Raw genomic sequence first — 141,230 nt, 5'->3', positions numbered from 1 at the left:
TCGCTGGCCAGGGTCCGAGGTCAGCCGGGGGTGGACAAAGGCGGCTCCGAGGCTGAGACTCTGCCCAGATGCTTCCGCGTGGCCCCAGCACCTAGCAAGACAATCGCAGGGGCCTGTTTGTTCAAGGCACAGGTGACCCTGCGACAGCCCCCCCAGAGCCTCGAGAGAATCCCCCCTGAAGGCCTGAGCCGCCATTTTAAAGCCAAACGCACAAACCCGGCGATGACGTGGTCATTAAATGTCTCGGTAAGTGACTCACACGTCAGTCGGCACCACCTGGATCCTGCAAGTGTGAACACTCGGGGTTTTAATAGACACAAAAGGGCTGAGCGAAGGGGATTATTCGCAAAGGGAAATATTATTCCAGGGAAACCGCCTTCCCCCCGGGCCTGCAAGTTGGGGGACAGTTGCCTCTGGGAGGGGCTGAAGCTGCAGGAGACACGGGCACGTAGCTGGGCAAACACTCCTGAAGCCAGATTCTCCCGCCTCCTGCCCACTCTGCAGACGGGTGTCTGCAAAGCCGCGCCCTCCTCCCCCCACCGCCCAGGCCGAGCCCAGGAGGGCGGCTCTGTCTCCTGCCCCAGGAGTGCGGCCCCTTCCAGCCCAGGCTGTCCCCAGGAAGAAAATGCAACTTTATGCAGAAGCAGCGGCAGCCAGGTGCAGCCGGCAGCCACCAACCCTATCCAGGATCCTCAGGCCGCCCCAGCCACACTGCCCCACGTTGCAGGCGTGAAAGGCCGAGGAGGCAAATGACGCAGAATTTCGTGCAGACACTGAGCTCCCCAAGGCAGGGCGGGCGCCCCAGCCCCAGGCGCTCACCGGGAGCCGCGGCGTGGAATTTCCGCACCGCCGGGGAATGTTTCCTGAGTGAGGGGGACGAGAGAAGGAGGAGAAGAGAGACTTTGTGCGGCTCCACCACCCATGGGGAGGCCCCCGCCCTCGCTCGCAAGCTCCTGCTGGGGAAGGGAACCGAGTCTTGTCGCCGCAGAGGCGCAAGCAGAGAGATCCGCCTTGCTTGCGTGGCTCGGAAGCAAAGCCAGGGCTGATTAACTTCGGCTGCTCTGGGGCTAACCAGCACCAGCCCCAGAGCTTGGAGCAACACCCAGGGGATGAGAATCCCAGAGTGATGAGCTGGGGCGCCCCACGGACGCCCCACCCAGCGGGCTCTGCTTGGCAGCTCTCCAGACCGACACCACGCGCTTGGCCAGGCTGGGTTCTTACCTGCAGGCTCCTGGAAAGAGCTCTCTTCTGAGCCTGCTTGGGGGCTGGCTCCCTCACGGCCCTGGTAGGAAGGGGAACCCGGTTTTCCCGCTGGGGGTTACCTGTTTGCAGCTCCACACAGAGCTGGGGTGTCCAACCCAGCCAGGCGGACAGATTCCTTCTCAGCCTGCGTCTCCCCCCGACTCCCCTTTGAGAACCAGCAGAGAAAAACCCTCTGCATTTTGTCGTGGTGTGTAGTGAACAGGCCGCGTCCTCTGGGGCACACAGCACAGCGCCCCGATGTCTGCAGAGCGTGCCGAGACCATCGCCCTTAGCCGTGCTCCCCGTCTGCTCTTAGCCTTTCTCACATTCTCGAGACACTCGATTGCCCACGGGCCCCAGATCGTGCCCCAGATCGTGCCCCGGATCACCCGTCCCTTATTATTCTCCATCTGGAAATGTGTAGCCCTTGATCTCTTTAACCCCCTTGGCTCAGCCCCCTTGCAGCCTCCAAGCTGTTCTCAGTACGTGCGTTTCTTCAGTTTGCTCTTGCTGACATCTTGGCTTGCATATTTGCAGAGGCTTTTGGATTCCACAGATAAGTCAGATTCTGCTTTTTTTTTTTTGCTGCGTGTGACACGTTGCACTGAGCATAAGTGCAACGGTCCACCTGTGTCATCCAAAATGGCAAGATTGTGGTCTTGTTCGGGGCTGCATAATATTCCAGCAGACACAGTCCTGCATCTACCATCACCGTGGAGGAATATCCAGGTTTCACCTGCTCACAGCCATCAACACCATCAATCCAAAGAAAGTGAAGGGCCCTCAAATCGTTCATTCGGGGAAACTAATTTGTGTTTCTAGAAAAGCAGAATTTGAAATATTTCCTGGGCAGCTGTCAGCATCGACAAGCGTTTGAGGATTTAGTGGGAAATGGCAGAAAAACATATGGATGAAGCAGTTTCCCTAAGAAATTTGGAAAGAACTCGGACCATATTTTTGCAAAATGTGTCATGTGCTTGGCCAAAAACGAAATACTTGAGTATCTGGGTTGATTCTAACCGAAGCGGCCAGTCCTGTGGGTTCACCCCAGTTTAGTGAACAAATACCTGAAACAAACTCACTTCCTAGGCACAAGAACCCTGTTTTTCTCAGATTAAAAAGTCACAGGGGGGTGGTTTCGACACTGATCTTTGCCACGTCTCCCACCATTTCTTACTCTTTCTCAGCATCTCTTGATTCCCGTTGTGCGTTCACAAGAAAAAACTTCGAAGGATCCAAACAAGTGAGTTTGTTTCCGCACTATTCGCCGCGCTGGCGAGCGCCGCAAAATAGTTGGAATCAGAATTATCACGTCTCTTTAGTAGCCGACATAACAGCTTGACGCAGGCACAGGCATCCTGGGGCAAGACCCCTTTCGGGCCATTGGGGGAAACTGAGTCTCAGAGTCCTCTTGCGTCTCCAAAAGCTGCAGGGCCCCCCAGCGGTCCCATCCGACCCCAAATATCTTCATTTTGCTTCTTCTAAAACTGCAATCGCCGAGCTGCCCGCAAAGACCCATCGCCAGGACCGAGCGTGCAGACACCGTCTCGCACACTAGTCTGCACTGTTCCCTCCCCAGGCGGCCCCCCCTTACGGGCCTAATTTATGCATGATCGCCCCCAGACGGAGTTCTCGCCGTGTCTCTAATTCCCCTGTCAGCAGCCCGCGCCGGGCTCCAGCTCTGCCATCCTGATTTACTACGGAAAGTCGCTAACCAGAGCAGCAGAGAAAATAATGAGGCCGCTTCTTTCAACAGCTCGGGGACGCTGTCGGTGAAAAGCGCTTCGCACGCTCAGCGGTGGCTGTTGTGCGTCCGGACGGTGGACAGGATTCGGAAGTGAGGACACTGCTGCTGCGTTGCGCCCCACGCCCCTGTCCCCCTGCAAAAGGGAGACGAGACGGGGGAGAAGCCCCCCCCCGTAGGGGCTCATTCTTGCAAGTGCAGGGCCTTGAAGAGGGATTTCGAGTGTCGGGGTGCAGAGGAGATCATGCCCTGATGCTTTGCATCCCGCTGGGCTGCCGAGCAATCAAACCCCATCAGGAGGCGCCACGGAGAACCTTAATCGTGTCGTGTTCCCCTCAACAGGCGTCCTGGACCTCACGCTTCAGGGCTCTGCCGGGGCGGCCTCCGGGAGGCTGAGGGACAAAAGGGGAGTCCCGTGGGGCTCTGCCTGGGGACAGCAGAGGTCGCTTCTGCCCTCCTGGCCCGAGGCATCTCCGGGCCCTTGTGCTCCCGGGACGGACACTCGCGGAGAGTAAAAGACACACCGGGGAGAGCGACCGTCCACAGGCTGGGGGTCAGCGGGGCAGCTGAGAGTTGGGGGACAGCTGTTCTGGGACAAAGCACCCGGGAGAGTTGTCCTGTCCCTCCCGGCAGCACCGTCCGGCCAGAAGCCCGCCCCGTGAGCCAACAGGGCGTGGGGAATCACGGCCGCCACGTTCTTCGGAGAGGCCTCCCCGGGGGAGCAATTGTGCAAAGAGCGGAGAAGCAGGACCCGGTGCACACGTTCCCCGGGAGCTCACGGGCTCACAGCCTCGCTGCAGATCAAAAGTTGCTTTTTCCCAAAAAGAACAGGCAGGGACCTCGCAGATGCCCGGGCTGTGCAGACCCGACATGTGAGTCCAGCAACAGCATCGTGACGGAGACGAACACCCGGCGCTGCCCCAGCTGAGGTCACTGTTTCTCCTGGCAGGACAACAGAGGAACGAGCCAGCGTCCCGTCCAGCGCGGCCCTGGGTCTGGGCCACACGCGCCACGTGTCCGGAGCAGCCCGAGTGGACGGCGGAAAATCCAGACGTCCACCCGGCGCGTCCAGGCCCACAGTCACCGCGGAAAAGGAAGGAAAGCAACGTTCCCCACAGGCTGCCAGGCGGGCGAGCCAGGATGGCACAGCCCCTGTTTTCCTACGTTCTGCTCCTCGTCCCATAAATAAAACCAGGGCGGAGCGACACGTCCCGGGATGTGGACGGGGACAGAACCACGAGCGTCCCCGGTGGTCAGCCGCGGGCGGGACGGAGGCAGGTTCGTAGCTGCCCCTCGGAGTGAGATGAGGCAGCAGAACTTTCTGCAAAGATGATGCGGGGCCTTCTCGCCCGGAGGGCGAGCGAGGAAAAAGTGGAGCTTTCTCAGCTCAGGGAAGAACAACCACTTTTTGAAAAAATATTTATTTATTCATGCATGCGAGAGCTGGGGTGCAGGCCAGAGGTGCAGGGGGGTGAGAGGACTCCCCCGAGGCAGAGTGGGGAGCAGAACAGGTGGATCCACTGAAACACACAGGTGAGGGGAGCAGCGGGGAGACAGGAGGGGTCTGCTGCGCCCTGTGGGCAGCTCCCTGGCCGGCCGGGGATGGAGCTCAGGCCACAGCAGCCTGCAGGGTCATCCTGGGCCGGATGCAGAAATCTCCGCCTGACCCCCGAGGCGGAGAAACGAAGTCCCTGGAGAGCAAACCAGCGTTTCTCTCCTGCCCTGGGTGTCCGTGGCTGCCGGGGGGCGGAGGCGCGGCCCCGACATCCCTTCTGTCCGGAGCCGGCGGCCTCCGTCGAAACCAAACGGACCTCAAGACCCGGGAGCGTGAAAATAAAACTCGGGGGATTAACATTCCTGCCCGTGGGCAGCGGGAAATGGAATTTCCAGCCCACGGAGGCCTGCGCTCCGCGGCGAGGGCGCCAGCGGCTGTCCTGGCTAATTTTACACCAAGTTATGCAAGAAAAGAAATGAAAATAGGTCCAAGGATTTCTACAGAGAGAAGCAAAAGGGGGGAAAAAATCTCTCGGTTCTTTTCTGACTTTGCCTATGTGGCTTGATCCGCTGCCCTTGGCGGAGGTCGGCGACTTGTCTCCTGTTCTGCGTGACCTGCCGGCCGGCGCGGTGGCTCCGGGCTCGGCACGCGGCCTGGGAAACGGCCTCCGCCTCTCCCGCCCGGGAGCAGCACCGAGACGTGCTTGCGCCTCTACCGTGTCCTCAACCCCCCACCCGGGCCGCCAGCCCCTTCCCGGTCCACACCGCTGGGCACTGCCTTGTCCTCAGCTGCGGGAATGCAGGGAAGACGCTTCCCAGGTGGCCAACCCCACCCGTCTCCGTCTGCACTTCTGCACCCCGCAGGATCCAGGTTTGGGGGCGCAACGACCAAGATCCCTCCCCACCACCCCACTCCGCCGAGGCCGCACACTCCACAGAGGAATGCAGCGAAAGGCCGGCGAGCGAGGCAGCCGTGGGGTGCGCGGTGTCCACAGCGCCCACGTGGGGGTTCAGCACACGCAACACGGCTTGAAGTCAAGGCACGAGGCTCCTCCTTGCAGGAAACGTTCCCTTTCCCTTGAGAAGAGACACAAGGGATGAGGTTCCCTCGTCCGTCCTGTCTGGACGTGCTCAGAGGCTCTGGCCTGCGTGTCCGGCCCGTGAGGGCAGCTGCTGTGTGCAGACAGCCCACATGGGTGTTCCCCCCAGCTGTCCTGGTCAGGGGCGCCCCCCATGCCCTGCCACGTGGGCCTGCGAGGCGGACGCCCGGTGCCCGTCTCTGCCGAGGCCGGTGCGGGATGCGCAGCTCGTGGCGCCCACAACCCTCGCTCGTGGGGCGCTTCTGGGCGGAGGGCGGAGACCACGTGGGCGGAGAAGCCCCCACGCTGCCTTCGTCCCGGAACTCTGCGGGTGGGCGCAGATAAGGGAGGGAGCCCGTGGCACGGCGTGCTGCCCTACTGCGCGCCCTCCCGTCGGAACAGAAGCTCCCAGTTCCGCTGGGACGTGGGGGAGCTCGGGACGGAGAAGCCACGGGTGGAGCGTCCTGGGGACATGTGGGTGCCGGAGGACGTGGCCAGGGCGGGGTCCCCAAGGAGGGTGTGCTGAGAGCGCATCCTGCACCCCAAAGCCCTTGCGCTGGCGCTGCTGCTCCAAGCGGAGAGACGCGGGCGGCGGAGCCGGCCCTTCATTTCTGCCCAGGGAAACGGGAACCAAGACCCACCCACCCGCGGGGCCGTGCGAGTGTGAGTCACGCGTCCAGATCCATCCACGCGGGAAGCAAGCTCGGGAGCTCGAAGGAATAAGCGGAAAATCCAAATTCCGCCCGATGGCTCCGGCCAGACCGTCTCATTTTCCTCGTCCCCAAGGAACAGGTTGGCTTGGATGCCGGGAGACTGGCCGGCGCTGAGCGTCGCGGCCCGTCCGACATCCGGGGTGTCCCCTCAACAGTGCGGTCAGGGACAAAGGGAAGCACTGGATGAAATTCGAGTTTTTAAAGCGGGTCTTTTGTCGTCTACTCGGTTTCCCCCAGGACAGAGTGGCCTCTCGGTCGAGCGCCCACGGGCCTCCCGTGCCAGCCACGCAGCCCGACCAGCACGACGCGAACCTTTAGAGGAATTTCAGCCCACGTGGCTCGTCAGCGTTTCAAGAAAATCATTTTCTCGGTCGTTTTCGTGGAAACGTAGGACTCCTGTCCCTCTCGGGGCCTTCGGGGGGGTCGGCTCCTGCGGAAACGGCTGAACAATGGGGAGTCCTCCTGGCTTTGTTGCTCCTGCCAGGCGTGTTTGCTCCACATTCCAGTCACTGTTCTTCCCGAAATGCCTTCCACACTGCAGCTTGCTTTGCGTTGAGACTCGCTCACACCCCTCGGAGCTGTTTTGCAAAGATCCTTGTCCTGGGCAGGAAGAGGCTCTGCTCTCGGGGTGCCCTCGGGGTGCCCGGGAAGACCGTCTGAATCCACCCCGCCGCCCCGTCCATCCGCCCTGTTCTCACTTTCTGGAAAAGTATAAGCCACGGAGGGTTCTCGGGAGGTTATGCTGGCCCCGGCCTCTCCGGTTCCTCGAGGTGGAGAACACTCAAGCCTTGGCTCTGGGCTGCTTTTTGATTTCAGGAAGGAGCCTGGTTGGGTCAACCTTCCAGTGGTTTGCATCTAAAAGTCCTATTTGTCGGGGCGTCCTAGTGGCGCAAGGGGTTCAGACGCAACCTGTGAAGCTGACCCCAGCCACTGTGGCCTGAGTTCGATCCCCGGCTGGCCAGGGAGCTACCCACAGGGCACAGCAGACCTCGCCTGTCTCCCCGCTGCTCCCCTCAGCAGTGCGTTTCAGTGGATCTGCCTGTTCTGCTCCCCACTCTGTCTCTGGGGACCCCTCTCACCCCCTGAACCTCTGGCCTGCACCCCAGTTCTTGCATGAATCAATATATAAATCTTAAAACACACAACTCCTTTTTTGTTAACTGAGAAATTTGCCCAAGCTTCCGAGGCCAGAAGGATCAAGATCCCATTCTTGTTATAGGGCAGCCCCGATATTGACCGGGTGGCCTGGCTGTGGGTCTCCCCCGCGCGCTGACAAGGGACTTGTTAATACTCCACTGCAGGACACACAGAAGGTTCATAAAAGGTTTATTGACAAGGGAAAAGGAAAGAAGGAAAATGGACAACTCAGGGAGAAAATAGGGAAACAAAGGCTTTCATGCGTCCTACCCGATCCGCCGACCTGGAAACCCAAAGGCCCTCTCCGAGCTGGCCGGACGCTGCGAGCTGGCGGGGAGCCAAAATGGGGGACCCCCCCACAAAGCCCACGGGTCTGGCTTTATACCCACCTGGCTGCTGAACCCCACCCTCAGGTCCCAGCCCCCTTCCCTTGGGTGGGGATGGGATGTGGAGTCCCCAGTGTCTTTGGGTTTGGCCTGGGGTGGGGGTGGCGTCCACAAGCCTGTATGGGATCAGCTTTAGGATAGCCTCTCCCCCCTAACCTTCTCAGCTGGAAGCTGTGCTGGCGTCCACCATCGATCACTCTGACTGTCCACTCAGAACACATCATGCTGTCCTTATCCTTGGAGAACAGAGATCTTCAAAGACGTGGTGGTCGTATCAGTCCGTTCCGGCTGCGTAACAACCCTCCCCTCATCCGTAGTGACAAGAGCAACATGTAACCATCGACTCAGCTGCGTCTACGCTCCAGTGTTGGTTGCAACAGTGTTCGCAGCAGCCATCCAGGCCAGTCACCTCAGAGCCAACAGGAGGTGAGACCGAATGGAGGAACGCTAGTCCGTGGAATACTATTCAGCCATGAACAAGGAGGAAATGCAGCCGCTTGTAGCAGCATGGAAGGAATTCATGGAGAGCAGGTGCAAGAGAAAAAGACCAACAAAAGGGCCACGCACGGAGCAAAACACATACAGGGACTGGCAGAAAGTGAGTTTTCTGAGGTTTCGAGGGGGAGGGACTGTGGAAAAGGGGAACGGATCAAAGGATTGGTGGGGAACCCACTGTACAGACTTCACCCTAAAAGAATTTTCGCAGGGAAGGGACGGGCTGTCGGCTCAGAGCATCATCATCAAATGCCCTCGGATCGGCGCAGGCACACGTTTGTAATTTGGGGCTGATTCATGTGGCTTTGCAAATCGCTGGGGTCAGAAAAACAAAATCCTTCTGCTGAGATGAGCTCAGGGCTGTGTGGGCAGGACTCAGCCGGACTCTCACAGCTGCGGCCACAGCTGGCCAGCTGGGCCCGCGGCCGCCCCGGGTCGGCCGGTCCCCGTCCCGAGCAGCCTTTGCAGAAAGGAGGCTTCGGGCGTCTCGCAGGCCTCTCGCCTCGGCTGCCCGCCGTGGCCAAAGCCAGCCCCAAGCCGTCCTCAGGGTTTTCGCTCTGCAAATATCTTCAGCTAATCTCCTTTGAGGGCGTGTCACTGTGAGCCGGAGAGTCCAGGGACCCCGAAATATTAAGGGGTGTGGGCTCCAATAAGGCAGGGAAGAGGAGAGACACAGATTTTGGGGCCTCAGACTTGCGCGGGGACTCGGGCAAGTCAACTCCAAATCAACTCCTGTTGGCTTGGAAGCGCCCCCGGGGGGAGCTCAGACTCTTTGTCCATCCCCAGGGACTTGGGGACCCGGAAGGGACACTTGGCAGAGACAGAGAAGCGGGGAGAGGCCCGTGGGGAGGTGACCACGGCCGCCTTTGTCTTGACACGGGTTGCATTTGGCTCCTTGGCTCCCAGGCCTGCCTAGCCCCTCCAGCCCCGTCCTGTGGGCCCCCCAGAAGGAGCCTGAGAGGTGGGGGACCCCCTCAGGGCTCCGGAACCTTGCTTTGGGTCACCCCTGCTTGCCTGGGCCTTGACCCAAGAGGGGACGGACACCACTGGGCGCTTCATGGGGCGACTGTTGTTCCTCTTCTCTGAGGCACCCGAACCTGTAACATCCGTACACGTCAAGAGTCTTCCTTGTCGTGGAGGTGCCTGAACAGAGACACTCACCCCTTAAACATGAGACTTTGGGGGTCCCGGGGTGCCCAGTACCATTTGCACAATCATGCTTTATTCTCATCGACCTCAGTCCTCCTTGTGCCGACAGTCTCCGGCCAGCCGCGCTGGACACACGACGTCCTTTGCGCAAACCCCTTGCACGTCCTCACGGAAGACCCCAGCAGCGCCTTCCCGAGACAAGCCTGACCAGCGGGGACCCCCCTTGTCCTTGCAGAGGGGGAGCCCAGCCCAGCCTGCGTTCAGGCCTCACAGGTCGCCCCAGGAGCCTCCTTTCTGGAACTACCACCCCCGCCGGCCCGCACGCGGCACTCACACTCCTGTTGACTCGGAAGCGCCCTCGGGGTGAGCTTCACACTCTGTCCGTCTCTCCATCCTCTGCCCTCGAGATCAGAACCCGCTGGTCACTCAGAGACACTCTCGATGCGGCGGGGACGGCCGAGCCAGCGTGTCCAGATCCCCGAGCCGACCCCGCCCGGGTGAGGGCTCGACGGCTTCACGGGGGCGTCCTTGCTGCAGCCGCGCACACGCCAAGGCTGAGGTAACACGAGCCGTGTTTGCAGAGCACCCGCGTCCTGCCAAGCTGCCCGCGCTCCTTCCAAGGTGCCATCCAGCCGTGGACACAGCTCACAGCCCACGCATCTCCTGCTGGGGTGCGGGCCCGTGCCAGAGGACGGGGGCGCCAGCTGCAGCCGGAGGCGTGGGCACGAGGACAGGTCATTCCTGGAAATGGACGCGGCGGTTTCCAGCCCGCCCCCGGCCCCTCGGGGGTCACTGCCTGCCGCGGACCCCTGGAGCCACACACCGAGGGCGGAGGCTGCTCTTCCACCCCGAGCTGCTGTTTTTCTTGGAAGGACAAATGGCAGCCGTCCACGCCGACCCCCCCTGCAACCTCCCCGTCTGTGCTCCAGCCAGTGCACAGTCCACACCCGTGTTCATAGCCCGTGTCCACTCCCCACCCATCTATGGGGCCCGTGTGCAGTCTCTGCCCATCTATAGAGCCCGTGTGCAGTCTCCGCCCAGGTGTATAGACTGTGTCCAGTTTCCACCCATCTATAGAGCCTGTGCCCACTCCCCACCCATCTATAGGGCCCGTGTCCAGTCTCCACCCGTCTTTAGAGTCCGTGTCCAGTCCCACCCCTCTATATAATCCGTGTCCAGTACCCACCCATCTATAGAGCCCGTGTCCGGTCTCCGCCCATCTACATAGACCATGTCCTCTGCCTGGCCATCTATAGAGCCCATGTCCAGTCCCTGCCCATCTATAGATCCTGTGTCCACTCCTCACCCATCTATAGAGCCCATGTCCAGTCCCCACCCTTCTACAGAGTCTGTGTCCAGTCCCCACCCTTCTATATAGACTGTGTCCACTCCCCACCCATCTATAGAGTTTATGTCCACTCCCCACCCATCTATAGAGCCCGTGTCCACTCCCCACCCATCTATAGAGCCCATGTCCACTCCCCACTCATCTATAGAGTCTATGTCCACTCCCCACCCATCTATAGAGCCCGTGTCCACTCCCCACCCATCTATAGAGCCCGTGTCCACTCCCCACTCATCTATAGAGTCTATGTCCACTCCCCACCCATCTATAGAGCCCGTGTCCAGTCCCCCATCAGTACTCACAGCCAATGTCCAAACCCCAACCATCCTCACCCCCTGCCCAGTCCCCGACCCGTCCTCACCCCTGTCCCTCCCCACCCAGCTCTCTCTCCCCACCCTCTCTGGAGCACAGGAAGGGATGGAGCCTCTGCTGACTTCACCCCCCAGCCCCTGGCTAGCAGCCCCCTCCCACTCTTTTTGAGGGTCACTTTCCCTCTTTGGGGGTCTCCTGTTCCACCAGCCACCAGCCAGCAACCCCTGGTGGCCTCCTGTGCCCCGAACACACGTCCAACGAGCCCTCCCCTCTGCCCTTCGAGCATCACGCCGAGGCCAGATTCACAGACATGCCCCCACGCGAGGGACCCCGGGGAGCTGGGGACACCCCCTGCCCAACGCAGGGCGCGGAGCGGGGACAGCGGGCTCCGGAGAAGTCCTCCGTCCGGGTCCAGCGCGAACGCGCCCTCCCTGCCCGTTTCCAGCGGCCACAGGCGCTTTCGTTTACGACCGTTGCAGCCTCTGAAGAAAACAATTCTCCTGCCAATTTTGTTACTTCGACACGGTCCCCGCGGCCATCGAGCGGCAATAAAATCCTGGCAAATCCCTCACTGGGTGAGAAGCAGGACGCTGAGCTGGGAGGCCCAGGCGAGAGAGCCGGCCTGGGGGGCCACGAGATACGGGGTGCTCTCTGCAGCCCTGAATCGGACACTCGGGGTGAAGGGAGAGCCAGCAGGGGGCAGCTGGCCGCCGTCCTGCTCCGCCGGGGACGCAGGATGCTTCTCCTCTGCACAGAGGCCGAGTGCAGCCGGGGGCGGCCTCGGGTCTGGCTACCCAGCTTCCACCCCCCAAGCTGTTTGCAGAGTCCATGTCTGCGCGTCTGTCCTCCCAGGACCAGGGTCTCTGTGCAACGGTCAGTGGGAGCCTGGCCGGGGCCCCACCTGGGTGTTCTTGCTTTAAGAAGGGACCAGCCCCAGCGGGAGCAGAGGCCCTGGGGTGCGTCTGGCCGGGACACCTTCAGGAGCGGCTTGCTCCAGCAGCCGCCATGGCCTCTGGGCACGGCTGGGCGAGGCGGGCAGAGCTGGCCTTTCCTTGCTGCCCTTTTCCTTCCCTCATTTGCTGCCTTGCCTCACTCAGCAAGCACAGCCGAGGGGGGTTCCCAGGGTGCCCCCCTGGGCCTCGGGGCTACGGGCACTGAGACAGGCACATGTCCATGCTGCTCAGCTTCACCCCCATCAGCAGACGCCAGAGCTCAGGCCCTGGACATGCCAGAGGCGGTGACACGGAGATGCTGCAGCCGCCGCCAAGGTCGCCTGCGCGATGCCCCCGGAGGCCCGGCCGTCTGTGAGCCCCCAGGGAGCCACGTGGCCGCTGGTTTGGGGACTGAGCTCGGCTCCAGCCCAACCTCAGGCTCAGCCCCAGCTCCCCCAAATAGGCTCCTTCTGGGGGCCCCCAGGAGAGGAGCAGGAGGGACCAGGCAGGGCTGGGAGCCCAGGAGCCAAATCCAACCCAAGTGAAGACAAAGGCCACTATGGTCACCTCCCATGGGCCTCTCCCTGCATCTCCGTCTCTGCCAAGTGTCCCCTCCGTGTCCCCAAGTCCCCCGGCAAGTGTGAGGCTGAGAAGCTGGGGTGTCTGCCCCACGGGCCTCCCCCAGCCTCCTCCTCTCCCGAGTCCCTCTGTAGCTTCTCCCTGCTCAGCTCCCCCCGTCTGAAGTTGGGGCAGGACCCTGAACCCCCTTGTGTGGCCATCACACGGGTCCTTCCTTTCAAGAAGACACACGTGCATGGAGTCAGCTGGGAGGGTCTGGAGGGCCCAGAGGCGCGTGCGTTAGCGGCCCAGGGGTATAGTCTCCTCGCGAGGGGGTATGACTTTGTGGAATTTATGACGTTCGCGTTTAGTTGGGCTGGGTTTCTGCAGACGCCTTCATCACCCTCCGCGGCTGAAGTCCACCTTCTCTGCCCACTGCGCCCTGGCCAGACGCCGCCGCAGACGCCCGCGGAGGCGGGCGGAACCCCGTAAGCGTGGAGACATGTGTCCCCCAGCTGGGAGCGCCTCTGACGAGGCTGAGTCTGAGGCCTGTGGGTGTGGGAAGAACCTGCTGCACTAATGCACTGTTTGATCCAAGTCCGGTATTTATTTTATTTCTTTTAAGATTTAGTGATTGATGCACACAAGAGCTGGGGTGCAGGCCAGAGGTGCGGGGGTGAGGGGACTCCCCAGAGACAGAGTAGGGAGCAGAACAGGTGGCCGGGGACACTGAATTTCACGCTGTTCAAACCCGTTCCCGAAGATGAAGGCAGCTCGGGTGGGCGGGAGAAGAGAGAGAAGAGTATGAGGAACACTCAGGAGGCGCGTCCCGGGCACGGGAGGACCCCACGTGTGTTTCGTGTTCCCCAAGACCCGCCCTGAAGGGACCGCAGGAGCGAAGGGGAGAAAGCAAGACCCCCTTTCAGGGAGGGCCGGGGCGGGTGACAGGGTGATGGGGGGTCAAGGTAACATCGGCACAAAAGAGCCGCTGAGATGTGGACTCGCCCAGCCTGTTTTTATGACTGTGTCCGCCGAGAGCCCAGGAGACCGTCAGCCAGGGTGGCCCCGGGGCCGCCACTCTGACTCGCGGATCGACCCGTGGCCAGAAGGCGGGCGCCCCACAGGGCTCGGTCCGCAGCACACGCCGGCATCGTGGACTCACGAGTGGTCCCCACCGGCCGCTGCTCCTGCATCGGGGGTTCACACGGGTCCTTGGCTTCCCACACGTTTCCCAGGACACGCCGGGGTTGGGGTGACGCGGGCCGGGCGCGGGGTTCCTGGATCCGTCTGAGAAGGAATTCAAGGGGCGCAGGCGGGGTGGGCCACGAGGGGGTGGGGAGAGCAGCGGGGCAGCCAGGGCCAGAAGCGGAGAGAGCAGAGAGGCCCTGTGTGTGGCTGCTCCACCGGGCGCTCCGGGCGCGCCCCGCACCCTGTCCGCGGAGCAAATCTCCTCCTAGAGAGAGAGGGAAGGCGCCGAGCAGCCCCCAAGCCCGGTTTTCATGAAATCGCCTCAATTTCCATCGACCCACGCGTTTTCCTCCATTCTTGAAGGACGCCCGCTTTGCCTTCCTGAAGGGGGTCCTCAGAGGCGCCTCCTGGTCGCCTTCCTGTCTCCGCCCTCGACCTTTGGTGCTCAGGAAGTGCCTCATCCCCTTTCTGTCTTGTCCCGCAGGGGCGACCACGTCTGCGAGGCCCACCCTGGGCGAAGAAAATCTCTCCTCCTGAGGTTCTGGCTCCATCGTTTGCAACAGACACTCGTTTACAGCCAGCGAGTTGCTCCCACGACAGCCCCGCGGGGGGACTCGGGACTGGGTCTGTCTGCACCGTGGCTGGGGGACGGTCCAGGGCAGGGCGTAGCCAGGCCCCCCGGGATCGTTCGTCTGGTCGGCAGCTCCTGGCAAGCAACGTGATCCTCTCCCGGCAACGCCAGCCGCGCGGGGACTGAGGTGCGAAAGAGCCATAAAAACACAGGGTTTATAACTTTCGTCTAGAGTTACAAGCCCCGTCTTTGGAAATCCACCCAAATGCCCGAATCCAACACTCCGTACAGCACAGGCGGCGCCCTCCACGCCGGCTCCCGGCTCCCCGCGGCGGCACAGCCCCGAGGCGAGGGTCTCCGCGAACCGACTGGGAAACGATTCCATCAGGCGTGAGATCAGACGAGACTCAAATTTCCGCGTCCATCGTGGTTTATAGGAGCAGGATGATCCGTGTCTGTGCTTTCTGCTGAGGGTCAGCTGCCTTTCAAGCTAAATAAAATATCTGCCCGATGAACACGGAAACTCAGTCTCTAAACTCAATACCCCACATGTCAGCTGTTGAGTCGAGAACCCGTGAGCTCTACGGTGGGCGAACCCCGTTAAACCAGGATCAACTTGGCTCATTGGAAAGGAAACCTGCCCTCCCGTGTTGGGTGCAGCTTTATTTGCAGCCGCCAAGATAAGGAAACAACCTAAATGCCCCAGAACGGATGATGGATCGAGGAGATGTGGCCTGGATACCAGTGGAATATTATACAGCCATGAAAAGGGAGGCTCCTGCCATTTGTGGCAACATGGATGGAGCTGGAAGGGGTGAAAATAAATATACTGAGGCCGAGAACCCACGTGGTGCTTTCCCAGACCCCCGTAGAAACTCGCTCTCTTTAGTCCTGCAGCAAGGAGATGCCCCAGCCTCCGTGCTCACGGCCACCTCTGCCTTTATCCCCACTTGCGTCCTTGCAAGAAAGGGGTGCTCAGCAGCCGTTGAGGGTGTGGGCTGAATCCCAGTTTCTGTGTTTGTTCTCCGCAGCCTGTGGTCAAATAGCTCAACTTGAGTTTTTTCTCAGAAAGAACGGGTGATGGATCGAGGAGATGTGGCCTGGATAACAATGGAATATTACACAGCCATGAAAAAGGGAGACTAAACTGCCAAGTGCGCAGATGCCAGCAAGGTACAACCCCCGCCCCGCGCCCGAGACAAATCTCTCCGTGCTCCACGCTGATGCTGTTCCGAATCAATACTCTTTTTTAAAATTTTTTAATTATTTATTATTTTATTGCCTTACATCCTTGTTCACTGTTAGACCCTCTCCCTGAGGGTCCTATCGCCCATGAGCCATCACCACAGTCCCTCGAGTTGATATTCTTCTTTTTTTTTAAGATTTATTTATTTATGCATCCAAGAACTGGGGTGCAGGCCAGAAGTGTGGAGGTCAGAGGAGTCCCCAGAGACAGAGTGGGGTGCAGAACAGGTGTATCCACTGAAATACACTGCTGAGGGGAGCAGCGGGGAGACAGGAGGGGTCTGCCACGCCCTGTGGGTAGCTCCCTGGCCAGCCAGGGTTTGAACTCGTGCTGCAGAGGCTGCAGACAGCTTCACAGAGCTCAGCTTAAGCCCTTGTGCCACCAGGGAGGCCCCACTATTCTTCTCGAAGACCAATATATTCTTGCTCTTCAATTCTTACTCACACACACACAAGCACACACCTCGATTCATCGTTGTCCGTTTTTCACATCCCAGACTGACCCCCCCCATTCTCTGGCTCTGAGCTTTGAAACCCAAAGCTTCTCCTTCTGGATTCCTGAGAGCCAGGTCTGGGCCAGCACCAGCCTTCTCCTCTTCGGGGTCCCTGGGGACCACTGCTTGGGGGGAGCCTCCTCAGCTGGTGCAGGTTGTGGTCAGACGTCGAGACTCAGGTGTGTGGTGTTTGCTTCTGAAGCTCCAAAATGGGTCGTCCATCGTTGGGGGCTGGGCACACACCCTGGGATGGAGCAGGTCTACACACATTGACGACACTCACAACACAAGCCCTCTGGCTCTTGCTCCCCCTATCTGTGCGCCAGGCACCCCAGCACGCTCAGCCCGGGCTCACAATGCAGGTCTTTGTTCTGTTCCATGGGGCGGTAACCTGACACCCCGCTCACAGGCTCACAGGGAGGAATTAAGGGCTTTGAGAGAGCGCGGTCTGAGAGCCAGGGGTAGAGCCCCCCAAACCCCCAGACTCTGCAGCGTACAGAGGAATGAAAACACACACCATCTTCACACCTGCTTCTCATCGGAGGGGCTGAATCGTTTCACTGGGTCAGCATTTCCAAAAGCTAATGAGGACGCAGCAGAACTCTGTGTGCAGCAAGCCGAGGTCATGGTTTCCTTTGATTCCTGTTTTCCTAGGCAAGCAGATGGTTTGCATTAAAAGTGATACTCGCGCAGGGAATTCCATCTGGGGGAGACCCGTCCACATGAGGTTCCAGCCGCTCCGGCTGAGGGAGCTCGAGCAAGGAAGGGGAAGCCCCCACCCCCAGGGGCCAGGGTCACTGTATCACCCTAGGGGCGGGTCCGAAGGTCAGCAAGGAAGCAAGGTGAGGGGTGGTGTCTGCACAGCACAGAGGGTCCAGGGAGGCAAATCAATCCAGTTTAATTCATGAGGGGACACTCCTACTCCTGTCCCCACTTTCGGGAAGCCCCGGACTGGCTGCAGGGAAAGGGGCGGAGCAGAGCCGCCAGGTAGGAGCCACAGCACGGAGAACAGGTGGGCTGCGGCGCTGCCTGCGGCTGACTTGCACCCTGGTACTTGGGGAAGGAGATGAGGAAGGAGGGACAGGAAAGGGACACTTGGCAGAGACAGAGACGTGGGGAGAGGCCGGTGGTGAGGTGACCGCTGCGGCCTTTGTCTTGACTCGGGTTGGATTTGGCTCCTTGGCTCCCAGCCCTGCCTGGCCCCTCCTGCCCCTGTCCTGTGGGTCCCCCAGAAGGAGTCTTAGAGTGGGGGACACTCAGGGCTCAGGGGTCCTGCTTTGGGCCACCCCTACTGGGCTGGACATTTCCCCATGAGGGGACGGGAGACGCTGGGTGCTCTCGGGGCAACATATTAGACTATTCTCTCCTTTTCTCTCTCTCTGTGCACAGAACTGCAGTAGAGATGGTCTTTCAGCAGCTGGTGCAGAACCCCTTTCACAGCACACGCCCTACTGGTTTGGGGTCCTTGGGCGGCCCTCAGTCGCTCACCCACAAATTCTGACAAGAGCAGGACATGGTGAGAGAGTCCAAAGCTGAAGTGCTGGTCACCACGGACGTCCCTCCACTCCAGTGTCTGTCACCAGCCCACGTGCTTCTCACTGACCCACTCGGGCTTGGGATTCCCAGGACTCCCCGCTCAGGAGCACTGAATGGACTAGAGTGGCTCGTAGGACTTGGGGTGCCCACAGGAGCTCCAGCTGCCCCTTCAGAGTCGAAGTCACGCCCGCAGCATCTCACCCGCTGCCCTGCTTCCTCCTTGGCCGACCCTGAATTTGTCTCTCTGTTGTACCCAAAGAGCCCCCCAAAATGCATCCCCCCAGGACGAACAACAACGAGGTGGTAATCTGAGCTCCATCCACTCAGCAGCATCCCAGCCCCCAACGACGGACGACCCATTTTGGAGCTTCAGAAGCAAACACCACTCACCTGAGTCTCGACGTCTGACCTCAACCTGCACCAGCTGAGGAGGCTCCCCCCCAGCAGTGGTCCCCAGGGACCCCAAAGAGGAGAAGGCTGGTGCTGGCCCAGACCTGGCTCTCAGGAGTCCAGAAGGAGAAGCTTTGGGGTTCAAAGCGGCCCTCTCCCACTGCCTGCACTGGCCACCCAGATGTCCCGACATCTGTCCTACAGCTGGTCGCAGCAGGAATCCTCGCAGCCCTCGCTGAACTCAGAAACCCTAAAACAACATGAGCTGGCAAGTGCTCTGCCACCCACGGTGCATCTGGGAGAGGTTAGCCAAAGCAACCACCCAAACGGGTCTCGGGTGGAAAAGGGCTTGGAGGACGGACGGTGAGCCAAGGGGGAGAAACAGCAGCACAAGGGGGGACACAACGTCCATCCACCTTCTCCAGCTCTGCCCCGAGGACGGGCACGTGACCTGGACAGCAGGGAACGTAGGCAAATGCGGTTGTTGTCAACATATGTGCGTGTGTGCACGTGGGGAGGTGGTCACGGGAGAAAACTCGAAGACTTCGACATCCTAAAACAGAGCCTGTGGGGCCGGCACAGCTTGGGGTCTGTCCCGCGCACCTGCACATCAACTGACAACAACACACTAAGGAAAGACACATTTTGTGGATGTGAATATTCTCACGCAAGGGGTGAGTCACAGCAATAAAAACCCAGACTCAGAGGGGCAATTCGATACCAAAAAACAGAGTGCTGGGGAGCAAAGGCTTTGCCTCGACTCTCTTGGATTCAACCTACTGTGTTTTCGTGAGGATCTGCAAATTGAACGGACGAAAGACAGAGCGGCAGGAGAAACAGCAGACAAATTTTATGCGTGTGGATTTTTTAGGGATTTTTGCTTAATTTATATAAATACATATACATCACATTATTGTTCATTTTTGGGCACGGTATGCTTGTAGGGTTTCTCCTCCGGCTGTAGACCCCGTGAAATTCCCACCACCTATTCACCCGCGACCCACCACCGTCCCTGTTTTGATCCCTGTCCCACACCCTCCCTTGCAGAATATTTGTATTTTAGGGGTGTCGTAGAAAAGAAAGCCTCAGAGAAGCAACTAAAGTCGAGAGTTATACGCCCAGCGGTGGAGGTGGTGGGGAGAGACACGAGCACCGTGGGAACAGAACGTCTCCTTGGCATCACAAACACAAGGGCAAATCTTCCAAGATTTTTTTTCTGAAGCTGACGCTGACTTCCAACACTCTGCGTGATTCAGGGGACGGGGTCCCACGCAGAATAAAGGGAAATAGCATGTCTACGAATGCCGAACAAGCTGAAACGAGCCAGCAGAGAACAGAGATTTTTCTCACACCCCCCCTCGGCTTACTGCGCTTCCACGGCAGCCACAAAGCAACAACTTCACAAAACGTAAACATGCATGAAATCCTGCTCCTCTCGTGCCCTCGCCGGGATCCAACGTGAGGGCAGAGGAATTTCATTCCCCTTCTTGGTTTTCAGTCCTTCTGGAACATGTCGCAAATTTTCCAGTAAAAGGCGGACGGCCGACTTCCAGCGCGATCTTATGATCCCAGCTCTGGTGGAAGATAAATGGATCGGGGCCTCCCCGGTGGCGCAGCGATTGAGCGCTGGGTTACGAGGCGGTTGCTGCAGCCTCTGCACAGCCAGTTCGATCCCCGGCTGCTCCCCGGCCCCCAGAGGAGGGTCCCCCATGGCGCGCAGACCTCTCCTGCCGCCCGCTGCTCCCCTCGGCAGTGTCCTTCGGTCCTTCTGCCTGCTCTGCTCCCCGCTCTGGCTCTGGTGAATCCTCTCACCCTCCCGCGCTTCTGACTGACCCAGTGCTTGTATAAATAAATAAATAAATTAATTAATTAAAAATAAATCTTTAAAAAGAAAAAAAGAGGAGGAATGGATCGTGCTGCAACCCGTTGTTCAATTCCCCCAGGAGTGTCATTGGGGCCGAAAAATGTGCCTAAGCGTATTTGTCCTGCCGTTCCGTTTCCACCGCCTTCCCCGCGACACCACCGTGCAGAAGAGGCTCCACGGAAATCGTCGTGAAGCTCCCGTGGACAGTGACCTCCTCACCTGCCCCGCAGGAGCTCTGGGCTGTGTCTTCTCCCTCGGTTTGCTGCCTTCCCTTATCTCCCGCCGCCCTGACGAGACGCGAGCGTTTTCCCGTCAAATCGCCCGGTTCATCTTGAAAGCGGGTTCAGCGCCAGCACATCTGGTGAACACACTCACGGTGAGGCCTCCCCTAGGTCCCCAGTGTCTAAACCCAAAGAAGTGCCGAAAGGACTGGAGCCCTCACCCCACAATAGGACATCGATGCCCGCGCACCCTTCCCAGAAGGGATGAAAGTCAGCAAGAGCCACAGCGGAGCTCACAGGCACCAGCTCAACCCGTCAGGCGTTTATCTACGAAGGGATCTGCCCCATGTACTGTGATCGCCATCTGTCCATCTGTCAATCTATCTATCCATCCATGTGTCATCTATCTATCCCCTATTATCTCTCTGTCAACCTACTGTCTGTCTAACCTTTCATCTATATATAAAAATATCACTGTCTGTCTATCTAATCTTACATCTATCCATCCCTCTGTCCATCCACCCATCCATCTGTCCATCCAGTCTTCCATCCATCTACCCATCCATCCATCCATCTTTGGAGCTATGTAATCTTTCCTCCATCGATTCACCTGTCTACCAATTGTATATCTAATCTATCATCTAGCTAATCTTTCATCTCTATATCTATCCTCTATCTAGTCTTATACCCAGCCATCCAGCCAGCCATCCAGCCATCCAGCCATCCAGCCATCCAGCCATCCAGCCAGCCATCCAGCCATCCATCCATCCATCCAATCTTCCATCCAGCCATCCATCCAATCTTCCATCCATCTATCTATCTACCTATCTCATCTTTCCTTCATCCATCCTTTCAGCTACCTACCTGCCTGTAATCTATATACCTGCCTATCCATCCATCTATGCATCTATCTATCTATCTGTCAATCTATCTATCATCTATCTAATCTTACCTCCATCCATCCATCCACTTACCTGTCTACCTATTATCTATCTATCTTATCTTCCATCTATATATCTATCATCTATCTAATCTTACCTCCATCCACTGTCCATCCATCCATCCACCCATCCATCATGTATCTGTCTATCTGCCTATTATCTATCTAATATTACCTGCATCCATCCATCCATCCATTTACTTATCTAACTATTATCTATCTATCTTATCTTCCTTCTATATATCTATCATCTATCTATCTAATCTTCCATCTATCCATTGTCCATCCATCCATCCAATCTTCCATCTATCTATCGTGTATCTATTATCCACCCATCCATCCATCCATCCATCCATCCATCATGTATCTCTTTCTGCCTATTATCTATCTAATATTACCTCCATCCATCCATCCATTATTCCATCCATCCATTTACCTATCTAACTATTATCTATCTATCTTATCTTCCATCTATATATCTGTCATCTATCTAATCTTAATCTATCCATTGTCCATCCATCCATCCAATCTTCCTTCTATCTATCTGTGTATCTATTATCCAACCATCCACCCATCCATCCATCCATCCATCCATCCATCCATCCATCCATCCATCCATGTATCTATCTGTCCACCTATCCATTATCTGTGTAATCTTTCCTCCTTCCACCCACCGATTCACCTATCTACCTACCATCTATCTAATCTTTCATCTATACATCGATCTAATCTTACATCCATCCACTGTCCATCCATCCATCCATGTTCATTTATCCAATCATCCGCCTGTCTACCTACCTACCTATCCATGTAAACTTTCATCCTTTCATCCATCTAATCTTTCCTTCATCCAGCCATTCACCCATCTACCTACCTATCATCTACCTACCTACCTACCTATCATCTATGTACATGTATCGACCTATCATCTATGGACCTGTCTACCTACCTACCCACCACCTAGCTGTCCAGCTTCTGTAACTTCCCATCACTTCCCCAACTTACTCCGCGGACCTCATGACTGACGCCTACCAGCCACCCCATTCTGCACAACACGTGCTGCGTCTGTGGAGAGTCCGCACGCCTGTCCCTGCGGGAAGAGATCAGGGCCGGCGGCGGTGAAGCCAGCTCAGCCGTGACTCCGTTTGGACTCAACAAATGCTTCCGTGTCTCTCTGCAAAGCAACAAGTGAGTCGAGGTTGCATCCACCACGCCCGAGGCTCTGGCTGTGCCTCCGCCGGGGGCTCTGATTAAATTTATACACGTCCGCTCCGAATACAACTCGCCGTGGCTGGCTCTTTGCGTGACCCGACTTGAATTTCATCTTCACTGTTTAAAGACTCCCTCCTGCCTTTGGTCGAGGTCACTGACACGCTATGGTTTATAGCACAGCCATGTGTGCCACAATTTCCCCACCTTTTTACAGTTTCCTTTCACAGCTCAAGCCCGTAGCTGGGCCTGAGCTGCGCAGCTCACACTCTGAGTCGATCCCCTTGTTTCCAAGGACCAGCTTGGGGGTGCTACTTGGCGCGCGTGGAAGACTCTTCTTCACTGGGGTGGGACTTCCACGTGCTTTTAGGAGAAGCGGTGGCCTGTGATAAGGGAGACTGGGTCCACCTCTGCCCCGCGCCAGCCGCCGGGGGGATCCTGAGCATCTCCAAGCTGGGAGTGTTGACTGAATTTTACCCAAACCAGGACCGGCGTGGACAGACCCCGAATCCCACCCAAGTGTGTGGTCCACACTACATCTTTGCTAGCTTCAGTCTTGCACACCTCGTCCAGGCTCACGCTGCCCAGGGGGGATGGCAGAGGGCCATCTCGGAGCCGCTGGCGCCAGGCCAAGCCCAGCTGTCCAGCCACCTCCGTGGGACACTTCCCGCAACGCTCAGACTCTCTCCTTGCCCCAGCGTGTGCTTCTCGCTCCTTTATCCCTGGTCTTTCCTGCAAGGCCATCTTGAAAAACACTTCTTTTGCCTACACTTTCCCAGCAGGCGCTTATTCCACTGACGTCGACGTGCACCTGGACACCTGCTCTCCCTCGGAAATGATATTTCTGTTGCTGTTTCGGGGGCCAGAGAGGCGTCTAGCGGGCTGGCTGCGGGGGCCAGGTTTGAGCAACGCGGAAGCTCCCTCCCGCCCCCCCAAAATTCTTCCGAGGCTGCCTCCGCCGTGCTAACAGTGGGGCTCCTGTTATTGATGGCAAAGATTTGTCAAGCAAATCTCAAGAGTTTTCATTTTTATTTTGCTAAACAGAGTCCCCGCCCCCAGAAGCTGGTTCTTCTCACCGACGCCCTTCCTGGCCCCGGCTCTGTGTTGCCCCCCGGACTCCAGTCTCCACCCAAAATGGCCTCCTGGCGCCATCTTGAAATTCCAGCAGGTGATGGAAGATGGGGTCCGCCCCTACCCTCGTGCACTGAACCCCACGAAGCGCCGAGCCCACCCTCGTCAGAAATCAAGGAGACACGGACACGCTTAGGTTATCATTTGTCAGACCAAAGACGGAGGAGGCTTGAGCACCTGAGGGTCTGCAACGACTTGGCTCCTTCCATGCAGACTCTGGGCTCGCTCCTTCAGCTGACACCTCCGCTTCTCTCTGGGGTGACACTCAGTCCCTGATTCAAGCCCTGCCCAGAAGAAACAGGGGAGTCCTTCGAGCTTAAAGAAAGGGTCGGGATCTTTGCCGGCTCCATGGTCCGTGGATCGGCCGACAGGGCGCCTGAGGACACAGCAGGGTTCTCGGGAACAGCAGCTCGGAACCCAAGCTCTTCTGAGATCTGCCCTCGTCTGTGGCTCTGCGCATCCCCGCCGGCCTGCTGGCCCCCGGGGGCGTCACCTGTGGGTCTGCGTCCCTGCGCAGGTCACTCAGCTATGGGAGCCCGAACCTGCAGGTGCCGCTCAGGCCATCACGAGCAGAAGTGGTCACCTGGGAGGGGCGGCCTCCCGTGGTGTGACCGGGAACACCTGAGGCCTCGACCAAAGCTGCACAAGGGACCCCAGAGCTGATCCGTGCACACGTGCTGACGGGACTGGAGCCCTGGCCAGGGTCTGCGGCTTGACCTCAATCTTAGCACCCAGTGCACGGAGCCAGCGGCTTCATCGGACGCAGCTGGACACAGCCCAGCACCCGGGAGCCTTCACCCCACGGCTCCGGCTGGCTGCGTCTCCGCTGTGTTCACAAAACCTAACTGGCCGGAGGCTGGGTCGGGGGCGGTGTCTGCCTGGACATCTCAGTGAGGATTTGCTCCTGCGCCCCGACCGCACCCCAGTCAAGTTCTGTACAGATCTCGACTTGGAGCTGACGCCGTGCCAGGGGGATGTGCTGTTTCTTCAAAGGCGTCACCCCCAAGACGGAATCAGCAGGAGCCCACATCCACCGGCCGCTGTGCTGGGGTGACCCGGCCGAGGCGCTCACGCCAGGTGCCATTGTTTTCCATCCGTGGGGCGAGGGGGTGTCGGCACAGAAGCGGGAGAGCATCTTCTCCCCACGTTCACCCCAACGCCTGGATTCTTCTCGACGCCCCGTTGAGGCCGGGGTGAGCGAGAAAGCCTGGAGTGTGCAAAAACCCGCCAGCCTGCGAGACGTGGTCCTTCATGGAAACAGCAATTCCACCCGGGGGATAAAGTGTGGGCCTGGCGCCAACCAAAAATCCGGTCCGAGCCGGCGTCCTGCCCTAGTTCCCTGCAGAGGGACGGGCATCGGCGAAGGAACCGTTGGGAGCCCTCGGGGGAAGGTGGAGAAAACCTCGTCCCCCCATGGGAGGGGACACAAGGCCTTCATGGAGCTCACGAGAACGTGCTGGGGCTACAGTTGTCTGGGATTAGGGCGTCGGGCTGTATCCGAGCGCCCCCCAGTGGGTAAAAGAAACTCGGGGTGCAAGCAACCAAGGTTCCGTCAAGGAGCCGACGAGGTGGGGCGTGGGAGGGCGGAAGGAAGGTTTTCTTCACATGCAGACTTTGGGGAGCAGATTTACCATCCCGCAGAATCGGAGGGACGGGGCACAGAGTCTCCCGGCGCGCCCCAGGGCCCCCAGCTCCGACACCTGCTCTCTGAGGTGCAGTTTACAGCTGCGTCTGCTGCTCGGGGGTCCCGCGGTGGGGGGCAGCTCACAAGTGGCCAAAGTTTGGGCCCATTTTTTTATTTTCCACCAGGGACGCGCCTTAAATCCTGCCTCGGGGTTAATTTCAAGACACCAGCGAGAACGTTTATTCCCCACCCTCCCGGCGCCGCCAGCACCACGGGGGCAGACAGGTGGGGCTGCAGAAAGGGGCGCTCCCGGGCATGGCTGGCACCTGGCTGGCACCAGGTGGGCGCAGAGTTGTCACCTGCAACACACCTGCCTCCTTCTCCGCAGTTGCCATGGCGCAGAAAACAAACACCTCCTCTGTGTGGACTCACGGGTCTGCCCTCCTGATGGTCTTGTGCAAAGGAGGCGCCAGAGGTGTGGCTCGCACAATGCCCAGCGCTGGCGGTGGGAGAGGGATTAGCCTAGTCATCGACCAGCTCCAGAAAGCAAGACCCGCAGGTGCCAGCGCCCCCGGATCACAAAGCACGAGACCCAGCATGTGTCAGAAGCTGTAGGGACCGTCAGGAGCACAGACCCCAAGGTGAAGAGACAGAGGTGGAGCCCTTTGTCGAACCTCTGGCCCCTTTCAAATTCCACATAGTTTAGAATTCTTGGCGTCAAGAATTCAAAATAAAAAAAAATATCAGAGGAAAGACATTTAATTATGGACCCATGGGACCCCACAAAGGGGCTCAGGACTCGGAGGCCTCAGCAATCGCGGCTGGGGTGCTACAGACGCCCCCGGTTGCTGTTTCTCCTTACCACCCCACGCCTGGGGAGCCCTCCTCCTTGTCGCACAGACAGAACGGGAACATCCCACAGCACGGCCTCAGCCACACGATGTCCTTGTTCAGTTCCAAGAGCTGCTGCCGGACGGGGGTGATGGATTTCCTGTGCTCCCTCACCGCGGCCGCCACGGTCTGGATCACGAGGTCGTACAGAGGCTCCGTGTCCCGCCTCAGAGGGTTGGACTCAGAGGGGTCTCTGGAGAGGTCGAAGAGCAGAGGGGGGTCGTGGTAGGTGACTGAGTTATTTGAGCATTGGCAGAAGGTGGTCTGGTAGCAACCCTGAGCTCCCGGGGGCTGGAACACCGGGGTCACGTAATGGACCTTCCACACCGCCTCACCTGCGGGAGGAAAGACCAGTCAGAGAGAGGCCAGACTACTTGCCAGAGGCCCTTGGGTTCTTCCATCTCCTAAAGCTTTTCCCTGGTCTTTCTCTCAGCCCGCACTTGTATGCAAAATATCATTCAATCCTTGGAACGGCCCTAGGGCGTCAGAACACCCCACTACACAATTTTGTCCATCTTTCGTAGCCAGGACTGCTTTTTGTCCTCAAAAGTGATGCCTGCGAAGGCGTCTCCCTGTCTCTCTAAGCACACTGACTCTCAGACGCTCTCCCAACGAGGCATAAATATACGGCGGAATACTACGCAGCTGTCAAAAATGATGACATCCTGCTAGAGTCGTGTCCAGAGCGTATAATGCTGAGTGAAATAATTCAGAGGGAGCAAGACATCTGAACCCACCTGTGCTGCATAAAGAAAGCAACGAACGAATGAACGAAATGACTCAAAAGCAACCTTTTCGAGTATAAGAAGGAACTAGCGGTTACCAAAAGGGAGAGGGTAAGGCGGTCGCGTGGCGCTTTTGCTTCTGGTGTGAACGCAACGCAGGATCTACAGACGCTGATTTATAACCTCGCCTGATTTATAACCTCCGCCTTCCCAGCCGCCCATGGCTTTCCCACCTGTGAGGAGGACGGGAGGTTGGAGTTTCATGTCGTCAAGGTGGGAACCACACTTAAAAATGCACAATCGGATGGTATTTGCTCAGCTGATGGGGCAGCAGTGCACACACACACACACACACACAGACAGGTTTTTGATTCCACAATATCCTAAATAATCTTATAAACCAAGACAGCTTGAACAGAGGTGATTTCCGGCAGCCACCCTGGAAGGGAGGACCGGAGTGTGAGCAGGAGAAAGCCCTGGGGATGGGGCTGACCCCACTGTGGCATCCACAGGGAGCAGGCGGGAGCACTCACTGTTCTGGGGGTGCCAGCGGGCGGCGTGCAGGTAGGACCCACAGTAGTGGAAGAGGAACTCGTGTTCTGAGCGGTTGGTGTGCCCCTGAAGCAAGGGCATGAGGTTCCGGCCGTCAATCACCCTGTGGACATTCACAGAGGAGATGCAGTCAGGACAGCCAGCCCCCCCGGTTCCCTGAAGGTCAGTCAGTGTGTCCAGCCAGTCCGGGGGCCAGAGAGCAGCCCAGTAAGCATTTCAGAAAAACCTGTGCCATCGAGGGACGCCTCTTTGACGCCCGCACTTGGAAGCCACCAAAAGCTGACAGGAGAAAGAAGTGGACAAAGCCCAACGAACTGCAGCCGAGGAAGGACCGTCTTTCTGCCAATGGCCACGGAGAACTGGAGAGCCAGCTGGAAGGAAGCGGCACGACCACCTACACCCCGGCCGTGTCCACACCAAGTCTGCGTGCCCAGAATCGCCCCAGAGCGAAGGCATCACCTGTCTTGCGGCACCGTGGCTCCCGACACAGCTGCCAGCGTGGGCAGAATATCCATCAGGCTGGTGGGTTCGTCAATGTCCCTTCCGGCCGCCACTTTTCCAGGCCATCGGACGATGCCAGGGACGCGGATTCCGCCTTCCCAGCCGCCCATGGCTTTCCCACCTGTGAGGAGGACGGGAGGTTGGAGTTTCTTGTCGTCAAGGTGGGAACCACACTTAAAAATGCACAATCGGATGGTATTTGCTCAGCTGATGGGGCAGCAGTGCACACACACACACACACACACAGACACAGGTTTTTGATTCCACAAGTCATCATATTTGCTCTGGGACATTGGCACAGCCCATTGTCTCTGCCAAGAATATCTCATACACACCTGCCTCATCCCCGGCCTGCTGCACACCTTTGCTCAAAATTACCTGCTCGGTGAGCTCTGTCAGAGCACCTGGTTGAAGTGGCACATCCCCAGAAGCAACAAATATAGGTGAGGATGTGGAGGAGATAAAGGAACCTTTGCACAATGTGGGTGGGGTGTGGTTTTCCCTCCGGAAAACAGTGTGGAGGCTTGTCAAAATATTGAAAATGGATCTGCCATAGGCTCCAGCAATTCCACTCCTAGGTGTCGACCCGAAGGATGCCAAAGCGCTAGCGGACACGGACACGCACACCTACATTCATGGCAGCGCTGTTTATAATAACCAAACCATGGGAACATCCTCAGGGCCCCCCAATAGGTGAGTTGATCAAGAAGACACAGTTTTACATGCATGGTGGAATACTACTCGGCCATGAAAAAGATGGGCTCTTTGTAGTCGAGACACTGTGGACAGACCTGGAGGGGATGATGCTGAGTGAGATCAGTCAGAAGGAGAGAGACAGATGCCAGATAATTTCTCTCAGACGCAGAATATAGAGAAACAAACCGAAAGAACGGATCTAGCTCCCTCAAGACCAACCCTAGAAATCTACAGAATTGCGGTCACCAGTGGTGGAGGGACCCCAGGGGCTGTGGGAAAAGACTGTGGCTGCCTTGGTGGTGTGAAACGGAGCCCCCAAATCACACACGGTGTTATAAACCAATGTGACCTCAATAAAAAAAAAAATGTGCAATGAACAAAAACCAAAATGGCGGCACCACGCCTGTAGTTCTCTACGCTTTTCCTCCATCTTTGTTTCTGCTCTATTTTTCCGCAGTCCTTGACCTCTTCTAACCCAGCCTAGAAATTATCTATTCTTTTTTCTGGTGCGCTCCTTCCATAAAGACGTAAACCCCAAGGAAACCCACGCCCCCTGGGGGACCAACAGTCGTCCTGCGACTGGTTTTTTTTTTTTCATGATTTCACTGTGTGACTCAAAGCAAAGTTGAAGCCAGAGCGCTCGGAGCATCGGAGCTATATTTCAAGTCCGCGTAGGCAGAGACAGAATTTCAGTCATTGCGATTTCCCTTATGGGTCTCCTGCGCTGGCTAAGCCCTCAGGATAGCAGTCCGAACCCTAAATCACAAGCTCTCCATCGGTCAGGAGGAGGGGAGACCCTCGCCCCACTCCTGCAGAAAGTTCTCACCAGATTCAAGAGCGTCCAGGCCCTGCTCGCACGGATTATGAAAACATTTTCCTCGAGAGAAGACTCTGCGGTCTCTCCCAGCACCGACGCTGCGATGCATTCAGTGGTTTCCACATAACATTTGCTTATAGCACCAGGACACGCGTCCCGATGGACAGGGCACGTTCGTGGCGTGAACGCTGTGTCAGGTCCAGGACGGGAGGCAACTTTGGGGGGCAAATCCTATCTTAGAAAGAGGCACCGAAGCATCCTAGGAGCCCAGGAAACGCCTCTGCGAGCCCCACCTCTTCCCTGCGTCCTGATCTTCCCGCACACGCTCCTGAGTTCACCGCACGTGTGGAGTCTGACTCCTTTAAAGAGTCTGAACCCCCACTACCTGCTGGGGTCACTCTCCCTCACATGCAGGGGCTGCCAGAAAGGCCACTTCTCATTCAGCACACCCGGGCTCCCCTGGAATATGCGCAGATTCTGGCTCCATTTCCTTGGTTAGTGCTCTGATGCGCAGCTGAGCGTCGAGCACAACGAGGCGTCACTTCTCCACCGGCCCCCGCATTCCCGTCCTGGATTCTCGCCTTATGACCCCCAGAGCTGATGCACCCCAAGCCCGGCAGGAGATCCCCCACACCTTTGTAGATCCCGTTCCATCCTCCCAGCTGCGCGTGCCCACGCCGGGCCTCCAGGTGCCCTCCGTGGTCCGACGTGAAGTAGACGAGGGTGTTTTGTGTCAGATTCAGGCCGTCGAGGGCATCGAGAATCTTGCCTGAAATAACCATGAGGAATGTTGGGTGAAGGGGGAGATGTGGGAAGCTCGGCAAACCCTCCCCCCGGGGCTCACATGTCCCTGGCACGCAGGGCGATGCTTCCCGCCCGAGATGGACAACCCAAACACCCAAGAAGAGTCCGGGGTGCCTCGTCCTCGTTCCCAGAAGCACCTCATGTCCGTGGAGTGAGAATGCGGAGCGAGATTATAATTTATAATCTATAAATTACAGATTCATAATTTATGAATCAATTATCCATTGAGTCTTCCATTATCTATCTCATCAATCCATCCATCTAACCCAATCCAATCCAATTATCCATCCTTCTATCCATCCATCCACCCACCCACGTATCCACACATCCATCCATCATCCATCATCCATCATCCATTCATCATCCATCATCCATCCATCATTCATCATCCATCCATCATCATCCATCATCCATCCATCATCCATCCATCCTCCACCATCCATCATCCCTCATCCATCATCCATCCATCATCCATCATCCATCCATCATCCATCTTCCATCATCCATCCATCTTCCATCATCCATCAAAAACAGCTGCACATACCAGTTCCCGGGAGAAGCATGAAGCGAAACTATTGCAGGTCCTTGGCCACTCACCGAGCATGAAGTCCATCTCCTGCACGTTGTCGCCATACAGGCCGTGCTGGCTGGTGCCAATGAACTCATCCGAGGTGGGCAGGGGCGTGTGCACGTGGAGGAAAGAGAAGAACAGCAGGAAAGGGCCGTCACGGTGCCTGGGAAGACATCGAGGCCCCCTTGTGGGCGCTGCCCAGCTGAGAAGGGAAGCAGCCCCAGCTCCTCCTTCCCTGCAGAATATCTCCCCCTATCACCCCCGGAGCCGGTCACATGCACGGATACCCAAGCCCGAACTCCAGTCGGAGCGAGTGCGGGTCTCCGGGTCAACAAAGAGAGTCTGACTTTCATAGCAGCCGCCAACAAGACGGCAGCTCTGTGGCCCCGCCTGGGAGACACGGCGGGTCTGCAGCCGTCTCCTGTCCTGCCCAGACCTCCCCCGGCGGTGCCGGCGACGGCCGCTTCTGGGCTCAGGCGCTGGGGTGCGCGCACCCCTTCTTTGGAAGCGCCTCTACCTTTCCAGAAATGCCAGCGCCTCCCGCACCATGATGGAGCCGGTGCGCGCCGCCTTCATGGGCTGCTCCGTGACCTCGTGCTGGCGCATGAGCAGGCAGCTCCAGTACAGCCTGGACGTGAGGCTGGAGAACCACGCGTAGGACAGGAGGGCGATTAACAGGACCAGGAAGAGGACGAAGGGCCAGGACACGGCCAGGCAGTGGCTCCACTTGCCCACGAGCAGGAAGGTGAGCGCGGCGAGGGCCGCCAGCTGCACACACAGGCACAGCCGCTTGGAGAGCGCCAGCTCCGTGCCGCGGGACGGGTCGGGCCAGCACTCGTCGAAGAGCGTGGTCGGCGTGCCGTAGAAGTAGTCGAAGCCGTAGTTGTGCGGGTGGTGGCAGTGGTCGCTGCGGGACTCGCAGTTCAAGCCTTGGTGCCACTTGCCTGGGAGGGAGCAAGCAGAAAGGGAACAGCGCCGAGTGCAGAGGCTTTAGGATGTGCTCATGAGGGGCTTCCCTGGTGGCGCAAGGGGTTAAGGTGCAACCTAGGAAGCTGTCCGCAGCCACTGCAGCATGAGTTTGATCCCCCACCAGGGAGCTGACTCACAGGGCGCAGCAGACCTCTCCTGTCTCCCCGCTGCTCCCCTCAGCAGTGGGTCTCAGTGGATCCACCTGTTCTGCTCCCCACTCTGTCTCTGATGACTCCTCTCACCCCCACACCTCTGGCCTGCACCCCAGCTCTTATATGCATCAATAAATAAATCTTAAGGGAAAAAAAAAAAGGATGTGCTTGTAAGGAGGCAGAGTGGTGTGAACGTAAATACAATTGTGTTTGTGGCGAGGATGGGCAGTGGGCAGGTTGTCATTCATGACAGGGATGAAGTTATAGCCGCAGAGACAGGGTGAGATGCAGGTCCAGGGCAGACTGCGGGGGACGGGTCACAGGTGATGGGTAGGGAGGTAGGTGGGGACACACAAAAGTGCATATATAGATAGTAGGCAGGTAGGTAGATATCTAGATAGATAGATAGATAGATAGATAGATAGATAGATAGATAGGATGATGGATGGACGGATGGATGGTGGGTGATGGATGGATGATGGATGGATGATGGATGGATGATGGATGGATGATACATGATGGAGGATGGATGGATGATGGATGGAGGATGGATGATACATGATGGATGATGGATGGATGGATCGATGGATGATGCATGATGGGTAGATGATGGATGGATGATGGATGGATGTAGATGATTGATGGATGATGCATGATGGATGATGGATGGATGGATGGATGGATGATGGATGGAGGATGGATGGAGGATGGATGGATAATGGATGGATGATGGATGATACATGATGGATGATGGATGGATGGATGATGCATGATGGGTAGATTATGGATGGATGATGGATGGATGGTAGATGATTGATGGATGATGGATGATACGTGATGGATGATGGATGGATGATTGATAGATGATGGATGGATGATGGATGATGCATGATGGATGATGGATGGATGGATGGATGATGGATGGAGGATGGATGGATAATGGATGGATGATGGATGATACATGATGGATGATGGATGGATGGATGGATGGATGATGCATGATGGGTAGATGATGGATGGATGATGAATGGATGGTAGATGATTGATGGATGATGGATGGATGATGGATGATAGGTGATGGATGTATGGATAGAGGAAGGATGATGGAGGATGGATGGAGGATGGAGGGATGGAGGGATACACAGGTACACAGATGATAAATGATATGTAGAAGATGGACGGTGGATGGACAGATGCTTAGATGACAGGTAAATGGATGGGTGGATGGACAGACAGCAAGAACCCTGCACAGATGCTGGATGGATGTTGACAAGCAAAGTCTCCTCATGGTAATGCAGAGCCAGGGACAGTGTCACAGCCCAGAGGGGTCTCCCGGTGGTCAGCAGAGGAGGAGTCAGGTGAGATGGCGCACGGGCAGCCAGGCGGCCGATGGTGACTCTGTGAGCCCACGTGCCCAGTCCTCACCTTGGTCAGGGTGACAGACACAGGAACAGACATTTTTATGGGTTTCCTTGGGGCGACAGCCTAACATATGTAGGGGCTCCAAACCCAACACCCCTAATGGCCAGTTCAGGATGAGGGGAGCTGCGTGCGTGCCAAGGAGGCCCCATGATGTTTGTGAAGTCCGGCCAGAGGCCGAGGTGGAGGGGTTCAGGGTCCGGAGGAGGAGCATGTAGGAGCAGGATGCCCCGGGGAGCAGGGGCGCAAGAAAGCGCTTCTGGCGAGACCTGAGGAGTCGGACTCAGGTGCCCAGGTGACCGCGCCTCGGTCCTCCCGCGTGGGAAGGGGTGTGTGCGCGCGCGCCCGTGTCGGGGTGTGTCCAGGTGTGTGTGGTCAGCGCCCCGGGGCCTACCGATGAGCGCCGTGCTGTAGCCCTGCGCGCGGAGCAGCTGCGCGAAGGTGGTCTCGTTCCGAGGGAGCCCGGCCTGGACGCTGACGTGCAGGATGACGCGGTTTTCGTTGCTGGACACCATGCCTGGGTGCGCGGGAGGGAAGCCACAGCGTAAGAAGAGCCGGTGCCAAGAGCGCGCAGGGAGCCCGGGCGGGGAGGCAGGTGGGGGTGAGGGGGGCGCGCGGGGGTGGGTGGGGGCCTGGTGGAGAGGGGTGGCGCGCGCACCTGGAGCGCACGGGGACCCCTGGCAGGGAGGTGGGGGTGGCGCGCAGCGGGGAGCCCCGGGCAGGGAGGCAGGTGAGGGTGAGGGGGGCTCGCGGGAGCGCACAGGGTGGGGGTGGGTGGGGGCCTGGTGGAGAGGGGTGGCGCGCGCACCTGGAGCGCACGGGGACCTCTGGCCGGGAGGTGGGGCGACCGACACGCATGCGAGAGCATCCCCCGGACCCCCGGCCCGGAGGAGTGTGGTCCCCAAGGGAGCTCACCCCAGCCCGCCCCGCCCAGGCCTTCCATGGCTGAAAGTGGGAGCCGAGACGCCCGCGGAAGGGCTGGCCGGAGCCGGCTGGGCCTCAGCGTCCGGGTGTGATTCAGCGATCACGTGGTCGCGAGGACCGAGACGCCTGAGGGCTCCCGGGGGGCAGGCTGGAGCCGGTGCGCCCCGGGTGCGCCCCGGGACTTTAGCCCCCCCACACCCCCGCCCGGGCACATCTGGGGCCCACACCATTCGGCTTATATTGGGCGCGATTAAGCCCAGCTCCGGGGCCAACGGTGCCTCATCCTCCCCGGACACGTAGGGGGGATCGCGCAGGATGGACGTGCGCCCCGCAAACGCGCACAGAGCCCCCACAGAGCCCCGATCCACCCTCCCTGCGCACGCCCCCTGCGCACCCCAGCTGCGCTCCTGACAACTCGGCAGGCGCAGCCCAAGCCCTGGGCGCACCCTGGGGGTGAGGACTGTGCCAAATGAGGGGTCACCCGGAGCGCAGGCAGGGTGCGCACAGTGTGAGCTCACAAAGGCTCCAGGGCGCTCAGGGGCACCCCGGGGCTCAGAGTGACCCAGCGCCCAGCCCAGGGTAGCCTTTGGGACCCCTGCAGGGACCCCTCGGCAGCCTGCCGCACCTGTTCGGATGGGGTACCGCCCGGTGAGGAAGGCCGACCGGCTGGGGGTGCACAGGGACGCGGCCGCGATGTGCTGGGTCAGACGCACGCCCTCCCGGGCCAGGCGGTCCACGTGGGGCGTCCTGGGGGGACAGGAGGGGTGTGAGGCGGAGCTGGAGCCGCAGAGGCAGAGACATGGAGAGACAGTGAGAGAAAGAGCGGCAGAGGGTCCTGGAGACGCAGAGAAAGAGACAGAAATAAGCAGAGACATGGCCCCAGCCGGACTCGCTGAGGTTGATGACCGACTTACAGACCTCCGCAAGGCCACGGCCAGCTTCCGGGCCCCGCTTCGGGCACCACAGGGACAGAGGAGCCGTTCCTCCGCCTCCGTCTCTGCCTCTGCGTCTCTGCGTCTCCCCCTCCCCGGAGCCTGACCGGCCGGACTCAGGGACACGAACCTTATGGTGTCGTTGCCGAAGCAGCCGAGGTCGCCGATGCCCAGGTCGTCCACCATGAAGAGGACGATGTTGGGCCTCTCGTCCCCGGCCCCTTGTGACCGGCACGTGGGCAGGAGCGCCCCGAGAGCGCACAGGGACAGCCAGAGGCTCCTGAAAGCAAACATCACGGCTTGTGCTGCCCACGCGGTGCCCGGCGCGGAGTCCGGTGTCTGGAATGTCTCTAGGGGGTCGCCCGGCTGCACCTGCCCGTCCCTGCGCTGCCGCGGCCGCGGCCGTCAGGAGTCGGCACAGGGATGCCCACAGAGGCCAGGCCTAGGCACGCAACCCTGGAGCCTCGGCAAGACCCGGAGGACCCCGATTTCCTGGCACGGCGGGCAGGCGAGTTTAGACCCGTCATGCCTTGAGTGCACTGCAGCCCTTAGGGCCCCCCAAACTCCCCCCTCCAAGGCTGGACTTCTCTGTGGCCTCAGCTCCATGCCCGGAGCGCCCTGGTGCCAAGTACTGTCCTGCAAAAGCGTCTCATGTGCTCGGGGAAGCTTGGGCTCCGCCTCCGGGCACCTTCAGCCACGTCCCCGGGCCTGCAACCCACTTCATTTCCTTCAGACTCCGGTCCAGAGTGTCCATGCGGACGGCCTCTGGTCCCCGCCGGACAGACGGGAGCCCTGCAGACTCTGCACCAAGTCGGGGGCCCCCCGGGGGCCTCGGAGCCTGCAGCTGCCCTTACCTGAGCTCCATCCCGCGCTCCCAGGCGCCGCTGAGCTGCCCTGAAAGGTCCTGGAGAGAAAAAGAGGTGATTTTTGGCAGCGGGGCCCTCCGTCCGCAGACCGAGGCGCGGCATCTCCGCCTGCAGAATTGCCAGTGCTGCCCCCTCAGCAGAGAAGAGGCCCCCGGGGCTCTGGGGGGACGCACCTGAGGCCCACTGCAGAGGACACAGCAGGGCGTGGGGCCGAGCAGCCCCTGGGTGGTGTCTGCGCCCCGGCCCCCCGCTGGAGCCGGCCCCAGGAGCCCGCAAGACAGTCCCCTCTGTGCTGCGCTCCGAGTCCCGGCCGATCCCTCTGCACGGTCCCCGCTGCAGAGGCCACTCCCTGCTGCACAGACCTCCCCGGGGCGCGGCGCCCCAACTGCCGGGCCAGAGCTGGCGCCGCGGAGCCTCCCCGGCACCTGCGCGCCCCGGAGCCCAGAATCCCTGCAGCGAGAGACACAGCCGCGTCAGGGGGATCTGGCTGAGCTGGCCTGGGGCCGCGTGGGATGGGCACCCCAAAATAGCAGGCCCGCAGCAAGGAGTCCTGCTTCGGAGCCGCTGTCAACAACGCTCACTGGACACGGAAGGTCGCTGGGGTCACAGCTCCAGAGTCCAGATTCCCGGGGCGGAGCCGGGGAATGGCAACTCCAGGGGATGGGCCGGCCAGGTGACCTCCCGGTGCTCGGCCCTGCCCCGGGGCGGGAGGGCCAGCAGGGAAGTGGAGGGTCTGGCCCCTGGGATGGCCGAGGGACAAGGAGCAGAAGCGGAGAGGAGAAGGTGGTGATAAGCTGATGACAAGGAAAGGTGGAGGGTCTCCGCCCCACCCCCTGCAGGCCCCTGCCCCGCCCCCTGCCACGTCCACGCCCTGGACACACCACCCAGGCAGGATCCTGACTTCGCCCTCCTGAGCCGAATAGCAGGGGGTGGACACTGGTGCCAAGAACCCCCCATTCCAGAAGGGGGAGCAGAGCTTGGCTGGAGCTCACGTCCCCTGCCCGAGCGCTGCGTCCAGGGCCAGGAACGGGGGCTGGCCCCCAGGGAGCCCTGCCGCTGTGTCCACCTCAAGAGGAACAAGCCCACCACCACCCCCAACTCACCTGCCGGAGGCTGTGTCCACTTGCTCCCGGGGCGCCCGGGGAGCTCCGGCGCTGGGAGGAACGTCTGTCCTCCTGGAGGGAGCTGCTGTCCTCCTGGGAGGGACTCTGTCCTCCTGGAAGGGACTCTGGCCTCCTGGGAGGGTCTGTGTCCTCCTGGGAGGGTCTGTGTCCTCCTAGAAGTTGTCTCTGTCCTCCTGGAAGGGTCTGTGTCCTCCTGGGAGGGACTCTGTCCTCCTGGAAGGGACTCTGGCCTCCTGGCAGGGTCTGCGTCCTCCTGGGAGGGACTCTGTCCCCCCGAAGAACTTCTGTCCTCCCAGAACAACCGCTGTCCTGGAAGCCCGGACAAAGTGCTGACTGCACAGGAGCCCGCGGGAAGGCTGTGCCCTCGCACACCCACACCCGTTTCTGCTTCCCCGGCAGAAAGCCGCGTCCCGGATGACAGCGCTCGCTGCCCACGGCCAGGAAAACACGGGCGCTTTCGGGAAAACCCCGCAGGCCGGGGGCGGCCCAGCTGTCATCCGTCCAGGGCAGCCCCATCTCGCGGGCCACCTGCTCGCTGCCTCCATCCCCGTTTCACAAGCGCAGAGCAACACCCCGACACAGCACCCAGGCGCAGAGCAACACCCCGACACAGCACCCAGGCGCAGAGCAACACCCCGACACAGCACCCAGGCGCAGACCAACACCCCGACACAGCACCCAGGCGCAGAGCAACACCCCGACACAGCACCCAGGCGCAGACCAACACCCCGACACAGCACCCAGGCGCAGAGCAACACCCCGACACAGCACCCAGGCGCAGACCAACACCCCGACACAGCACCCAGGCGCAGACCAACACCCCGACACAGCACCCAGGCGCAGAGCAACACCCCGACACAGCACCCAGGCGCAGAGCAACACCCCGACACAGCACCCAGGCGCAGACCAACACCCCGACACAGCACCCAGGCGCAGAGCAACACCCCGACACAGCACCCAGGCGCAGAGCAACACCCCGACACAGCACCCAGGCGCAGAACAACACCCGACACAGCACCCAGGCGCAGACCAACACCCGACACAGCACCCAGGCGCAGAGCAACACCCCGACACAGCACCCAGGCGCAGAGCAACACCCCGACACAGCACCCAGGTGCAGAGCAACACCCCGAGACAGCAGACACAGCACCCGCACAGCTGCCTGGGGCCCTGCCTTATCGGTAGAGATAAGAATGAGAAAGGCGGGAACAGAACAAGAAAGACCCGTTTCTCCGGCTCCAGGGTTTTCTCCTGCTGCTACCAGGACAGTGGCAGGCACAGCACAGCCAGCTCCTTATCGGGCCACGCTGACCCTCCCAAGAGGCCATCTTGTCAAGGCCAAGGCCGTGTCACCTTCAAAAGGTTGGCTTGGTCCCCGCGGCACAGCCCAAGGGCGCAGGGCTGACTTGGGAGCAGAGAGAAGGGGAACGTTCCCAAGTGGTCAAAGTAGAACCGCTGGGTCCGCTGAGCGGGAATCAGGAAAGTCGACCCAGCACACCCCAAAGACGGAGTCTGCAGAGGGGGGCTCTGGATCCACCCGTGCGGGGAGGCTGTGGGGGGAAAGGGGGGGAGGTAGTGAGGCAGCGAGTGTCTGTTCCTCAGAGAGATGGACTGAAGCGTCAGCTTGTCTGGGATGATGCGGAAGAGTCGGTGGTTACTCCCCCGCCGCCGCCGTGGGGAGGGCGAGGGTTTCTCAAGGACTCCAGGGGTGCCGATGAGAAAGATCCGGTCAAGGGAGGTGTGGGAAATAAGCTACTGATGCTCTGCTCGTGTGCCTGGTGTGTTTCGTCAGCTCAGGGGATTTTCAAGACTGGTCTGCGTTGACGTTTTTAGTTTAGTTGCAGAGAGAGGAAGTGAGGGTAGATTAGATGGATGATGGATGATGCATGATGCATGATGGATAGATGATGGGTGATGGATGGATGCATGATGGATGCATGATGGATGGATGGATGGTTAATGGATGGATGGATGGATGATGCATGATGGATGGATGATGGATGGATGATGGTGGATGGATGATGAATGATGGGCTCAGCACAACCTCACATGGGCTCAGCGCAACCTCAATGTGTTCAGCCAACCTCACATGAGTTCAGAACATCCTCCAGTGGGTTCAGCACAACCTCAAATGGGCTCAGCACAACCTAGAATGTGTTCAGCACAACCTCAAATGGGTTCTGCAAACCTCGAATGGGCCCAGGACAAACTCAAATGGGTCCAGCACAACCTCAAATGTGTTCAACACAACCTCAAATGGGTTCAGTAAACCTCAAATGGACCCAGGACAAACTCAAATGGGTTCAGCACAACCTCAAATGGGTTCAGCAAACCACAAATAGACTCAGCACAACCTCACATGGGCTCAGCACAACCTCACGTGGGTTCATCACAACCTTGCATGGGTTCAGCACAACCTCACAAGTTCAGCACATCCTCCAATGGGTCCAGCACAACCTCAAATGTGTTCAACACAACCTCAAATGGGTTCAGTAAACCTCGAATGGACCCAGGACAAACTCAAATGGGTTCAGCACAACCTCAAATGGGTTCAGCAAACCTCAAATAGACTGAGCACAACCTCAAATGGGCTCAGCACAACCTCGCATGGGCTCAGCACAACCTCACATGGGCTCAGCACAACCTCAGTGTGTTCAGCACAAGATCACATGGGTTCAGCGCAACCTCACATGAGTTCAGAACATCCTCCAGTGGGTTCAGCACAACCTCAAATGGCCTCAGCACAACTTCAAATGTGTTCACCACAACCTCAAATGGGTTCAGCAAACCTCGAATGGACCCAGGACAAACTCAAATGGGTTCAGCACAACCTCAAATGGGTTCAGCAAACCACAAATAGACTCAGCACAACCTCACATGGGCTCAGCACAACCTTGCATGGGCTCAGCACAACCTCACAAGTTCAGCACATCCTCCAATGGGTCCAGCACAACCTCGAAAAGACGCGGCACAACCTTGAATGTGTTTAGCACAACCTTGCCTGGATTCAGCTCACTGATATCAGCCTGTAGCCGGGCAATGTCGTGTAACAGAAAACCCGCACTGCGTGCAAGTGGCGTGTGCCGTTTATTGACAGCCCGTGCCGGGCCAGTCCCCCAGGACCATGCCCCACCACCCGGGGAACGACCAAGATCTCCAAGTCCAGCTCCTGCTGGACGCGTGTCCCTTCCGCACCCTTTGAACGTCGAAAAACCACAAACGCCAACGTGCCAAGTCAGGAGCCGTCTTTACTGGGATTACAAAAGAAGCCGGGGTGGGTCGGGGACCAACAGCTCGAAGCTCCTGACATGTCCAAACCAGGAGGTTGTACCGGCAGCTCCAGGAACCCGCACCAGAGTCTGCGGAAGCTCGGCCCGGCTGCCCCCTTCCGCGAGCCAGGACCCCCAACTATCGAAAAAACGATAAAAAGACATGGTGGCTCCGGGGATCGGGCACACAGTTGAGTTCCTGGGTGCCGGCGAGGGCGTCCGGGCACCGGCGAGGGCGTCCTTGCGCCCCCCGAGGGACGACGAGCTGGCCGCCCGGTGTCAGAGGACCTCCCGGCCGAGTGTCAGTGTCTGGCGCTGAACCCCTCTCTGGCTCACAGAGACGTGGGCAGGATGACGTCCTCCTTGTCGCAGCCACAGAAGGGGAAGGCCCCGCAGCAGGGCTGCAGCCACGGCTTCCACATGGTGTTGAACAGCGAGAACTGCAGGGGCGCGGGCGCCAGCGTGCGCCGGTGCTCGCGGATGGCCAGCTCGATTTTCTTCACCACCGACTCGAAGAGCGCCTCGTCGTCGGGGTTCAGGGGGTGCGCCTCCGAAGGGTCCCTGGAGATGTCGAAGAGCAGCGGGGGGTCGTGGAAGGTGACGTCCCCGGAACAGGGGCACATCCCACTGGCGTAGCAGGCACCGGCTCCCTCCGGGGAGAAGTTGGGGGTCACGAAATGGGCTTTCCACACCGTTGCGCCTGTGAAAAGGAGTTTGCGTGTTTATGGCGGGAGGGGTCCTGATAAAAATAGACATCTCAAGGGGGCGCCCCTGGGGGCACAAGGGGTTCAGTCTCGGCGGGTCCCCGGGAGGCCAGGGAGCTCCCCACAGGGCACAGCAGACCCCTCCTGGCTCCCCGCTGCTCCCCTCAGCTGTGCATTTCAGTGGATCCTCCTGTTCTGCTCCCCATTCTGTCTCTGGGGAGTCCTCTCACCCCCCCACACCTCTGGCCTGCACCCCAGTTTCTCTACATAAAAATAAATAAAATCTCTCTCTCTCTTATTCATGCACATGAGCTTGCACAATCTCACACACACACACATCCCCAAGGTCAGCCGTGCAAACGGCCACTAAGTGACTTTCCCGAGGAAGGAGGAGGTGGTGTGGGCACAGGGGAGAGCTGGCCCAAGACCCGGGCATCCAGCGCCTGCACCGGCTACTCACAGTCCTTCTGGTGCCACCTGGCCGTGTGCAGGTAGACCCCGCAGTAGTGGAAGAGGAACTCGTGCTCCGAGTGGGGGGCCCTGCCTTCCAACAGGGGCATGAGGTTGCGGCCATCGATGGGTCTTGGGAGAGAGGGGAGGTGGACAGCAGTGAGCGGGGCTGCTGTGGTCACTTCCCGGGGGGCAGCCCCAGATTGGGAGGACACTCCACACTGGCCACGATCTTTGCTCACAGTAGACCCCGGCATGGTGCCTGCACACCCCACCCCTGCCCCCGCCTACCTGTCCAGAGGCAGGATCCCGCCGCCCACGTAGGACAGGGTGGGGTAGATGTCCATCAGGCTGGTGGGCTCGTCAATGACCTTGCCTGCCTCCAGGACGGTCGGCCAGCGGAAGATGCCCGGCACACGGATGCCACCCTCCCAGCCACCCATGCCCTTGCCACCTGGAGCAGAGGGGAAGAGACAGGTGGATGCTAGAGGAGACTGGCTCGCCATGCCCCTCCACCCTGCCCAATGGTAGACAGGCTGGGATTTCTTGTGTGCGGGTGCCCCATTTGTGGAGACCCCCAGCTCCATCCAGCACCCACTGGACGTTGCTGGACCCCTGTCATGGGGAAACTCAGCCACCCACAGAGTGCAAGCCCCAACCATGGCCTCCAAACCCAACCAACCATGGCGTCCAACCCAACCATGGCATCCAACCCAACCATGGCATCCAACCCAACCAACGTGGAGTCCAACCCAACCAACATGGTGTCCAACCCAACCAACAAGGTGTCCAACCCAACCATGGCATCCATCCAGCCATGGTGTCCAACCCAACCAACCATGGTGTCCAACCCAACCAACAAGGCGTCCAACCCAACCAACAAGGCATCCAACCCAACCAACATGGTGTCCAACCCAAAAGGTGTCCAACCCAACCATGGCATCCAATCCAGCCATGGTGTCCAACCCAAACAACCATGGCGTCCAACCCAACCATGGCATCCAACCCAACCAACCATGGCATCCAACCCAACCAACATGGTGTCCAACCCAACCAACAAGGTGTCCAACCCAACCATGGCATCCATCCATCCAACCCAACCAACCATGGTGTCCAACCCAACCAACAAGGCAACCAACCCAACCAACATGATGTCCAACCCAACCACCCATGGAGTCCAGCCCAACCATGCCATGGCATCCCTGTTCTGGTACTAAGACCTGATTGCCAAGTCTCAATGAGCGTGTCCACAAAACATTGTTTCCCCAAGATCCCTTCCCCGCAAACCTTTTACACCCACATTTCTCTTGCTGAGATTCCCAAATAATCCCCCCAAAAGAACCAGTTCAGCTTCCGGCAACATTAGTTTTACTTCAGGGAGACCCGCGGCTCGTGCTGCTCTTCCCCCACTGAGCACGCGTCTGGTTTCCTTTGCCAGGGAGACTTTTCCTTCCTATGCACCCAAACCTTGAAGACAAATAGACCCAACCTTGTTTCGTCCCGGTGCAAAAAGACACAGCAGCCAAACCTTCTCCCCATAATAAGGGTTTTGGGGTTCATGGCATGCGGCACAGAAGAACGTCTTCAGGGGCTTGCTGTGACTTCCCGTGGCTAACCCCTGATGTGCCAGGTCTCCAGGAGCACCTGAGAGTGTCTAATCCTTCCTGGAGACGCCTACCCTGCCTGGAAACCCCAAGATTGGAGATGGCATCAGAGAAGGAAGTGTGATTGAGGTGTGAGCTGCCACACGCCCCGTCTTTCTGGAAATGGGTTGGCTCTGAGGGGTGGAAAAGGCCGCCAGACTGGCCCAGCTGGTTCTCTCCCAGCTCCTGGAGTGATAAGCAAGCTCCAGCCTCTGAGCAGGATTCCCTGGGGGTGTGGGGGTGGCGAGGCAGGAGCGAGGCCCTTGGGTGGGACGTGTTCTTGGGATGCTCTCAGGACAAGCAGGCAGATGCCAGACCCTGACCCCCCTCTGGATCCAGATAAGCTCCCGGGTTGGGTCCTGTCTCTTCCCTCCGAGCCAAGCAGGCCCACCCTCGCATTCCAGGATGGCCCACTGTGGAGATAACATTGGAATGGCCGCAGCTGCAGCCACAGTGCAGCCTCAGTGGACACAGGGAGGGCTGGGCAGCCCCTCACCCACCCCCATCTCCCTGGGGCCCTCCAGAAAACCCCCTCCCTCTACCAAGAACAAGACGGGGTCTGCTCCCCCCTCACCACATGGACAAAGAAACCTACTGTCCTTCGCCACGTTGGCCAAGACTGGGGTCGACACCAGGACGACACTGGGCGTTTCTGTCCCACCCCCCCACCCCTAGGAACCCGCCTGCACATGGAGCTGAGCTGATGCTTCATGGCCGGGTACAAGCAGGGCCCCAGCCAGACACAGACTGGACCGTACAGACGTGAGAAAAAAGCTCAGCTCCTTGCGCCCCAGGGACAGGCACGGGCGGGGACTGAGAAAGCTGGAGGTCTGGGGTGGACACAAAGGGGCATTGCTGGGGACATCTAGGAACCAATCTGAGCAGGTCTCACGTCGCCCCCACTCTGTCCCCGAGCTTGTCCCCTGGGCAAAGCCGACAAGCTCCAGGAGACAAGAAAGCGCAAGGGTGGACATTGTCTTCACCCTGTCGATTGACAGTTGTGTAGGTGAAACCAGACGGAAGCTAATTGTTCTGCTAATTAGCAGAACACCCAGTGGTGCCTGCAGGCGGCAGGCTTCCCTGGGGGCACCATGTGGAGAGGAAGGCTTCTTCCAAGCAGAGAACACTCACAGGAATCTTTGGCATCCTCTGGCCACAGTTTTGTGAAGGCATGTCCTGGACCCACGGTTTCACAGACGCACACACACACACACACACACACACTGTCACTCCACTATGACATTCCAGGGGGTGGCATCAATATAATGACTCAAGTTTATCACAAGCATGTCCCACCAGGCTGACCAGCGAGTTGGTCTTTGCTGATGAACAAAGTTATGCCTACACCACTTTGACCAGATCAACCAGCTCACCACGTGCCAATCACAATTTCTATATGTCATCTTTCATCTATCCATCCATCCATCCGTCCATCCATCAACCATCCATCTGTCTGTCCATCTGTCTGTCCATCAATCCAGCATCCATCATCCACCATCATCCATCATCCATTGAACCATCCATTATCATCCATCCATCATCCATCCATCCATCCATCCACCCATCCATCCATCCATCCATCATTCATCATCCATCCATCATTATCCATCCATCATGCATCCACCATCCATCATCCATCATCCATCCATCATCCATCCATCATCATCCATCCATCTATCATTCATCATCCATCCATCCTCCATCATCATCCATCCATCATGCATCCACCATCCATCATCCATCATCCATCCATCATCCATCCATCCATCCATCATCCATCCATCCATCATCATCCATCCATCCATCATCCATCCTCCATCCATCCTCCATCATCATCCATCCATCATGCATCCACCTTCCATCATCCATCCACAATCCACCATCATCCATCCATCCATCCACTCTATCACCAAGTCATCCATCCATCCACACAGAAGAATTTTATAAAGAATGAGGGAATCCCATGGGTAGGTGACGGATGGATGGATGCAATGAGGAGGTAGGACACCACCTGAAGGGATAACCCCCTACCTGGCCAGCACAACCCTCTTGGAAATATACCAATAACATGGTTGGTTTCATTAAATTAAATTGACTTGGGCCTTCAAGTCAGACTTCTCTTATCACACATGGCTTGCAATGAGATCAGAGCCCAGGGAACACTTGACTTTTGGTCCTTACTACTTTTGGGGTGGAGACCAGGGACACTGCCCCACTGACCAACACTCCACCAGGCTCAAGACCCTGCAGCCGAGAGCCGTGTAGCCCTATCAGGGTGCAAGCCACACAGGAAACTCTCCAACATGAATCAACTTGCAAGCAAAGCCAAGGAGCGGGACAGAGGGTGGAGTCGCTTCTCTGTGCCTCACCTTTGTAGACGCCGTTCCAGCCGCCCCGCTGGGACCCGCCCTCCTGGGACTCCAGGCGGCCCCCGTTGTCTGAGGTGAAGTACACCAGCGTGCGGTTGGCCAGCAGCTCCCGGTCCAGGGCGGCCAGGATCTTCCCTGGGGAAGACACACAGGAAGGGGCACGTTGCAGTGAGGACCTTGGCTGTACATTGGGGTGGTCATTGCGCACGTGTGTTACGTGACAGCATCATGACATGTTATTATATGTCGTTTAACACTATGTAATAAGTCGCTGGTGTAGAACAGCATGCAGGATAGCACTATGGATGTGATAATGAACATTATTTTATGTAATATATAGAAAGAGTCTAAAATAACTTAAAATGCTATCTAATATACCATTAAAATAGATATAGTGTGGGCCTCCCCTGGTGGCGCAGCGGTTGAGCGCTGGACTGCGAAGCTGCCCGCAGCCTCTGCAGCGCCGGTTCGATCCCCGGCCGCCGGCGAGGGTCCCACATGGCGCCCAGACCTCTCCTGGCGCGCCCGCTGCTCCCCTCAGCAGTGTACTTCGTCAGTCTGCCTGTTCTGCTCCCCGCTGTGGCTCTGGTGAATCCTCTCACCCTCCCGCGCTTCTGACTGTACCCAGTGCTTGCATAAATAAATAAATAAATATTTAAAATAAATACATAAATAAATAAAATATATATAGTGTGTTTCATAGTGCTGAATCGCTATTGCGTAATTTATATATTACGCAATCGATCACTGTTATATAATATGTAAAAATCACACTGATGTAATTTATGTAAGAAGTCACGAGTGTATAATATGCAATACGACTATCTATAGAATAGATAATCAACCACTCCTGTATAATGGATGTCATCAGTCACTATTGCACAATATCAAGCAATAAATAGCTACATGATCTATAAGAATCAGTCTTATGTAATTTATGTTAGGAGCCGCTATTGCGTAATTTTCAATAGTTCACTATTTATTATAGAATATTGATAACAAATCGCTATTGTATACTGGATGTCACAAGTCACCGTTGCATAATATCCTACATAATAGTTACAAATATCACTAGCTATAGACTATGTAGTAAATTACTGTTGTATAATATTATGCAATAAGTCATAATGGTAGAAGACTACGCAACAGATTATTTCTTAAATAGTAAGACGTCACCGTGGAGTAATATGAAATAATAGGAGACTTTATCCTGCAATATATTGTAGTTATTGTGTATCTGTATAGTTAATACGTAGTTTATATTAGCAACATATAATGAATCATTATAAATATGTAATTAAATTATTATTAAAATACTATTTTTATAAAAATAAAAATAAAAATACTTTTTTAAAAATAAAAAATGTGTTTATAAAAATAAAAATACTCTAAAATGATGTAAAATGCTCTCTCTATAATAATAAAATACATGTAGTATGCTTAATTAATTATTTTATATACTATATAAAAATACTATTTTTATAAAAATAAAAATAAAAATACATTTTTAAAAATAAAAAGTATTTTTATAAAAATAAAAATACTCTAAAATAATGTAAAATGCTCTGTCTATAAAATATGTGTAGTATGTTTAATGTCATTTATAGACATATGAGTAGAAGGAATGTAGCACCTTTAGTGTATGTTTAATACAATCACACAACAGAATACATCAAATATAATTAGTCTAAAAGACATTTATATTATACAAAATATGATAAATTATGATGTCTAATATATTAAAATCATAATAGTAAAATATACGCTGTGCTATACAACATAAAACCCCCACGTAAATACGTAAATGTGTGGTTTATTGTCACCCTATGGAATTTGTAAAATCTTAGGAACGTCCTCTACTATCGCATCCCATAGAAACACACACATAATAAAAAGATGCCGTGAAATAAAACTAGAAACCCATTTACAATGTATAATAGGACACGCAATCACTGTTCTCTGTCCAAACCACTCGTGCGCTAGATTATTTATTGCCCGGCAGCGACGGACACTGTGTTGCCACGTAATTTGCAATTTCACTCCCAGGCGTGGGTTTCCGATACCGACAGCTGGATTTCACGGGCGTCTCGGTGGCTGAGAGGGGCGGACCCTGCTCCCCCAAACCACCCCGGGGGCCGTCGACCAAATTAATAACTCATCCCACCGTCGCCCCTGGACTCACCCACCATCCAGTCCAGCTCCTCCACGTTATCCCCATAGAGGCCGTATTTACTGCGCCCCACAAACTTCTCCTTGGTGACCAGGGGGGTGTGCACGTGCAGAAACGACACAAAGAGCAGGAAAGGCTCGCGTTTGTACCTGAGGGGAGAAAGGCAGCTGAGCTGTCCCCTAAAGTAAGAATATCGGGGCCTCCCTGGGCGTGCAAGGGGTGAAGTCTCAGCACCGTGACGCAGTCAGCAGCCACTGCAGCCTGAGCTCGATCCCTGGTCAGGGGGCTACCCACAGGGTGCGGCAGACCTCCCCTGTCTCCCCGCTGCTCCCCTCAGCAGTGGGTCTCAGTAGATGCACCTGTTCTGCTCCCCACTCTGTCTCTGGGGCGTCCTCTCACCCCCCCCGCCCCTCTGGCCTGCACCCCAGCTCTTGTATGCATCAATAAATCAATAATTAATGATAATAACGATAAAATAAAGTCTGGCCAAAGAGGCCCAATGACCTGTCGATAAAGGTGAGGGCCTCCCTCAGCAGCAGGGAGGAGACCCGCTCCTCTCTCATCGGCTGCTGGATGATTTCGTGATTCCTCATCAGGATGCAATTCCACCGCCGCACGAACCCGTAACTCGAGTACCAGCAAATGAAGAAGAGCAAGGCGATGAGGGCGAAGGTGAGGATGACCCAGCAGGGGACGGGGAACCAGCGTGCCAACTTGGGGACGAGCAGCAGGACCGGGATGAGCCCGAGGGCGGCCGTGGAGATCCAGAGCTTGATGCGCAGCCAGCGGTGCAGCTCCGGCCTCTGGGACGCCTGGCAGTCGCTCAGAAGGCCCAAGGGCAGCCCGTAGAAGTAGTCGAAGCCGTGGTTGAGCGGGTGGTAGCAGTGGTCATCCCGGGAGGCACAGCTGAGACCCTGGTGCCACTTTCCTGGAAGGACAAGAGGACCCTCACCCGTGCGGCCCACTCTTGGAAACGGACCCAGAAACACAAAACCGTCAAAAAACAATGCTCTTGGCAGCACGATTTAGAATAACCAGGGCCCGGAAGCAACCTCGGTGCCCACTGATGGAAAGCTGGATCCAGAAGAATGGCTGGTCTGGCCATTCTGTGGAATATTACGCGGCCCTGAAGAAGGAGGCCATGTTGCCATTTACAGCAAAGTGGGAGGAGCTCGAGGGAAAGCAGGTCAGAAAGATAAAGAAAAAGAGTGTGTGGGGCCTCCCTGGGGCCGCAGGGGTAAAGTCTCAGCACTGTGAAGCTATCGGCAGTCTCCCCAGCACGAGTTCGATCCCCGGCCGGCCAGGGAGCTACCCACAGGGTGCAGCAGACCTCTCCTCTCTCCCCACTGCTCCCCTTAGCAATGCATTTCAGTGGATCCACCTGCTCTGCTTCCCACTCTGTCTCTGGCGACTCCTCTCACCCCCACACCTCAGGCCTGTACCCCATTCGTTGTGTGCATCAATAAATAAATCTTTAAATGCATTTTTTCCCACATTTAGACCAACTGAATCGACGGACAAAGCAAAATCATTCTGTTGTTTGCGGTGCCTCCGTTTTCCAGGGACGGTGCCAGTCGACTCGCTGTGCAGTGAGACACGTGGGCAGGCGGTTAACACACCCTGATAGAGGACCTTCCCTATCAAGAGCCAGGTCTTGGAAAAGCAAACAGACTTATCCCGGTTGCCACCGAAAGGAAGGTTGGCAGCTGGATATCGATTTCGCGGTGGCGGATGCTGCTTTCGAAACCCAGTAGCAGAAGAAACCAGGGCCTTTCAACTCCCACCCTCTTGGACATGAGAACTGAAACCCGGGGAGTGGTCACTCTTAGTCAGCACCGCACCGAGGCCATCTAATCCGTGTGGACGTCCCGATGTCGTGGGTTTATTCCTCTCACGAGAAAGCCTGTGAGTGGGTCTTCTGAGGAGTCTGCCAGCACCCTGGGGCCATGGTTATCAGGCTGAGGATGCCCAGTTGAAGAGGGACAGTGGAGGGAGGAAGGGTCGAGGGGTAGGGGACAGGAGGGACAGTAGTGCCAGGAGCTGGGACCCCCAGTTCCTCCCTCACAGCCATACCTATGAGACCCGTGCGATAGCCACGGTGCTGCAGCAACTTAGCAAAGGTGGTTTCATTCGTGGGAAGACCCCCCGAGCCTCCAAGCCAGTTGAAGACGCGGTTCACTTCGAAGGGGGACGCCATCCCTGGAGGAGTCACAGAGTGGACAGCAGATGAGGAACAGGGACCCTCTTCTCATGACCATTCCCACTGCCCCCCAGAGGCCCCAGTGCCGTGAATCTCTCCTCCTGGCACTTGGGAGAGGGCGACATCTTATCTTCAGTTGTTCTAGACGACACCTACATGGGGTTACTCCTTCTTGTTTTCTCTGGCGTTGAGGTGTTGGTGGAAATAGGATGAGTGCGTGTCCATGGGAAGGAGCTACAGAGAGGCGCGTGTTTATAAAATACAACCCTCGCAAGGGCAGGAGAAGCTTTTTAGAGAGGAGCCTGCCCGTTCGCGAAGGTATTTTTGCTAAGCGACCACAAGAAATTAGAAAACAGCATGAGAGCACAGCACACGAGAGAGAACTCCTCTGTGAGGAGACTGGTCATATCTGGGGCCCAGGAAGGGGAAGATGCAGAACTCTTATCCCTCTTGCGTTTCTAACCCTTATCCCTTTTACATTTCCACATTTTATATAAAGGCCATCGAACACACACTCATAAATTTCTATTGAATTCAAAGATAGGACCATTTTTCTGGAAATTTCTAGGTAGTTCCCTTGCAGCAAGGATTTGACAGAGCCCTTCCATGGTGCTGTGGTTTTTCTTATTTTCATGCATTCAATCATTTTTCCACCTAGTCGATATTTAGAGTTTCCCGAAATGACGTATGGGTTGCCGTCCCTGGACACTCGCACACGTCCATCTTCACCCCTGTTCATGCCCATGAATATGTCAAGTAGAGACAAGTCTTGAGGCAACCAAAGTATTTAAAAAAAAAAACTGGGGGCCTCCCTGGTGGCGCAAGAGGTTAAGCACCACATTATGAAGCAATCGGCAGCCTCTACAGCATGAGTTCGATCCCTGGCCGGTCAGCGAGCAACCTCCATGGCACAGCAGACCTCTCCTGCCTCGCCCGCTGCTCCCCTCAGCCGTGTGGTTCAGTCAATCCGCCTGTTCTGTTCCCCACTCTGTCTCTGGTGAATCCTCTCCCCCCCCCCCCGCATCTCTGGCCTGCACCCCAGCTCTTGTATGCACAAATAAATAAATCCTAAAAAAAAAAAAAATTAGGACTCTTGGATTATTTTTTAAACATCCTTGGGCAGCAAAAATAGGTGGGAATAAATCAATGTTCAAAGGACAAGGACTTGCAATGTTTGTCATGTTCATGTCACTCATCCAACCCTCTTCTTTCCTTCTCCGGAACTTCCCAGCTGGGAGGAAGGAAAGTTCTGGAGAAAAATCTCGTTAAGGGAAAGATTTTGGGGAACGTATGAAAACCGCAGCTCCCAGCGAGTTGACTTAATCGAAACACAATGACGTGGGGCAACTTCGCGGAGGAGGTGCTCGTGCTGACAGCATCGCTGCTTTTAGCTGGGTATAAAAATCGATCTGCACCGTGTTGATTCCACACCAGTGCTGACCGTGTTGCCTGTCAGCTGAGCTGCAGTGGGAAATACCCAGTTGTGGTCCTTGTGTTTGACTCGTTAAGCGTGCCTGTTGAAGCCATGTGTGCGAGGGAGAGACAGACAGAGACAGAGACACAGAGACCATGTATGACGACCATTGTCTTTCCATGCTCTTCGCCACACTTTCTTCCCCAGTGCTCCTTTTACTTTGCCACCCTCTTTGCCAGAGACTGGACAGAGCCACTTTTTCCTACAATGCCAACATGGTCCCTGCTTTAGGAATGAGGAACCAGATTTGTTTAGTCAACACATATACCAAAATCAGAAAGAAATAAGGTACTTCCTGTTGGTTCGTGCCAAAGCACCTCAAAGTGAAAGGGTGATCTGTTTGCTGGAAACTGCTCACCAGAACCGAAGCACTGTCCCCAGGGTCCCCAGGTGAGCAGCTTGGTGGCACCTGGTGAAAACCCGCTGCGAGCTGGCGGGGAGCCAAAATGGGGGAACCGCCCCCCCAAAGCCCACGTGTCTGGCTTTATCCCCACCTGGCTGCTGAACCCCACCCTCAGGTCCCAGCCCCCTTCCCTTGGGTGGGGATGGGATGTGGAGTCCCCAGTGGCTTTGGCTTTGGCCTGGGGTGGGGGTGGAGTCCACAAAGCCTGTATGGGATCAGCTTTAGGACAGCCTGTTCCCCCTAACAGTATGAGCACAAGTCCCATGTGAGGGTAGATGATTCATACTTTGAGCTTTAGAAGAATTGCAAAAATAGAAACATCCTGAGAAAGCATGTAGCGCAGCAACAATGCTATGGCATTCCGCACCTGATCGGATGGGGTACCGGCCAGTCAGGAAGGCTGCCCGACTTGGGGTGCAGACAGAGGCGGCGGCCAGGTGCTGAGTGAGCATCACACCTTCATTTGCCAGGCGGTCGATATTGGGCGTGCTGCAGGTGGATGAGAATTCAGCATGTGGGTTTCAACCCCCAACACAATGAGTGAGACCCAAGGGTATTCTGTTTAGGGTTGCGACAGCTGTGTCTGCAGGAACCCTAAAATTTGCCCCTTAAACATCAGTCCCTCTGCCTTGTCAGGTGCATCGATGGTTGGATGCAAGTGGAAAGTCGAAGGTAAGACCATCTAGTCTCAAAAAACTGACAGGGACCTGCAGTTGCCAGCCAGGGCGAGCAGTTTGAGAGCGTCCACACTTCAGTCGACAGCTCAGTCGCTGAGATATGACACCTTCCTAAAACTGGATATTTTAGGAGATTACTTTTGGGGGGTAACTGAGATTAAGCACCACTTGAATGCAGTCTTCCGAGATGCACCTGTCCTACAATCAATTGGTAATGTTTTAGGGTCCACATTCTTTCCCAGGTTGTTGGTCTATATTAAGAAAAAACCATGAGGACTTACAGGAGTTGTGAAGACCCAAGGCAGAGAAGCATCTAGAAACCCAGGACAGAGGATCCAGCCCAGAGCTTGAGCTGGGACTTTCCCCAAAAGCAAGAGACTCTGTGGTGCCTTATATGGGAAACTAATATAAATTCTATGATTCCGTTGATATGGAATGGCCAGAATAACCGAACCCACGGGGACAGCAAGCAGACCGGGGTGGTCAGGGCTGGGGAGGCATTCTGGGGTCTCGCGGTCCAGGCGGACAGAGTCCTCGGTCGGTTCTGGAGACAGTCATGGGCGCTGGCGGCCACCAGCACGAGCCAGTTTACCTCACTGTGTTGTTGCCGTAGCAGCACAGGTCCCCCACCCCGAGGTCGTCGGCCATCAGCAGGACAATGTTGGGCCTGGAATTCCTGGTCACGAACATGGCCCGGGGGCCCCCCAGGAAGCAGCAGAGCCAGAGCAGCACCCAGCGGCTCCTGGGACACGGGCTGGGAGGCGGAAGGACAGAAGCGAGGTTGACCGTTGAGAGTCGCATTTCGGGCCAGCTGGAGGGTGAGGTGACGGGTTTTCTTGTACCTGGGAGAGTTTACTCAGAAACCAGATTTTTTTTTTTTTTTGGCCACGACCTGGTGGAGAGAGAATTAGCGAGAGCAGGTGCAGACCTGACCTGACCTCGTGTTCGGGGCACTCCACGGAGCTGCCTTACTCAGGAGCTGAATCTTCTCTCTTTTTCTCTTGGGTTTTCCTAAGTCAACTTTCACGCAACCATCCTTTAAGGCACGAGCAAGTGCTCCAGGTTTTCGGACTCTAAATCCTCCCAACAAGTGCCACGGGCCCTCGGAGAAAGCCCAGAGCAGTTCCAGAGCACGACAAGACCCGTATTTCATCTCTTTGCATGCAGATAGGAACCAAAGAGAAAACCAGAGGCTACGAGCCAGCAAGGGCAGCTTCATTTTTTTTTTTTTCAGATGCTCATTTGCCCTTTTTCATGGATATTTTAGCTTCTCGTTTGTCTCTGAGTCACGCAGAGCAGGGAGTGGAAGCGGAAGCTCTGCTGTCTCTGGGGGAGAGCCGGGATGACACGGGGGAGCAGCCAAACCCGTCACCTGCGGCCCGGAGCCGCCCTGACCCGGCGGCGACACTCAGCGGCCAAAACGGATGCTGCAAGTGGCCGCACCAGCGGAAGGTCCCTCCTCGGCCCCCCTGGGTCCCTTCCCTGCCGCGCAACCCGCCCCGGCAGCCCTCACTGGGGCGTCTCGAAACCCTCATCACTGACCTTCCTGTGACTCTTTGGCCACTTGCAAAGCACAGCCCGGCGCGGTGGCCCCGTAATTACATAAACCTGGTGCCAACGCTCCGGACAGATGCCCAAGGCTCTCCCAGCCCTGTGATCTCCGCAGTGACCTCGGCCACCGCCCTGGGCAGCCCGTGCCCGCTGCAGCTCTGTGCTGCCCCCTGAAGGAAGGAAGGAATCGCCTCCCTGCCCCATCGCCCCGTCCCCGGCGGAGCTGGCCGGCCGGAAAGGGGCCAGAGTGGAGAAGCCTGTGGAGTCAGAGAACCGCGCGGCGGGTGGGCCGACTCACCGGGCGTGCAGCGGCCGTACCATAGCTTCTCACGCGGTGCCTGGGGGAGAAGAGAAAACACTGAGGCGTGCGCCGGGCAGTGTCTGTCTCGGGGGCCGACAAGAAAGAGCCCAAGTTGCTAGAGAGCCTGTTTGACGGGAGCCCCGGAATTCCTTCTGCTCCTGGGCCAACGAGGCATGTCTGTGGAGAGGCACACGGCGCAAGAGCGAGCGATCAGCCATCCCGGGGGTGACGAGTGGCGTCGTGGGTCACTCGGATCCGTGTCGGCAACTGGCTGACCCTCAGCAGCTGCCTGTTTCGCACCTACCTGGACCCGGTCCCGGCGGCCAGGTCCTCGCGCATCCCCAGCAGCTGTAATGATGAGCTTCTGAAAAGACTTCAAAGAGCCGGACATTCCCCTGCCTCGGGACCCTCCAATTGCTCAGCTCAGTGGGTCCTCGGCTGCGCGGCGACCCCACAGGACAAATGATATATAATGAAGACTAATAACACCTCCGGCGTTTACGGGGCTCTGTCAACCCCAAGGCATCCCGGGCAAGGTGCCCCACTGGGCCCTCAAACCATCTGGCCTTGCTTGCCTCGGAGGGTTAATGACAGTTGTCTGGCTTTACGGAGGACGGAATTGGGGGCCACGGGGTTTAATAGACTGATAAATTAAAGATCTGGGAGTCATATGAGGCCCCTGACTCCCGGGGGGGGATGTGTGTGTCCGATTCCGAGGGCCACCGTGTCATGGAAGGTCTTCAGCAAGAATCTCAAGTGTGATGTTTCGAGAAGCTGGGTCCCTCCTGAAGGGGCGTCCCCACCTGTCAGCCGTGGGCCATTCTGTCTGCCCGACCCACAACCCAATCAGTACCCTGGTTCCATGGTTGATCCTGAAAACACATCCCACCTCTGTGGCTAAGACACTCCATGGAGTTCCGAAAAACACACACCAAAAAAAGCGAGAACTGCCACAGAGAGGTGGGATCAGGGCTTTTTAAACTCCCCCGTCCGTGAACAACCCAATCAAAAAGTGGGCAGAAGAGCTTCAAGGACCTTTTTCAGAAGAAGAAACTCAATCATCAGGGATGAGATACACCTCACACCGCTGAGAATGGGCCATATTAAAAAAAAAAAAAAGTGAAAATAACAAATGCCGTTGAGGATGTGCAGAGAAAGGAGCATCTTCCACAGCTGGGGGGAGTGCAAACTGGCCCAGCCACTCTGGAGAGCCGTGTGGAGCTTCCTCAGAACACTAAACGTGGATCTGCCCCAGGACCCAGCAATTCCACTCCTGGGAATCTACCCAAAGCACACAAATACAGTAATTCGAAGGGAATCCCGCACCCCAATATTTATTGCAGGACCCAGTGACAATAGCCAAGATGTGGAAACAACCCAAATGCCCCAAAATAGATGACAGGATCAAGAAGATGTGGTAGATACACAATAGAATACTATGCAGCTATGAAAAAGGCGAGCTCTTCCCACTGTGGCAACATGGATGCAGCTGGGAGGAATGATGCTCAGGGGAAAAAAGTCAGAAGGAGAAAGATAAATTCCAGAGGGTCTCACTTATACGAGGAATATGGGGAAAGCAAGCAAAGGGTCAGGGAAAAGCAAACTTGCAGGATGACCGCAGATCTGAGGTATCCGTAAGACACGGAGACTGTCCCTGTTCCACATCAGTGCACCAGGGTGACCTCCGAGAGGCTCCCCGGCTGGCTGGGCTGCCCCCACCCTGTCCTGTACCCTCGGAGGACCAATCTATCAATTATCCCAGTCCCCTGGGGGGGCTGGAATGGCAAATATTTCCTTTAAAATAAAAGGGTGAACTCACTGGCCCCCAGTGCCTTTGAAGGTAAAGCTGCCTGGTTCTTTATTGTCAAGCATTTCTCTCCCGCAGCGGAAACCTAAACAGCAATTAGGCCAACCTTTCATCCACCAACAGTGAGGCCACCTGGGTGTTGGGGGACTGAGCCGGGGCACCTCTCAGGGGCTGAGGGGGTAATGAGGTCGGCAGGCCCACATCTACCTGCATAAAATGGGCCACAGGAGCAGAGCAGCTGGGGTGAGCTCGTAAATTCAGGCCCGGCCTCTGCGCTAATTAAAATGTGTCTGTCAGCATGTGTGAGCCAGAGGCTCAGGCTGTAGCACTAGGCCAGAGTCTCAATCCCATAGCACTGACCCTCCTTGTGGGGCGTCCCATGCACGTGGGGGCTGAGCAGCCCCCTGGTCTTCACCCACCGATGCCAGTGTGGGTGACAATGAAAATGCCCCCAGACTTGCTGCATGTTCCCTGGATGGCAAAGTTGTGCCCTTTTATGAAATAGACAAGTGGGTGGATGGATGGATGATGGATGGATGATGGATGATGGATGGATGATGGATGGATGATGGATGGATGATGGATGGATGATGGAAGATGGATGATGGAAGATGGATGATGGATGGATGATGGATGGATGATGGATGGATAAATGGATGGATGGATGGATGCTAGTTGGATACGTAGAGGCATAGATGATGATTGATGATATATAGATGATTGGTTAATAATTAATAGAAACATAGATAAATGATTGGTAGATGCTAAATAGGTGATTGTTAAATAGAAAGAAGACAGATTGATGACATAGTGATTGATCAATAGATGATCGATAGGGATTATAGATTAATTGATAGATTGATGATTGATTAATAGAAAATGGATGAGTGAATATACCCCCAGATGATGGGTGGGTGAATGGATGATAGATAATTAATCGGTAGGTAGTAGATAATGGATGGATGGATGGTCGGGTAGATAAAAACATAGATCCATAGATAATGGATGGAGAGAGAATGGATAGATGACAGGACAGATAGATGATAGATAGATAGATAGATAGACAGACAGACAGACACAGTCCCCCATACTAAGGTCCAGGGTCTCTAATCCCACCCACATCCTGATGTCAGCACCCGCATCCTGACCCTCTGGGTGAGGGTGTCCCGTGCAACATCCCTGTTCCTCACCCTCCAGACCCCAGGAGCAAGCCCTCCCCGGGGTGACCCCCAAAACAAATCAGGGCTCGGACTTGTCACTCAAAGACATGCTCCTTCGGCCTCCAAGCCCAGCGACTCTATTCTGCTTTGTGTGAATCATCAAAAGGAAACAGCAGCTTCCCCGGGGCTGTCTTTTGCCCCTTTGCAATCAGACGGACGTGAATAAGCTGGACTGAGACTCTATTATGAGGCTCCCCACTGATGCCCGGGACCCCTCAAGACAGTCCCATAAATTCCAACTTCCTCCCAGTTGCCTGATGCTCAAAAATTGCTGGAACATTTATTCCTGTCATTTCAAAACAGAACCCCCAGCCACGTGGAAAATTGAAACTATCTGTTATTCAAAACCTTCTTTTTTCCTGACAATGACCATAAAGCCCACGTCCCCCAGCCTCCGATTCTACGCTTTTCACCAAGAAAACCTGCACTAATAAAAATCAGTTAGAGTCGTCGTGAAGCGAATTCCCCCAAGTGGAAGCTGGTGTCTAAATCTGCAACAGTTCATGCGACACGTCTTATATTTTCATAATATCATGTTTCGTATTTAGTATTTATTCACTCGCTGCAGTAGCACCAGGTGCATAAACCCCTTCAGGGATTAAAACCGATCGCAGGCAAAATGCTGACGTTCACCAACCCCCCCGTGCAGATTTTATCATTTTCCTACTGACTAATTGTCCCCGATCCTCCACGCACCTGCTTCCTTAATCTCCCCGAGAAGATATTTATTCTCAAAGCCATGAAATACGCGGCAGACGGCGGGATCTGTGCGCCCACAGCCGAGCGGGATAGACACCCTGTGGAATACTACGCAGCAGTAACAAGGAACAAACGTTGCTACAAGCAAGACTATTCACGACTCTCAAAAATGATCCATCCGTAGGCGAATCCACGCGACAGATCAAAGAGTAGAGACCGTGTGACCCCACACAGAGGAAACTCCGGACACTGGAATAGGACAGGCATGAGAAACTCAAACCTTTTACCCCACAGAGCACCAGGAGAATCAGAATCCCAGCGAACTGAACAAAATCTACTTACTCGAGAGAAGATATTTCTCCGGCTCCTACATTTGTAGACACTGATTTTGCAACTCCCCGGTCCTGCCACGGCCCGAAGTCACCGTGGTCGTGATTATAATTAAATATATATGTGGGGTATCAAGTTAGGACCCGGCTGAGCTCGGTCAATTATTTTTATATGTCCACACGGCCTACGGTGACAGCCGCTGGGTAGTCATTTAGGGGCGGCCTCTTCACTGGCAGTAAACGCTCGGATATAATTAAGGGGGTTGATTGGATGGGATTTCTGCCAGGATAATTTTCTTAGAACTTAACCAAGGACTCCAAGGAGGCTTTGAAAGGAGGGAAGAGGGAACAGAACAGGTGAGTTTTGGGGGGACGACTGGATACTTTCCAGGGTGACGTCCGTCTCGTTGACTACGGCATCTTGCAAACATGGCCTCGGGGCCCTCGGTGTCCACTGAGACTCCTGAGGGACATTTGCAGCTGTGCTGGTCCCCACACCCAGCCGTCCTGCACTCGAGGCTCACGGAGCCGTTCCTCAAGAGATGACACATGTGCCTTTTCTCAAACCCGCAGATGAATGGGTGAACCAACCCTCACACAGCCTGCGGAATACTACGCAGCAATGACAAGGGACATGCGGTTGACACAATCGCAACCTTCATGGATCTCAAAGCTGACCAAAAAGGCAAAAATAATGACAGATACAAGGGTAGATTGTACGAGCCCACGTATGTGAAATTCTAGAAAATGGGGTTTTCCACGTAGGGAAGCCTCACTATGTGGAGATAACCGTGGGAGTGGGGACAGGTGAGCAGAGAGAGCCACGGAGGATTGCCCTGAAGACGACCGATGACAAACCAAGCTCCAGCACATCTTGCGCCAAAGCTCAGTCATTTCTGGAACCGCCAGGGGCTACCCGGGAAGACGGTCGTATTTCAGGGGTGTCCATTTTCCCATGGCCGCGTATGTGGCTTTTAAACAATTCTGTTGTCCTCACCCCACGTCTGTGCTGCAGCTCAGGCTGGTAAATCCCAACTCCACTGTGAGGTATAAGAACAAATGCAGATTTGGGGGGGAAATCTTTAAAAAAAAAAAAAAAAAGGACCAATCAACTGAAAAGAACCAGGGGAAAGCCCTAGAGAGGAAGACCCTTTTCTTGTGGTCGTGGTTGAATTAACTCATCGATTCATTACAAAGGAATATAAAAGCCAGAGGGAAAAGCAGAAAGCGGGGGCGTGAGGATCCACTGTCCCTCAGGGTGGGGAGCGCAGCAAGGGGACAGCGCAGCAGGTTGCAAAATCACTACGGAGACCAACAACGAGTGCACGATTTTGTGGTCTGTTCCAGATCATTCCCGTGACCCCAAATGAGTCCCCATCCCATTCAGTCATCCCTTCCCCCTCCTCCCTGCTGCCCCTGGTGGTAACAAAATGACTTCCTTGACCACAAATGTCTGTGGTTGCTTTAATGTGGGCATTTTCCTTGACCACAAATATCTGTGGTTGCTCCAATGTGGACATTTTATAGAAACGGGGTTCTACAACACTTGTCTTCTGGGTATGGCTCTGCTCAGCAAGCTTTGGGGTTTTGGGGCTCATCCAGATATAGGATACATAAATATTTCATCCTTTTTCATGGCTGAATACTACTCCACTATGTAAACAGATCACAAAATTTACCCCACATGGATCAGCTAATGTGGGCCTTTTGTAGAAACGGGGTTTTGCAACAGTTGTCCTTCTGGGTATGGCTCTCTTCACCAAGCTTTGAGGTTTTGGGGTTCTTCCAGATACAGCATGCATCAATACTTGGCCCTTTTGAATGGCTGAATACTACTCCACTGTGTAGACAGATCACAAAATTTACCCCAAATGGATCAGCTAATGTGGGCATTTTATAGAAATGGGGTTCTACAACACTTGTCCTTCCAGTTATGGCTCTTTTCACCAAGTTTTGAGGTTTATGAGGTTTCGGGTTCATCCAGATATAGGATACATCAATACTTGATCCTTTTTCATGGCTGAATACTACTCCACCGTGTAGACAGATCACAAAATTTACCCCAAATGGATCAACTAATGTGGGCATTTTATAGAAATGGGGTTCTACAACACCTGTCCTTCTGGGTATGGCTCTGTTCACCAAGCATTGAAGTTTTGGGGTTCATCCAGGTATAGGATGCATCAATACTTGGCCCTTTTCGTGGCTGAATACTACTCCACTATGTAAACAGATCACAAAATTTACCCCAAATGGATCAGCTAATGTGGGCATTTTATAAAAATGGGGTTCTACAACACTTCTCTTCTGGGTATGGCTCTGTTCACCAAGCTTTGAGGTTTTGGGGTTCTTCCAGGTACAGCATGCATCAATACTTGGTCCTTTTTCATGGCTGAATACTACTCCACCGTGTAGACAGATCACAAAATTTACCCCAAATGGATCAACTAATGTGGGCATTTTATAGAAATGGGGTTCTACAACACTTGTCATCTGGGTATGACTTTTCACCAACCATCGAGGTTTTTGGGTTCATCCCGGTATAGGATGCATCAATGCTTGATCCTTTTTCATGGCCGAATACTACTCCACTGTGTAGACAGATCACAAAATTCACCCCAAATGGATCAACTAATATGGGCATTTTATAGAAATGGGGTTTTATAACACTTGTCCTTCCAGTTATGGCTCTGTTCACCAAGATTTGAGGTTTCGGGTTCATCCAGATATAGGATGCATCAATACTTGATCCTTTTTCATGGCTGAATACTACTCCACCGTGTAGACAGATCACAAAATTTACCCCAAATGGATCAACTAATGTGGGCATTTTATAGAAATGGGGTTCTACAACACTTGTCATCTGGGTATGACTTTTCACCAACCATCGAGGTTTTTGGGTTCATCCCGGCATAGGATGCATCAATGCTTGATCCTTTTTCATGGCCGAATACTACTCCACTGTGTAGACAGATCACAAAATTCACCCCAAATGGATCAACTAATATGGGCATTTTATAGAAATGGGGTTTTACAACACTTGTCCTTCCAGTTATGGAAGATTTGAGGTTTTGGGTTCACCCAGATTTGAGGTTTTGGGTTCATCCAGATATAGGATGCATCAATACTTGATCCTTTTTCGTGGCTGAATACTACTCCACCGTGTAGACAGATCACAAAATTTACCCCAAATGGATCAACTAATGTGGGCATTTTATAGAAACGGGCTTCTACAACACTTGTCGTCTGGGTATGACTTTTCACCAACCATCGAGGTTTGGGGGTTCATCCAGGCATAGGACGCGTCAATACTTGATCCTTTTTCATGGCTGAATACTACTCCACTGTGCAGACAGATCAGAAATATAACCCCAAATGGATCAAAGACCTACGAAGCCCAAACCATCAAACTCTTAGAAGAAAATTCAGGGACAAATCCTCAGCGTGTCCGACGTGGCCTCGGTTTCTTAGCTGTGACACCAAGATTCAAGGATTCAAGACGATAAAGAGAGACAAGTCGCTCCATTTCCCTCCAGTGGACATTTTTAAACGTGTGTGCGTTGAAGGACCCAACGGAGAGAGGGGACGGCACGGGAGAATGATTTGCCAGCCCTGCCGTCACTGCTCCTGCATTCAAGACGCCCGGGCAGCTCGGCCAGGCAGCACCCAGCTGTGCGGACACTTGCGCTGACACCTTCTGGCGGGGTCAGGAAGGGCAGGCGTCAGGGCAGAAGCCCGTCAGGCAGAGGGCCTGGTGGCCGAGCACCTGAGCCTCACTTTCCTGCACCGGCCACCCCCAGAATAGCCGCCCTCCCGTCCTGCCCAGCTGCATGTGACCACAGGCCCCTCCTGCCTCTGAGCTCCAGTTCCTTGGTAATCAGGAAGGGAGGGAGGGAGGGAGGCGTGAGGGATCCCCAGTCCCCGCTGTGACACGGAGGGTGGGGCCAGCAGGCACCGTCCCTGCTCCTTGTGAGCTCACACCCCGTCCACACCCCGCCCACACCCACGTCCACACCTTGGCTACCATCCTGCTGTGTTCAGACGTCCATGTCCTGCGACCTGGCCATGCCCCAGCCCCCGGGAGCTTCCACCAGCATCTCAGCCTTTAATCTCCCTCCTGGGGCAGCACCTGCCCTTGGGGCCCCCCAAAATAAGCCCCAGCAACACCCCCCCCAGGACTCTTGAGGCTGTGCAGAGCGAGGAGACCCCAGCTTTTAATTAGCAAAGAAGCATTTCCCCTGCTGATGTTGTTGGGAGCCCAGGTCCTGGCTCTGAGGCACCCGTGCCCCCAGACAGTCAGGAAAATGTGGGAGACAGACCCCCCCCAAAGCCGGCACGGCTGAGCTGCCGGGCTCGGTCATAACCAACACAGGGAGGCCCAGTCAGGGCCGCTCTCCGCCTCGGTATGTTCTTTCCGAGCGGACGCCGCGGACGCCGCAGAGGAAGGAAAAAACAGCCTTAAGACTTTCAAGATGACCCGCGGCCGCACCTCCCCCTGGGCACAGCAGTGCTGGCCGCTCTGGCCTCGGCCGGGCCACCGCGGCGTGAAAGGGTGACTGTCCTCCCGGCACACGTGTCCAGCCTGCGTCCGTCCTCAGTGTCTGCAGGGAGGGGAGACACCGCGGCTCCTCCTCTGACCCGAGCCGGCTCCCGAGTCCCGGTCAGCAGCTGCCTGGAGACCCCGCCGGCCGGCGCTGGGGGCTGGTAAGTGACCGGCTTTCTGGGGCTTCTGCTGCGAACTGGACGGGACTCTCGGGACGGTTTCTGGCCCTCGGGGGAGGCTGTGCCGGGGAGCCTTGGCCAAGTCCACGTTGAGGCTGCTCCGTGGACAGGAGCTGAGTACCAAGGGGGAGTCGGGGATCCCTCCCCCCCCCCCCCCCGCACAGAGAGGGTCACTATTTGCGACCGGGGCGCCTGGGCTGAGCACAAGCTGGGCTGCAGGGGCTGCAAGTCTGTGCCCCCCTCGCGCAAGAACAACTTGAGTCTCAACTTGAGTCTCGTTGATCTGCCCCCGGGGGTCAGGGCGAGGCGGGCAGCCAAGGCGGGCAGCAGCCTCTCGGCACCATCTTAGAAGCAACTTTCCTGAACAAAAACTGACAAGATGTGAGAGACGCCCCAGCTGCTGGCAGCTCCTCCAGCGGAGAGCTGGCCGGCGCGGGGCGGGGAGGCGTGTGGGGACAGCGGAGCCACGTCCTGGCCCTGCGGGCGGAGGCTGGAGGCGGCTGGGGCTCGGCGGGGCCAGGCGGGCGGGCGGCCAGGCGTGGGCGCTGGGCTGGGCGGGCAGGAGCTCCCGTCTGCAGAGAATCAAAGGCTTCTTTGTGCCTCCGCCAGACTTTTCTTTCTCTTAACTGCTGAGTCTGAGCCTCCCTGTCTGGGCAGCCCCGGGCCGTGGCGGTCTTGCTGGGGGATTCGCTGCTGCCCCCTGGCCAGGCTCCCCCAGGCCCCGGGATGGACGGAGCCCGGCTCCCGCAGCTCAGCTGGATTTACCAGCCCCCTCCCAGGCCCCCTGCACCATTTCCAAAAAGCAGCTCTTGCGTTTTACAGAACAAAGCACTGGGAGCCTCTGCTTTTGCCCCAAACCCTGCAGGTTCGGCTCAGCAGGGGCCGCGGGTGTGAGGCCTCCCAGATCTTATCCTCCTGGGCGGGCGGGGTTTAGGGTCTGGGGCTTTTGTTAAACAAATGGTGCGGATCCTGTTCCCCCTCCTAGTAAATTCCTGCAGCTTTGGAGATGCCAAAATGGTCAGAACCCTTGGTGGGAGTTCAGGCCCCGGAACAAAGCTGGTGTTTATCTCGGCAGCTGAAGGCCCTGCGGGGTTCTCTGCAAAGCCCGGATGTGCCCTCACCTGCGCCAAAGCTTCCTGCTAAGTCACATCCAGCGACTGGGCTGGATTTCTTCCCCGGTGGAAGTCGGGAAGCTCAGCCCTGCAGCACCCCCAGCCTCGCCTCCTGGGGCTTCCTCCTTCAGCCGCTGCAAACCCCCAGCTCCACCCAGGGAGGACCCTGCAGGTCGGCTCCCTTGGGGGTGCTCAGAACAGGCCCCCAAGATGGTCAGAACAGGTCCCCCAAGATGCTCAGAACAGACCCCCAAGAGGCTCAGAACAGACCCCCAAGATGCTCAGAACAAGCCCCCCAAGATACTCAGAACAGGCCTCCCAATATGCTCAAAATGGACCCCCCAAGATGCTCAGAACAGTCCCTTAAGATGCTCAGAACAGGCCCCCCAGGATTCTCAGAACAGACCCCCAAGATGCTCAGAACAGGCCCCCAAGATGCTCAGAACAAGCCCCCCAAGATACTCAGACAGGCCTCCCAAGATGCTCAGAACAGGCCCCCCAAGATGCTTAGAACAGACCCCCTCCCCAGGGGCTTGTGGTTTTAAGTTGTTTTGAGGGAAAAGCAGGCAGAGCCGGGGGGCTGGCAGGGTCTGCTCCTTTCTTTCTAAGAGGCCGGCAGAGACCAAAGGCCACCCCATTGTTCAGTCCCCTGGAGCTGCCGCTGGCTCTCGGCAGGGGGTGGAAAGGCCATTCAGGGGTCACAGCAGGGGGGGGCTGTCTGTCTCCTGTGTGCCCAGCTGGGAGGGGTCACCTTCAGGCCTTGAAACATTCCAGTCCCTGAAGGTGGGGAGGGGTTCAGGAACACACCTAGAGGGTGTTCTGGCACTCTCTGTGGGATCGGACCCCACCTTTGAGGGCCCCAGCTCCCTCCTGTCCCTGAGAAACAGCCCTGGGGTAGCTCCTGAAGGGACTTAGTAGCTTGTCTGCTGGCTGGTCGGGAGGCAGCTCCTCCTTGGAGACCTTTCTAGCAAACGCCTCCCCCAGGCCCCACTCTCACAGAACCTGCCCTAAACTCCTAACTTCCTTAATTTCCATCTCCTTATTTCTCAAAGAAACACACATCCGTGGTGCGGGTAAGTTGGAAAAAGATGCTTTCCCTGAATTTTCACACCCAGACGTGACCATGTAACTCAGGCCTCTTTGTAAAGGTTCACTTTGCAAAGTTGTTTTCCAGAAAACAAGGCTAAAGGCGTTGAAATTCTCAGTTTGTCTGGTTTCTGCTCCCAGAATGATGGTAACTGAACCTTTAATGTTCACGGGGTCACCCCTGTAGAAAGCCGCAGAGGGTCCTCAGACCCTCAGAAGGCTACAAATGAACCTGTTCTATGACCCAGCAATTCCGCTCCAGGCATCTACCCAAAGGACACAAAAAGCAAATTCAAAAGGATCCTGTTGGTGCCCGTGTTGCTTGGAGGAATATTTGCAATAGCCAAGGAATGGAAACAACCCAAGTGCCAAGGACAGGAGAGTAGGGAGAGAAGACACAGTCTGTGTACACGGTGGAATACTACACAGCCATGAAAAAGATGAGCCCTTGACATTTGCACCAACATGGAAGGGCCTGGAGGGGGATGATGCTGAGTGAAGTAAGAGTTGTGTGATTCCACTCGCAGCAGATGCCGGGACTCGAGGGATTTATGGAGACTGAGTCCACGGTGGGGCACCGCAGAGAGAGTCAGCTTGGCTCCGCCACACACAGACCCACTTGTTGTGCAACGAGTCCCTTTTCTGACCATCTCACAGGGTTGTCTTCTTGTCTTGCAGGAAAAAGAGGGAACGAAGAGATGCCGGATCTGGAACATTCTTGGTAAGAGAGACCTGGGGGGCCTGTTGCTCTGTGTTTGCTCATGCATTTAGCTAAAGGGCCAGTGGCCTTGCTGCGTCAGCATCCGCCACGCATGTCAGGTCACTCACACAAGCCCCCACGCTCCGCTGAGAAAGACGGTCTCACACACAACATGGCCACAGTCAGAGCCGGGTGGTGAGGGCGATCGGGATGCCCCCAGCCAGGGTGGTGATAATTCTCCCCCAGTATCTCGGGTCAAGGCTGGGACCTCCAAGCACCCCAAAATTCCCACATACACCACCCACCAGTGGACCGGAAAGGTCAGATGTTGCTATCTTGATGCTCGTGTTTCTTATTTAAGGAAGACACAGGAGGAGGCGCTGGGTTGGGGGCAGGGAGAGCTTCTCTAGGGCCATCACGGACACCTTCCCGGTGAGTGTCTCAGAGACAGGACAACCTTCCGGAAATGGTTTTGTTGTCGTGCAAATGCCATAGACACTGTCATTCTCCAAAGATCACATCTCCCTTTTGCGGGGAGCAATCCAGGAAGGCATCCTGGAAGAGGTGTCAGATCCCTCATAACTTCTCGACTCTGCCACATGTTGGCTGTGTGTCCGCGGAGCTGTGGGAATTGGGACCACAGCCACTGTCGGTGGAGGCGGAGCCGTGAGGTGCCCGGAAGGCTCTGACAGGACACAGCGATGGACGGGCCCCCGGCTGAGCTCCTCGGTGGCTTCTTTGCAGGAAGTGGCTGCCGGTCAGCGCCTGTCTGCTCCTGCTGTGCGTGTCCTCAGCGTGCCACAGCGTGTCCGGCTCCCGCCCCAACATCCTCCTTCTGATGGCCGATGACCTCGGCATCGGAGATGTCGGCTGCTACGGCAACCGCACCGTCAGGTGGGCAGAAAAGACTCGCTGCTTCCCACGACTCTCCCCAGCGCAGGGTATGGTGAGCCGTCCCCGCCGCTCCATGCAGCTCTCGTGACTCAGCCGTATGGTCACCTGCAGGGCCCAGCTCACGGGCCTGCCGGACACTGTGCCTGAGTCCCAGCCTCAGTGGCACCTGCAATGTGTGCAGGTCAAGGCTGGGACCTCCAAGCACCCCGAAATTCCCATATATGTCACCCACCTGATGGGAAATGAGGTGGCCTGACTGGGTCTCACCCGTGTGCTTAAATGGACCTTATCATGAGACTCAGCGGCAGGTGCACACAGGACATGTCAGAGTCCAGTTTTGGTGAGCAGGGTTGAGAGAGGAATTTGATGCAGTCGATGGAATTATTAAGAAATGACAGACGCACATAGAGTTGAAGCGGGAGCCAGGGGACGCCAGGGCTTTTATTTGTGTTGAAGGGCTTTCAGTGTCTGCTGAAACTTGTTTTCAGATTTTTTGTATTAATTATTAGACAATGAAGTGTTTTTTTCACAATTTGGCCATGTCTGGGCACACATTTCCTGCCAAGGTTTTGTGTAATTAGGTTATTTTGTTTTTTTTTTTAATCTAGTTTGTGATCCCACACATAGCTTTGTACACACAAGAAGGAACATCACAGTCTATGCAGGGGCCACTGTTCCGACCTGAGCTCATCAGTTTTTCAGCCATGACCTTGATGTTTTTCTGGTCTCTGTGCTGTGTGCCTCAGGGGTCTCCAACAAGAAAGGGGAAAACAGGAATAACTCAGGGAGAAAGAGAGAGATACATGGGTGACTGTTCCTACCAGGCCCTCTGAACTGGGACCCCAAAACATGCTGAAAACTGGGGAAAACCAAGCCCCCCCACCAAGACCCACATGTCTGATTATCCCAAGCCCAGCTACTGACTCCACCCTCAGCTCCCAGCATCCGCTCCTCGGTGGTGACGACTCTACAGGATTTGTCATCCTTGGTGTCTCTGGTCTCTTAGGTCTGGGGAGGAGGGGGTGTCCATAAACCTTGCTCAGGACATCCACTCCCCCAACACCTTGAGGTTAGATCTTCCCAAGGACACCAGATTCTGAATTCCAGATTGGCTTCCTTGGGGTGTTGATCTCAGCACCAGCAGCACGTGCTGGGAGCTTCACAGGTGATACTAGACTGCAGTGGACATTGCTCGGGTGGGTGAGGACACATGTGAGGCTCCTGCTTTGAGCTTCGGTCATCCCTGGGCACCCTGTGGGGTACTGGGCAGTGACCAGCAGAAGCACACTGAGGGAAATACCATTTGTTTGCTAATTAAGGAACAGTGTTCATGTTTTCCTCCACAGGACCCCCAACATCGACCGCCTTGCTGAGGATGGGGTGAAGCTCACGCAGCACATAGCAGCTGCGTCCATGTGCACCCCAAGTCGGGCTGCTTTCCTGACAGGCAGATACCCCATCAGATCAGGTTTGTCATTCCCTGTCCACCTGAGATGTTCTGGGCCCCAGGGATCAAGGTCCACTTAAGCCGGAGCTCCCCACCAAAAGCTGAGTCCCTTCCATGAGTCTTTATCGAACCAGGGGTCTTTTATGGTTTGGGAAAATCCCAGCATTCTCCAAGCTCCCGGGTGAGGATCTCTTAGCAATACAGGCAGCCTCGGACCAGGCTGCCCTCTCTCCTCAGACCGCAGCCGCCGAGGGGGTCTAGTACCTTCTCCAGCGCTGGCTCTTGACTCTCCTGCAGGACTCTAGAAAGACAATGACCTTGGATTCAGAATTGTGGGGTGAGACCCTGGCAGCACCAGGTCAGGATGCATTATACCCATGACCCCCAGCCTTGTCTGCACTTGAGACTATCTGGGGGGATCTTTTAGCCACCCGAACCCCGATTTCTACCCAGACCACCTGCAGTCATCATCGCTAAGCGTTATGGTGCTGGAATATTTTGAAGGTCTCCACACGATTCCAGAGTACAAATAAGTTTGAGAACCAGGGATTCTGTCAAGAGTGCTGTGAAGTCATCAACCATGTTGAATCATCAATCCTTTTTCATTTAATTCTCTTTCGTAATAGCCTAAACATAATAAAACAATGTCTTCAAGTAACTGATCATTTCTTTTGTGACCCAAAATGGAAGCCCCTCAGGCAATGGCATGTCAGATAGAAATTTTCCATTGCTTTGCGAATAATATCCCCCAACTATTCTGAATGACGTCAGAAGGAGGCTGGTGATGAACGTTGTCCCGTGGTTGTAACATGTCTTTGGCAACCGTTCTTCGAGGTATGGTGTCCAGCAGAGGTTACCGGGTTCTGGCGTGGGCAGGAGCATCTGGAGGGCTTCCTGCAAATGAGACAACGTTTGCGAGGATATTAAAGGATAAAGGCTACGCCACCGCGCTGGTAGGTACGTACATCGTTTTCACTGGTGGGGAGAGAATATTCAGCTCAAAATCAGAAATAAAATGGGTGTGATATAGGGATAATTTCAGGAGAGAGGGAGACCCATGCATTACAGAGAGACTTCTCACGGAATACCCCTTGGGACATCTCATGAGAGTCTCTGGATGGTGGGTGGGTGCCCTTGGGGTGGGGACAAAACACTTGGGTCTCACTCTCAGCCCCCAGGGATGACAGCAGGGAAGACAAGCGTCTGCCAGTGATGCCAGCGGAAAATCCCAACCACAAAACAACTACCCACCAAGTGATTGACCGGTCACTCTAGCCTCTTCTTTCTTGCCTTTTAGGAAAATGGCACCTGGGTCTCAACTGCGAGTCCTCCAGCGACCACTGCCACCACCCACTTGCCCACGGATTTGACCACTTCTACGGGATGCCCTTGTCCATGATGGCAGATTGTAACCAGTGGGAAATATCGGAGAAGCGGGTGGCTCTGGAGCACACATTCCACTTCTGGTTCCAAATCATGGCCTTCGCCACCCTCACGCTCACTGCCGGGAAACTCACCCGCCTCATTGGAGTCTCGTGGAGACCGGTCATCTGGTCGACCGCGGCCGCCATCTTGCTGTTCACAACCTCCTGTGCGTTGGGCACCCTGCTCGTTCACGCCGATTGCTTTCTGATGAGAAACCACAGCATCACCGAACAGCCCATGAAATTTCAAAGGACAACCTCACTGATGCTCCAGGAAGTGTCATCCTTTCTCAAAAGGTGATGGAAATGCTTTGGAGAAATATTCTGCAATGGGCGTTCGAACGGGGAAACAGCCCTGGCCCAGAAAGACATTTCTGGTGAGATGAGTGGCAGGTGACGTCCACTGGAGTCCCATTGCATTGTGTCCGTTGACACAAGGCACAGGTTGCTCGAAATTCGCTGCTGTCGCCTTCAGTCTTGGGGGAAGATAATGTCATCCTATAAACACCCTTTGACAACACAGACCATATCTAACATGAGAAATGCAAGCACAGAAAAGCCTTTACAGCAAAATCTAAATATTCTTAGACCCCCCCCTCATCTAGACAGAGATGTCCTGTTACTAATTTCAGATTGGACATAAATTTGAGTGACTGGAGCACTGATTTTGTTGCACCAAGAGGGAGACAATGAATAGCTTCTACTACATAGAGGCATCTCCTGTTCCCCCCGGGCGATCCAGTAAGGTGGGGATCCCCCCAGCTTGCCTGCTGGTGATAATGTGCTCACGTTCTAGAATATTCATTGGACTTCTGGAAGGAGCTGTGTAATCCGGGTCTGGTATGAGTGACAACTAGTCTTCAAATTAAACCCATTAAGTCTAAGACCTTGATCTTTGTCTCTAACTTCAGGACATAGATTCGATCATGAAAACCAAGAGTGCAGAGGGGGGCGATGCGGGGTTACCCAGATGGAGGAGAAAAAGTTTGCACGCGTTTCCACAATCCTGTAGTGTCCTAAACTTTCATAGTTGGAGAGAATTTGTCAAGAAAACTGAGGATGTGGTGCCATTTGAAGGTGACAGCGGAGGAGAAAAAACATACGTTGACGTCCTTGCGTGAAAGAGCTGCCAGAGCAGATGGGGCTCAACTCCTCCCTTCAGGTCTCAGCTGTCCGTAGAGTGAGAAAATGACAGCGTTTAGGATGAAAACAATCTACAAAACCGGGGCGGATCTTCCGATGGGCTTTAGAAAGGGAACGCCGGCCCCTTTGGAGAGGGGTCGCCGGGGGAGAAGGGGTTGGGCTTGGATGAAATAGGCAAAGGCGGGGGGTGGAACCAACATTCTCGGGGTGATCTTGATGTCCACAGATGTGTATTTACAGGGTTGTACCCCTGAGGACGGTGTGACCCCGCACCCCATGACTTCAGCTACAATATCTGAAAAAATAATGCCGACCGTTGTCACTTCTGATCTGTAGAAACAAGCGCGGCCCTTTCCTGCTCTTCGTGTCCTTTCTGCACGTGCACACCCCCCTGGTGACGACGCACAGCTTCCGGGGGCACAGTGCCCATGGCTTGTACGGGGACAACGTAGAGGAGATGGACTGGATGGTGGGTAAGTGCTCTGCCAAGCGCACCCCAAGAAGGCGGGAGAAGGGCGAGGGAGAAGCCACAAGGGGCGGGTTAAGGCGAAAGCTCGGAGGCGCAGAGGAGGCTCGAGTCTTGAGCGGGTCGGGTCGAAGCCACCACAGCATTTATCCTGACTCCCTGCACTTGGTCTCTGTCACAACGACGCCTTCGGTGGACACCTGGGGGGCAATACGACCCCCCTGGGGCGGGAAGTCTCGTCCTTCTCCCCCAGGTGAACAACAGTGCCCGGAGTGGCGGGGCTTTCTCAAGCTGAGTGACCGATCCTTCCCCGTCCAGGATGGGACTTCCCGGGGTGCGGCTTCCCGGGGTCCTCGTGGGGTGGACGGAGCGTGTCAGAGTCTGCAGAAGAATCGTGACGCGAGATTTCAGGGCAAATGCGCTTTCCAGACTCTTTTTAGAACACTCCCCTCGGCACAACCTGGGATTTGAATGAACGGTTGGGAGAAAGCCATGGAGGTTGGGAGAGTCAGGTGGCGGCCATCCCTCCACCGCCCTGCTCCATCGTAACCCTCTTCTGTCTCAATTTTTGAGCTTCCTCTATGTTGTCTGACGGGCCCTGTGCCCTCGGGGTGTCCCGGAGGCTTTTCTGGGACTGAATGGAGCATAAAAAGGCCCCTCTCCAGTCAAGGATGCCCAGGGGCGCACGGTTACACCGCTGCCCACGCCCTTTCTGCATTACCACTGAAGACTCATCCTCACGGAGGCTTCCAAAGTGCTAACACGCAGCAAATCACTGGGTCTAAGAGAGTCTTCCCATGGGGGCGACTCAAACTCACCCCTTCTTGGCAGGACAGATCCTCAGTACTCTGGACTCGGAAGGTCTGACCAACCAAACGCTTGTGTACTTCACGTCTGATAACGGGGGATCTTTAGAGGCCCAACTTGGAGACAACCAATATGGCGGCTGGAACGGCATCTACAGAGGTAAGAGAGCCCGTCCTAGCCTGTGGTCCCTGGTTTTCCCTTGCAGTCCCCAATCTCTCCACCCCAACCCTCCCTCTCAAGAGCCTTCACGTGCTGTTGACCAAGGACTTTGCTTTGTGAGGAGGGCAAGATTTTTTCTAAAATCTTGAAATCTGGATTTTGGGGGCCCAATGACTGGCATTGAGGATATGTACAGCCCCGTGCAGCCACCATCGCTCTTAATGACCAAACACCTCATCCTCTCGGAGAGAAGCTCGATACCCATTTGTGGTCACACTGCATTTCCGCCCCCTCCCAGCTCCTGGCAACTCTCAGGCACTGTTGTTTCTACACTGAACGTGTCCCACTTCTAAATATTTCATGTAAATGGAATCACGAATCCTATGCGCTCCTGTGGCTTCTTTCCCTCAATGTGATATTCTCATGGTTCATCCATGCTGCACCTGATCTCTGCACTGCCACCTTTTTCATGGCTGCATAATATTCCACCGAGTGAGTAGCCACCGTTTTATTGACCCACTCACCTTCCCATAGGCTCAGCTTAGAATCCTACCATCCAGGAGAGCTGACCTCCATAGTGGCCACGTTACAAGCTGCTGCCGCTAAGATTATCTCACGGGCCACAAAGATTCTTCAAGAACCCGCTTTGGCTTTGACCCTGTGGGTCCCCTGTTGAGCGTCTAGCCTCCGGACTGTCAGATCTTAAATTTCTATTTCCACAAATCCCTACCCTTGTGATAACGTGTCATGGCAGCAAGAGGGAGGATGGCAAAGAGCAGAGCCAGCAGCTTTTAGAACAAGCCGAGAAGGCGAATGAGCAGAGGAGCAGCCTCGCTGACGCTCCGTCCCAATTTTCCATTCTATTTCGCAGGCGGCAAGGGCATGGGCGGCTGGGAAGGGGGCATCCGCGTCCCGGGCATCTTCCGCTGGCCGGGGGTGCTGCCGGCCGGCCGCGTGATCCACGAGCCCACCAGCCTGATGGATGTCTTCCCCACCGTGGTGCAGCTGGGAGGCGGGATGGTGCCGCGAGACAGGTACAGAGGGCCCATGGGGCTCGATTCTCCAGACCACACACATGTGAAAGGTCCCCGTGGCTTTCCCGGGGTGGGGCTCCCCGAAACCAGCATCTACAGAAACTCTCCAGGTCCCAGCCACGCTCTAGTGGGGTCACAAGGCTGCGTCATGACTCAAAAGGTCCATGTCCCGATTCGTAAGGCCGCCCTTTTATCATAAGGGCAAGTGTGGTTGAAAAATCCAATAGTTCCTCAGGAGAAAGCATTTTGGAGGCAGTGGGAGGCCTTTTAGATCGTTCTAATGGTTCTTTTTAAAGACTATAGAAGATATTGGGGGAAATAGAACATAAAATTTTTTCATGATCTTGACAGCCTGGAGGGGATACAACATTTAAATCATGATGCAGATATTTGGCACATAATTTTTAACTAGGTTAATAGAATGTATAGCTGAATACATCTATGTCTAAAGGGATGGATGGACGGATGGACAGATGGATGATGGATGGATGATGGATGGATGGATGGATGATGGATGGATGATGGATGATAGATGGATGATGGGTGGATGATGGATGGATGATGGATGGATGGATGGATGATGGATGAATGGAGGATGCATGATAGATGGATGGAGGATGATGAATGATGGATGATGGATGGATGATGGATGATAGTTGATGGATGGATGATGGATGATGGATGGATGATGGATGATGGATGGATGATGGATGGAGGATGGGTGGATGATAGTTGATGGATGGATGATGGATGGATGGATGATGGATGATGGGTGGAGGATGGATGATGGATGGATGATGGATGGAGGATGGGTGGATGATGGATGGATGATAGATGATGGATGGATGATGGATGGAGGATGGATGGAGGATGGATTATGGATGGATGGATACATGATGGGCAGCTGGGGTCTCCAGTATGCTCTAGCCAAGGTGACCTTAGAGGTGCATCAAGGACGAACCCCATGTCCTCTTGTCCCTCCTCCAGGGTCATTGATGGCCGGGACCTGCTGCCCTTGCTCCTGGGGACACCCCACCACCAGCACCATGAGTTCCTCATGCATTACTGTGAGAACCTTCTTCACGCAGCCCGCTGGCACCAAGCCGACCGTGAGTGGGCTGGGAGGAGTGGCCACTGGCTCCTCACGGCTTCCTCTGCACACTCCCTCCTTCTCGCTCCTGCCAGTACCATCTGTTCCCTCACCCCAGTCCCTGGCACCAGGACCCCACTCCCTGCCTGTGGACTGGCCTGTTCTGGACATTTCCTAGAAACAGATCCCACACTGTGTGTCCGTCTGCGCCTGATTCTCTCCTTGAACATGATGTTTCAAGGCTCATCCATATCGTAAGCAATGGCAGAGCTTTCCCTTTTCACGGGTGCGTAATATTCCACACCCGGACGGACCATTTTCGTTAATCTTTCAGACTTGAAGGGCATTTGGCGGGTTTCTCCCCTCTGGCTGTTGTTCTCCATCACATGCTCCCCCACTGCACCCTGTTTCTCCAACCCTCTATGACTCTGACCTTCCCTGCAGGTGGAGCCACATGGAAAGTCCACTACGTGACCCCACGGTTCCACCCGGAGGGTGCAGGAGCCTGTTACGGGAGAGTGGTCTGTCCATGCTCCGGGGGCCACGTCGACCGTCATGATCCACCTTTGCTCTTTGACCTCTCCAGAGATCCTGCTGAAGCCCACGTCCTCACGCCAGACACGGAGCCCTTGTTCCATCAGGTGGTGGACACAGTCTCCCGGGCTGTGGAGCAACATCGCCGGACTCTCAGCCCGGCCCCCCTGCAGCTGGACAAGCTGGACAACCTCTGGAAGCCCTGGCTCCAGCCCTGCTGTGGCCCCTTCCCCCTGTGCTGGTGTGATGGGGACACTGACCCCCAGTAATCAGGTCCCCAAGCCCAGAGACCAGCACTGGGGTCAGGTACATCCTCACTGTGAAGTTAAGTCAGCGACCGATTCAAAAAGAGGAAGAGTCAGAGCAGAAGGATCCGGAAACACTGACCACTGGGTGAAGCACACCAGGACGGGGCTGCCCAGATGCTGCTACATCTGTGGGCATCCTGCCCGAGGACCCCAGCCCCCCGATCCAGCCCCCCAAAGGACCCAGGCTGCAAAGGCAGACAACAGGCGGTGGACACAGGGGTCAGTGCTGGCCCTGCCAAGGCATCACTGGGCAAAGTCATGACAGTCGGCATGACCGGGACCTGCCTGACTCACCTGGGACTTTCGGGGCGGGTCAGAACCCGGGCTTCATTTGTAATAAAATAGAGACGACAACAGTGTTGGGCTCAAACAAGGACGGTGCATCCCTGCACCAGGGCTGTGATTCCTGCACCCCTGGACGCCAGACCCTTGCACCTCTGCACCCCTGGGTGCCAGGGCCCCTGAATCACTGCACCCCTGGGCGCCAGGTCCCCTGCATCTCTGCATCCCTGGACCCCAGAGCCCCTGCATCTCTGCACTCCTAGACTTCTGGACCTCAGAGCCCCTGCATCCCCCAACAACCTGCGCCCGCGGCCCCCAGAGCTACCAGGCGGGTCACCCGAGACTGCAGCACCTGTGGGTGGGGTGGGCCAAGCTCGGTCCTCTCTGCCTCGGGGACCAGCTTGCCCTGCTCTGGGGGTCTTCTTCTGCAAGCGGGAGGTGTGCAGGTGAGCCCACCCCGTGTCAGGCACCTACCTGTTTACCTCTGTGCTCAGGGGGCCCCACAGGTGAGCCCACTCCCATCCTCAGGGCAACTACCTGTTTACCTCTGCGCTCACGGGGCCCACAGGTGAGCCCACTCCCATCATTAGGGCAACTACCTGTTTACCTCTGCGCTCACGGGGCCCACAGGTGAGCCCACTCCCCCGCGTCAGGCACCTACCTGTTGACCTGACCGGGCCACCTACCTGCCCTGCTCGCGGGGAGCAGAGCCCGAACCCGAGGCCTGGAGCCGGGCAGCACCCCAAGGACGCGGCCTCCTGCTGCCCCGCAGCCCCGGTGGCCCCGGGGACACGGCCGAGGTGGGTCTGGGGGTGCGCAGCTCCCCGACCCCCCTCAGCGCCCGGGGCTGGGGGCGCCCCTCCCTCCCCACTCCTGGCGGGCGGGCGGGGCCTGGACGCTGCTCCCTGAGGCCCAGACGAGGCCCAGGTGCGCTGCCCAGTCCACCACGGCTGGTGCTCCGGCCCCGCCCTGCGCCCCGCTCCGCCCCTCGGGCTGCAGCGCCCCGGCGAGCGCATATAGGGGTGGCGGCCCCGGCCGGCCCGGCTGGACCCCAGACCCGCCAGCGCTTTTCCCTTGTACCCCCTCTGCCCTGCCCGCTCTGCACCCCCTTTCCATGTCCCCCCTTCTCCCCGGTGCTGCCTGGAAGCGCAGCCGTCACAGGTGAGCCCCCACCTGCCCGGCGCGGGCCCCACCTGCCCCCTCCACGCCTCCCCGGGCTGCGCGCCCTGAGAGGCCTCCGGCCACTCACTGGTTTGCTGGGATTTGGGGGCTCAGACCCCCTGGGGCCTGGGGTCCGGCCCGCCACCCCTGGAGACCCAGGGCGCCCTGAGGGGCCCTCCCGCCCCTTGCTGGTTTGCTGGGATTTGGGGGCTCAGCCGCCCTGCGCCCCGGGCCTGGGGTCGGACCCGCCACCCCCGGGAGACCGGGCAGCTGCGCGGGCGTCCCTGGCTCTGGCGACGCGGCCGCCCAAACGGGGACCCGCTGGGGGGTGCGTTGGGCCACCCGCCCGCCCCCGGCTGCTTCCTCGGGTTTCCCTGCAGCGCCCCGACTCCCAGAGCGGGAGAGCCCGTGGGGGGGGGATCTGGGCACCCCTGAACCACGGCTTCCCTGGAAACGCCTCGAGGCTTCCCAGGAGCCCGGCGGGGAGGCGCCCCCCGAAGCGTAGGGAACCCGCTTCTACCCAAGGCGCAGCCCCGCGCGACTGGGGACCCCCGGGGGCGTCTGGCGAGGAAGGCGGGGTGTTGCTCGCCAGGGGCGGGAGCCGGAGCTGCTGCGCAGCGGGCCCTGGGGCCGAACCCCGAGGCCCTGGAGGGGCGGGAATGGAGACGAGTGGGGTGCCGGGCCCCAACTCCACGGGGGCGTCCCCGAGGGGCAGGAGACATTCCCTGGGACCCGGGGCGGGGGGGGGGGGGGGGCGTCCCCAGCAACCGAGGGCAGACCCTGCTGGGAGGCTCTGGGGTGCGGCCGGGCGACGTCCTCCAGGTGCGCACGAGAGGCCTCACCATCCCCACCTGGCGCAGGTGCGCGGAGGTGCAGGAAGGGGGGGGCTTCGCTGCGCTAATTAGCGGCCACGGGGCGGGGCCTGCGGCCTGCACAGCCGGACAGCGGGGGGTGGGGGGGTGGGGGGGGCAGAGCAGGTGCAGGGGCCGAGCCCCTCCCGCCCTGGGGTCTGGGGTGCCGCGTGGGGGCGTCTCCCCTCCGCCCTCACCTGCTTCGTGCGCCCCGGGAACCCGCCCGAGGGCCTGGCGCGCGGGCTCCGGCCCCCCTGATGCTGCTCAATAAAGTCTCCACCCGTGTGGCCTCTTTTCTGGGGGGGCTTGGGCTGAACCCGCGGGGGCGGCGCCGGGACACCCTCCGGCAGCGGCTGCGGGGCGCGGAGCCGGGAGGAGGCCTCAGGTGAGTGGACTTTCCTTCCTCTTGGGGCGTTTTGGGGGAGGCCGGGGCGCGTGTGGAGGTTCTGGAGAGGCCGGTTGCGCGCGCAGAGGGGCCGCCCGGGAGGACCCTGTGGGGGTTCAGCGGTCACGGCCAGTTGCGCGCGCAGAGGGACCCCCCGGGAGGTCCCTGTGGGGTTCAGCTTCAGGGACGAGGCGCAGGGAGACAGGGCACTGGGCCGTGACTCTGGGCTCACCTGGGCGGGCAGCACCTGCCGGCCCCTCCTGCGCTCACCCGTGCAGGCGCCAGGGTCTCCCCCAAAGGGTCCTGCTGGGCAGCCGGGGCCTCCAGTGGAGGTTTCCACCCAAGTGGCTGCGTCCTGGTGAGGTTGAGACGGTCCAGACTCAGCAGCCAAAGTGATTTTAAAGGCTGCATTTTGGAAGTTGTCCTTTTTGTCGAGTCTTGTTCTTATAAATGTTGGGGACGCGCCCCTGGGTAGCCGAACTCGGGGAGACCCAGCCATCAACTCGCCTTGCTGTGCTTAGCTTGTGATTTGGGGGGACCGTCTTGCTCTGCCCAGGCTGCCCCCAGCCTTGGGTGCTTTTGGCTTTTGCAGACACGTCCCAGGAGTCCCTTGTAACTGTTGGGGGCGCGCCCGTGGGTAGCCCCAGGAGACCCAGCCGTCAGCTCTGCTGGCCGTGCTTAGCTTGTGATTTGGGGGGACCGTCTTGGTCTGGCTCTGCCCAGGCGGCGTCCAGCCTTAGTGGCCCTGGCTTCCGCAGACGTGTCCCGGGAGTTCCTTGTCAAAGTTGGGGACGCGCCCCTGGGTATTCGAATTCCAGGAGACGCAGCCACCAGCCCTCCTGGCTGTGCTTAGGCTGTGACTCGGGGGGACCGTCTTGCTCTGGCTGTGCCCAGCTGGCCCCCAGCCTTGCGTGGTCTTGGCTTCTGCACCCACGTCCCAGCTGTTCCTTAAAGCGCCTGAGCACGGAGGTTCCTAATCCTGGGGGTTGTGGCGCCGACTTGAGACACGTTTGCGTCCAGCCCGGTCACAGCAGAAAGGCGCGTTGCCTTCAGGGGTGACCTCAGCACGTGGCTACTTGCTGGGCTGGTCAGCGAGGCTCTAAGGGGGTCCGAAGAGGAAGAAAGGGATTTTAAAGCAAGCCGAGGCTGCCACCCCTAGTTGGGCATTTGTCTGGAAGCCACTGGGTGCCTCGGGTTGCAGGAAGGGCGGTCCCGGGGCTTGGGGTGCTGCTCCCCTGGTGGGTGGCGATGCCCGTTTTGCATAAAGACAAGGTTTTGGCTTTTGTTTGCTCCCACCCCGTCTCTCCGTGCAACCAGGCTAATTTTTTTTAAAGATTTATGGATGCATATGAGAGCTGGGGTGCAGGCCAGAGGTGGGGGGGTGAGAGGACTCCCCAGAGACAGAGTGGGGAGCAGAACAGGCGGATCCACTAAGACACAGGGCCTGAGTCCTGCCTTAATTATGCTTTGGGTCATTTCCTTGTGTTGCATTGAAGTCAGACTGTCGTGTCTGCTGGGGTCTCTTGAGCTCTTACCACAGATGCTATTTTGAAAATTTGGCTTTTCCTCCCGAAAACGGTCACTAACTGGCTGACAACTTTCAATATTGCTCAGCGATTTCTAAACATTCTGGAGCTCCGCCTCTGCCCTGACCCGCAGAACCGACTAGGCCCAGGCCTGGAGGCCGCTCTAAGGCCAGCCTGGAGGCCGGTCTCACCCCAGGGGTGTGGGCCTGGGGTTGTGCGGGTTGTGAGGTTGCACATAACTGTAAATATTGCAAACCATTGACATTTCAGAGCTCACTTCAGCCCGCAGGCAAGACTCAGCCCCGGCCAGGACCAGACTCAGCCCCAGCCAGGAGGCCAGATACGGCCCCGGCGCTGATGGCCTCCAGGATAAACTGTCGTTACTTGCATCTAGTTGTCAATATTGCAAACATTTCTAGTAAGGTCACAGCTCGGTCTCTGCCCCTGGCCTGGACACTGTGTCTGCCCCGGCCTGGAGGCTGCAGTCTCCGCCTGCCAGAGGCCAGACTCGGCCCCGCTGGGGGAAGCCCGTGTTCTAAACGGTCATTGTGCGTAATTGCAAATGCCGCAGCCATTTCTGGACATTTTCGAGCTCAGACCTTCTCCCGGCCCGCAGTTTAGACTCTGCCCGAGCCCAGATTTCAGTCTCTGCCCGGGCACATTTGCACGGCCCTGCCGGGGCGGGTCATGGCGGGTCATCCCGGCTCTCACCGGGCCGGCGGTGGCCTGTGCTGTGAACGTCAGTCAACGCTCTCGTCCTGTGTGAGTCCATTCTAGAAAAGCTTCCCGATAACACCCCCAAATTCCTTCATGTCTGCATTAGCTCGAGATATCTTGTTATAGAGCAGCCCCAATATTGAGCGGGTTCCTGGCTGTGGGTCCTCCCCCGCGCGCTTACAAGGGACTTAGGAGTACTCCACTGCAGGACACACAACAGGTTCATAGAAGGTTTATTGACAAGGGAAAAGGAAATAAGGAAAATGGACAACTCAGGGAGAAAATAGGGAAGTAAAGTCTTTCATGCGTCCTTCCCGATCCGCCGACCTGGAAACCCAAAGGCCCTCTCCGAGCTGGCCGGACACGGCGAGCTGGCGGGGAGCCAACATGGGGGACCCCCCCAAAGCCCACGGGTCTGGCTTTATCCCCACCTGGCTGCTGAACCCCACCCTCAGGTCCCAGCCCCCTTCCCTTGGGCGGGGATGGGATGTGGAGTCCCCAGTGTCTTTGGTTTGGGCCTGGGGTGGGGTGGCGTCCACGAAGCCTGGATGGGATCAGCTTCAGGACAGCCTTTTCCCCCTGACAATCTGTCATGTCTTCTATGGAATATCCGTCTCTCCGATGGCCTAAGAGGAATCAGGCCTGCAGGGCGGTCTGACTCCAACCTCCAGTTCTGCTCTTGGTCACTCTTCGGCTGCGTGGACGTGGCTCTTGGTGTCTACTGGGACGCAGCTCCGTGAAGGATTTAGCTCTTCGGGGGGCCCGTCTTTTGAAAATCTGTTTTCTCCCGGCGTGAACTGTCTTTAAGCTGCATGTAACTGTGAATACGACCCTTGGGCATTTCTGGAAATCTCTCGGGCCTGCCTCGGCCCCACCCCGGAGGCCCGTCCGTCTGTGCTCGGGCCCGGAGATCCGGCTCTGCACCCGCCTGGTGCCGGCCTGTGCTGTAAACATCCCTCAGTCTCTCCCGTCCTGGGCTATTGTGGAAAAACCTCTTTATCACATCCTTAATATTTAATCCATGGCTTCTGCTGCCTACGATTATCTTATATTCAAAATTCTCTTCTGTGATGAAGGATTCTCAGGAGTTAAGAAGGTCTCACCCCTAATTTAACGCTGTTTTTGGTCGTTTTATCCTTCGAAGTGACTCTATTGGGGTCTATTCCAATGTAGGGTGAAGGATTTACCATGATTGTTGCTGACATTATGAGAAAGTGATGCTTGTATCACTGTCCTCAAGGTACATGTTAATGTAAACATGTTCCTGAGCCGTTTCTGGGAATCTCAGAGCTGTCTGGGCCACAGCCTGGAGGCCGGACTCTGCCCCGGCCGGGGCTCCGGGTCCACCCCAGCAGCGTGTGACCCTGTAGTAGAAGCACCACTCAGTCTCTCTGCACCTTGTCTGAGGCCTTTGTAGAAAACTTACTTCATTAGATCCTCAATATTGAATTAATCCATTGGCTGATGCTGCCTACGAATATGTTCTGAATATTTTAGGACCATGATCTGAGGCGTCTGCGTCTCCCACTAAGGCCTCCCACCTGCCTTCAGTTCGGTTTTTGCTGTTTTACTTTGGCACTTTGACCTTTATTGCGTCTGTCTGGGCGCAGAGCTGTCCAGATTCAGCTTTTATTGTGGCTGATCTTACGGAAAGTCGTTCCTACCTCGCAGAAATTGCCCTTAAGTTGCACGTAATTGTAGGTATGGCAACCGTTTCTAGACATTTTAGATCTAGTCTCTGCCCGGGCTCGGAGGACTCGATCCCGGCCTGGAGGCGGGTGCTGGCCTGTATTATAAACTGCCCAGTGGGATATAATTACAATATTGCAAACCGTTTCTGGAAATTTCAGAGCTCGGACGCTCCCCGGTCAGTCTCTCCCCGAGCTCAGAGGCCAGTGTCTGAGCCCAGAGGCCAACTCTGCTGACCTCGCAGGCTAGACTCCTCGCGGGCCTAGAGGCCAGACTCTGCCCGGGCCAGCAAGCCTGTCTCTGCACAGCTGGGAGGCCAGAGTCTGCCCGAGCCTGGTGGCCTCTCTGTGCCACGCCCGAAGGCCAGACACGGCCTGTCCTGGAGGCCAGGCTCTGCCTGTCCCGGCGCAGACTCTGCCTGGCTCAGAGGGCCAGTCTCTGCCTGGGCTTAGAGGCCAGACTCTGCCCTTCTGATGTTGGCCTGTATTATAAACTGCGTGAATTTGCATAGAATTGTAAATATTGAAGTCGTTTCTGGAGATTTTAGAGCTCAGACCCTACCCCGGGGCCAGAGGCCAGACTCTGGCCGAGCCCTGAATGCCGTCTCCGCCCGAGGTTGGAGGCCGATGCTGCCTGCTCGGAGGCCAGTGTGTTCCCCAGGAGGCCAGTGTGTTCCCCGGGCCGGAGTCCGGTCTCTGCCCTGACCTGCAGGCCAGAATCTGCCCTGCTGGTGTTGGCCTGTGTTATAAACTGTCGTTGACCTGCATATAATTGTCAATATTGCAACCATTTCTGCAAATTTTAGAATCAGACCCTACCCCAGCCTGGAGGCCAGACCTGCCAGGCAGGGGGCCGATCTCTGTCCCGGCCCAGAGGCCACACTCTGCCCATCCCGGAGGCCAGACTTGGGCCACTGAGAGGCCAGTCTCTGCCCTGGCCCGGGAGGCCAGTCTCTTTCTGGCTCGGAGGCCAGACTCGGCCCATCAGAGTCCAGGCTCTGACCAGCCTTAGATGCCAGACTGCCCAGCTCGGAGGCCATCCCTGCCCGCCTCAGAGGTCGGTCCCTGCCTGGCTGCCCGAGTCTGTCCGGCCCGGCGTCCAGTCTGTGCCCCAGCCTGGATGGCAGACTCTACCCGGCTCGGAGGCCAGTCTCTGTCCACTCTGGAGGCCATTCCATGCCCGCCTCACAGGCTCGTGCCTGCCTGGCCCGGAGGCCCGGCTCTGCCCGGGCCTGGTGTGGGCCTGTCCTATAAACATCACTCACCCTGGAGCTTGTGTTAGTCCCAGGTAGAAAAGCTGCTCTAGCACATCCTTAAAATACTTTAATTTCTACGTTTGTCTTCTGTCTACCCTTCTCTTATATTAAAAAATAATTCAACGAATATCTTGGGTCTCAGTAGTCAAATAAGCCATCGCTCCTGCCTTCAATTCAACTTTAGTCTTTCATAATTGCATGAAAGTGACTCTGTTGGTCTCGATTTTGAGGCAGAAACGTGAAGGCTTGATACTACAAAATTTGCTTTTTCCCCAGAAAAACTGCTGCACATTCTAAAGATGTTGCTACGTCATCTCTGAAATCCGAGTTCTGAGTCCTTCTTGCCATGGACACCAGGCTCTGCCCGAGCCCAGACCCAAATCTTGCCCCGGCCAGAGGCCAGACATTGCCCTGGCGCCGTCGGCCTGTGTCATAAACGGTCATTACGCTGCACAGAATTGTAAATATTGCAACCGTTTCTACAAAATGCAGAGCTCGGCCTCTGCCCTGTCCTGCAGGCCAGTCTGGGCCCCGACACGGAGGCCACTCTCTGCCCGGGCCTGCCGTGGGCCTGTCCTTTAAGCGTCACTCCGTCCCTCTCGCTCTCGCGTCGCTCCGCTGGGGAAAAGCTGCTTCACAGCATTCAACGTTTACTGCTGATGGCATCCAAATTTGTGGTTTCTTCGCCTCGTACTGCAAGCTGCCCACGAGGACAAGTGTGTTTCTGAGCCATTTGCAGAAATTTGAGCGCTGTCTCGGCCCCGGCCGGGCGCTGGCCCGTGCGGTCACCGTCGCTCCGTCCCTCGGGAGCTTGGATCAGCCCGTGCAGAGAAGCGTCTCTGGACCATCTCAAAACCCTTTAATTTCTGCGTCTGGCTCCTGCTGGGCACGACTCTGTACACCAGTAAATAGTTTAATGACTGTCTGGGGCCTTCGCCGTCACGTCGGGTCTCCTGCCGGGTCTGGATGCCGAGTTTTGCCCCGGCCGGGGCCCAGGTGGTGCCCGGGACCAGGCCCTCGGCCCTGCCCAGCCTGGCGTTGGCCTTTGCTGCTCCAGCATGACTCAGTCGCTCCCGTTCTTGTGTCGGTCACTGTAGAAAAGCTCCGTGACGCCACCTTTCAAGTCCTCTCATCTCTGCCTGTGCTGAGCGCTCTCCTGGGTCATCACCTGTGTCCGCTTCTCGGTCCTCTGCGCTGTCCCCGCTCCCCAACACGGTCTGAACAGTCCATTCTGTCTTCGGTCATTGCATTTTGTTGCACTGCGGGACCCAGGGGCCACTCTCTGGCCCTTCTCAGGACAATTTGCCCGGCCCAGAGACCCGGCTGTGTCCAGGCCCAGAGGCCAGACTGTTCCCTGGTCTAGGCCAGTCTCTGCCTGAGCCCCGAGGTCAGTGTCTGTCCGGCCGGGAGGCCGGGCTCTGCCGTGCTCGGAGGCCAGTCTGTGTCCGGCCCGGAAGTCAGACTGACCAGCCCAGAGGCCAGTCTCTGCCCTGCTGGTGTTGGCCTGTATTAAACTGTCTAGTTGCACATAATTGTAAATATTGCAAATATTTTCTGGAAATGTTAGAGCTCAGACCGTACGCGGCCTCCTCTGTCCAGCTCAGAGGCCAGTCTCTGCCTGGCTCGGAGGCAAGACTCTTCCCCAGACTGGAGGGCAGACTCTACCCGGCCTGGGGCCAGTCTCTGCCAGGCTCGGGGCCCAGACTCTGCCCACCTTGGAGGCCAGTATCTGCCTCCCCCGGAGGCCAGTGTGTGTCCGGCCTGGAGCCCAGACTCTGCCCCAACCCGGAGGCCACCGTCTGCCCGGCTGGCGTCGGCCTGTTATAACCAACACACAATCTCGCCACTTCTTAGTCCATCGCGGAGGCTTCATGAAACATCCTTCCCTGCCTAATTTCTGTATTTGCTGGAGCTGCTGTCATTTGTAATAATCAGTTTTACGCTGCGTTTTTGGTGATTTCATGTGTTGCACTGACGTGACTCTGTTACAGGTGTTGGCCTGTTTTATCCACTGCTGTTCAGTGGAACATAAATGCAAATATTTCAAATAATTTGTAGAATTTTAGAGCCCAGACTCTGCTCCGGCTGAGTTGCGAGATTCAACCTCAGTCAGGAGGCCAGTCCCTGCCTGGCCTGGAGCCCATTCTATGCCCTGCTCGGAGGCCTGTGTCTGTCCAGCTGGGAGAGCATTTGTGCCGGAGCCCCGAGGCTGGATGCTGCTGCAGACCTGAGGCCAGACTCTGCCCGGCTGGGAGGCCAGTTTCTGTCCACTTCGGGGCCAGTCTCTGGCCAGCTCGGACGCTAATCTCTGCCCTAACTGGTGGCCAGACTACCCGTCTCTGAGGTCAGCCTGCCCGTATTGGAGGCCAGTCTCTGCCCTGCCCCGAGGTCAGGCTCTGCCCAGCTGAGTGGTCAGATTCTGCCTGGCTCGGATGCCAGTCTCTGCCCGGCTCAAGGTCCAGTTTCTGCCCAGCGCCAAGGCCAGACTATAACCTGCTCAGGCGCTAATCCCTGCCCCTGACTGGAGGCCAGACTCTGCCCCCGATCGGAGGCCGGACGATGCCCGGCTTGGAGGACAGTCTCCACCCCAGCCCTGAGGCCACTCTCTGCCCGGGATCGGAGGCCAGACGATGCCCAGCTCGGAGGCCAGGTTCTATTCAGTTTGAAGACCAGACTCTGTCCCGGCCAGGATACCATACCCTGCCCTGGTGGGTGGCCTATATTATAATTTGTTATTAATTACATATAATTGCAAATACTGCCAACCATTGCTAGTAATTCTAGAGCTCAATCTCTGCCCCGGCTCGGACCCCAGGCTGCCCTGTTGGCGGCCAGGCTCTTCCTGGTGGAGGCCACACGCCCCAGCTCAGAGCCAGACCCTGACCGGCTCGGAGGCCAGTCTCTGCCCCGACCATGAGGCCAGAGTCTGCCCCAGCGGGGTTTGCCTGTATTATAAATTGCGGTTATTTGCATGTAATCGTAAATATTGCAAACCATTTCTGGAAATTTCAGCGCTTGGTCTCTGCCCGGGCTTGGAGGAACGGCTCTGCCCCAGCCTGGAGGCCAGACTCTGCCCGGCTCACGGGGCAGTTTCTACCAGGTCCAAAGACCAGACTCGCCCACGCTGGGGGACAGGGCCTGCCCCGCTCAGAGGCCTCTCTCTACCCGCCTCGGAGGTCAGCCTCTGCCCGGTTTGGACACTGGTCTCTTTCCGGCTCAGAGGTCAGATGTCCGGCTCGGGGGTCAGTTTCTACCCAGCCCGAAGGCCAGACTCTTCCTGGCTTGGACTTGAGTCTCCACCTCGGACTGGAGGCCAGAACGGCCCGTCTGGGGGGACGGTTTTTACCAGGTCCGAAGGCCAGACTCTACCCTGTTGGGGGCCAGTCTCTGCCCCACTAAGAGGCCAGACTTTGCTGGCTCAGGGGCCAGTCTCTGCCCAGCTCGGACGCTAGTCTCTGCCCCTGACATGAGGTCAGACTCTGTCCACCTTGGAGGTCAGACTGCCCGTTTTGGAGGCCAGTCCCGGCCCTGCTCCAAGGCCAGACTCTGCTTGGTTTGGACACTAGGGAGCTATTCTGAGCATTTTGGGGGGCTGTTCTGGGAATCCTGGGGCCTGGATCCGGGCAGTGGGGGGGGCGTGTTCCGAGCATCCTGGGGGCCTGGTTCCGGGCATTTGGGGGTCGGTTCTTAATATCCTTGGGGAGCCTGTTCTGTATACCTTGAGGGCCTGGTTCCAGGCATTTGGGGGAGAAGTTAACATCTTGGGGAGCCTGTTCTGAGTATCCTGGGGACCTTGGGGGCATTTGGGGACCAGTTCTTAATATCTTGGGGAGTCTGTTCCGAGAATCCTCAGGGGGGCTACCCTCCGATGTCTCGGTGCTGTTGATTTTTCCTCTGCGAGGCGGGGATCCCCCAGTGCTTGCTGCTCCCCGCCCCCCCCCACCCCCAGGGTCACCAGAGACGGGGCTGAGAACAGAAAACTCGGGGAGAGGCGACCAGGAGCGGAAGCTGGGGTGGGGGAGAATTGAACAGGGCCTTGAACCCCCTGCAGGAAAGCACTGTCCCCCCTGAGGGGCCCCAGAAAATCCCTGTCCTTTCTGCAAGCCCAGCCCCGGGGACCCAGGAGGAAGGTCCCCTCCCTCAGGGCGGGCCTCCCGGAGAGGTCACTGGGCAGCCCTGCCCGCTCCCCCCACCTGCAGGTGCCTTTCTGAGCAAATCCTGCCCTTTGGGGTGCTCTCCTGCCCCCTGACTACAGAAGTAGTCCCCCAACTTTTTAAAAGGGAACCTTCCCTGCCCTGCAAACTCACTCTCCTGGGTAGACTCCATGACCCCCTCAAAGGGAGCTGCAGAAACTTCCCAGAGGGGACCCCCCCACCTCTCCACCCCCATGGGGCGCAGCACGACAGTGGCTGCCCCCTCCCTGGGCAGAGGCTTCCCCCTCGTGGCGAGATGCGTCGTGGGGAAAACCAGGACGCAGCCCCCCACTTGTTAACCTGCATCCCTGTTCTTAGCTTTGGGGCGCGCGGACACCCTGAAGGTCTTGGGGAGTTTGAACACTTGGGGGTGACCGCCCTGCCTGCCCCCCCGCGGGGACCGAGCTGCTGGGTGAGGCGGCCAGGGGGCCGCGGGCGCGCGCACCCGGGAGGGCTGCTGGGGTTTGGGGCGCCCGCGGCGAGGTGCCAAGCCCGCGGCTGCTCCTGGCGCCCCAAGGCGCTGAGATCTGGGGAAACCTGTTTGGGAAGCGACTCCCCGGGAGGCCCCGGGCGCAGATTAAGAGACGACGCGGCGGGCCCGGCCCTGCAGGACGCGCTGGGGGCGGGCGCCGGGGCGCGGAGGCGCGGGGCAAAGTCCTGCGCGCCCGGCCGGCCTCGCTGATGGGACCCACGGCGCGGAGGGGACGGGCCGCGCCCGCCGCCAGGTGTGGGGGACCCCGGGAGGTGACCCCAGGGTGCTCGGGGCGCGGGGAACGTGGCGCGAGCGGGGAGGGGCACCCCGGGGCTCCTGGAGGCGGCGCGGGCGCCTTGGAGTCTCCAAAACGCAGGCTGGTCCGGCTCCTTGGCGCAAGCAGGACTGGGGTGCGGGGCCGAAGCCCCCCGAAAAGCGAGGGGCGTGGGGACAGGAGCTGGAGGGGGCGGGGGGAAGGGAAGGGAAAACAAAGGCCCGAGCGCCAGGCCCTGGCCCCGCCCCGCCGGGGCGCGCCCCTAGCTCCCGCCCCCGGAAGCCTCTGCCCCCCAATCCCCGCCTCTGCAGGGGCGCGCCCCGCCCCAGTTGCCCAGGAACTACGGAGACCAAGTTCCCCCGCTGCGCCTGCGCCGCTGTATCCCCGCGCCTGGCACCTGCACGTCGCCCCACTTCTGCACCAGACGCCCCCTCAACACCCCGCACCCCTGCGCTGTCCCGGCTGCCGCTGGGCGCTGCACCCCTCCCCTCCCGCTCGGGGCCGCTCCCACCCCAAAGCTGAGGCGCCCCCTCCGTCCCCAGCTGCCACCGCAGCCTCAGACGCACCCCGAGCGGCCCCCCAGGACGCCCAGTGTGCCCGACCGCCGCCGGCGCCCCCCAGGCAGCAGCGTGGCCGGTGCTGGGGGCTCCCCGCAGAGCTAAGGCGCCCCCCGCCCCGGAACGATCCCGCCTCCCCGCCCCCTTGGAGCTGGCCTCGGCCCGCCCCGCAGCCCTATTGCCTTGTCCACCCCAGACCTGGGCCCCCCAGCGCGGCAAACCACGCCCCGGGGCGCCTCCGGGGAGCGCAGCCCCGAGAGTCTGCGGGCGAGCTGGGTGGGACCGGGGTCCGTGGGTCACGCTGGACTCCCCCCCTCTCCCAGCGCACCCTCCACCGGGGCTGGGGCGGCTCCGTACCCGGCCTGCGTGCGCCCCAGGCGCGCCAGGGTGTCTCAAGTCCGCGCCCTGGGTCGCCCCGGGGCGCGATCCGGAGCCTCCGCTCGGTCCACGGGACGCGCCGGGCTCCCACCTCGCGGCGGACACCCGGGATCCGGGCGGGTCCGCCCCGGTGCGCCGTGACGCGCGGCCGCGCTCCGCCCTCGCTGGCGCCCACGAGTCCCCGCGGGAGCTTCGGGGCTCAGCCGCGTGCCCCGGGGTGTCCGCGCCCCTCCTGGCCCCCACGAGCCTTGTGAGAGGAGAGGCCGGTGCGCAGGCGTCCCCAGAGCGCCCAGGACGCGGGGACGCGACGGCGCTGCCAGCCGTGCAGGGCGCACAGCGGATGGTTGGGTGCCCGGGGCGTGCAAGGAGGGCTGGGGCCGGTCGGCTTTCCAAGGCGCAGCCTGGAGCGCACAGAGCCTCGGTCCTTTACGCGCGCCCTAGAAGCTGGAGGACTTTGGGAGGCAGGTGCAGGCGCCCCCTTAAATCCTCGCTCCCTGGCATCGCGAGCGCCTCGCGGGGTGTCAAGCCGGACACTTGTGCTTCCTCCCAGGGACGCCTGGACCGTCCTGCTCGGCCTGTGTCTCCTGCCCAGGCCGTGCCAGGCCACGGGGGCGCCTGCTGTGAAGCCCAACATCCTCCTGATCATGGCGGACGACCTGGGCATTGGCGACCTCGGCTGCTATGGCAACAGCACCCTGAGGTATCAGGGCTCAGAGGCTGCAGAATGCGGGGAGGCCCCACAGCAGGGGCCCTGAGCCCCAAGAGTGCCCTCCCTGCTCAGCTCCACCCTCCTTGGGTTGGGGAGGGACCCTGGACCCTCCACTTTCCCTGGGGCCCTCCCTTATGCAAACAGGGCGCCATCCGATCCCTGGCACGTGGACGCAGGCAGGTGCGTCCTCTTTGGAGAGACGAGTGCCCCCCACGGAGCAGACCACCCCCGTGCAGGCTCTTTCCCTTCTGTTTGGAGGGGGGTGGCCTTAGGAAGACGCCCCCCAGATCACACCCCTCCCCAGCAGCTCCCAGCCTTGCTGCCTGGCGCTGTCCACTGTGGTCAGCCTGGCCCCGTGGGGCACCCGCCCAGCAGCAGAACAGCGGCTTAGAGCCGCGGTGACCTCGCTGTCCCCGCCAGGACCCCCAACATCGACCGGCTGGCCGAGGAGGGCGTGAGGCTCACCCAGCACCTGGCGGCCGCCCCCCTGTGCACGCCCAGCAGGGCCGCGTTCCTGACCGGGAGACACGCCTTCCGCTCGGGTGGGTGCTGGGCCCCGGGCCAGTCCCCGGGCCAGTCTGCGGCCCCTTGCCCCAGTCCCCCTGGAGGGGGCTCCCCTGGTGGTGACCGCCGTCCCCGCAGGCATGGACGCCAGCGCCAGCTCTGGGTACCGGGCGCTGCAGTGGAACGCCGGCTCCGGGGGGCTCCCCCAGAACGAGACGACCTTCGCCAGGGTCCTGCAGCAGCAGGGCTATGAGACCGGCCTCATTGGTGGGCCCCCCGGCTTCCCTGGGGGTGGGGAGCTCCGGAACCCCACTTCCTGCCCCAAGCTGGCCCCTGGGATTCGTCCTTTGGAGACGGCAGTCCTGGGCTCCCCTCCTGCCCTCCCTGCCTCGTCTCTGCTGCTTGGGAGCTCCTGGGGGGCTCGCCCGGCCCTGGCTTGCTCAGACAGGAGGGTCGGGGCTGCCACGTCCACCCTGGGGGGGTGTGTGTCCAGGGAGGACTCGGGGCGACAGTCGCGGTCACCTCTCTGCTGTGGCTCTACTGTGAGGCCAACATGGTGGCATCTGGGACAAGCCCGGGGGTGGGGGGAGCTTCCCCCCATGTCCTCCAGTCGTCCAGCAGCGGGTGGACACCAGGGGCCAGTCCGGCCGGCCCTGGCAGCTGCCCCAGCGTGCGGCAGGAAAGCAGGTGCCGGGAGGACCCCGCCTGTGTCTGCAGGGCTTGCACACGGCAGCCGCCATCAGCCTTAGGAGCGGCCACTCCGCTGGACATGGGGGGGGTCTCGGCGCTGGCCAGCTGCACACTTGGGGGGCCCCCCACATGCTCAGGAAGAAGGGAGCACGTGACCCCCGGCTCGCACCAGCAATCATGCCTCTCCCTAGTGCCCGAGGCGGCAGACCCCGACCCAGTGCTCCAGACCTCGCTGTCTGTACCCCGAAGCTGCTGCTCCGTCCAGCCTGTGTCCAGGGTTGGCGGGGGGAGGGCCCGCAAGTGGGGGGTCCACAGGGCGTGATGTCCGGCCGAGGAGCCCCTTCTGGGTCACGAGGCTGTTTCTGGCTGGTCCGGGGGCGCGGGAGTACTCTGGGCTTCCCTTTGGGGGCTCCGCGCAAGGCCCCCCATCCTCACGCCACACCTGGGTTTGGGGGAGCAGATTCTGAGTTCTGCCGCCCGCTCCTGGTCCACTGTCCTCCGCCCCTGGTGGAGTGGCCGGAGGGTCCCCGAGCCCCCCGCCTGCCTCCCGAGGTTATTCGTAAACCCATTAAGAGGCGCCATCCCGGGTCTGTCCGGAACCGCATCCTGGGGGTGCCCACATGCCGAGGCGGGAAGCCCTGGGGTGTCTCCTGCCCGCGGGGGAGCTGCTGAGGGTGCAGGGGCAGTGCCCCGGCCAGTACGACGTCCTCCTGCTGGGATTTGAGCTCCATCCCGCCTGCCCAGTGTTCCGGGCGCGGCAGAGACAGCTTGGAAAGCATTTGGGGTGCAGCTTCTTGGAGAATGGAGTCCCCACTTTGTTTAATTCACGATACTTTGGCAACAGAAGGGGGGACCCCAAAGGCCCAGAACATCTCACCCCTCTCCTGACTTTCTGAGGTCTCGGTCTTTGGCCACCCCCAGCTCCCCTTAACCGCGCGGGTGAACCCACGGTGTGGTCCCCAATTTCCGCTGCTCCCCTTCAGATTTCCCTCCTTTCTGTCTCTGTCCAGTTTCCATCTTGCTGCTTTTCTCCACGGTCCAGCTCCTTCCTCTGCTCTTTTGCAATTTGGGGGGAACCCGGGGGCCTCCCCAGCCGCTGCCCTGACGGGGTCCGCACGCCCGTCCCCAGGCAAGTGGCACCAGGGCGTGAACTGCGCGCGGCGCGGGGACCACTGCCACCACCCGCTGCGCCACGGCTTCGGCGCCTTCTTCGGGGTGCCCTTCACGCTGGTCAACGACTGCGCGCCCGGCCGCGCCCCCGAGGTGGACCGCGCGCTGCGGGCGCGCATGGAGCGCTGGATGCAAGTGCTGGCGGCCGCGGCGCTGGGCGGGGCGGTCGCCCGGGCCTGGGGGCTGCCCGCGGTGTCCAGCCGCGCGCTGGGCGCCCTGGCCGGCCTGGCCTTGCTGCTCCTGGCCGCCTGGGGCTGCACGTTCGCCCTCGCGCGCCGCTGGAACTGCCTCCTGATGCGCGACCGGGAGGTCATCGAGCAGCCCCTGGTGCTGGAGAGCGCCGCGCTGCGGATGCGCAGGGAAGCGCTGGCCTTCCTGGAGAGGTGAGCGCGGGTCTCCACCCCGGGTCTCCACCCCGTGTCTGCCTGCGAGTCCGTCCGCCCCCAGGGCGCACCGCGCGGCGGCTGAGGCGCTTCTGTTCCAGGAACAAGCACCGGCCCTTCCTGCTCTTCGTGTCCTTGCTCCATGTCCACATCCCGCTGGTGACCACCGCCGCCTTCGCGGGGAAGAGCCGGCACGGCTTGTACGGCGACAACGTGGAGGAGATGGATTGGCTGGTGGGTGAGTCCTGGGTGCCCCCAGCAACTGGGGTAACCGCCAAGGGGTCTCACGGCCTGAAACTTCATTTTTTGTTTTGTTTAGTTCACGTGTTTGTTTTCCGAGGCGCGTGTGAGTCCGCGCAGACGGTTCCCCCAGGTGTTGCAAATGCCAGCGATTCGTCTTTTTCAGAGCTGCGTAGTACTCCACCGTGTATAGAGACCCCTTAGGTGCTGTGGGTGATGGTGCTGTGAGCACCAGGGCAGGGTTTCGTCTTTTTCACAGCTGCGTAGTATTCCACCGTGTGTAGAGACCACCTCTTCATAGCCAGCCATCTGTTGCTGGACATTCTCCATGTCACAGGTGTTGTGAGTGGTGCTGCTGTGAGCACGAGAGCAAGGTTTTGCCTTTTTCAGAGCTGCATAGTATTCCACGGTGTACAGAGATCACTCAGGTGTTGTGAGTGGTGCTGCTGTGAGCACAAGGGTAGGGTTTTGCCTTTTTCAGAGCTGCATAGTATTCCACCATGTGTAGAGACCACATCTTCATACCCAGTCATCTGTTGCTGGACATTCTCCATGCCTCAGGTGTTGGGAGTGGCGCTGCTATGAGCACGAGGGCATCTTTTTCAGGGCTGCGTAGTATTCCACCATGTGTAGAGACCACATCTTCGTAGCCAGTCGTCTGTTGCTGGACATTCTCCACATCTCAGGTGTTGTGAGTGGTGCTGCTGTGAGCATGAGAGTATGGTCTTGCCTTTTTCAGAGCTGCGTAGTGTTCCACCGTGTGTACTGACCACATCTTCATACCCAGTTGTCTGTTGCTGGACACTCTCCACGTCTCAGGTGTTGTGAGTAGTGGTGCTGTGAGCATGAGCACAGGGTTTCATCTTTTTCGCAGCTGCGTAGTATTCCGCCGTGCATAGAGTCCACTTAGGTGTTGTGAGTGGTGCTGCCGTGAGCACGAGGGCACCGTTTCGTCTTTTTCAGAGCTGTATAGTATTCCACTGTGTGTAGAGACCGCATCTTCATATCTAGTTATTTGTTGTTGGACACTCCCCAAGCCTCACGTGCTATGAGTGTTGCTGCTGTGAGCACAAGGGCAGGGGTTCACCTTTTTCAGAGCTGTGCAGTATTCCACCATGTATAGAGATCACATCTTCATACCCAGTTGTCTGTTGCCGGACACACTCCACGTCTCAGGTGTGGTGAGTGGTGCTACTGTGAGCACGAGGGCACCACTTTGCTTTTTTCAGAGCTGCGTAGTACTCCATTGTGTATAGAGACCACTTAGGTGCTGTGGGTGATGGTGCTGTGAGCACGGGGGTGGGGTTTCATCTTTTTCACAGCTGCGTTGTATTCCACCATGCATAGAGTGCACTTAGGTGCTGTGAGTGGTGCTTCTGTGAGGACGAGGGCACAGTTTCTCCTTTTTCAGAGCTGCATAGCATTCCACTGTGTGTAGAGACCACATCTTCATAGCTAGTCATCTGTTGCTGGACACTCCCCAAGCCTCATGTGCTGTGAGTGTTGCTGCTGTGAGCACAAGGGCAGGGTTTCGCCTTTTTCAGAGCTGTGCAGTATTCCACCATGTATAGAGATCACATCTTCATACCCAGTTGTCTGTTGCCGGACACACTCCACATCTCAGGTGTGGTGAGTGGTGCTACTGTGAGCATGAGGGCACCGCTTTGCATTTTTCACAGCTTCATAGTACTCCACCGTGTGCAGAGACCACTTAGGTGTTGTGGGTGATGGTGCTGTGAGTACAAGGGTGGGGTTCATCTTTTTCAGAGCTGTGTAGTATTCCACCACGTGTAGAGACCACATCTTCATACCCACTTGTCTGTTGCTGGACATTCTCCACGTCTCAGGTGTTGTGAGTGTTGCTGCTGTGAGCACGAGGACAGGGTTTTGCCTTTGTCAGAGCTGTGTAGTATTCCACTGTGCAGAGAACACATCTTCATAGCCAGTCATCTGTTGCTGGACACTCTCCATGCCTCAGGTGTTGTGAGTGGTGCTGCTGTGAGCATGAGAGTATGGTCTTGCCTTTTTCAGAGCTGCGTAGTGTTCCACCGTGTGTACCGACCACATCTTCATACCCACTTGCCTGTTGCTGGACACTATCGACGTCTCAGGTGTTGTGAGTGGTGCTGCTGTGAGCACAAGCACAAGGTTTCACCTTTTTCACCGCTGCATAGTATTCCACTGTGTATAGAGACCACTTAGGTGTCGTGAGTGGTGCTGCTGTGAGCACGAGGGCAGGGTTTTGCCTTTTTCAGAGCTGTGTAGTATTCCACCATGCAGAGACCACATCTTTATAGCTGGTTGTCTGTTGCCGGCCACTCTCCACGCCTCAGGTATTGTGAGTGGTGCTGCTCTGAGCACGAGGGTGAAGATCTCTTCAGCGTAGTGTGTCTAAAGCTCCCGTCGGTGCCACCCTGGCTCTTAGCCTTTGATTCCTTTGCAGGTTTGTCACCAGACGTGCGTCGTCAGGATACGTAGTGACGCCTTCGTGCTTGACAAGTGCCTTCCCCGCATCTCTGCTCCCCGTTTACGAGTCTCCAGCAGGCGCCCCCTTAGACACCGGGTTGTGTGGGCGGCACCCGCGCCTTTATTTTGCCGTGAAACCGCCCACTTTTTGTCAAGGTGAAATTCTTCACGCCGTGGAAGAGAACGGTTTGACGAACACGACATTCACCTATTTCACCTCCGACCACGGAGGACACCTGGAGGCCAGAGACGAGCGGGGCCAGCTGGGCGGATGGAACGGAATATACAGAGGTGAGACCAGCCGGCCGGCCTCCCCGGACCAGGGCGGTTAGTAGGGCAGCGGGGCCCCTTGAAAGAGGGTCTCGCGTCTTCTTAGGGTGCTTGGTGTGTGTCCCAGCCATCCCCTTGGCGACGGTGTAAATATCCCCTAATTATTTGGGAACCATAGTTTTTAATCTATACGCGTATTTTGAGTCTTTGACCCAATATTGAGTCTTTCATCCAATTGTCCAAACAATAGAAACCGTCTACGTGTCCAGATGTTGTTTTGGCTTTCAGGGACCCGGCTCTTCTTTTACACCTTTTAGAGAATGTTTCCTGCGGGTTTATTTTGCTTGTCCATGGTCTGTCTTCTTGTCTGTCTCCCTGTTAATCTGTCAGTCATCCACCCATCATCCATCCCCCATCATCCATCCATCCTCCATTCCATCCATCCATGATCCACCATCCTCCATCCATCCAGGGTCCATCATCATCAATCATCCATCCATCATCCATCCATCATCCATCCATCAATCATCCATTCCATCCATGATCCACCATCATCATCCATCAATCATCCATCCATCCATGAATGATCCATCATCATCCATCATCCATCCATCCATCCACCCTCAATCCATCATCCATCATCATCCATCCATCCATCATCCATCCATCCATCATCCATCCATCCATCCATCCATCCATCATCCATCATCCACCATCCATCATCCATCCATCATCATCCATCCATCATCCATTCCATCCATGATCCACCATCATCAATCATCCATTCATCCATCATCCATCCATCCATCCATCCATCAATCATCCATTCCATCCATGTTCCACCACCATCATCCATCCATCATCCATCCATCATCCATCAATCATCCATCAATCATCCATCCATCCATGAATGATCCAGCATCATCAATCATCCATCCATCCATCCATCCACCCTCAATCCATCATCCATCATCATCCATCATCCATCATCCATCCATCCAACCTTCCATTCTCTGAAACCCCAGTACAGGGAATGATCTGACTTCTCACAGGCCATGCTGACATGACCACAGAGATCCACTGACCCTCCAGGGCAGGGTGTGCATCTGTGAGGGTGCGTACGGACACACACACGTACACGTGCACCTGGGTGAATGTGTGCACTGGACGACACCTGGACTCTAGTAACCCTGTTGGCTTCGCAGGTGGCAAGGGCATGGGCGGCTGGGAAGGGGGCATCCGCGTCCCGGGCATCTTCCGCTGGCCGGGGGTGCTGCCGGCCGGCCGCGTGATCCACGAGCCCACCAGCCTCATGGACGTCTTCCCCACCGTGGTGCAGCTGGGCGGCGGGGCGGTGCCCCAGGACAGGTACAGGGGGCCAGTGGAAGCGCCTGTGCCCTCATTTCTGGGAGACCCCCCTTAGCACATTTCCCCTCTGGAGGCGGAAAACGAAGAGAACGCGAGGACATGAGCTCTCGGGTCCTCCACGTAGGGGCAGCCTTCAGGCGACCTCACCGTGCTCAGTAGATTCGGGATGAAATAAAGTACCTGGCGCGGCGACTCCTTTTCCGCCGTTGGTCACGCCTGACCGTCTGAGGACGGGAAGGGTGAGCCGGGAGCCCGCAGTCCTCCGGGGCCACAGTAACCAGCAGTAGCTCCTCCGGGAGGGACTCACCGCTCTCCAGATAAACACTCCTGGCTGCGGACTCAGCGCTGGCCTCTGTCCACAGCGTCTCACCCCGAAGCGCAGTCTTTATCCTCGTGCCAGCAGCTTCCCCAGGAAAGACCGCAGGCGCGTGCAAGGATGTGCAGGGCTGGGACTCTGTCTGGACCTGACTCTGCCCTTGGGGTCTCGCTGAATTAGGGTGCTGGATGGGCGCAGCCTGGTGCCCCTGCTGCAGGGAGCGACGCGGCACTCGGCTCACGAGTTCCTGTTCCACTACTGTGGGGAGTATTTGCACGCGGCCCGCTGGCAGGAGAGGGACAGTGAGTACCCACCGGGGAGGGGGGCGGGGGCTTTATGGGAGGAGGGTTCTCCAGAGAGGTGGAAATGGGAGGGTGGGTGGGTGGATAGATGGATGGATGGATGAGCAGATGGACACACGGGTAGATGGATGGATGGTGGATGGATGAGATGGATGATGGATCAATGATGGATGATGGCGGGTGATGGACGGGTGATGAGTGGGAGATGGAGACATGGATGGATGGATGGATGGATGGATGGATGGATGGATGGTGGATGGATGATGGATGGATGAGATGGATGATGGATCAATGATGGATGATGGCGGATGATGGACGGGTGATGAGTGGGAGATGGAGACATGGATGGATGAGCAGATGGATAGACGGGTAGATGGATGGATGATGGATGGATGAGATGGATGATGGATCAATGATGGATGATGGCAGGTGATGGACAGGTGATGAGTGGGTGATGGAGACATGGATAGATGGATGGATGGATGAGCAGATGGATAGACGGGTAGATGGATGGATGGTGGATGGATGAGATTGATGATGGATCAATGATGGATGATGGCAGATGATGGATGGGTGATGAGTGGGAGATGGAGACATGGATGGATGAGCAGATGGATAGACGGGTAAATGGATGGATGATGGATGGATGAGATGGATGATGGATCAATGATGGATGATGGCGGATGATGGACGGGTGATGAGTGGGTGATGGACACATGGATGGGTGGATGGATGGATGAGCAGATGGATAGATGGGTAGATGGATGGATGGTGGATGGATAATGCCTGATGGATGGATGATGGCGGATGATGGACGGGTGATGAGTCGGTGATGGAGACATGGATGGATGGATGGATGGATGGATGGATGGATGGATGGATGGATGGATGGAAGGGCAGGCAGATGGGTAGGTGAATGGATACAGGGATGGATGATGGATGGTTCATGGATGGTTCATGGATGGACAGACACATACATGGACGGACAGAATTTAAGGAACTGTCCCATGTGCTTACAAGGCTGTCAAATCCAAAATCTCCAGGGAAGGCAGCAGCCTGGCAAGAGTTGGTGGTGCAGTGTTGTGTCCACCACCCTGAGGTCTAGACGTTCGGGCAGGTTATTCATGCTTGAGTTTCAAGGCAGAACAGCACCCTCCCTGGGGCACCTCGGTCTTTTTTGCTGAAAGTCCTTCAGCTGATTGGGCCAGGCCCACCCACCCACGTTGAGCAATGTTTTACCCCAAGTGCACCACTGCGGTGTTGGTCACATCTCAAAGACAGTTTCGCAGGGACATCCACACTCGGGTTTCACCACGTGTCACCAGAACCCAACGATGTTGCCACATAAAATTCAGCAACACGGAGCAGATCCCATTCTTGTAATCTGAGCGGATTCGCTGATAATATCCAGGGAGACAAGGCAGGTGCCTGAGCAGCATGGAGAGTGAAGGGGTAGGGCAGCTCGAACCCTGGAGGCTTCATCCATCCATCCACCTGCCTGTCTATACTTCCATCCATCCATCTACCTAGCCATCACCCACCCATCATCCATCCATCATCCATCCATCCACCATCATCCATCATCCATCATCCATCCATCCATCTATGCATCCATCATCCAGCCATCAATCATCCAGCCATCCATCATCCAGCCATCCATCCAGCCATTCATCATCCATCATCATCCATCATCATCATCCATCATCCATCCATCATCCATCCATCCATCATCCATCCATCATCCATGCATCCATCATCCATACATCCCTCCATTCTCCATCCTCCATCCTCCTGGGGTGCTCTGTGCCATCCTTTGCCTTTATTATGCAAACCCCTGTACAACATAGCACGACCTTTGCCGACCACACTATCGATTCATCCCGCTTCTATTGATTGATTTGTGGCTGTTGAACATTCACACAACAGGGGAGACGGATACGCATATGCTGTGGGTGTCTATGTGAGTGCCCGTGGCTGGCCACCCTGAACACTGCGAATGAGCCCCTTTTTGTCTCCCTGTGAGCAGACCCCTCATAGAGAAACCTGCTCCCAAACACACACGCACCCTCGCTGATTTGAGCAGCGATGTCAGCCACGTGCAAGCACCTTGGGTGTCCTGTCTTCTCATCGGCCCTGGGATGGTGGCCCATCCCTGGGGCTGGGTCGGGTGCTGACCGTCCAGTGGGTTTCTCCCACCCTGACCACTTCCCTCTTTGCTCCCAGGCGGAAGGCTCTGGAAGGTCCACTATACGACGCCCCGGTTCCACCCCGAGGGGGCCGGTGCCTGCTACGGTCATGGTGTGTGCCCCTGCTCGGGGGATGGCGTGACCCACCACCACCCCCCGCTGCTCTTCGACCTCTCCAGCGACCCCTCTGAGGCACGGCCCCTGTCCCCCGACTCTGAACCCCGGTACCAGGCGGTGATTGCCAGGGTGGGCCAGGCGGTGGAGGAGCACCGGAGGACGCTGAGCCCCGTGCCGCCCCAGTTCTCTCTGGACAACATCATGTGGAAGCCATGGCTGCAGCCGTGCTGCGGCACGTTCCCCTTTTGCTCCTGCCAGGAGGATGGAGACCCTGGTGGGACTACACCTCCCGCCCTGTAGGGCAGCGTCCAGGAGAAGCAGACATCACAAGTGCTGGCGGGACTCGGGGTAAAGGGACCCTGAGCCCTGTAAATGGGTGCAGTCACCACGGACGACAGCATGGAGAGTCCCCCAGACATCCATCCATCATCCATCCATCCACCATCATCCATCCATCCGTCATCCATCCATCCGTCATCCATCCATCCATCCATCCATCCATCCATCCATCATCATCCATCCTCCATCCATCCTCCATCCATCATCCACCATCTCTCCTCCATCCATCCATCATCCATGTGGGAATAGTATGCAGTCCTGAAAAGGGAGTCCTGGTATTCATGACCCCAGGAATGGGCCTGGAGGGTGACCTGCAAAGTGGAATAAGCGAGACACAGACAGTGTGATGTCCCTTTGGGGGGCATCCTAAATAAACCCTCACTCAGAGAAAGGTTGTGCAATGGTGGCAACCAAGGGCGGCAGGTGCGGGCCCCCGGGGTGATGGTGCAACGGTTCAGACTCCAGTTAGGAGAGAAATGAGCTCAGGGACCTGCTCAGAGCGGGTCTTAGGTGTCCTCACCCCTGGCCCCACCACACACACAGTTCTCTCTGTGGTCATCTCACGGCACATACGTCTATCAAATCATGAATCTATACCCTTTTATCTATCAGTTACACCTCAATCCTCTGGAGAATAGAGAAGACAAGGCCAGCTAACCCCAAATGCCCCAAAGGGGCTGTTGTCTAGACTGAGAAGTAAGAGGAGCACAGTGGATCCCCAGGAATGCCTCCCCTCCTGTTAAACACCCCTGTCTGGTATTTCACCCATCCATCCTACAGCATTTGGGGTTTCAATGCTTCATGAACAACCTTACGAAGTGGCGAACTATGTGGACTAGCTTATGGTGACAAGGGCGAAACATCGGGGTCTGCTCTTGCATAATTTCCGCTCTCAAATCATTGCTCCTCCACGTCTTCCTTTTTCGTGACTGCGTACTATTCCCTGCCTGTGAGTCCTCATGAGTTAGAAGTCGGGGCTGCCAGAAGCAGACACGGGGGTAAGAATGCTTTAAAGGAGAGGTACAGCCTCACCCGACTCATGGGTGTCCAAAGGGAAGCAACCCAGGGCAGGTGAAGCCTCACACTGGCCTCCAGAGGAGACCAAGGACAACCAGAGTCCCCAGCATGTTCCCCCAGGGGCTCCCCCGTGTCTGGGCTTCTCACCAACTCTTAGGGAGATGCCTGGACCAGGGCCCCACTTCGACTTCCCTCATTGCTTCCTTACACGGTCCATCCCCAAGGTCAGCCGTGCTGGCTCAGGTCAAGGAGAATTCCGTCCACGTGTCCACACCTCCACACTAGCCGTCCCCCCAAATTACACCAGCAGGGTTGACGAGCCGCCATCGTCAGATCAGAGCCCCGACCCCAGCGGGATTCAAACACAACACTCAGGCCCTGCAGAGGGATGGAGGGGCTCGGCATCCCCTGCAATGGCCTCTTCTGAATGCCTTGGGGTGCCTGTTCTGAATATTGTGGGGATACTGAGCATCTTGGGGGTCCTGTTCTATCTCAAATGGGCCTGTTCTGAGCATCTTGGGGAGCATGTTCTCAATATCTTGGGATACGGAGCATCTTGGGGGTCTTATTCTGAATATCTTGGGGATACTGAGCATCTTGGGGGTCCTCTTCTGAATATCTTGCAGATACCGAGCATCTTGGGGGTCCTGTTCTGAATATCTTGGGAATACTGAGCATCTCGGGGGTCCTGTCTTGAAGGGGCCTGTTCTGAATATCTTGCAGATACTGAGCATCTTGGGGGTCCTGTTCTATCTTGAAGGGGCCTGTTGTGAATATCTTGGGGATACTGAGTATCTTGGGGGTCCTGTTGTGAATATCTTGGGGATACTGAATATCTCGGGGGTCCTGTTCTGAATATCTTGGGGATGCTGAGTGTCTTGGGGGTCCTGTTCTAAAAGGGGCCCATTCTGAATATCTTGGGGATGCTGAGCATCTTGGGGAGCCTGTTATTGACACCTTGAGAATGTGTGTCCTCCACAAGGGCCTCGTCAGAGACAGGACGGTCAGGTGGGGTGGGCGCATGCCCCCGGAAGCCCAGCTCAGGCATGGACTTTGCAGCAGGACCAGTGGGACGTGGCCCCCAAACTCCAAGAGTCCCCCAAACTAGCAGCAGAGACAACCACAGTCCTGTCTGGAGAAGCCTCTGAAGGCAAAGCCTGTCTGGACCTCGACTCCCCGAGAACCCGCAGCATGTCAGGGAGCAGCCTCCCTCTGAACCCAATCCCCATGGACACATGTCTGGGGGTGTCCTGACACTGTCTTGGGGACCTCACCCCGGAGGCCGGGGCTGCACCGGAGGAAAGAGTCCTGAGATTGTCTGAATCACGCACGTTCTCCCGGGCACAGAACCACCCTCCCTTCACGGAAGCTTCTCCCGGTTCACTTGCTCCATCGTGCTCCGAAAATGGGGCGGATTTTGGGGTCACCTGAGCTAACCTGACTGCGACCTCGAGGTCTAGTTCGGACTCAGATAAATCTGCGCATATAATTTTAATATCATGACGTGGTGTTTACAAGTGGGTGGATGGACAGTGATTTCACCTCAGCGATTGTTCTGCCAATTATCGTGACTTGGGGTCATCGGCGATTTCCACAATACGTCCGTCCCCTTAACTTTCGGATTATCGGGGCTGGGGCATCCAAACCGGTAATGAGGTGATTCCGGTGACTATCCAGTTGGGTTCTTGATCCCCAAACTGGCTGCTACATAAGAGCCATTCTTGACGGCCCCTTGGCTGCGTTTCTCAGATTCTTGGATTCTTCATAGAATCTGTTGAGTTCTTTGATTTTTACAGAAACAGCGGCCTCCACGCCGCCGACGGCGTTCCTGAGACTCTACGGGTCCAAGATGGCGGCTCCTGGCCTCCCACTTGGAGGCTTTGCCTTTGGAACTAAATCCACATCCTCTGAGTCTGTGAGGGAGGTGTGGAATACTATGCAGCTGTGAAAAAGGCGAACTCTTGCCATTTGCGGCAACGTGGGTGGAATCGGAGAGGCCTGGTGCAGTGAGATGAGTCAGGAGGAGACAGACACAGGGTGATCTCACTTAGATGTGGAATTTAGAGAAACAGAAAACAGAGCCAAGTAATAAACCTAGAATTTTGAGGGTAAAATGGAGGGTACAGAGGGGAGGGGCTAGGGTGGAAAAGCAGGTTGCCAGGACTACCCAGAGGCCCAAGGTGCAGGACTATGGCTGCCCTGGCGTCGTGGCAACAACTCCTTCAACGGGTGACCCTGGACCTCTGAATGACACACGATCCCGTAAACCAATTTACCTCAATCAATAAATCCTCATGCTCCGGGGGGCTGTGTTCGCTCCTTGGGGTGTGTCTGGTGTGTGGCCACCATCAGGAGCCTCCACGAATCCAAGACGGCAGCGTCTGGCCTCCCACTTGGAGACTTTTGGACATAAACCCTCATCCTCTGACTGCATCCGGGAGGTGTGGAATACTACGCAGCTATGAAAAAGCTGAGCTCTTGCCATTTGCGCCAACGGGTGGAATCGGAGAGGCCTGGGCTCAGTGAAATAAGTCAGAGGCGCAGATGGGCATGTGCCCTGGTCAGGGGTGCAATGGACCCTGGTGCAGAGACAGAGCAGCTTCAGTCCAAAGGGGGAGCCGGATGCTGGGAGGTGGAGGAAGGAAAAAAACAGGGTTGACTCACAGGAGTGCGTGTGGTGGCCCTTTGCTCCGGAGAGCGACCCCGCAGGGCCACGGGCAGTAGCCAGAGAGGGGGCAGGAGGCGCCAGATGTGCGTCTGCTGCGCGCACAGCCTCGGGTCTGCACCTTGAAAACGCCCGCGAGCTTCGTGCCAGGACGCCCTGCGCACCCGCGGCGCGGTTGCGCGCGCTCCACACCCACCAGCCCGCACACCTCCCGCAGGATACAGCCGGCTGCGTCCCTCCGCGCCTGCACCAGGAGACCAAGCCGCCGTTTCAACGCTTTAATCGCACGCGCCCGTCCTACCCGCACAGGGGCGCACACCCTCCTGCAGCGCGCGGTCCCTAGGAGGAGGATGCGCGTGAATTTTGGGGAGCGCAGCCCCCATGCGTGCGCCCCTCCATGCGCACGAGCATTCCCCCAAGGCCCCCAAATCCCCCAAGGCCGATTCCGTCCACCTAGTGCGCCCCCGGTCCCGCCCACCCGGCCATTCCGACGGGCCCCGCCGCCTCCCGGCAGCCCTTGGGGACCCTCCGCGCGCATTTCCTGAAAATCCCACCGCGTGCACCAAGCCCAGCGCCCCAGGGGGCCGCGCCCCACACCCAGGACTCACCCTCTCCCCAGCCCGTCCCGCCCCGCCTCTGCTTCCCAGCATGGCGCGTGGAAGACACTAAAGTCCAGCAGTTCAAAGTCCATCCCGCGCGGCCAGCCCGTCGTCCGGCGTCCAGGGCCTCCAGTGCTGGGCGCGGGGTGAGTGGCCGCCTGAGGACCCCGCGGCCACGAGGCTTGGCGAGGAGACTCCCGAGGGCGCGGGGCTGAGCGCGCCCGGGCGCAGGGGTCGTGTCGCGGCGCAGAGGTAGCAGGGGGCGCCCGGGCGCCGAGGGCGCTAGCCGGGCTGTCCACGTGGCGCACAGTCGGCGGGGCGCGGCTTCCAGCAGTTTCCAGGAGGCACATCCGCCCCGCCGGCGCCAAATGTCCCCAGGAACCCGCGTCCCCGAAATGGGGAAGTCGGGGTCCGGACACCGTGCGCCGTCCCCGGAGTCGCTGCGTTGACAACGGTCACCCCCAGGAGAGGCCGTGAGGCCCCCAGATCCCCCGCAGTTTCCACCCGTGCGCGGGGAGACGGAGGCTGGGGAGCTGGACCCGAAGGGCATCGAGCCGGCTGGTTGAGGGTTCACGGGGTCTTGGGGGCGCGCAGCTGGCGAAGCAGAGCTGGGAGTTGGGGGGCCCGTCGCGGGCGCCCCCCGCGTCACTGCAGGAACCGGTCCAGCTTCTCCTGGATGCGCGCGAAGGCGTCGCGCCCCAGGTAGTCCATGCGCCCCTCCTCCCACGTCCGCCGCGCCTCATCCGGGCTGCGCTCGCGGGCCGGGTCCTGCAGGGTGAGCTCGGCCACCGACACGGACAGGTCCACCTGCGGACACAGGGCGGTCACGGCGGTGGGTGCCCAGGGGCCCCGGGGACGGGTGCTGATGCCCCAGGGACACCCCAGGGCAGCCCGAGCGTCCCCCAGGAGGCGCCTCTGCTGGGGCCAGCGGGTGGAGGCTGAGAGGAGCTGGGGTCCTCCCAGTGGGGGTGTCCTGGGTGCTGGAGCCCTTGTCTCTCTCACACACACACACAGAGACACACACGCAACAGGACACACAACACACACAGAGACACAGACGTCCTTCCACCCTGATGGTCGCGGCCGTGCCCGGTGCCCACGGTGGGGCAGCAGCCACGCGCTAGGGGGGTCTCGGGGGCACCCGCAGGGAAACCCCAGCAGGGGGACTCGGCCAGCAGCCCGGGTCACGGCTGACCTGGGAGCACGGGGCGGGGCGGGGCCAGGAAGAGACGGCCTCGTTGCACAATCAGGGCAGCAGGGGCTGCACAGAGGGTTTGGGGATCTGGGGTGTCCAGGGGAGCGGAACTAACAGGACGTATAGGGACACCCAGAAACCAGGACGGAGGGCAGGGCGGGCCGGCGCCCAGAGGCAGGAGGACGCTGTCCGGTGCAGCGGGGACCAAACGCGCCCCGCTCGGCTTTGCCTTCCACGTGGACCCTTCACGGAGGGATGAGGCCCCCCACAGAGGCAGAGGAGCGAATGTGGGGTTCCAGCTCATCCTCCAGGCCCCCCCGGGAGTCACTGGTGCTCCCCCAAAGCGCCCGCTCGGACACCCAAGAGCACAAAACAGCCTCTTCAACATTCCTTGCTTTGCAAACGAGGGGCGCCTGGAAACGGACTCGCAGGATTCCAGGGGGGTGAGCAGACACCCGAGAACTGGAGCACGACGGGCTCCCGGGCTCAGGTGAGCCCCAGGGCTGTCAGAATGAGACCCCCTGTACCCCCCAGGGGCTCTGGGGTCCCCCGTGGCCCTCCCCAGACTCCAGGGTGGACCCCAGTCTAGCCAAGTCTTGCTCAGGTTGGGGTTCCTCCTGGGGATCCCGCGCGGGGGATGCACCTGGTGCGGGTACCTACCTCTTTGAAATGGCATCTTTTTGGGGAGGCCGGTGGCTCCTCCACCACCAAGGTTCCGTCCACGGGCTCCTCGTCGGGCCAAGGCTGGCTGGACGCCGTCCCTGAGCTTGCACGCCGCCCCTCCTCGCTGGGCGCCGAGTTCTCCCACGGCACCCCAACCACGCTCAGGCAAACCTGCACAAAAAGGGGGTGCACTTAGCAAGGTCTTGTGAGAGCTCTTCAACGATGCTGCCCTCGGGACCCTGGGAACCAAGGGTGAGGGTGCGGGCACTCTTGGGGGGCGACAGTGTCCCTGTCCTGAGGCAGAACGTGATCCTGCGTGTCCTGTGGCCTCCCCGGTCAACCCCCCAAGCGCCTCCCTTCGACCCCCTCGGAGTGCTGCTGCCTCAGCCAAGCTCTTAAGGTGCTGGGGCCACGTGGGGGAGCCGGTCCTGCCGGGTCTGCCCACGGACACTGCAGGTGGACATGGGAGGATTAAACTCCTTTCAGACGCCTGCTCTGGTCAATCGCTCGATGCCCATTTATGTGCCAGCCGTGAAGAAGCCGGACGGGTCCCCCGTCCTCAGAGCCAGCAGCACCACCCCAGCCTGCCTCTTACCAGAAGCCGGGGAGCCCCTGCATCACCCCGATCCTCTCCGCACCCCAGGGCCTGCACTGAATCACGGCTGCACGGGGGCCAGCACGCGCTGGCCAGCCGACAAGCAAAAACCCCGGTCCACAAACATCAAGCTTCCCGGGACAGGTCCTCAAAGGCGGCTGGACGCGGCCGAGGCCTCCCGCAGACCCGCACCGCTGGGTGCATCTGGGGTGTCGCGCTGGTGTCACCCAACAACTGGACACGCGCTCTTCAGACACGGCCTCGAGCGCGCTCCGCGCATGATCGCAAGTGGACGTGTGCCGGGCGCACAATCCCGGCGGAGAGCTCCCTGCGGCGTTTCTGCGCGGCTCCGTGCAGCCTCCAAGGGGCTGGACGTGGACGGGGCGGCTGGCCACGGACCCCCAAGGTCCACGCGTGGCTTCCCAGGCTGCACCCGCTTACCGTGGGGGCCGGACACGGGCCCTCGTCCTCGTCCCGGAGCCGCTGGTAGAGCGGCAGGACGGCGCGCTGGTAGGTTCTCCACCAGAGGTTGAGGAAGGCCAGCTGGTGCCGGCCGGCCAGCCCCAGGCCGTCCTCCACGGAGCCGGTCTGCGCGTTGAACTTGTAGTTCCAGGGCTTGGTGGGGCCCAGGAAGCGCACGACCTTGGCACAGGAGCCGAACCTGGCGAGAGAGAGAGGGGGGGGGGGGGTGTTGCAGCCGCGGGCAAGTTGGCCGCGCTCCGAAGAGGCCGGAAGGTGCCGGAAAGACTCGCGCTCAGGCCCCTGGGGGCGGAATGGCAGCTACGTTGCCTGGTGTTTGTTTGGCTTCAAGACGGTGCTGGGGACAAAGTTTCCAGGGGCTCCTTTTCTACGCCAAGATACATGATCCTGGGGCCTCTTTGGGGGTGCAAGGGGTTAAGACGCAACCTATGAGTTCGAGCCCAGGCCAGCGGGCTACCCTCATGGCGCGGCAGACCTCTCCGGGCTCCCGCTGCTCCCCTCAGCAGTGGGTTTCAGTAGATGCACCTGTTCTGCTCCCCGCTCTGTCTCTGGGGAGTCCTCTCACACCCCCGCACCTCCGGCCTGCACCCCCACTCTTGTGTGCATCAATAAATCAATCTTCAAAAAAAATCAGAAATGGAAAGTGAGAAAATGTCCGTCGGTGCATCAAAAAAAAAATCTACAGGCTAAGATCGCACAGTAACGGAGCCTAAATAATAGAATAAATTGCCTGTTTTTCATGAGAAAAACCACCAGTTTTCCCCCCAAAACATCCATGGAGAGACCCTGTCTCGGCACCCGGATGGACAGATGCGCCCTCAAGAGCAGACGCGGAGCCGTCTCTGCTCCCCCGAGCGGTTTCTGGAAAGTCCAAATGAGGAAAAGTGAAAGGGGCGACATCTTTTCACCTGTTTTGGCTGGAAAGAGTCTCGGGGGGGCCCTGGGGTGCTCCGGGCAACCCTTGGGGAACCACGACCGTCAACACTCCGTGCCCAGGTCACCTGCCACGTAAGCAACATGCCGGCCAGGGGGTGTCCTCGCTCCCCGACGGAGCAAAAGCCGACACGGGTCCGGCGCGAGGAGGCTCCGGACGGGCCCGAAGGCCCCAGCCCGGCGGGGAACCCACCTTTGGAAGGCCGGGCCGTAGGTGTAGGCGGAGCTGCTGCTCAGGTTGTACACGAAGGGCAGGTGCGTGTGGATGTCCGCCGTGGGCCAGCCGCTGAAGAAGCTGTTCAGCAGGCCCTGGTCGCCCCCTGCAAAGGCGGGAGAGGTGAGCGGGGAGCCCGGCGGGCGGGACGGGCACCAGCGTGAATGGCAAGGAGAACCCTCGCGTCCGAGGCCCCCCACTCCATGTCCCTCTGCTCGGTAGAGACGGCCTCAAGCGTGTGGACCCCCAGGACCCGCCCTCTCCAGATCCCCACGGAGAAGCCAACCAGGCTGTGCCGACATCGGAGGCGTTGCCTGCGCCCCCCGCTCCGCCCCCCACCAGGCGCCTCACCCGGGCTGCATTTTCGCTGAAGTGACCACCAGCACTGTCCCGGCTACTGCCTGGTCCATCAAATACTCAGTTTCCGCTCCACCCACCTTCAGTCTGGCCACCAGGCCCCCTGGAGAGCAGGTCTCCCCTCTGCGCGCCGGGACGCGGCGGGAGGGTGTTTCCGCGCTACCTCCGACGCCTTCCCCGACGCCCACCTTAGCGGCCCTCACCTTCCCGGTATTCAGGGCGCAGGGTGGGCCGGGCAGGGTCTGCCCACGGCCCACGCCCTGGCGCCCACGAGCCGGCGCCATCCCTACCGTCGAAGCTGCCGTGGTCGCCCGCGTGCCGCAGCAGCCGCCGGTGCGTGTGCAGGGAGGGCTGGAACACGAACACGCCGCTGTTGAAGCAGTCGGGCCAGCCGGGGTCCGGGGCGGCGGACAGCTCGCCCCTGTCGAAGAGCTCGTCCACGTTGGCCAGCACCTGGCGAGCAGAGCGGGGGATGGAGCGCCTCGGCCCGGCACGCCTCTGGGGAGCCTCTTGCATGCGTGGCTGGGGGGCCACGGCCCTGACCGTCCACTCCTTGGCCCTGCTGCATGCGCTGCCCCAGAACCCGACGTCCAGAACGGACCCGGCCTGGGTTGCACTTGCAGCTCCGACGACTGACTTTGACAGTGGCCACTGAGGCCCCCACCCTGAGCGCCACCCCCAAGTGGCCATCCAGGGCCCCAAGTGGCCAGCAGGGTCTCTACCCTGCAGGGTACTCCCCACATGGCCATCAAGGGTACGTCCCATGTGGCAAATGACAATGCGGGGGGCCGCAAAGCCGGGGGGCTGGTCCTGTCCACACGAGGCCACATGCGCCAATGTCCATCGAAGCAATGGACTGTCTCCCAATTATCCCACTTCGTGCAGACGGCACAAGGGGATGAGAAACCCACCCTGGTCAGAAACCATCTCAGGTCACCCAGGCTCCGCGGGGTCCAGGGCGGGTTTGGGGGCGCGTTGTGGATGCTGATGGGCAGGGTGAGGGCGGGGCTGGGGGGGCCATGTGGGCGCTGACCAGCATGCGCAAGGATGCCTGCGCTCCTGGACAGGTGGGGACCAACCCCCGCTCACCAGGGTGTCGGCGTCCAGAAAGACGCACTTGCTGTAGTGGGTGAGGGTCCAGCAGTGGAGTTTGCTGAGGGTCACCCCGAGCTCGGGCCTCTTGAGAAAGGCCAGGTGGACATAGTCTGCGCTGTCCATCAGGTTCACCTCGACGACCTCGTCGAACACCCTGGAGAGGAGGACCCTGGAAGACACAGTGTGTGCGGGAGGCGGGGAGGGCGAGGAGCGGGCACCATGGTCCAAACCCACCACACGCTTAACCCTCCAGAGAGCACAGGACACCACGTATCATCCAGCACCAAGGACAGTATGGGATGTCAGAGACCTGACCTTAGGATGAGACCCTGTCATCCACCCACCAGCCATCCTCCAGCCATCATCCGTCATCCATCATCCATCCATTCATCATCCATCCACCATCCATCCACATGAATCCATCATCCATCCATCATCCATCCATCATCCATCCACCATCCATCCATCCATCCTCCATCCATCATCCATCCATCATCCATCCATCATCCACCATCCATCCATCATACAACATACATCCGTCATCCATCCATCATCCATCATCCATCCATCATCCATCATCCACCCATCATCCACCATCCATCCACCATCCATCCATCATCCATCATCCATCCATCATCCATCCATCATCCATCCATCATCCACCATCAATCCATCATCCATCATCCATCCATCATCCATGCATCATCCATCATCCATCCATCATCCATCATCCATCCATCATCCACCATCCATCCATCATCCATCACCCATCCATCATCCATCCATCATCCACCATCCATCCATCATCCATCATCCATCCATCATCCATCCATCATCCATCATCCATCCATCATCCATCCATCATCCATCATCATCCATCATCCATCCATCATCCATCACCCATCCATCATCCATCCATCATCCACCATCCATCCATCATCCATCACCCATCCATCATCCATCCATCATCCATCCATCCATCCATCATCCACCATCAATCCACCATCCATCCATCATCCATCATCCATCCATCATCCATCATCCATCCATCATCCACCATCCATCCATCATCCATCATCCATCCATCATCCATCCATCATCCACCATCCATCCATCATCCATCATCCATCCATCATCCATCCATCATCCATCATCCATCCATCATCCATCATCCATCCATCATCCATCATCCATCCATCATCCATCATCATCCATCATCCATCACCCATCCATCATCCATCCATCATCCATCCATCCATCCATCATCCACCATCAATCCACCATCCATCCATCATCCATCATCCATCCATCATCCATCATCCATCCATCATCCACCATCCATCCATCATCCATCATCCATCCATCATCCATCCATCATCCACCATCCATCCATCATCCACCATCAATCCACCATCCATCCATCATCCATCATCCATCCATCATCCATCATCCATCCATCATCCACCATCCATCCATCATCCATCATCCATCCATCATCCATCCATCATCCACCATCCATCCATCATCCATCATCCATCCATCATCCATCACCCATCCATCATCCATCCATCATCCACCATCCATCCATCATCCATCATACATCCATCATCCATCCATCATCCACCATCAATCCATCATCCATCATCCATCCATCATCCATCCATCATCCATCCATCATCCATCATCCATCCATCATCCACCATCCATCCATCATCATCCATCATCCATCCATCATCCATCATCCACCATCTATCCATCATCCATCCATCATCCATCCATCATCCATCCATCATCCATCCGTCCATCATCCAGCATCCAACTCACCCATCATCCATCCACCAATCCATCTATCCATCGATCCATCGATCCATCCAAATATTATCTATATAGCCATCACCTATCTATCTATTTATCTAACGTCTAAGCGTGCACGCAGGGAGGTAGCTGTCTATCCATGCACCTCTCATCTATCACTCTTCAACCTGCCTATCAATACCTTTCTATCCCCTCTCCCCTGTTACCTGGCCACCACTTCCTCTACTCCTCTCCACCCTGCGCGCATCCCTGCCCCCTGGTGGCGACATGTCTATCAGCAGCAGCAGCTGAGTGGCGCTCTCAACTCCAGGGAGCCTCCATGCCCAGGGGAGACTCACCAACATCTGCAGCCACCTCTGTGTGTAGCTCGGGGGGCCGAGGCCCTTGGCGTCCAGAGGATGGAGATGTGGGACACCACTCAGCCCCCCACGGGACCCAGGACAGCCACCCCAGGAAGTCCGCCAGCCCCACGACAGCAATCCCAAGGCTGAGATCTGCTGGATTCGCAGATTTCCCTGCTCCCCTCATCACAGTCTCCCGAGTGCATTTGCCATATGCTCCCCTTTCACAAGCAGAGCCTCGCCTGTCAGCTCCCTCCGACACACCGACAGGCTCCCTCGCGCCCATCGGGTCTTATATAGCTCCCTTGCTTGCTCAGCCGGCACGGCTGGGGCTGGCCTGTCTGCTGCTCCGCATCGTGAAGCCTTTTGCTCCCCGTGTAAACACAAGAAAAGCCGTCAGCAGGCGGGGCTCGTAGGATGGCAACGATCCCGCCCAATAAATCAGCAGCCACGTCCCCAGGCTCCGCGTGGCTCCGATCACGTCGAAATTAATTCACTGTGAGCCACTCAGGGGGCGGCGCCCAGAACTGCCGGACACGGCCCGCTACCCGCTGAGCTCCCGGCGACGGCCTCCACGTCGCCCCTGACGACGGTCAGCGGACGTCCTGGGGTCCTGGGGTCCTGGCGTCCGGGGCCAGCTGCATTATTATCTGCATTTCCCGCAGGACCAAGCATCTCCCGACCTCCCCCTGGCAGCCAAGTGCCCCTCCTGGCACCTGCTGCTCTCACCTCAGCCGCACCCAGGTGACCGCCGTGTGCACGTCTTGGGCATGGATTTGCGTGTCTGGTCCGGGAGCTTCTCTTCTATTTCCGACGTTTGCTCTGAAATCACCCGCCGGGGTTTCTCTCTTGTTCCCGTCGCCTTCAGGAACTTCTTCCTTCCGTTCGCCTGACGCGTTTTTCTGCTGTCGCTTTAAGCGCGAAGCGCTCGGAAGAGCAAAGGTTCTTTCGGGATTTGAATCTCCCTCTCGGGCACGTCGCGGGGCCTGGAGCTGGCACGCACGGCCGTCACGCTGCAATTATTTGTTAAATAGCGTCTCATTCCAGGTTTCCTCTGCCCACCTAGCGGGAGCGCCCGCGGGTGGGGGATCCCCAGGGGACCGCGCCGTGATGTGCGGTTATTTTCGCTGCCGTTCATTCTGCTCCTCGCGGCCGGGCTGATGAGCTGATAGTCAGAGAACACAACACGCCGTGCCGCCGGCAAGTCCCGTGTGAAGCGCCTTCTGGGGCCGTTAGGAGAAAACCAACTTTGTGAAGCGGCCCCCGGGGCTGAGAGAAGAGTCTTGTTTACGTAACACGCGGCGTTAGGAGGGGCCGATCGCGTGATTCGTGAGCGAAATCCACGGAGCTGTCGCCTCGGGGCCCACGCGAGGTCTGGTCCTTCCAGTGTCCGGCTGCCGGAATGGATGTTGGCAGGTTTTTTGGGTCCTTGATGGCCGGGTGCACAGGGGTGACCAGGGATCACCACCGGGATATCGAAAAGGTGAATCCTGCACTGTATTATCTAGGCTCCTGTCCCGGAATTCTGGTTTTTGTTTTTTGGTTTTTGTTTTTGAGGTCAGACTAGTTTCCAACACAGCACAGGGTGCGGGAGGACACATGCTCACCTCAGCTACTGCATGTGTCTCCCCTCGCCCACCAACCATGTCCAGCCACCAATCAGGGGGCTCCACTACGCAGCCTCCCCTTCTGTTTGCCTCTGCTAACCGCCATCTTGCTTTGCTTTTGTTTCGTGAATCTGTCCATGGAGGATGGATGATGGATGGATGGTGGATGGATGATGGACGGATGGATGATGGAGGATGGCGGATGGATATCCATCATCTGTCCATCTGCCATACTCCATCATCCATCCGTCCATCATCCATCCATCATCCATCCATCACCCATCCTCCATCCATCATCCATCAACCACCATCCATCATCATCATCCATTATCATCATCCATCATCCATCATCTATTTTCCATCCATCATCCATCACCCGCCATCCATCATCCACCCATCATCCATCCATCATCCAACCTCCATCCATCATCCATCCATCATCATCCATCAATCACCCATCATCCATCATCTATCCTCCATCCATCATCATCCATCCACCATCCATCCACCATCCATCCATCATCCATCATCCATCCATCATCCATCCATCCATCATCCATCCTCCATCATCCACCACCCACCCATCATCCACCCATCCATCCTCCATCATCCATCCATCATCCATCATCCACCATCCATCATCCACCCATCGTCCATCCACTCAGCCTATCCATCTCTCCATCCACCTGCTCTTCTCAGAGCCCCGTGCACCCTCCAAGGACACGCTTCCCATCTCTGAGACCACCTCTGAGTGAAGGTCACCATCTCCGAGTGAAGGCCATAAACCTCAACCTGAAGATCAGCACTTACATGTGAAGGTCACTACGTGCTTGTGAATGTCACCATCTACTCATGAAGGTCATCCCCTAGACCTGAAGGTCACCGCCTAGACCTGAAGTCACTATATACTCGTGAAAATCACTCCCTACTCCTGAAGGTCACCACCTACTCCTGAAGGTCACTACCTACTTGTGAAGGTCACCACCCACCTAGGTGTGAAGGTCATCAGCCATGCCCATCCATTCATCATCTATCCATCATCAATCCATCTTTCCATCCATTCACCTATCTGTCCATCCATCCACCCATCCACCCATCTGTCCAGCCAGCTATGCCTGAAGGCCACCACTTACGCCCGAAGGTCACCATCTCCACATGAAGGTCATCACTAAAGCCTGAATCAGGTCACCACCTACCTGTGAGGGTCACCATCTGCTCGTGGACGTCAGCACCTACACCTGAAGGTCAGCCTGGGTCCCACGGGCAGAGCAGGCCTCCTGGGGCCTCAGCACCAAGGGCCTGGCTGGCCCTGCACAGGGAGTCAGACCCCCCCAGTCTCACCTGAGCAGGCCGGACACCTGCGGGCTGAGGAGCACCACCAGCTTCCTGGACGTCCCGTGGTTCCTCAGCGACTGTCCCAGCACCAGGGCCCCCTGGCAGGAGATGTCATCGGTGGCCAGCGTGACGAACGCCTGGTCGGACACTGGGGACGAGGACGGAAGCAGAGGTTACCCTGGGGGCGGGGGGTCTGCACGGTGCGCAGCAGCGACACGACAGCCTCGTCCGTCCACTGAGATGCACACGTGCACACCCCGGCACACACAGGTGTACACCCCAGCGCAAAAAGGTGCACACACCGGTGCACACAGGTACGCACGGGTACACACCTGCACACACAGATGCACACAGGCACACACACCAGCACACAGGTGCACACATCAGCACAGAGGTGCACACTTCAGCACAGGTACACACATCAGCACACAGGTACACACCAGCACACACAGGTGAATATAGGTACACACAGGTGCACACATCGGCACACAGGTACACACCAGCACACACAGGTGAATACAGGTACACACAGGTGCACACATCGGCACACAGGTACACACCAGCACACACAGGTGCACAGAGTTGTGCACAGGTACATGCACAAGCACACACGGGTGCACACACCAGCATACAGGCGCACACAGGCGTGCACAGGTACACACACCAGCACACACAGGTGCACACAGGTGTGCACAGGCGCTCAGAGAAACCGAAGAGAACCCCCGAAGTGAGGCAGACGCAGCCACAGCAGCGAGGGCTTCTCCAGCCACAGCCGCGTGGCCGCTCATGGCGCTCTCACCGCGGAAAGCTCCCCCAGACCTGCTGCAAACTCGGGGCGACAGGAGCGCCCCTCTCAGGAGAAGGACCCAGGGAGCCAGGGCCCCAAAACCGCCCCGCCCCAGGGCAGGCAGCCGGCCAGCAGGCGTCCGGGGACCTGGGCCGGCCAGGGGTGCCAGCGGACATCACGCAGGAGCGGAAAGAAACACTCAGCGCGGAGGAGACGCGTCCGGGGAGAGCAGGGCCGGCACCCCAGGAGCAGGCGCTCACCAAGCTTCCTGCTCCCACAGGAACCCCAGGAAATACCCCGGGCCCCGGCCGGACCTGATGCGAGGGGGCTGGAGGCTGAGCAGCGGGAGGAGGGGCAGACTGGACATCGGGGGACCCCAGGGCGGGGGCGCCACAGGGACGGACAGTCCCCAGCCGGGAGCCGACTGGTTCTGTGAACCCAGAGTGGCCTCCGGGCAGACCCTGGAGGCTCCGGGCAGCCTTGGCCGAGGCTCGCCGGGCCTGAGGGCCGAGGATGAAGGGGGACCGGTCCGTCCTCAGGCGCCACGTGGCCGGACTCTGAGCAATGGACCCACGAGCCACTGTGGCCTGGGCTGCCACCCGGGGCCTCCCACCGACGGTTCCCGGAGGGGCCCGGGGCCTGCGCCCCGGCAAACCGGACAGTCCCGTCCACCCCGGGCCCCGGAGCCAACGACGTGCACCAGCCTGCAGGGAAGGCCCGGAGCCCGCGCCGCCCAGCGCCCGGCACACGCCCGCGTCCCACTCAAAGGTGCTTTGTCCCCGCAGGGACCGGCGTCCAGGCGTCCAGCACATTCCAGGCTGCGGAGCCAGCCCGTCTGAATGTGGCCTTTGTGTGAGCCCGGGGCCGGGGCCAGAGGGGTTCCGCTCGGGCCCCACACTTCTCGGCTTCCCCAAACACGACCCCAGCGGGAAAAGGGCCCTTTCTGCCCGGCTGCCTTTCCCGCCTGGCCCCGTGGGGCAGCCATGGCCAGGATCTGCCCACAGCCTCCCAGGATGGGGGTCCAGGGCTGGGCGGTGCCGGAGGGGCATCGTCCTCTGGGGTGGGGTCCCCCCCTTGGCCAGGACACTTGCCGGAGCCCAAGCTTGGTTCGAGGTCCGAGCCAGCACCCACCTGGACACCCCAAGCCCTTTGGGATGAGCCCGGAGCTTAACTGGGAAGGGGATTCTGCAGTGCCTGGACCTCAGGGGGTGGAGGGGACCGTCCCCAGAGCTGGGGCGCCAGCTTCTCCGTCTCCAGTTCCCCCTGCCGCCTGGAGGTGGCCACTGAAGCGCCCAGCTGCTGCTGAACAGGTGGGAACGGATGGCCCCGGGGCGCCCCCTGATCCCCGACGCGCGCCCGACCCAGCTCCAGCGGGAAAAGCCAACGACCCGCACTGAGACCCGGCTCGGGGGAGGCTGGGTTTGGGGGCGCCTGGAAGCAGCTGTGTGCGCGGAGGAGGGTCTCGGGGCGCGCGGATCCATTTCGCACTGGGCGCGCAGACGAAGCCGAGGCTTCTTCCACTCACCCGACATGGTCCAGGGCGCGGCGGGAGGCCCGCGCGGCTCTGCGCCCAGGGGTGCGCCCGCTCCGGCCACGAGCAGCCCCGAAGAGGCGTCTCCAGGGACCCGCGCGCAGCTGCGGCCTGCGGGGAACAGGTCGGGCTCGTCCACACGCCCCGCGCGCCCCACGCGCCCCACGCGCCCCGGCTACTCTCTGCGCCCCGGGGCAGCCTCAGTCCTCGGGCCTGGCGCCCCTCGATCCCCGCGCGCCCCAGAGAAACTTGCGCCCAGTGAACCCGCGCGCCGGGGAGGCCTCGTCCCGGTGGTCCCTGCGCGTGCCCTGGGGTGCAGCGCCCCGCTGCTCCTTCTCCACGTGCCGGCAGACTGCCAGCCCCGCCCCCCGAACCCCAGGACTCCGAGGCGGCTCCCCAGCCTTGGGCGCCCGCACCGCGGAGCCCCGCCTCTCCCGCGGGCAGCCCCTGCCCCGCTCTGGCCCCGCGCCCAGGGACACCCCACTCCCCAGCGCCCCGCACCGCCTGCGCGCTCCGGGGTGATCCCCAACCGGCCTCTGGCCCGGCGCCCCGCGCTCCCCGCGGCTCCTGCGCGCTCCGGCCGCCTCCAGCCCGCGCCCCCCTCGCCCGCGCCCCGCTGACCTGCGGCCCCGCCCCTCCCCCGCGCCCAGGGGGCCCCTCAGGCCCCCACCCCGCAGTGCCCCGCGCCTCCACGCCCCGGCACCCCCAAGCGCCCCGCCCCTCCTCCGCCCTCGAGAGACTCTGTGCGCCCCGCCCCGGGCACGCCCCCCGCACCTTCTGCGAGCGCCGGCAGCTCGTGGTCCCCAGCACCCCAAAACCCCCGCGCGCACGCCACCCCTCCCCAGCCCCCCAGCGCCCCCCCCCCGCACCTCCTCCGCGCCCCGGCAGCCTCCGACGAGAACCGGCCGGAGACGCCCCGGGCCCCGCGATTGGCCGCTCGCCGGAAGCGCGGCCCCGCCCGGCTCTGGCCGCGGGGGGCGGGGTGCTGGGGGGCGGGGTGCTGGGGGGCGGGGGTCTCCCTGGCGCCGGCGCTGCCCCGCCCCCCGCGCCACCCGCCCGCCGGAGTTGGGGCCCCGCCGGGGAGCCGCGGGTTGGGGCGGCCCCGGCTCCTCCGCCCGCCCCTCGCGCCTGCGTCCCGGCCGCCTGTCCTCGCGCTGTCCTCGCGGCCGCTGGACCTTCCCCGGCCGGCCCCAGAGTCCATGTTTGCGGTGGCCGCGGCTGCCCGGGCGCGCGGCTCTCGGGGCGGGGCTGGAAAGGGGGGCGCGGCGGGGCGCGGCGGGGCGCGGCGGGCGGGGCGAGTGGGGGAGCTCGGGGGTGACTGGGGGAGCGCGGGGGGGCGCGTGACAGCTCAGGGGGTAAGTGGGGGAGCTGGGGGTGACTGGGGAGCACAGGGGGGCAAGTGGGGGTGCAGGGGAAGTGAGTGAGGAGCGCAAGGGGGTGGGTGACAGCGCAGGGGGCGAGTAGGGGAGCTCGGGGGTGACTGGGGAGCGCAGGGGGCGGGTGACAGCGCAGGGGGTAAGTGGGGGAGCTGGGGGTGACTGGGGAGCACAGGGGGGCAAGTGGGGGTGCAGGGGAAGTGAGTGAGGAGCGCAAGGGGGTGGGTGACAGCGCAGGGGGCGAGTAGGGGAGCTCGGGGGTGACTGGGGAGCGCAGGGGGCGGGTGACAGCGCAGGGGGTAAGTGGGGGAGCTGGGGGTGACTGGGGAGCACAGGGGGGCAAGTGGGGGTGCAGGGGAAGTGAGTGAGGAGCGCAAGGGGGTGGGTGACAGCGCAGGGGGCCAGTGGGGGAGCTCGGGGGTGACTGGGGAGCGCGGGGGGCGGGTGACAGCGCAGGGGGTAAGTGGGGGAGCTGGGGGTGACTGGGGAGCACAGGGGGGCAAGTGGAGGTGCAGGGGGAGTGAGTGAGGAGCGCAAGGGGGTGGGTGACAGCGCAGGGGGCGAGTGGGGGAGCTCGGGGGTGACTGGGGAGCGCAGGGGGCGGGTGACAGCGCAGGGGGTAAGTGGGGGAGCTGGGGGTGACTGGGGAGCACAGGGGGGCAAGTGGGGGTGCAGGGGAAGTGAGTGAGGAGCGCAAGGGGGTGGGTGACAGCGCAGGGGGCCAGTGGGGGAGCTCGGGGGTGACTGGGGAGCGCAGGGGGCGGGTGACAGCGCCGGGGGCGAGTGGGGGTGCAGGGGGGGTGAGTGAGGGGCGCAGGGGGCGGGCGGGTGCTGCCCCCCCCCCCGTGGGTGAATGCACGAGGGACGCTGCCCCTGAGCTGGTGACGTGGGGGCGCCTGCGCGTGTGCCGGGTGGACGGTGCAGGGCGTGGATGACGCGCCGCGTGTGCCCGCGTGTGCCCGGGAGGGCGAGCCCCGCAGGGGCGTGACCCCCGCAAGCGCGCGCAGGTGGGAATGAACGAGTGACCAGTGAGGCCCGTGGAATCGGACGCTCCCCCCCACCCCGGCCAGGTGGGGTCCCCGAGACGCTTGTGCGGGGGAGAAATCAAAGGGGCAGTCCCAGGGCCAGGGAGGGTCCCCGGGTCCCCCCACACCCCAGCCAGGCCGGGAAAGGCCGGGGGGCTCGGGGGTCCAAGCAGGTGGCCAGAAGGAGCGACCCCTCCCCGCTGCAGGGCACGGGGAGACCGACGGGGGCCGCCCCCTGTCCTGCAGCTCCCTGGACGCAGCCCGTGTCCAGCTGCGGGCGGAGAGGGCGCGGGTCTGGGAGCCCCGGGGCGCAGCCTGGTCGGGACAGGAGCGGAGTTCGGGGCGGGGGACACGGGAGCCGCGGGGGGTCGCGGAGGGTCTGGAGAGTCGGCCGGGCCCGGGCTGGGGCCGGAGGGAGGGAGTGACCTGCGGGCAGGGCGGGCAGCGGGTGTCCAGGAAGGTCTGACCTGCTGCTCCCACGGGCTGGCGGCGTCTTGCGGGCTCCCTGCCCCCTCTCTAGGGACACGCGCCCCAACACCGCAGTCTGGGGGCGGCCGGGCGGCCACAGGAGGTTTCAGGACATGCCGGGGGCCCCCTTTGTGTCCTGCTCCCCCGCGTCAGGAAGGAGCCCCCCAGCGACCGCGGTTTCCTCTCCACGTTTATTAGACAGCAGCGCTTGGGGCGGTTACAGAGACGGGGCGGCCCCCCCAGAAGCCCTCGTGGCGTGTGTCCGGTGCGTGTGCCCATGGGGGGACACGCCCCCTAATAAAGTGACCCCAGGGCAGGCTCACCAGGAGGGCCTCGGGCCACCCCCCGGGGTCGCAGCCTGCGGGGCCGGCCCTGAGTGGGCGCTCGTGCACACCAGGGCTCTCCCCCAGGCCTCCTGCCCGCCGCGTCCCCACGGGATTTGGGGCGCACAGCGAGCGTATTCGGGATTTTCCTGGCTCCTCTCCCGCCTGCGGAAAGCCCGCTCCGTTCCCAAGGAAACCCTTGGGACCCCCGAAGGCCAGGATCCCCCACATCACCGGCCTGAGACGACCAGACCCTGCACCCCAGTTGGGAGATCCCAACCCCCCTCCCTAATGACTCTTTCCGCCCCCCCCAAATCGCTGCAAAGTCAGAAGCAAAGAGTACTGTGCAGATCGGGAGGATTTAACCCTAAAAGTACCCCGAGAAAGTAAGGCTGTCCCCCAAAGGCCTTGTACCCCAGGATATACACGAGCATAGTGCGCACATTCCTCCTGTCTCCATCTATTTCTCCCCCATTCCCCCAAAAACCCCACTGAGACCCTCAGACGTCACCCGAAATGCCACCTGTTCCCGGGGCAGCTTCAGCATCAGCAAACCGGCAGCCGAACCCCAGCCCCGACTGCTCCGGCCGGGCCGGCGGGCACGGGGATGACTAGACTCCGCCAGGGGCTCAGCCCGGCACCCCGAAACCAGCAGGCGGCCGTCCTGACTCCCGACACCCCTCAGGGATGCGCCCGGCGCCCGCCCAGGCTGGTGGAAACCCTGGCGGCTCGTGCACCCGGCGGGCGGGGGGTCATCCTGCGGCGAGGTAGTTCGGGGTGCCCGCGTGGGAGTCTGCCCCCCAAAGAAGGCTCCAGCTGACAGGCCGATGGACAGTCTCATGCCCGAGATCTCGGGGCGCAGGTGTCCCCAGAAGGACGCCGGTCCGGGGCTGGGGTGTGAGGGGCTCAGCTGCTTCCAGCTAAGAGAAAACAGTTTTGGGGGGAGCGTTCGCCGGGGACGGAGGGGAGCAGTGGGGCTCTTCTCTCCATGGGGTTCTCCTCAGTGGGGGCCGCGGGGCTCGGAGCCCTCACACGTGCTCGGGGGCTGCAGGGGAAGAGGGAGAGCCCACGTCAGTCTCAGCGGGACCCCCCCTGCGCCCACCCCAGGCGCCCCTGAACCTCACTCCTCGGGGCACTGCCTCTGTGTTTCCCGCCGACACTTGGGGAGATGAATCAAGTTGTGTATAAAAGGCTTGTTTTATGCACAGACTCACTGTCCCCCCAAACTGCCAGGCTGGGGAGCTGTGGGGGGTCAGTGCCTCGCATCAGCAGCAGAGGGAGCTCCCAGACAGGTTTTGGGGTTTGGAGGCCCCAGGAAACTCCAAAAGGAAAGGCCCTGGGCATTGGGGGTGCTTCTGGCTTCTGCGGCAAACATAGGAGAGTTGAGGGGTGCAGGAGTCTCCCCTGGGAAAGCCACAGGCACATGCTGGGAGGGTGGGGTGACCATCGGGGCCATAAACATCCCTCTGTCTGCCCCCACACCTGGCCTCTGCCCCAACAATGGCTAAACCTGAACCCCAAACCGAATCAGAATCCCAGACCCAGCGGGGCCCCCGGACGGCAGAGAAAGCTTGAGACTTGGGGCTTCTGTGGTCTTCTTTGGGGGGCCGGGGGGACGCTTGGCTCAACCCCACAACTTTCTCCAACTCGCTTGATGAGAAAATTGCCCCGAGCGCGAGGAGATGGAGCCTCTTCAGTCCCTCTCGGCCTCCACGATGCAGCCGGGGCGGGGCTGGCCCGGGGGGGACGTGGGGGGCCTCCCGCCGGCACTCACCCCCTCTCTGGCAGCAGTTCCTGCGCCGGTTGTAGTAGCTGATGGCCGCCCCCACCAGCGTCACCACCACCATGGACACGATCGGAGACACGACCTTGGCCACGGTGTTGCCTGCGGGCGAGGACACGGGCTGAGCCCGGCGGTCTCTGCTGCCCGCCGCTGGACACTGACCCGCGCCCCCACCCCGCGGCCGGCAGCCGGGGCCCCCCGGCGGCGTCTCCTGCGCCGGCTTGGTGAGCTCAGGGTCCCCAGACACAACGAGGCCGCGACCAAGGCTGGCGGTTCTCCGTGCGCCGGCCGGTCACCGTGCGGCCAGCAGGGCAGGGGACGGGCCATCGGGGTCCCCCGGGCAGGCCCGGGGCCTCAGCCCTGCTCCAGGGGCCTCGGGCCCGTCCACCCCAGAGCCCGAGAGCGCCCGGCCCCTCGGCTCCCGGCGCGGAGCCAGCAGCGCCCGCGGCCCCCGCGGCCGTTACCTTGGTGGCCGTAGGTGGACTGTCCGCTGCCGCCTGCGGGGAACCGGGGGATGAGGGGCGGGTCAGTGCGGGAGGCCGTCCCGGTGTAACCCAGGGCTCAGACACGCAGACACGCGTGCAACACGCAGGCGCACAGCTGCGGGCGTCACCCACACGCACACAAAGCACGGCACAGGCGGGGGGAGCCCCTCGCACACACACGCGAGGCACAGGAACCCTCACAAACACACGCGCGTGCAAAGCCGACCTACAGCTGGGCGTGCGTGCAGACGCCACAAATACCCCGCATGTGTGCACACACGCACACACATGTCACCATCACGTGTGCACACAGCCCAGATGTGTGTATCTGTGTGCGCGAGTCCTCTGGCACAGACACGGGCTTTGCACACACGTACATGTATACACAACATGCATTCACACACGTGTGTGAACACACACCCACATTTGTGCACCTAACAGAAGAGAGACCCAGAGACACACATGCGTCTGCACAAACACGTGTGCATACAGCCAGCGCAGGCATTGCTCATGCTCATATACACACGTGAACAACACACCTATAACACACCAGTGCACACACCGATACACACAAGTGTACACAGTGGCGTGCCCGAAACACGCATGTGCAAGTGCTATATGTGCACATACAGACACATGCATACCGCCATAAACACGTATGCACCGCAATATACCCACACGTGTGTGCACAACACATGCCCACGCCTACACATGGGTGCACACGGCTTATCCATGCAGACACCCAGACACGCGTGCATGCACAGCGCGCGCTCACACGCATGCGCCCACCCACAGCTGTGCACGCACATGCAGCAGCATCACACCCCCACGCGGACACCTGCAAGCGGCCTCAGCTCCGCTGGGGAAACTGAGGCTGCAGCCAGGACGCCGGGTTAGTTCCCGCGGGGACACAGCCCGGTCAGCGCAGGGGGGTTAGTCCTGCAAGCAGGGCCCGCGCGTCCTCAGCGGCCCAGACACGCCAGTTACCGTAACCACTTCCGTGGGGGTTGGGTCTGTAGCGCCCTCCTCCTGCGGGCGGAGAGATCGCGTGAAACGGAAGAGCAGGTGCCCCAGAATCCACGGGAAGCCCCGGCAGAGAGCCCGGCCCAAGCGGACACCCCCACAGAGATCCAGGCCCAAGCAGAGCCCCCCACCTATCCCCCCGATGGCCCAGAGCAGACTGACCACTCGGCCCCAGGGTGAGCGCCCTGGAAGCCCTGGACCGACCGTGGGGGCCGAGCCATGAACCCCACCCCAAACAGCAGCCATTGCCCTTGGAAAATTCACCTCCTGTGCCCGGCGTGTGCAGGAAGACACCCCAAAACCTATGTCAGCCCCCATGGCAGAAAGGAGCCCTCTCTGCAGCTCCTCCTAGTGTGTGGACAGCAGAGCTTTGTTTCACGATTCCCCCTGGTTCTGCCTCAGCACATCCTCCCGTCCACTCCCTGTGGCCCTCACAGACCCCCCTCCTTGGGGCAGGTCCACTTTGCTTTCACGTAACCCCCTGCTCTGACCCCTGCTCCTTTCTGCCTCGCTTCCCTGCACACCCTGCTCTGCTTTTCTGCAGGCGGCAAGTTTGCTTCCTTCTTCGGGGCTGAGTAGTATTCCACACGGTGGCCAGCCCACGTCTGCTGGCCTGGCCCCTCTCGGCGGGCTCTCCGGTTGCTTCCAGGACCAGGGGATTGAAAACCACGCTGTGGACCGGACCGGATGCTCTGAGCGGATGCTCTGATGATCTTTGCACAACTGAGACTTGCAAATACCCTAAATGGGGCAACATGTTCTCCGGGGGTGACCTCGGCTCCCCATCTCTCCGTCCAGAACCACGATTTTAACATCCAGCGCTTGCCTGGAGGACACTCAGTCTCCGCCGAGGACGGCTCAGTCTTGCCAAGGACAATCCCTCTGGTCTGGCAGAGACTCTCCGCCCCAAGTGTTCTCCGTGGGAAATCAGGGAGCCGGCTCGGGACGGCCCACGATCCCCATACTCCTGGGAGCTGTTCCCCTGGAGAGTCTGGGGTTCCTTTCTAGCCGGGCACAGGTGTGGGGGGCAGGAGCGAGACCAGGAGAGCCCAGAAGACCAGAGATGGGGCAGCAGACAGGAGCCCGCAGCCCAGGAGGAAGGTATCAAGGGGTGCGGAGACCCCAGCCGGCGCCCCAAGCCCCGGTACCATGTGCCGTGTCTCCGTAGCCGTCATAACCAGGGTTGTAGCTGCCACCACCGCCTCCTGCAGGGGGTTTGGGGGGAAGACACTTAGCACAAGGTCATGCCCCGAAGAGTCCCCAGAGGGTGGCTGTGGGACACGCTCCCCAAAGTCACCGCTTCCTGGTGGGAAACCCCAAGACGCAGCCCTAAGACCCGTCTGGACTGGGCCGGAGTCCCCCGACACCCCCACCCGCCAGTTGAGCACGCACCCGAGGGCGGCCGAGGTCTGGGCGGGTACCGGCCGTCATCGGCGTTGCCGTAGTAACCTGCGGGCAGAGGAGGGGCCAGACCTGAGTGCCGGGGGGCCCTCGGGAGGAGGGGGACGCAGCTTATGGAGAACTGAGCCGCCCGACAGGCCCGCAGGACCCCAACAGCAGCAGCAGACCTCCTGCAGCTGGGGGAGTGTGGGACGCCCTGGGAGGGGCTCCTGAGGGACGGCGTGGGGGCCGGGAGGTCAGCCCCTGCCCACACAGGCGGCCCCAGGGACGTGGCCCAGTTCCATGTGGCCAAGAGCGCTTGGGGCGGGAACCCCATGTCTGAGCAACGTCTGCAGAGGGTGAGGCCGGGAAGGTCCCCGTGGCTGGTGGGGAGTGAGGCCCCGAGTGTCCTGCAGGGGAGGGCACGTGTGTCCACGGCCCAAAGGGAGGGTCTGTCCATCCCAAGGCTTAAAGAGAAGGTCAAGTTCATCCCAACATCCAACGGGAAGGCCAAGTCCACCCCAAGTCTTATAGGGAAGGTCACAGTTTACCCCAACATCCAACACAAAGGTCATGTCCATCCCAACACCCAACAGGAAGGCCAAGTCCGTCCCACGTCTTACAGGGAAGGTCAAGTTCATCCCAACATCCAATGGAAAGGTCAAGCCTGTCCCAAGGCTTAAAGGGAAGGTCATGTCCACCCCAAGGCTTAAACGGAAGGTCAAAGTTTACCCCAACATCCAACACGAAGGTCATGTCCATCCCAAGACCCAACAGGAAGGCCAAGTCCGTCCCACGTCTTACAGGGAAGGTCAAGTTCATCCCAACATCCAATGGAAAGGTCAAGTCTACCCCAAGTCTTACAGGAAAGGTCATGTCCATCCCAAGGCTTAAATGGAAGGTCACAGTTTACCCCAACATCCAACACGAAGGTCATGTCCATCCCAACACCCAACAGGAAGGCCAAGTCCACCCCACGTCTTAAAGGGAAGGCCAAATTCATCCCAACATCCAACGGGAAGGCCAAGTCCATCCCAAGGCTTAAAGGGAAGGTCAAAGTTTACCCCAACATCCAACAGGAAGGTCAAGTTCATCTCCACACCCACAGGGAAGGTCGAGTCCACCCCAACATGCAACGGGAAGGTCGAGTCCATCCCAAGCCCAGCAGAAGGTCACCCCGTCCCAGCACATGCCACACGCAGCCCGATCTCCCCGCCCTTACCTCCACCGCCGTCAGAGACGCCGGGCTGCGGGCGGGCGGGGGGCGGCTTGGGCCTCGGGTAGATATCTGCCGGGAGACACCAAGGTCAGCTGGAGAGAATCAGAGCGTCTCTCGGGGACGACCCACCCAGCCCACAGGCAGACCCGAGACGCCGCAGACACAGCCCGCGGCGCCCAGGTCCTCGGGGGCTGAGCAGGAGCCGGAGAAGCGGGCGCTGCCTTGAACCCACCACTGAGCCAAGCGCGTGGGCCAGCGGCTTCCTGGCGCACACCCAGGAGAGGGCAAAGTGGGGTGACCCCAGGCGCTGAGCACAGCCCCAGCTTCTGCCAGGAGGATTCCCCATGCCCCGGGCGCCTCCCCAATGAAAGCAAATTCCTCCCACCAGCGGGAAATGGGCCGGGAGCGTAAACTTACTTCCACCGCCGCCGTGGGAGGGAAATCCGGGCTGCGGCTGGGGCGGTGGCTTCGGCTTGGGGTACAGGTCTGTGAGGACGAGGAGAGAGACACTGAGTTTTGGGGCACAAGAAACCCCCTTCTGGCCGGCAACGTGCCCGTGTGCGGCCATGTGCACGGTGCACGGTCCCGGAATCCTTTCGCCCCCACAGGCAAACATGCAACCACACACGGGCAGACGTGTCTCTCGCGCCTACAAGTTCCCTTGCACGGAGAGCAGGGGCAGAGCCGCCCGCAGTGATGGGGGTGGAAGGTGCAAGAGGCCGGGCCTCCCGGAGCTCACAGCAGCATCAGTCACAACAGCCAAGGCAGGGCACCCGCCTGAATGCCCAGAAACAAAGACGTAAAGAAATTATTCACAATGGACTTGGAGGAATACTACGCAGCCGTGAAAAAGGCAAATGTCACCATTTCTGGCCACACGGATGGGGCTGGACAGGATGTTGCTGATGAAAAAAGTCAGAATGTGAAAGACAGAGACCAGGTGGTGTCCCTCATTTGTGGAATGTAGAGAAACCAAGAAAACAGAGCGGGAAAGCGTCACGCAAATAACTGAAAAATCTGCCGGTTAGCAGAGCGGATTGGGTAGGAACGGGGTCGGGCACCCGCCCTGGGGCGCTGGTGGAGGGAGGGAGTAGCGTGTGCACATGGGCGGGAGTAAAACTGTTCTCCCCAAGTGATCTCGTGTTGAACCCGAGTGGCCCGTCCGTAAAAACGACTGCGTTGATCTAAAAAAGGAATTTGGTTTTCCTCTAACTGCATTTATAGTTTTTGTTTTCAGCATCGCGGCACCTGGCGTCCTGCAAGCCCCCACCCAGCCTCTTCCCCAGACCAAAACACCAATAGGCAGGTGCCTGTCCCAAATGATTTTGGGGACCCTCCTCCCTGCATGGGCGTCAAAAACAAGCCACAGACCTCAGGTGCCCCCAAAGCCTGCCATGGCTTCGCCTCACTGCCTGTGCTGCTGCCTCCTTTTATCAACAGGGTGTTAGATTTTGGGGTGCATGCATACCACCCCCATCCCCACCACGTGTTTCCACGACAAATTCATCCGTGAGTGTTCGGGAATCAGGATTCCCTGTGCTGATGCGGCTGACCCCTCTCTCTGCACAGCGGTGCTGTCTGAGCCTCCTGGGAGCGGAATTGCTGGGGCTGGGGGTGGGGATTGTCAGATTTTAAATAATTTTTCACCCTTCACTGATTGACCGTGGAAATACCGCCAGACCCCGCAAGCCCGTTCTGGGATCTTACGTGAAGAGCTTGAGACCAGGAACTCAAAAACATCCTCCCAATACGAATTCACTGCAGCCTATTTACCATCGCTGGACTCAGACCCCAGCTCAGGGACCACAGGCAGAGGAGGGATCAAAAAGGGGTGGTCTGTCTACACCACGCTTTTCCTGTGGTGCAAGCGCCACCTCTCCCTGATTCCAGAAGCTTCTATCCCCCCAAAAGGAGGCCCTCCCGTGAGCAGAGCGTCCCTGGCACCAAGATCCTTGGCCCGTTCTGGGCACTTTCTAGAAATGGGTCCCGCTCTGTGCATCCTTTTGTGCCTGGTTCTCTCACGGATCAGCGTATTTTCAAGGTCTACCCACATTGGAACGAGTGTCAGAGCTTCCCTCCTTTTCACTGGTGTATAATATTCCACACGGTGGATGGGCCATGCTCTGTGTCCCCCCCCCGTGTGGAGGGACAGCTGGGTGTCTGCACCATTGGCCACTAAGAGCCATGCTCCTCTGAACGTGTGCACACATGTTTTTGCTGGAGCGCCCTGTTTTCATCCTTTTGGGTCACGCCGGGGAGCGGAATTGCTGGAGCAGCTGGAAATCCAGTGTTTACATTTGGGGGAACAGCCAGACTGTCTCCCAACAACAGCACCCTTTCACCCACAAAGGCACACAGCTCCCCGTTTCTCCTCATCCTCATGACACTCGTCGCTTTCCACTTCGCTCCTCGGAGGCGTGGGGGGGTGTCTGCCGAGGGGCACCCGTGGTTTCTCCACCAAACACGCTCTGCAAAGAGGCGGCCGGTCGAGGACACCAGCAACGAGGGGCCGCCTGGGTCCTGCAAGTCCTCACTCACCTGAGCTCGGCTTCCTCGTGGGATCTGGGAGCAAAGAGAAAAAGAAATGCAATGTCCGTGGGGGGAGGGAGAACAACCAACACCCCACAAAACTTTGGGCCTCCCTGGGGGTGCAGGGGTTAAGTCTCAGCGCTATGAAGCTACCGGCAGCCTCTGCAGCCTGGCTCGATCCCCGGCCAGGGAGTGACCCACAGGGCGCAGCAGACCTCTCCTGTCTCCCCGCTGCTCCCCTCAGCAGTGGATTTCAGTGGATCCCCCTGTTCTACTCCCCACTCTGTCTCTGGGGAGTCCTCTCACCCCCCCCAAAGCTCTGTCCTGCACCCCAGCTCTTGCATGCATCAATAAATAAATCTTAAAAAAAGAAAGTGAAGCACAGGCTACCAGAGGCCTCCAGACCTCAGACTTGGGCCCCCCAGACTCCCCACATTTTTCCAAGTGGGGTGCAAGGTCCTTTCCAAGGTGCCCGAGACCTCATGGGGCCACCCAATGTCTCACTGCTGAAAAGGCCCAGCTCCCCGCAAATGCCGTCGCTTACCCGGGTCATCGAGGGCGTCGGCCAAGTCGAAGTCTCCTTGACCTGTCAGGGGGACACGGCCCGAGTCACAGGGAGGTAGCCAGGGCCCCTTGTTCAGGGCTCTGCCCCCAGTCCTGTGGCTGTGAGGTCCAGCCCAGCCTAAGCCACCCCCTCCCCGGTGGGGTCCAGCCGCATCTTGGCCTTCCCAGGGGGCTGACCCCCTCCCGGAAGACAGCGCGTCCGACCCAAGTTTCCTTGGAGGAATCTCAGCTGCTGCCAGTGACCCAGCAAAGCGCGTAGACATTTTGGAGACCCTAGGAACCCATCCCCAAGTTCTGCAAGCACCAGGAGTGAGCTGGGAGCCCTGCCTTCCTGTCCAGCAGGTGGCCGGGACGTGGCATCACCCCAAAGGGGCAAGACGGGCGGCAGCTGGCAAGTCCAGGTCTGGCACGAGTAGTCCCTGAGGGCTTCCTGGAGGAGGAGGTGTGTGGAAAAGCCCCCCTGCCATGCAGGAGAGCTCCCGGGGACTTGTGACTGGGGGTCCCCTATTTGTGGGGCTTCCCTTCTTGGCTGAGACACGTGTCTCCCCCAAAACCTTGCAGAGGCGTCATCCTCAGACCCTCCTCCCGGCGCCAGCGCTGAGTTTCTGCTTCCCAGAGGAAGGCTGAGCTCTGCAGACAAGAGTTCTGGCATCTTCCAGCACGAAACAGAGCTGGGGGGTGGGCACCTGGAGCTCCGTTCTGGGGTGATCATCACCCCAGTGGGTGCCGAGTTACCCCCAACTGCTCCCTCGTGAGGGCTGAGGTCAGACGCATCCAGACTCAACTTACGCCCCAAGCCCCCTCCTTCCCCAGAGAAGATGGAGCGGTGGGGACCCGGCTTGCTCTTGAGAGAGGGGGAGCCCTGGTCCCGGGGTCCCCCTGCAGCTCAGCCTGTCTTTAGGGGCCTGCTCCGCCCCGGTCCGGAGCAGCCACCCCCTCCGAGCCTTATCTCCGTGCACTGGGCTCGGGCGTGTTTATGGTGGAGGCGCGGGGAGGGGAATCCACCTGGCCCTCCGCCCGCCGCTGATGGCACAATCGGCTCCTGAACTGGATTTGCAGGTCCCCGGCGCCCTGTCATCCTCCGAGAGACGCCCCAAGGCGGCCACCCCAGCGCCTGCCCCCCGCGTCCAGTCTCTGTGGACTGCTGGCTTCGGACACTCCCAGGGACGGCTGACCCCCTCCCGGTGGCCGTGAGCTCCTGGAGACGGTGGTTTGTCCGCACCAGGCCCGGGTCTGTGTCCACCCCCCGCCCATGCACGCCGCAGGCCACTCGGACCAGAGGGAGAGTCAGCCCCGGCCCCCGTGGGAGGCAGAACACAGGGACAGGTCAGCCCTGGGGGACATCTGACCTGCCCAGCCCGGTCAGCCGCGCCCCCAGCGGCCGGAGGGCAGGGGAGCCGGCAGCAGGGAGGTTCTGAGCCAGGGAGGGCGTCAGGGCCAGGCCAGCTGCCTCCGCGGCCCCAGGGCCTGGACAGGACCCGGAGCCTCCACGGCGCAGCCCTCCAAAGCCCCTTGCACTGGGGAGCTCCCTGCAGGCGCCCCTCTGTGTCGGGGGTTTGCTTTGCTTTACAGGGAACAGCCCAGGCACAAGGCAGAGCCAGGACAGGGACCCCAGGATGGGCTCCCGGAGTGTCCAGGCCAACGGCTCAGCCCTGCCCACCCGCCCGCATTCCGACGCCCCTGAGCGTTTGCAGAGGCGCCCCCAGCCCCGGGCATGTCCCTCTCAGCAGGCAGGACGCCCTTCTGTGCACGCGGCTGCTCCTGGGGGAGCACACGGGGGCCGGGGTCGCTGACCACCCCTGTCCTGTCCAGAAGGAGCCCTTCCCGCATGGCAGGCGGCTCAGCCCAGCCGGGGCGCAGCTTCTCCGGGCGAGCGGGTCCTGCTGGTCGGCAGCCCCAGGGCCGGAGAGGCCCCGGGGAGGGGTGCGGAGCGGGGGCAGGAGGTGTGGTGTTCACACGCAGCTGCGGGTGACTCAGGCGGGCGGGGTGTGGCCCCGGGGCGCAGGCGGCTGCGGGGCAGCTGGAGGCTGGACCCGGCCTCGCTCCTGGTCCGGCGGCTCCTGTTCAGGTCTCCAGAGACCCCCGGGGTCAGCAGCTGGAGGAACCGTGCCCCAGGCTGGCAGGAGCCCCCAGAGCATCCTCTGGGCACAAATTCTCAGTCTGACCAGCGTCCCCTGGTGCTGACCGGACCCAGCGGAGTCAGGGCTGGCCAAGGCCCCAGGAGAGCCCACGTGCTGGCTCCTCACCCCATCGGGGCAGCTGGGGGCCGGGCCCCTGGTGCACAAGGCCCCCCTCAAGAAGCCAGTCAGCAAACCCCAGCTGCACCGGACAGGTTGAGCCCTGGCCCAGCCTCCTGGGCGCCGCCAAGGACACGTGTGTCCCCCACCCCCACCTGCTGCCCGCCCTGCAGACCCTGGTCACTGCAGCCGGGAGTGTCCTGCAAAGCCAGAGAGCTGGGGTGCAGCTGCCTGCGGGGTGTAAGGACAGCCCAGAGCTCCAGCCCTGCCTGCGGGGTGTAAGGACACCCCAGCACTCCAGAAATGACCCCCTGGATTTGACCACGCAGGTCCAGGCCCCCCTCAGGGGCCTCTGTTCCAGCCAAGTCCTCCTCCTGCCCCCCAGGACGCCGCCCCGTACTCCAGCCACCATGTCCGACTCCGGATGTCACTGCTGTCCCCTCGTCCGGGCCAGGCCTCCCGGAGGCTGCGGGCTCCACCCCTCGTGTCCCCGGGCGACTCCCGGGCGGGCTGGGCCGCATCTGGACCTCATCTCCCCGATGCCCGCCAGCCAAAAGCAGGGCTCCCTCGGGACTCTCGCGTGACGCAGCTGAGACACGTGCGGGGCGCGGGGAGAAAGCCTCTGTCCCCAGACGGGGCAGGGAACAAGATGTCCAGGGGTCGCTCGTGCAGGTCCGAGGACAGCTGGATGGAAAGGGGCCAGCCCGGAGAGATGGCGTCCCCCCCACAGGTCCAGCTCCATCTGCACCCCACTTTCTCCCTCTGTCTTGGTTGCCAGCAGGACACAACATGCTGGACAGGGCTGGATGCCCACGCGGCGCCCTCCACGCCAATGTCCAGGGACTCTGCTGACTGACCCTCCTGGGGCTGGCGGCCCCTCCTGGACCTGAGAAGGGGGCCCGGTGAGGGCGGGGACCCGGTTCTTACACCCCGATGCACAGCCATTGAGCCCATCCCGGGGGTTGACCAGTTCTCCTGGCGCCCCCAAGGCCCTTTGACCCCTGCAGGCCAGACTCTTCCACACCCACAGGGTCTCCCGGGGGAGGTTGTCGGTCACCAGGGAGTCGCCCATCATTCGGTCTAAGCAGCCTTCCCGAGGACGTGCTCGGCGACCCAGCAGGACACGGACACACACACGGAGGCAGCTACGGCATATCCTGGAGTGTCCAGCGGTGTCCAGCTGTGTCCAGGTGAGGCCGGGACATGACGGCACTTCTCACCAGCTCCTGGGGGTGCTAGAGCTCCCAGGGGCCTCCCTTTCCAGGACGGAGACCTCATGTGCACCCCCTGAGGAGGCATGACGGTCACCCAGACGGGGGTCACTCCCCAGAGGGTCTCCCCATAATCTTGTAATGTGTTGAGATTATGTTTTCTGGCTGCCGCTAGGCAGCTGACCAGCAGTATGTTAAGACTGATAATAGTACAAAAGTCATAGATGGATGGACACATGATAGACAGTGGAGAGATGATAGATTGATAGTCGATTGAGAGTTTGATACAGATAAATGGATGAGATAATTCATAAATGGGATGGATGGATGGATGCATGAATGTATGGATAGATGATAGATAGATAGATAGATAGATAGATAGATAGATAGATAGATAGATAGAGCTATAACATGTGCATTAGGTGGGTCAGTGGATGGATGATAGATGCATGATTGATAGACACATGACAGATGGATAGAGAAGGAGATAGATAGGTGATAGAAGATATGGGTTGATGGATGGATGATGGATGATGGATGGATGATGGATGATGGGTGGATGATGGATGATGGATGGATGATGGATGATGGATGGAGGATGGATGGAGGATGGATGATGGATGGATGATGGATGGATGATGGATGGATGATGGATGGATGATGGATGGATGATGGATGGATGGATGGATGATGGATGGATGATGGATGGAGGATGGATGGATGATGGATGATGGATGGATGATGGATGGATGGATGGATGATGGATGGATGATGAACAGAGGATGGATGATGGATGGAGGATGGTGGCTGGATGATGGATGGATATATGGGTGGAGGTGGATATATGGGTGGAGGGATGGACACGGATGGTTGCTTGTTAGAGAGGGAGACAGATGGTGGGCGACATGGATAGATGATGGGTGGATCATGGATGTACGGCCACATGGCTAGACAGGCAGGACAGAAGGGTGTATGGATGGATGATGGGTGTGGGGACAGGGCACTCGAGCCTCGTGCTCCAGCAGGTGTCTCCACCCCTGCACTATGGCATGTGCGACTGGAGAAGTTTAGCCGTGTGCCGTGTGTCCTCTCCAGAACTTAGGGTGCCTCCCTGGCCCCACCCGCCTGACAGCACTAACCCCACTCCCAGCTGTGACAAGCAGAATCGACTCCAGCTGTCACCGCGTGTCCTTGGGGACACCGCCTGAGCGTGGCCGCGGCACCTCTGACCTGAGCGTGTGGGTGACGCGTCATGAGTCAGCAGGCGCCCCCTGGGGCACGGAGCCACAGAAGCCACACATGTGGGCCTCAGTCACTATCCTAAAGAGAGCCCTGGCTCCAGTGTGGGCGTCACCCCAAGGGCTCCTGAGAACACAGCTCTCCTGTGCCCCAGGACACACCCCCTCCCGCAGCAGGAGCTCAGGGAGGAGCCCTGGGCACCTGCTCAAGAATCCCAGGAGCCTCATCTGCACAAGACCGAGAAGCACGGCCCTAAAAATCTGGGCAGGCTCAGCCCTGAAGACGGGCCCAGTTCCCACGCCCACGGGCGGGAGCGTTATGGATGGCCAAGGGGTCGCGAGGAGGGGCAGGATCAAGGGCTCAGCAGAGGGAGGCCGTCCCACCTGCCCGCATCAGCCCTCTCAGGGCCACGCCCAGGATGCCGGACTCAGACTCCGGGGCGCCCCGAGCATTTCCCTCACCTGACTCATGGGGAAGCGCTCGGAACACCACGGCTGTTGTTAAACGTGATAAAGAACATCCCCACCGCTTCCGGTTTTTCCTCTGTATGGAAAGGACGGTGGCTTAGCGTGAGTGTGGGGTTTGGGCCAAGTTGCTCAGGGGAGAAGACACCGTATTCCACAGTGTGGATAGGGCAGTGGGGGGAGAATTTCAGGGTCAGTGTGTACAGAGGAGACTCAATAATGTGTGTATAGGAATAGATGGATGGGTGGATGGATGATGGGTGGAGGACGGAGGACTGATGAGGGATGGTGGATGATGGATGGATGATTGATGACAGATGGATGATGGATGATGGATGGATGATGGAAGGTGGATGGATCATGGATGGTGAGTGGATCATGGATCATAGATGGATGGATGGATGGATGGATGATTGATGATGGATGGATGGTGGATGATCGATGGATGATGGATGATGGATGGATGATGGATGATCTTTGATGGATGGATGGATGATTGATGATGGATGGATTGTGGATCGATGATGGATGATGGATGGATGGATGGATCATGGAGGATAGATGGTGGATGGATGGATGGATCATGGATGGTGGATGGATCATGGATCATGGATGGATGGATGGATGATTGATGATGGATGGATGGTGGATGATCAATGGATGATCAGTGGATGATGGATGGAGGATAGATGATGAATGGATGATGGATGATGTTTGATGGATGGATGGATGATTGATGATGGATGGATGGATGGTGGATGATGGATGGATGATGGAGAATGGATGATGGATGGATGATGGATGGATTGTGGATGATGGATGGATGATGGATGGTGGATGGATCATGGATCATAGACGGATGGATGGATGATTGATGATGGATGGATGATTGATGATGGATGGATGGTGGATGATCAACAGATGATGGATGGATGATGGATGGAGGATGGATGGATGATGGATGGACAGATATACGACAGCTTGGGGCTGGACACATGCACTCTGGACACATTACAGAAGACAAACAGACAGACAGGCGGACACATACCCACATGCCCAGATAACAGAATCCACATAGGGGTGAAGCCGACACCATCTTGAGCACAACCCGCCTCTCTCTGCTCAACAAACCAAACATCACAAGTTCCGCTCTGGGGTTTCCCGTCTTCCTGCTCGTCACTTCCCCTTGCATCCGCGGACGCCCTCCAAGCTCCCTCGTCCCCTCCACCCTGGAGAGTCAACCCACTAAACGCCCTGGAAACCCGGAGCTGCCGCCTTGCAAACCCTCCCCATGAGGACCAGACGCGGCTGTAACTTTCATTCCACGATAAATGACAACGACGACAATTCACACCAAGCTCACCCTAAGGCCGCCTGGTCTCCTGGCTCTGTAATGACCCCTCCCTGCCCTCCTTGGGGAGTGTCTCCGGGACCTTGGAACCTTCTCAGTCCACAGCTGGTGGTCGTTGGGGTACGGGGGTGTCTGGGTGCGAACCCCAGGGCAGACTCCCCACTGGCTCCGGCTCTGTCTGCTCCGCAAGTGTGATCTTGGGCAAAGCTCGAGCCCACCTGCCTCAGTTTACCCTGCTCTAAAACGCCCTCAGGCAGGGCGCCCCACCCCAGGGATGCAAGAGAATCTCCCAGGAGGCCCCCTGGCCCGGCAGGAGGGGGTCCCCTTTCTGGTCCTGCGGGGAGCTTTGCTTAGACACACCCTTGGCCGCCTGCGGGGGCACGGAGAACGCGGAGTCCAGCGCAGGGCCCGAGTCCATTTGTCCCACACGTGGGACCCTCAGCTCCCGGGGGAGCCCCTGGCTGGGGCGCAGAGAGCAAGCCTCCGGGTGCACATCTGGGGGGCGGCTTTGCTCCCCACGACGCCTGGCGAGAGAGCCCTCGGCTTCTGCCTTAGCCCAGCGCCTCGCGCGCTCAGGAGCGCAGGACACCGGCCGGAGGGTCAGGCCAGCCCCGCGGAGCATCGCGCCCGCCCTGCCCTTCCGCGCGCCTCCGCCAGGGCGCCCAGGAACCCCAGCCGGCGCCCCTGAAATCTTGTCACTCCATCTGCCTCTGCGGCCGGGAGCTGCACCGGGTGTGGGGCGCCTCCCTGGACCTGACCCTGCAGCCGCTGGGTCCAAGCCACGCCCCACGCGCTCAGGAAGGCGCCGGCAGCCCCCCGCGGAAAGCCGGACCCGGGCGGCCGCCTGGGTCGACTCCCCCAGAGCCCGGAAGCCCCAAATCCACCGGGCGGAGCCCTGGCACCCCCCAACCAGCTGGCTTTAATCTGCCGGCACATTGAGCACGAAGCTGGAACCTCCGGGGAGGCCGCTGGGGCCTCCGACCCTCCACAGGGCGCACAGTTTCAAGCGCACGGTGCGGGGCGCCAGGTTCCGGCGCTATTGGCACCGACTCCGGCCCGACGGGGAGCCCGGTGCGCGCGCGGCGCCTGCGCCCCAGCTTGGGGCTCAGAACAGAGGCGCCCGCCGGCTCCCTCCCGCCAACTGGGTCCTCCCTGCGGCCGGGCGCCCCGGGCCGAGCCCACCCCCCGCGCCCCGCGCCCCGCGCCCCACTCACCGCGGACGAGCAGCGCCAGGCACAGCAGCCCGAGCGCGGCCAGGCCCCGGCGCTCCATGCTTCGCGACCGGCCCGACCCCGCCCCGGTGTTGACTGTGCTGCGCGCGCGAGGCTCCGCCCTCGAGTGGAAAGTCTGAGGCGGCCCGGAGCATCCTCGGCCGGGAACAGGGCAAGCGCCGGCTCGCCCCGGCCCCCAGCAGTGACCCGTCCTGGCTCGGGAAGCGGCCGCGCCGGCCTGGCCGCCCTGCCGGGGCGTGGGCGGGAGGGCGGAGGCTTCAAAGGCGGCGCGGTGGGGGGGACGCGGGTATGGGAGGGGTCCCCAGGGCCCGCCCCGACCGCTTATCTGCGCTGGGCACGTCTGGGCGCTGGTTATCTCGGCGCGCGCGCCCGTCTGGCCAGCCCAGGAGGCGGATAAATGCGGGGGCGCAGGCGGCGCGCTGCTGGGGGCGCGGCCGTCCGTGGGGACCCGGGGGTGTCTTCCCCGGCGCGGAGGCTGGGGCGCAGGGCGCGCAGGGACGTCTGGTCTCCAACGCCGCGTCTGTGTGCGAACCCACAGCGGCCACTAACGCGCTCTTCGCAGCCCAGAGTTTCAGGCGCCAGAAAAGGCTGTTCTTCCACCCAGAAACAGCCCCCGCGCGCCCCCGCGCGCCCCCCCCCCACTGCCCCGTGTGCCCCTGCGCGCCCCGCCCGCCCCCGGCCCCACCAGCCACCACGGGACACGCCCCTCTGGGTACGCGCCCCTCTGGGTACGCGCCCTTCTGGGTCCACGGGGAAGGTGCTGAGACGGTGCTCACGCCCCAGCCGTGTCTGTGGGTCTGAGTGTGGCTGCGCCTGTGTTTGCGCGCGTGGTGTGCGGTGTGTGGGCGTGTCTCTGTGTGCACGTGTGTCTGTGTGCACACTTATGTGTCTCTGTGCATGTGCGTTTGTGTGTGACTGTGCGTGTACCTGTGACTGTGTCTGCAGGCATGTTTATGTGTGTGCACGTGTGCGCACGTGTGTATGGTGTGTGTCCATGTCCGTGTATGTGTGTGTGTGCATGTCTCTGTGTTCAACCGTGAATGCTTGTGTCTGTGCATGTGTCTGTGTGTGTCTGTGAGTGTATCTTGTCTGTATGCATGTCTGTGTGTGCACACATGTATGGTGTGTGTGCACACATGTATGGTGTGTGCGTGTACATGTTTGTGTGGCCATGTGTGTGCCTGTGTCTGTAGGCATGCCTGCATGTGCACAGATGCGTCTTGTGTTCACGCGGGTATCTGTGTGTGTGCATGCTTGTGTGTGTACTTGTGTTTTATCTGGAATGTGTGTGTCCCTGTGTATCTTCATGTCCGCACGTGAATGTGTGACTGTGCGTCTATGTCTGTGTCTGTGCGTGTGTCTGTACACACACCTTGGTGACTGTGCACACACATATGTGTGTGGTTCTGCATCCATGTGCACATATGTCTGTGCACATGCCTGTCTGTGCACACTCGTGTGTGTATGTGTTAGCTGGTTGCACGAGTGTGTGGTGTGTGCTGTGTTTATATAAGGATGTGGGTATGTTTGTGCATGACTGCACCTTGTACCATGTGTGCTGTGCCCATGAGCACACACACATCCAAGCACAGCTGAATACACGCGTGTGTACGCTGCAAAGCAGCAGTGACGAGGAGTGTCTGCGGGTGTGTGTCTGCATTTCTGTCTGCATGTTTGAGTGTGTGCCGTGTGGGTTTGTGTGCGGGTGTGTGTGCAGGCGTGTCTTGTGCACGCGTGTCTGCGCACACACAACATTCACGGCTCCGGTTCTTGTAACGCCCCATGGAGAGCGTGAGGCGGTGGCCGGGCTCTGAGGGCTGAGCCCGAGTGGCCGCTTGTCTTGCACACTCCCTGGAGGGACGTGACACGCACGAGCGGCTGCAGGGACAGGACAGCTCCAGCCTCTGTTGGGGCTGGCCGGCCGCGCACACCGGGCAGTGACACAGACACCGTGTCTTCCTCCTGCATGGACCTAGGATGAGCCACACTTGCCGCCCCCGCGGCCACCCCAGCCCGTGCCCTGCCCCACGTAGACCGTCGGGGGCGCCGGGTCATGAGGCTGCACGTAAGGCAGTCGCCGAGTCCCCAGATCTGACAACGTGGTTCTTCACCCGCCATCGGCAAGTCTGTCTGCAGAGTCCGGGAACGTACACGCTGGGGGGGTCCCTGGGGAAAGTGTGGGTTCCGGCAGCTCTGGCCAGTGTCCAGCGCCCAGGGCTAGCTCAGGGCACAGCCCAGCCCTTGACGGCTGGGGACCCCAGCTTCCCGGACGAGTCGGGTCAGCCGCCATCAGGAATCTAGGCCGGCCTGTCTGGGAGGTGCCGGGACACGCCCAGGCCTCCGGCGTCAGCCACCCTGGCCTGTCCCCAGCTCACCAGGGCGTCTGATGCCCAGAGAGCCCGCCGCGTCGAAAGGGAAGCTCTGGATGCCTTCCAGCTGGGCTGAGGACCAGGGGCCAGCGAGACGCTCTGGGTGTGTGACGGGGGTCCCCACAGGGCCGTCATCTACTGCCAGGGCACATTAATCCCTGCATCTCTCCCGTCAGAGCATTTCACCCTCCTGTGGAGAGGTAATATACCTGCGGCATTTCCACACTAGGACAAAGGGAAGGAGCTGCTACAAGAGGAGTAGCTGACCTAGGGGAGTGCCTCTCAGCTGGAGGGGCAGGTGATACAGGGGAGTATCTCATTGCTAGGAGAGTAGCTGACACAGGGGAGTAGCTCACTCATTAAAGGGAGTATCTCATTGCTGGGGGAGCACCTGGTACAGAGGAGTATCTTGTGACTGGGGGAGCAGCTGACACAGGGGAGTCTCTCTTGGCTGGTGGAGCAGCTGACACAGGGAGTATCTCATTGCTGGGGGAACAGCTGATACAGAGGAGTATCTTGTGGGTGGGGGAGGAGCTGACACAGGGGAGTATCTCGTGGCTGAGGGAGCAGCTGATACGGGAGTACCTCATTTTTGGGGGAGCAGCTGACACAGAGGAGAACCTCATTCCTGGGGGTGCAGCTGGTACAGGGGAGTATCTCATGGCTGGGGGAGCAGCTGACGCAGGGGAGTGTCGTGGCTGAAAGAGGGCATAGCTGATCTAGGGCATATCTTGTTGCCGGGGGAGCAGCTGATACAGAGAAGTATCTCATGGGTGGGGGAGGAGCTGACACAGGGGAGTATCTCATGGGTGGGGAGGAGCTGACATGGCAGTATCTCATAGCTGAGGGAGCAACTGACACAGAGGAGTAATTCATGGCTGAGGAAGCAGCTGACCCAGGGGACTACCTCATTTCTGGGGGAGAAGCAAACAGGGGGAGCAGCTGACAGAGGGGAGTACCTCATTTCTGGGGGAGCTGTTGACACAGGGGAGTACCTCATTGCTGCGGGAGCAGCTGGCGGGCGGAGCAGCTGACACAGGAGAGTACCCCTCCTTGCTGGGGGAGCAGCTGAGGGCCAAGAAGCACTTGTCTCCCAATCTGACAAGTCAAAAGGAAAAGCAGAGAGAAAACCCCAGAACCACACGCGACGGCCAGCTGGGTCTCGGCCCCAGGGGGTGCGGGCAACCCCCACACTGTCCTCCTGGGGGGCCACCCCAGGAAAGCACCAAAGACAGAAGCAGGACGTGGTTTCCAAGTCCCTTTATTCATCCCGCGGAGAACATCCCCCTCCAGGGACGCCTGGAGGGAAGTGGCTGCCGGAGGCTGAGCTCCCCACGCAGAAGGCATGACCAGGGGCGTCCCGGTGTGTTCATGAGCACCCAGAGAGCCCAGTGGGGACCGTCCATGGCCCGCTGCCCAAGGGGGGCTCGGAGAGGCCGGCTTCTCCCATCACACGGAGACCCTTGGGGCGTCTCAGGGAGGCTCAGGTTCCCCTCTGGACGCAAACGTGTTGCCAGCAGGTGTCAGCTGCCCACAGGCCAACAGGCAGAGCCCACAGGTTGGAAGAATCCAGTCTGGGAGCAGGGTGGCCCCCTGAACTCCGCGGACGTCTTCTAGGGGTGCACGGGGTTGTCCGGGTGCCCCACTGTGGACCGGGGGCCTCTCTCCGCTGTCCGTCTCCTAGTTCTCCAGAAGCGTCTGCCGGACTGTCAAGGGCAGAGAGAAGGAGAGGTTTACGCAGTGACCCCAGCTCCCCAAACATGCTCCCCAAAGGGGGACCCCTCTTTCT

At 59.0% G+C, this 141,230-nt stretch overlaps 6 protein-coding genes across 6 annotated transcripts in view; 2 read left to right on the top strand and 4 right to left on the bottom strand.

The window, feature by feature from the left end:
* Positions 1-25,851: 25,851 nt before the first annotated feature.
* ARSF (arylsulfatase F) lies at positions 25,852-37,458 on the bottom strand (the record flags this gene model as incomplete). The annotated part of the gene is made up of 11 exons (XM_084258175.1): positions 25,852-26,225; positions 27,149-27,270; positions 27,627-27,789; positions 29,816-29,950; positions 30,583-30,719; positions 31,074-31,500; positions 33,491-33,613; positions 34,646-34,767; positions 35,083-35,232; positions 35,807-35,856; positions 37,321-37,458. The coding sequence occupies 11 exons, from the start codon at positions 37,456-37,458 to the stop codon at positions 25,858-25,860; spliced, it is 1,935 nt and encodes a 644-aa protein (XP_084114301.1). The 3' UTR covers positions 25,852-25,857.
* A 3,085-nt stretch (positions 37,459-40,543) lies between these two features.
* On the bottom strand, positions 40,544-52,991 carry ARSH (arylsulfatase family member H; the record flags this gene model as incomplete). The annotated part of the gene is made up of 9 exons (XM_084258174.1): positions 40,544-40,911; positions 41,376-41,497; positions 41,657-41,819; positions 45,378-45,512; positions 47,560-47,696; positions 48,052-48,475; positions 49,621-49,746; positions 51,992-52,113; positions 52,894-52,991. The coding sequence occupies 9 exons, from the start codon at positions 52,989-52,991 to the stop codon at positions 40,544-40,546; spliced, it is 1,695 nt and encodes a 564-aa protein (XP_084114300.1).
* On the top strand, positions 52,990-75,095 carry ARSL (arylsulfatase L; the record flags this gene model as incomplete). The annotated part of the gene is made up of 12 exons (XM_084258173.1): positions 52,990-53,119; positions 53,993-54,136; positions 65,807-65,849; positions 66,573-66,722; positions 68,069-68,190; positions 69,004-69,126; positions 69,467-69,890; positions 71,073-71,209; positions 72,034-72,168; positions 73,040-73,202; positions 74,190-74,311; positions 74,737-75,095. The coding sequence occupies 12 exons, from the start codon at positions 52,990-52,992 to the stop codon at positions 75,093-75,095; spliced, it is 2,052 nt and encodes a 683-aa protein (XP_084114299.1).
* A 12,779-nt stretch (positions 75,096-87,874) lies between these two features.
* On the top strand, positions 87,875-99,895 carry LOC311186969 (arylsulfatase D-like; the record flags this gene model as incomplete). Its single annotated transcript, XM_084258171.1, has 10 exons — positions 87,875-87,918; positions 89,425-89,574; positions 90,004-90,125; positions 90,226-90,354; positions 91,907-92,330; positions 92,432-92,568; positions 95,193-95,327; positions 96,512-96,674; positions 97,171-97,292; positions 99,516-99,895. 10 exons carry the CDS (start codon positions 87,875-87,877, stop codon positions 99,893-99,895), a joined length of 1,806 nt encoding a protein of 601 aa, XP_084114297.1.
* Positions 99,896-121,273: 21,378 nt separating this feature from the next.
* Positions 121,274-137,112, bottom strand: XG (Xg glycoprotein (Xg blood group); the record flags this gene model as incomplete). Its single annotated transcript, XM_084258170.1, has 11 exons — positions 121,274-121,400; positions 122,130-122,240; positions 122,603-122,635; positions 123,611-123,652; positions 124,795-124,851; positions 125,039-125,095; positions 126,249-126,314; positions 126,669-126,731; positions 128,784-128,807; positions 129,319-129,360; positions 137,055-137,112. 11 exons carry the CDS (start codon positions 137,110-137,112, stop codon positions 121,384-121,386), a joined length of 570 nt encoding a protein of 189 aa, XP_084114296.1. The 3' UTR covers positions 121,274-121,383.
* A 3,594-nt stretch (positions 137,113-140,706) lies between these two features.
* CD99 (CD99 molecule (Xg blood group)) overlaps positions 140,707-141,230 on the bottom strand; it is a gene marked incomplete at its 5' end in the record, with an annotated part of 15,322 nt that continues 14,798 nt past the window's right edge. Inside the window, one exon of the mRNA XM_084258169.1 lies at positions 140,707-141,147. Within this exon, the coding sequence (XP_084114295.1) occupies positions 141,122-141,147 (26 nt within the window). The 3' untranslated portion in view covers positions 140,707-141,121. The remainder of the gene's footprint in view (positions 141,148-141,230) is intronic.

Source organism: Talpa europaea (assembly GCF_964194135.1).
Source record: "Talpa europaea genome assembly, chromosome: X".
NCBI lineage: Eukaryota > Metazoa > Chordata > Mammalia > Eulipotyphla > Talpidae > Talpa > Talpa europaea.
Note: the sequence above shows the minus strand (reverse complement) of the source record. Positions and strands in the feature narration are given on the sequence as shown.